Genomic DNA, 144179 nt, shown 5'->3' with positions numbered 1-144179 from the left:
TCCTATACATCTGGTAAAATATGTCACGCTGTAGTCAATATTTACTTCTCCTTTCCTGTCTTGAAAATACTCTTTCAAGGAAGTCACAAGGAAGGGTTGAACATAGTAGCATGGGCCCATAATCCTAGCTACTTGGGAAATGGAGAATGGAAGGAATCTAACTTAAGACCAGCCCTGACCAAATGATAGTGAGACTCCCAGCTCAACTGACAAGCTATTCCCAGCTACTTGGAAGGCAAAATCATGGTCTTTCCTACCTATGTGTTTTCTGTGAAAAATCATGTATCCCTATCTATAAAACAACAGAAGCATCAAGTGTAGGGGTAGATGTTTCAATTGGCAGAGTACTTTTCTAGTAAGAATAAGGCCCTGAATTCAAATGCTACTACCATCAAAAAAAGAAAGGTCAATCTTGGGAGAAATACTTCTTTTTTACAAAATCATGTATCCCACAGGAAATGTAAGCAAACTACTCATCAGCTTAGTTTTGTGTTGTAGGCTAGTTTAAAAAAAAACAGAAAAAAGGAAATATGTAATATAATGTTAAAAACAAAGCTTTTATGATAGATTTTGTATATAGATTTGTTACAGGGCGACCTGTTCTGTAGCTGTGATCTTACTACCTCAAATGGATGTAATTTTTTTTTTTTTTTGGCCAGTCTTGGGCCTTGGACTCAGTGCCTGAGCACTGTCCCTGGCTTCTTCCCGCTCAAGGCTAGCACTCTGCCACTTGAGCCACAGCGCCGCTTCTGGCCGTTTTCTGTATATGTGGTGCTGGGGAATCGAACCTAGGGCCTCGTGTATCCGAGGCAGGCACTCTTGCCACTAGGCTATATCCCCAGCCCCTCAAATGGATGTAATTTGAATAAATTTTGTATGGTAAAGCATCAATAAAAATATTTTTTAAGAATTAAAAAAAGAAAGGTCAAAGTAAGGTGTTACATTATGACATTTCCATATATGCACATAATGTGTATTCATATTTGCCCCTCCTGGTACTTTCTTATGCTCCCTCCCCCTCTTCCACTTCCATGTCCCTAGTCCTCTTCATTTTGCTCTATGTCCTCTTGTTTTTTCTCCTAGATTCCATATATAAGAGAAACCATGTGATACTTGTTTTTATGGACTGACTTATTTCATTCAAAATGTTGATCTTCAGTTCTATACGTTTTTCCGCAAGTGACATAATTTCATCCTTTATTATGGCTGGCAAAAACTCCTTTGTATACACCCACACTTTCTGTATTCCTTCATTTGCAGATGGGCACCAGGGCTGATTCTGTAATCTGGCTGTAGTGAATGGCTCTGTATTAAACACGGGTGTACAGAAGTCTCTATATTAACCTGGCTTTCATTGTTTCAAGTACATATCCAGAAGTGGTATTCCTGGATAACATGGAACTCCTAATTAAAAAAAAAACTGAAGAGCCTCTGAACTGATTTCCATTATTATGGATTAATACACATTACCACCAGCTGTGAGTAAAGGTTCCTTTTGCCCAGCATCTTTTGGTTGTTGTTCATTTGTTTTCTTGATGAGTGTAAAGTCCACCCCCAGGAGGGCTCCATGTAGATGCCCCCCACCTGTTTAAGTCTGTGCCCAGTACCTGAGTTACCTAGGTAACTGGCACACCTGGAGGCAGTTACCTCCTCCTGCTGTTCTGAGGTCACATCCAATCCACCTGGCCATATCTCCCACTTTTTCCTATATAATCCGGTTCAACACCGTCCCTGCTCTTTCCTTTTCTCTCTTACTCTCTCTTGCTCTTTTCTATTTCCCTTCTTCCTTCCCCTCTGCCTCCCCTCGCCTCCATCTTGTGTGGGCTGGAAGTTTGCTTTCCCCCTTCAATAAACTCCTTTCTGCCTGAACCATGTGGCGGGTTTCCTTTCTGGTGAACCTTACAATGAGGACCAGTTTGACTGGTACTTCCAATCTTGGAAAGAACTAAACTCAATAAAATTTTAAAAATAAGAAGTATCTGAGAAAAAGGAAATTCAATCCATTAAGACAATGGTTTCCCATATTCCAAATTCAAAATGGATTGTTTCCAGTCCATTAGGAATGACTTTGAGAAATCTTTGAACAACAATCTGGCCCTATGCGGAAGAATCCTGAAGGCTCACAGTTCTGCTCTATCTGAGCTGTTAACATTCCTCTCCATAGAAACATGGACAACAACTGGAGGCCATGAGTCCATTTTCATTTCCCAGAGTAGTAAAGACAGAAACCCAGGGGTCTGGGCAGAAGCTAGAAAAGAATAGAGGAGATGTTGATTGTGTTTTTAAATTTCCAATTTCATTTTCAAGTGCAGAATGTGCCCAGAAGCAAGACTCTGCACAGCAATCTCCAGCAAGCGTTCTTAATTACTTCTTTCCCAGGATCTTTTAAACATTAACAATCTGGAGGCTAGGTTCATAAAACAGGCCAGAAATCCCTCCACATCATTTTCTAATCATTTACTTGAGAAGGAAGCAGAGGTTACGCTATGTATGTGACTCCCCTAAATCATTATTTAGCTGAATGGGTCTTTTACCTTTGTAATTCATTCTCCCAAACCAATGGGAATTCAGAGGCAGAAATGTCACTAACAGTTTGTTTCCCTTGGGCTTTATCTGACATGCTTTTTCTCTCCTTCCTGTTCTATATACCTGGATGGGGTACTAGTTGCCTTCTTCTAAGTTCTGGGATATTTCAACATAAAATAGTTTGCCTTATTAATTCCATTATCATAAATACATTTGCCAGAATTTGTTTCCCAGTGTATAGCCTGGAAAAAGGTGGCTTATCCTATGGACTTGGCTCTTTTTTCCTCTCCTTTCTTTTATCCAGATTGGTATCAATCAAATAGTCTTGCTACCTCTTCAAATAAAATTTACAATCCCCCAAGCCCTAAGTTGGCTTTGGTGAAAAGATTCTTTCAAAGCCTAATCAAAAACACTCCAAAAATGTAAGAATTTATTTTGTCTCTGGGAGTTTGCTCTGGGATGTCAATTACTAGAACAGAAGTAAAGATCTGGTGGAGACTTAAATAAATGCCCCATTTGGAAATGTCAAGTATTGTATTGTGGGGACTCAAGCAGAAGGCTGGGACAGGAATGTAAAACCAAACAAAAAACAAAGGAAAGAGTAATGCAATTTGTCTTGAAACCCTTTAAAGTTTTCACAAACATCACCTTTGGAATAAGATCACCAAGGGTGGGCAAATAGTGTCAAAACAGTCTATATTTCCTGTCTATATTGCTTTGGAGTTTTTATAAGAATTATATAAAATGCTTTTTTAAAATCTAATATCATATGATTTTCTTTTGAAATTTGCTAACAGTGATACCCTTGTCCATCTATTCTTACATTCTTAAAATAAATCTTACCAGATTATAGTGCTGGGTTTTCAAAAACATCACTAGCTTCTACTTGTTTAGTTTTGCTTCAATATTTGCAAGTTAGATTGGCTTATAGTTAAATTTTTCCAATTATCCTTCCTTTATTATAGTTGAGTGTCAAAATGTGATTGGGCCCATTAATTGAATTCAAATATTTTTCAATTTTCTGTGTTCTAGAAAGCTCAGGTAACTTTGCAACTACCTTTCCTTAGAAATTAGACAAATATCAATCTTTTTTAAGAGGGGGAAGAGGTGCTGGGGATTAAATTTAGGATCTTATATTTGCTAGGCATGCTACCACTTGTCTACCGCCTAGTCTTTCAGATTTATACAGAGCAATACAGTTTCTCCTTATTTTCTTCTTCTTCTAGTTGATTTGTTGTTTGCTTTGATTCTTTTTCAAATGTTTTGCTGACATAATGAATGCAAGTGGAACAATCGAGAAAAGGGTATATCTTCAAATCAAATTTCGTGTCTGCTATGACAGTTGATTATCTTAAATGGGTAGAGCATTCTTATATTTTCTGTAGACTTTGTTCCAATATCTTCTAGCTTCCAAATAAGAAGTCTGATGCTAATCTTCCTCTGACTCCTTGAAAGTAAGTTATCCTTCCTATCTAAAGGTTTACAAGATGTTCTCTTTATTCTTAAAGTTCAGGAATTTTTTATGAGATTGTCAAATGTCACTTTTCTCTTCTATATGATCTAGAACTTGACACACATAGGAAAAAAATCTTTCTAGGAAACTTTCTTCTATTCTATATTTAATTACTGATTCTTCTTCAGTTGTTTCTTCTAATCCTCTGTAAATCCTATCACCTGTAAATTTCCTCCCATCTATCCATCTATAGCTAAGTATCTTAGTCTCCTTGTAATTTTTTCTGTGCCTTGACCTTCCAAGACACCAAAACGCACCTCAATAGTGACTGTAACTCTTTCAATCACATCTACAAAATTGATTGTGGACATTTGTTCCTTTAGGAAGTCTTCTTTTTTTTTTTTTGCAATGCACTTAAATTCCTTTAGGTTTCTTACTTTCTGCCCGTTACCTTTAGCAGCTCCACATTGCTGAGATCATGGTCTCTTGGGTCTGACTCATCTTTGTGTCTCTGGCTTATATGTATTGTCTCTTCTTCTCACTCAGTGGAGTCTAGGCTAGTTGGTAGTAGATGGAAAGGATCTCTTCCTTCAAGGGTTAGCAGCACAGAAGCAGGTAGGTTTCGGATCCCACTGAGACCTCAGTAAAAAAAAAAGTGATGCCACTTCCCCACCATTAGCATCCAAAGGAAGAGGCCCTTGGTCCACCCATCTAGCTCTATGTTTGGTACCTGGAGAACAGGAAGTGACCTTGGGCTGGTATCATCTTCCTGAGATATGAGTCCTCATTCCACAAAGGGTGTTCCCCACACTCTGCACAATTCTGCATCTAGTCCTCCATGCTATCTTTACAGTCCCTAAAGCCTCATGGGAGCCCAGAGCTCATCAGTTCTAACTGCCATCAGAGACAGAAACAAGTTGGAATTGGTATATGACAAAACTTACCAGTTAATAAAACCTAAAAAAAAAAAAAAACCCCACAATTTTGCATGTCTCTCTCATCCCCTCAGTCTTGTTCCAGCAAGAAAATCACATGGATACCTGCGACACGGGCTTGCTGGAAATAAAACAGCAGGCCAATTTAAGAAACGCTTTCAATGATATTTCTCTACATTTTTGTAAGGCCTGCCCTGGGGTATCAAGGCCTCAGTATGTGAGTAAAATTTTGTGTTTCTCACTGTGTCCATTAAATACAGGAAACTGGGCCATGAAGGGAGGTCAGAAGAGAAGACATTTTTTTCTTTCCTGGTCCTACCTATCTTCATTTAGCAGGGGAAAAAAAAACCTAAATATTACACAGCAGTAATCCTCACATGAACACTAAGATAGGAAATGAGAAAAGTATCACTGGCTCATGTTATGCTCTAATAAAGCTGAAGTCTTGAAAAGATTGGAAATTTATGTTGAGTTTTCCTCTGAAGTGCCTAATGTCCAGTTCAGCTTCTGGGTCGCCTTCTTCTGATGATTGAAGCATGTTTGTGCAGGCTAAAAGTTCCCCCTGAGTCTCAGCCTAGCTCAATTAAAACCAAACACATAGAATAATCACCTTAACTCAAAAGGTCTTTGGGATTGCATCTGTGGCTGCAAAGAACAAGTATAAATGGGCCCAGGCCAGGTCATGGGCTGTAATGGGGAGAGAAAGCGCCAGACTAGGATTCTGTCCAGGTTTGCACACCTGAAGAGTAGACAGACCAAAAGGCCTGCTTCACAGAATTCTCACAAAGCTAAAGAAAACGCCACAAAGAGCCACACAAAAGCCAAGTGATAGCGTTGTCATACTCCTCAGCCCAAAGGCCTTGTAAAAGGACCTTGTTTTCCAGGCTCAGGCCTCCTGTTTCTAGCTTGGCAAGTTCCAGAAAACATTTCTTCACACCTCCATCATTTTTACAGTTCCTATTAGCAACAAGAGGCATCTGAATGATTAAGCCAGTGTTACTATTAACAGTCTCTCACTGATTTATGTCAGCACAAACAGAAGCAGCAGTATCTTAGGGGTGTAGTTAGCTGGATGCATTAACTGTGCAATAAAAGGTATGACTACATTCATAAGTAATAAACTTAAATCAATCCTGACTCTCTTTACAAAACAGATCATCATAAAAGATCTTAATGGGCTCAACTATGAAACCAAAGGTTTTGCCTTTCTTCTCTCCTTCGGTTTGCTTATTTGTTCATTTTTTCCTAACAAGGGTCTTCTCTGCCATTCTTTTGGGGAGTGTTCTTAGCCACACACTCAGCAATGATAGGAACATGGTAACCTTGACTGAATGTCCTCCCGCCAATAAGAGAGGATTCAATCTTATCTGAAAAAGGCAAAAAGTAACTGGAGTCAGCACTAAGCTCATAAGCTGGCAGTTGAGGGTAGTGGCTTCAAGGCCAGGTTCCTTCCAGAGTCAGGGAATCTTAGACCGTGTTCTATCCATATTCCTGCACTTGCACTAGCTACTTAAAGAATTCCTTTGACCTCTTTTTCTCTGTTTCCTTGGCTTTGGAGCATGAGGATGCTCACAACTCATCCCCGAGGATTACAGTAAGATTATTCTTTTAACAAGTACCCATCCCAGTGCCTGGTAATAGCAAGAGCTCATGAATTTAATATTGGCTTTTGCTAGTAAAACTCCATTCGCTTCTATCCTAAATTACCCACATTTTCTTCAAAGGAAATGAATTGCTGATGTAACCAAATCTGGGATTATAAATCTGTGGAGACTGTGACTCAGCTGGGTGATTCTCAGACCTGGCTACTTATCAGAATTTTCTAATGAACTTAAAATGCAGATGCCTCATACCTATTGAACTAGAACTTCTTGGAGAAGGGGTCATGGTAAGAAGCACTATCTATTAAAAGCATTCCAGGGGATCCCATCCAGCTGTTCTGTGCAGGAACCACTGGCTTAGACAATTGGAGCTGCAGAAAAATCTGTCCACTGCATAAAAGGCATGAGATAAAGCAAATCCACATAAAATTCGCTTCAAATTGTCTAAATTCCCTTTGAAAACGATTTAAGGGAACATCTTAGATGGGTGGTTACATTAATAAATATAACCATGTAAAGGAACATAGTCACAGTAGAAAAATCACCCATGGAGGCCAGCTGACACATTGCTGTAAATGAGCAATGTATGGTGTGAAAACAAACCAGACCATCCTTTAGTGTTTATGTGACAATTGACTAAAATTCAGTAAAGTGTCCTGAGGACCACTTCACATTGTTTCCTGATAATGTGGCCCCAGAAAACCTACATGAAGTTGTGTAGCATTGTCAGAACTGGTGGTACGTGGGAAATATATGGAAATGCAAGCTTCCTTTGCTCTTAAACCAGATCTCCAGTATAGATGGCCCTCAGAACAACTTAAGGACAAATCTGAGAACACCTTTGACTCTCCTTTAACCCTCACCTGCCTCATACACATAGTGATAAATGGATCCTGTCAGTTTCACCTTCTAACCATCTTCCTTACTGTCTCTGTCTACTTGACACCACTGGCCCAGAGGAGCCTGACATTTTCCATCCTTATGTTCCAGTGCCCTTGCCACACCAAGTTCTGTGGAACAGGGCCTTTCAGAACTCAGAGATGCAATTCTGGGCAAAGCATAAATGAGATCAGCAGATCCAAAGTCTCTGGGCCTGATATGAAGTCCACAGAAAGATCTACACAGAGCACGAGAGAGTGCCCTGAGCCTTTTGTTAGACAAGTCATACAAAGGAAGCACCAGCACGTCTAGGGGCAAGGTGTCTGGTTAAAGGGTCCTAAAATTCATATCACCAGAACAGGGTAAGGTAATACAACAGGTATGATTGGGGTCACAGCAGACCAACACTGCCACATCATAATAGACAAACTAATCTCTCGGAACCTCTGATTCTTTATTGAAAATGAGAAGAAGAAGAATACTCATTCTATAGGGTTGCTCTGAGGATCAGAAGTATTTATAAGTGCCTAATACAGGAAACACTTCATAAATTCTATCTAATACCTTTGTCAATAACTAGATCTGTGTATTAGAAACTAAAAATATTGATTCAAAAGAGCTGGATCATCCTTATTAGGATTGCCAATATTTTATGAGCGTCTCCACAGCTGGAAAGTCTAAGTCTCTGCATATTTCTTGAAAAACATGGTCTGAATCCAATGCCATTTGGATTGCAGGAGGGTCTGGGAGGGTGGAGGGTAAGTGTGGAAAATAGAGGGGATGGGTAGGGAATACATTTTAAATTGACAAGTGCTTTGAGGTCAGAACCAAAGAGCTTTCATTTCTGGTTGTTTTCTTAATGAATGACTCCTAGAGTCAGGTCACAGTGCCCCATCTACCCCGTGTGAAGGCAGTGGGCAAGTGCTTTCAAATGACCTTGTTAGGATCTCAATTGGACATGCCCCATCCACTTAGTGCCTAATGCAGCGATCAGTGCAGACAGATGCTTAGAAATTACTTTTAAATGAGCATTTTACAGATGACCTGTCTTCTCCTTCTGTAAGCCATGTGAAGTAAAGATGAGAATGATAATAACAATGAGCAATAACCTTGTTCCAGGACTATCCATTCTCCCAAGGTTCCATTCCAGATCATTCCCAGACTTGGTTACAAAAATCTTCAGGCATGCATTTTAAGGTGACTTCATTAAAGAAACAATTAGGCTATATCAGTGTTTTTAGAAAATCAGCCTCCCAAACAAAAAAAAAAAAAGAAAAGAAAAGAAAACCTCCCTCTCAGAAGTGAGAAGGCAGTGGGGGCAGAGAGAAGGAAGAAGGCCATACTTTGTAGTTTTTTCCAACTGCAGAACTATCTGTAGAAGAGGAGCCTGGAGGAGAATCTCATTTCCCAGTTCCTAGGGGCCTCTCATGGCCACATCCAGTCCTCCATCACCAATTCATGATTGAGATAGAGACTGGAAGCATGATCCTTTGTTCTTTCCGTATGAACTAAATACCTCTAATGTACTGTGGCACTCCGTTAAGATAGCAGGGATGCAACAGTGAAAAGATCCAGCCTGAAGCATGAACTGGCCCCTCTTGGAGCTCCCAGTCCAGTAGGCAAGGCAAACAGCCATCCTATCATGGTCCAAGAATCAGGTCCATTATTGGCCTCACCTCACATCTTCTGTGCCAACATCTACTCTGGAAGCTTCCCATAGGTTCTCATAACAGTCATTCCGTATGTCTCTTCACTTTCGGTTTGGTGGTATGGGGCCCTGGCAGGATCCTCTCACATCAACTCATTCTGGAAGAGCAGTGGAATTGATGCCCCATGGGTGCCAACAGTGGAGGTCAGGTCCCTGAGACAGACAATGATGAGCAACATCTATATAGCTGGCTAATGAAGTGAGCTGTGTTCCTGAAACAGTCAACCCCCAGGATGCATGACTGTGACCCTATTTGGAAATAGAATCTTTAAGGATGACCCAGTTAAAATGAGGTTATTAGAGTGGGCCCTTGCAACGTGACTGCTCTCCTTATTTAAAAGGAGGGAGGATTGAAGGACATGCCTGTGAGGAAAATGATGTCACAGAAAAATGGAAACATCAGAAAGATGATCCACACACTGTGGAACTCTAAAGCATTCTGCCAGCAAAAATCCAGAAGCTAGCCAAGAAGAATGAGATAAATCTATCTCTGACAGTGCTCAGGAGGAAAGAGCCCTACCAACACCTTGATGCTGGACTCCCAGAACTGTCCAACAAAGAAAGTGTGTTGTTTGAGCTCTTCGTGTGCAGTACTTTCTCATAGCAGGCCCCACAAACTCACATACAGCAACTGAGAAGGGCCCAAGTGACATAGCACCTTCATGTCCCACTCATAACCCATAGTTGTATTGGCTTCACCTTGCTTCAGTGTTCTCAGTGACCTTCTTTCAGTTCCTGAGATCCTCAGTGGAGTCCCTCAAAGAACAGACACTGCACTGAGACCCTGAACGGTCACATGAGGGAGACAAAGCCAGTGTGCCCGTCTACTTGCTGTGGGGATTGTTCATTATAGATGGCAGCTTCGCTTACTCAGAGACATTCAGGGTACAATGTGGAATGGCCTGGTACTGGCAAGCACATCCTTTCTGGCCCAGGGTTGGAACCAAGGCCATGGTGGCATAGTCAAGACCAACAGCAATGTGTGAGTACAAAATGTCCTCAGGAACTCTTGACAGTGCTCACTCTGCTTCATGCCTCTCCAGTGCAGGCTTTCCTTATCACATGCTTGACTTAAATGGGCTTCAGTCCTGATAAACCCTTCATACATTGAAAACTGCATAAATCAGAAATATACTTGACACACCTGATCTACAGACCATCACAATTTAGCAACACTGCCCAGTGTTACAAAGTGCATAGCATACTGTTTAAACTCTGCCAAGTTTCCTCTTGATGAGACAGACTGACAGACAGAGAACTACCTATTATTACTTACTCAGGCAAAATACTTTGAAAAACACTTGAGGATAGGATTGGGATTTCAACTTAGGGCCTCATACCATTCCTCTACACAATCCCTATTTGAGTTCGTTATAAGGTCTCATCTTTTTGTCTAGGGCCAGTATCAGACTAGAATCCTCTTACTTACTCCTCTAATATAGTTGGGATTACAAACATCACCACCATGCCAGGCTTATTTGTTGACATGCATCTTGGTAACCTTTTCCCCAGGACTGGGACGGAACTGTGCATCTCCCAATCCCTGCATCCCAAGTAGTTGGGATTTCAAACATGAACCACTACATCCAGCCTTAACGATCAAAATGTTAAACTCAAAGTACTGCTCCTACTGAAAGCATATCCATTTCACTTCATCTAAAATTAAAAAGTGGTAAATCAAACCGTTATAAGTCAGGAGACATCTGTATAGCCAGAGGTAGAGTTGTTTTTCATGCACCCCCTTTTATTTCCTTCATGGAAAATCCCACACTTGTATCTCACTTCCTTTCCCCAAGTCACCCCTGCCCACCCCTATCCTCAGGACAGAGGCTATTGGGTTTGTCGGGTACATTTGCATAATAAGTGCCATAGCTACTTTCCTAAGAGAAGTATTCTAGAAAAATAAGAGAAAATTCCATATGTGTTTTTAAAGCATTTGCTATGGAAAACAATTCTACTACTATAATCTGTAAGCTCCTCGTGGTCATTGCAAATCCTCATTATCAGATGAATCCAGTGGTCCTTACTTTACATGATATAAGACCTAAGTTCATACTTAGTATTTATATTTAAGATTCTCTGGTCCCCTCTCCTGTTCTTCAAATATCACCACAAGTATGCTAGTAAAAGAAGGGGGAGGGAGGGAGGAAGGGAGGGAGGAAGGGAGGGAGGAAGGGAAAGAGGGAGGGAAGGAGGGAGGGAGGGAGGGAGGGAGGGAGGGAGGGAGGAAAGGAGGGAGGGAGGGAACAAATTTGGCAATTTCCTGAGATAACTTTTAAACATTTACAGATCACTGGTTTTTAATGCTGCAGTCTGAGATAAAGTGGGGGTGGACAGAGAGCCAAGAAATGCCTACTGAATTGGCTGGCCTCTAACCCTGAGCCCAAGCAGCCCAGGGCTCTCTTACCTCCCCAGCCACCTTGAACACACATGATAGTGAAAAGACATCTGTTCATCTGCACTCAAGGACTTGGCAAGGGAACCATTAAAAAAAAACACACACACAACAACAAAGACAATCTCCTTGCACACCACTCTTCCCACCTACAGAAGGACTGTGATGACACTTCTATTTTTAGCATGGAATAATGACATCAGGTACTAGGTGGGGGATTGAAGGGAAATGGCTGGACTGGCCTTAAAGTCACACACACACACACTCTCTCGCTCTCTCTCTCTGTCTCTCTCTCTCTCTCACTGGCTCTGCATTTCTGCTACACATACCCTCCCAAACAAGCCTGCTATGGTTTGCATCTAAAAATCATAGTGTGAGAGAGATGCTAGTAAGACAGAATACTAAACACTACAAACACTTTAAACATGGTGGGCAATTATTTGTCCAGGATTTGTGTGTGTCTACAAATATTTGGGCAAGATTTGAACAAGACTGGCACAGAGGGGTAGGGAATAGGGAAGGTATGCCAGCCTTGCATTTCACTGCTGGGGCATGGTGAATGCTGTCAGAACTGTTTAGAAATAAGCCTTCAGGGGGAAGTGGGGCTGCCCCAGTTTTCAGTCTCCTAGAAAACTCCAAATCTCCCCAGTGACACCAAGAAAGCAAACTAGGCAGAGAAAGTGGCAGCTGGCATAACTGTACAGGCCCCAATACACACAAAAAAAGTGGAGCAGAGTCTAACTCAGAGTAGTTCACAATGGACCAGTCACAGTTATGCTTCTAGGTACCCAATGTGTGGGGGCCTTTCCACATTTGCCTGTGACGCTCATTCCCATGTGAGCCACACAGGCACACCACTGGTCAGGACTATCTTATTTGGATCCTGGGTTAGTTAGCTTCCTATCAGTGTGACAAAATACTTGAGATGACCGACTAGATGAGGGTAAATGATTATTTGGGCTCATGGTTGTAGAGGTTTTGGTCCTTGGTTACTGGGATAACCACACCATAGTGTGAGCTCATGGTAGAAGAATCTGCTCATCTCATGGCGGAAGAATCCACTCTTCTCATGGTGGTCAGGAAGTACAAGTGAGATGTCTCAATTTCAATGACCTAACTCCCTCGTACTAGGCCCCACCTCTAAAAGGTTCTAGCACTTTGCAACAGCACCATAAACTAGAGATGTTACATTTAACTCATGGGTTTGCGCAAACATATACAGATCTAAAGGCCAGAGATATTTTCCAATTGATATCACGTGTCTCATTTTCTATCACTTTTGAGAAATAACACTGTGACTTCTAAACTTCTTGCCCATGGAAATAAATAAGTTTATTATCCCTCAGGAGAAATCCTGTGACTTACAATGAACATATGGAATATACCAATTAAGGTGTTAACATAAAATCCAAGGAAGAATTCTCCAAGCTCATCAAGTACATAATAAAAGCTATCTATGAGTACAATAGGAGCATCTAGAGCTGTTTATATAGATTTCTGCTGATTTATTGTTTATGGCACTAATCATGTGGTAAGCCCTGTTGTGACTGCAAAACTCTATGGACATTTAATAATGGTAGTCTTTCTCAAAACTAACATAGGAAGACGTTTTCCTCTGTACATTTGACATTTCAGCACTCACACCCACCTATGGTGTACAGGTCAGGGGTCAGTGATAGAAAGCAGTCCTAATCCTGGATAGCAGGCACAAGATGTAGAGCTTCTGTGCTTCCAGAAGTACGATGGTTTCAGGCACTGGGAACTGAGGCAATGTGAGTTTTCATTGGCTTTCTTCCCCCTACCTCTTCTCCCAGCCAACATTCTGTTGTCCTGGGGTCTCCCAGGCTAGACTCTGGAGAAAGCTTTCTCCTGAGTTAGATAGACAGCTGGACAATGGGAGTCTCTGGGAAGCATCAGGCAGGGAGGGAAAGGAATAGAAATATGAGCAGCAGAAGCCTTATGAGAATAGGCAGAAATATCAGGGCACTGGAGTCCTTCCAAGAGGACATTCATTTAAAAGTAAACAAACAGGTAAAGTCCTGGCTCTCTCTTCAAAATCCAAGCCAAAAAGAAAAAAAAATTAAATACATATATGTATATCTTGTAGTACTGACTCTGCCATAGGGAAATAATTGGTTCCAGAGCAAAATACTAGAACTATTATGAGACATCATGAACTGAGAGCTAACATTTCTTAAATCAGAAGACACCTACCCTAGAGAAGGTAGCTGACTCCATAGATGTCAGCAGGCTCCTTGAACCCATGCTGAAATAGTTAGGAAAGCCTGTTGGTGAACACAGACATGCATGGCCATCTTTCCAAGGCCTGTACAGGGATAACTGTTGTGCAAAGCGCCAGTTTTACCAGTGGGGAAGCACACGAGGCCATCCTGATGTGTGTCAATCCTTGGCATCTTACAAGCTACAGGGAATCCGGTGCAAGCAGAGCTGCCTGTGCACCAGGGCTACCATAGTAAAGACAAAATAAAAGCACAGCATGGACTTGTTTCCTTGGAGCTCCAGCCAGGGTAAGGAGATGACTTAGTAAAGAAGGAGGGGGTTCTGAGTAGGGCAAACTCAAGCCCGCAAGAGGCAGTTCTAAATGAGGTGGCTAACCAAAAGGGAGGCCCTTTAAGGAGGTCCTAAAAGGACTGTTATGGAGGAGCAGGTCTAGAAAGTTCAGTCAATACTTGGCAATGCCTTAGTCTCGTTCTGCTAGGTTGAAACCACTCCTTCCCACTCTGCCCCACCCTCTTCCAGAGCTCCCAGGCCAAGCACTCAACGCTGACAGCAGGTGACACAGCAGACCAGGTAGGGGTCGGTACTTGTCTCACACTGCTCTTTGAAGAGCACAAATGTTTGCATGTTTGAGTTGTATAATTATTATAAAGTTTACAGGTCTAATAGGTAAGTATCTCACAAGTGACAACCGATAACATTTACAATTCTCTTAATGGTAAATGTCACTCAACTAATTGATTCCTACAGAGCGCTTTTGTTGACTTATGCTGGTCTTCGAACTGACTGAGGAGCTGTTCAGTGGCCACCACTCCACAGAGACAACTCTGTGTGTGTGTGTGTGTGTGTGTGTGTGTGTGTGTGTGTGTGTGTGTGCACGCACACCAGTCCTGGGGCTTGAACTAAGGGCCTGGGTGCTGTCCCTGAGCTTTTTTGCTTAAGGTATTTTACCACTTGAGCCACAGCTACACTTACAGTTTTTTTGTTTTGTTTTGTTTTTACTGTTTCATTAGAAACACGTTTCATGGACTTTCCTGCCCAGGCTGACTTCAAACAGCAATCCTTAGCTCAGCCTCCTGAGTAGATAGGATTACAGGTATGAGCCAGTAGAGCTCAGCTTTAGAGGCAACATCTAGACAAGGCAAAATTTCCAAGTCACAGGAATTGATTGGCTAGGAATTATTTTGAATCCAGTATCCAAAAGTGGCTCCTGTCTCAATAATATATGCCCAGATACTCACGCTGACACGCACAGCAGACACACATCTGTTTTTAAATTAGCAAATTCCTGAGCCATGACATTAAACAGAGTTCCCATATGATCCGGCAATTTTATCTGTACCTACAGAAAAAGGAAAACACATCCACACCAATAGTTGCAGATTAATGTTGGTAGTAGCATTGCTATTAATAACAAAAGAGCAGAAACAAACCAGATTTCCATCAACTGATGAGTAAATACACAAAATTCCACACAACTGAATCTTCTTTGGCAATAAAAAGGAATGAAGTACCACCAGTCACAATGTCACATCTGGCCATAGTCTATTGGTCAGAGCAATCAGACTTCGATGTGATCCAGGAAGAGAGGCCATACGTCTGACTTGTAGTGAAAGGAAAGTCAGAGGATTTTGACTTGTAGCCATCTAAATCTGCCATCATCAGGAATCTGATTCATGGTGGGGGAAAATACACTGAGTTTCATGTGGCCTAAAGCCTGCACAGTTCACTAAGAGCCCCAATATTGATAAGTCTAACTGTCCTGTGAACCCCTGCTTGGCTCAGGTCTATGACAAAGTCGGAATCCTGACTGCCCATAGTTAAAGGGAGCCTGGATTTAGAGCAAGGCAAGAGTCCTAAGAAACCAGAGCAAGTGAATAGGGCTAAGAACCCCAGGGTAGATTTCCAGATCCTTCTAAACATTTCCACTGCCTGCATGAAACTCAGGCTTAGTGTGCTCAGCAGTTGCCATCCCGAGGCCTGTGGGACAGGCAGGGACAGGGAAAGAGATTCCAAATAATGCCCTTGGAGTTCTTCCCAGACCCTTGTACTTGAAATGGGCCTTAAGGGATCTGGAGGTGTGGTGCCTGGGATCTAACAGCTGCGGCCTCTCTGCATTGCCTGGCAACCTGCACTACCTTTTCTCAAGCAAACAACCTTGCAGCAGGCCTGGTGCACAGACGGGGGAACACTAAACCAACTGAATCACAGATGGCTCTGAGGAGTGGAGCCCTGCACTGGTACATGCAGACCTTCACCCAAGACACACACAGGCATGGTTAATCATCCCCAATCTGCGCGAACAGCCCTGTAGTCCTCATCCCCGACGCCACACGCTTGGCAGCCTGGGTGTAGAAGGCTGGGTATGTAACACACCAAGGCAGGGGTCATGTGTGGTCAGGGCAGGAATTTGTACTGACGGTCTAGGGCATCTTGTTGTTTCTAATCCCTAGCCCAAGTGATGATGCCATCAACAACAAAAACAGTAATACACAGTCAGGCATTATCAACTCAGTCTTCCCAACAACCCTGAGGTGGGACTGTTACGAATCACATATTGCAGGTAAGAAATCAGAGACATAAAACAACTGAGTTACTTGCTTACCCTCATCCAGAGAGTAAGTGATGGAGAAGAGACTTGAAGTCCAGACTTTATGCCTTCAATCACACCATCTTAACCTGGTTAACTTCAAAACCTGGCAGTGGACTGTACCTCCTCAGGCGGGTGGGTTCTGTTTTTGCAGCTTCCATGATGGATTAGTTTCAACAGATTGGATGGCTTAAAATAGTAGAAATGGATATTCTCACCATTCTGGAGGACTGAAAACCAGAGTCAAGGTAAGAGGAGAGCTATGCTCTCTCTGTGAGCTCTATGGGAGTCCATCCTACCCCATTGTGGCTTCTAGTGGTGCCAGCCCTTTATGGCGTCCTGGGCTTATATTGTAGATGCATCACTCCAATATACCTGCACCTTCCTCCCCAAGTGCCTGTATCTTCTCTGCTCCTCCCTTTCTCTTCCAAATAGGAAATCTGTCTTTGGATTTAGGGTCTTCCCTGATCTAAGATGTCCTCATCTGAACTAATTACATCTGCAGCGCCCATATTTCCAAAGAAGGTCACATTCAGGATTAGAAAGGGCATATAATTGGGTGCACAATTCAAGCTAGCATATCTGTGAGAAAAGCTGGGGCCTCTTCACTGTAAAGAAGACAATATTGATTTGGATGCATCAGTTCTACTTTCTGTCAAGCTGAATAGACAAACATAGTGAGTTGGTGCTGCCCACTTGTTATCCCAGCTAAGTGGGATACACAGTGGGATGAGGAAGATCACATTCTGAGGCCAGCCCAGGCAGAAACAATAACTGCAGCACAAAAGAGCTGGAGGAGGGGCTGGGAATGTGGCTTAGCAGTAGAGTGCTTGCCTAGCATGCATGAAGCCCTGGCGTCGATGCCTTAGCACCACATAAACAGGAAAGGCCAGACGTGGTGCGGTGGCACAAGTGGTAGAGTGCTAGCCTTGAGAAAAAGAAAAAAAAGAGCCGGGGGAGAGTGTTTGCATGGCTGAAGTGGTAGAGCACCTCCCTAGCAAGTGTGAGACCCTGAGTTCACAACCTAACTACTGCAGAAAAAGAAAAAGGGATTGAATATCAGACCTGTTTGTTCTATTCTTTGCCTTCTACTCTCTCACCGTCGCAGGCTGGCTTGTGATTGTCCTCCAATCCCATCACCTACACACAACCTCTGTGGACTAATTTATAAGGAGGAAATTACATCTGCACATAAATATATCCCAGAGATCAGAGTGCTCAGAAGACAAGATCAGACACATTCATTTTCTGTCCCTTCCTATATATATTTGTTACTTCAATTTCCAAAATGGGGTCTCCCCCTCGAGGTCAGAGAATGCTATGTACATCTTTAATGTTCATGATGGGAAGACTCCCTCCTTGGACTGGTAGCCCTTCCCCTAAAATAATTCCCCTCTGGTTCTAAAACTTTTCTTTTCAAACAATCACACCATGCTCAAAAAATCTGAATGCTTGAATAATCTAATAACTCAAGTAGCCAGATTTGGACCCTCTCAAGATGGTATGGCCTAAGCATAACACACTTGGTATGTGTTACGAGCACATCAAAGATATAGAAGCGTACATCATGATGTGAACTGGTTCTGGGGGTCAAGACAGTTCCTGTGAAGAACTGAATTTCACTCAAAAGATTTTGAAACATGAGGAGCATTCATCGAGAAGTGTTCAAGACACAAAGAAGAAGAGGCACAGGCCCAGATGTGGGAAACATAGGTTCTTTACACTCAAAAAGCTGTCAGGGGCTGAGAAGGGTAGCTCAGTGGTAGAGAGCAGGTCTAGCAAGAGGAAAACCCTAGGGTGGATCCCTAGCACCACATATCATGAAACTATACACTTACATATCTCTATCTATCTATCTATTTATCTAATTATCTGTGCATATGTGTTTTACAACAGAATTTTTAATGGATTCTCAGTAGTCTCTTGAATCTGCCATAATGTATGTATCCATGGTTCTACTGTCGGAAACACTGTATTGCTATAAGCAAAGCTGAAATGAAGATCCTTCCATGCTTTCTATTGTTTCCTTGGCTTCCATGCTTTCTATTGTTTCCTTGGCATAAGTTACTGAATACAGACTTGCTAAGTAAAGGAGACACATCATTCATGGCTTTTATATGTAAACCATCAACTCAACCGATTCTCAAGATAAGGTAGGGCAATATAAAACATGTTGGTTTTCAACTTACGGTGACACTATAATATAGTGTTTGAAATTATTACCTAATTGTTATGATGCAATAATACATGCCAGAAATAGAACACAAGTCTGCAGACCACAAACCCCGGGGCCTGCCTTGCACCTGGAGCCATCAGACCCCTACCAATGTGTGCTAAGCCTCACCTGGTAGGGAGGAAAGATGTGTAAGGCAGGTAAAAACCATAATTTCTGTTATTTTTTTTAAAGGCAGATTCCCAGGGACTCTCCGAACTAGGTTACTTCCCATTTTCTGAGAACTCAATAACCTTCTCCAATACAGAGAAAACCAAACCAAAACACAGGTTCCCTGGGGGATTCTGCTCACATGGCTGCAGTGATTTAATGGCAGAGGGGGAACTTCTTCCAGGCTTAAGCTCTGGGCTACCCAGGCCTTTGCCTCCTGTGAAGCACTGAATCAATTGTGTCTGTCCAAACACACACACAGGGGCTCCTCTGTTGCTTTGCTTTTTTTTTTTCCCCCCTGAGGTTGTTCACACAGTCACCAAGTTGAATCAAAACAGCTCTCTCCAACACCCTATAATGCTACTGGCATGTCTCATTACTGAAGGAGTTATTACACACTACTGGCAATTTTTTTCTATGTTTGCATTTGTACTTTAAACTGCCTAACCACAGTTATTCTGAAGCCCAGAAATCACAGTTCTGAATGTTTAAGTTCCACTTGGCCTTTTCTCCTCCTCCTTCTCCCCGCTCCTTTTCATGATGGAACTACAGAGTCCTAATATTCTCTCCAAGCTCCTTAGCTTTCCAGAAGACACCCTCAGCATGGCTGTTACTGGGGAGGTGGGCAGAGGAAAGACCACATTGAATTGACCATGTGTTATCGGCACACCCACCCTGGCCTCATGCCCTGGGCTCTGGGTCAAAGGCATGCAGCCTCTATCTGCTTCTTCTGCCTATGGAGACATCAGAGAAAGCAGCACTTACTGCAGAGTCTGCAGTAGGAGAGCCACTCCTGGCCAACTTCAGAGGGGCCTCCATCCTACAGAAAGGTGGCTTTATAGTCTAACAAGAAAGAAGCAAAGGAAAGGTGAATAAGCCAGATGATCCATACTAAAACCAGATTGCAAGGTGGACCAGGAGCAAGAAAGAAGAGATGGAGAAGAGTTGGAAGGCAATAAGGACTTTCCCCAGTGCTAAGTTCTGAGTTTTTGAAATATTGAAGAGTCTGGACTATTTCCACACTGAATCGCCTGCTCACCTGCTCACCTGAAAAGCCAGGACATAGGTACAGGCTCCCACAGGGAACCTCTGTCTCTTCACCTGTCCCTTGCGCTGTCTTCTAGAACATCCAGAGGTGTGCCTGGGAGGAGGGTGGATCCGAAGATGACTCACCTGACAAGGCCATTAGCAAGGTTTTCCTGTGTAGGCAGCAGACCTTGGGGCTGGCGGAGCTTCAAGTCCACAGGAATGCTTGCTTTTGGAGAGGCAATGTAAACACAACGGTCCACATCTTTCCCCCATGCCCCAGCTCCTTGTGTGGCAGAGTGGTAGGTTTCCCCTTCCTCTAGATGACCAGGCTGAGCTGGGGAGCAGAGTTGGCCATTTAAGATTAAGGGTCCAGGCCAAGGCCTTCCTGGGTAACTGGACTGTCTTTTGGATATCTCAGCACATCAAAGAAAGCCAGGCTGCATGCAGTTCTGAGGTCCGAGGTACAGGGTCAGGTGGCTGTCCTGTCCTTATGGACAGCTCTAGGTCACCTTCTACCAAACTGCACACCTGGGACCGGCCCATGGCCTCATCAAGAGAGGACATATTCCCAGGAGCAAGGATGCCACCTCTGGGTCGTTAAAGCCTTCCAGAATGAGCCAAGCATTGCCCTCGGGGTCCCACAGTGCAGCGACCTGTTCAGAGACCTTCTGTCCCAGTGTGGGCCACCATTAGTCATTCAGCCAAACGCAGCTGATCTTTAGCTGCAGCAGGGACAAGCTGGTGAAGAGGCTCAGCTTCAGACTTGGTGAGGCTAGGTTTAAATCATGGTTCAAAGTGATGTAGAAGTATGTCATTGAACCTCTAAACCTGTTCTCTTATCAGTAGAACTGGGAAAAATAATAGTCTCCTTTCAGAATCATTGAATGAAAGGAGATAATAGATGCAGTAGCTAGGCTGAGTAAGTGGCTCTCCCTTGCCATCCATCCATTCACATAGAACCATCTCAAGTACTTTCTCTATACAGACCAGGCACTGGGCCAGGTGCTAGAATATGGAGAAATCGGACAGGAAAACACTTATAACAACACGTAGAAGCACTCAGTATTGTGCAAGTAGAGACTTCCAAAGAAACCCAGGAAAGCCTCTTAGAAGAGGTGCTACTCGGGGGCCAGAAAAAGAAGACAGGTGGGAAAACAGAGTGTGCTAGGCAGAGGAACTGGCACGTCCCAAACTCAAGCAAGTGACAAGTCTCCAGTCTGGGGACCATGGGCTGCCTAATGCCATGGAAGCCAACTGTTTCTTTCCTGCAGTCGTGAAGGCTGTTGATGTGACTACGCAGCACGATGGCTGATGCAAGCACAGTGATGCCGTTAGGTCCAAAGGCTGCTGAGCTGCTGATGGTGGAGGAAGTGCTAGTTGACAGTGAACATCTGTAGCCTAGAGGAATCCAGGCACCTTCCAATTTAATAACAATTTTACTCACTTGAGGAGAGTTTCTCTTCAGCCCCGAGGCCCTCAAAACCATGCTAATTTGCACACAGCCAGAGATACCTGGGTTTGTTTTTACCCAGAGCAGAAGATAATAAATAGATGAGAATAGAAATTCTAATTGAATAAAGTTACTTCGATTGAAAGAGAAAATAAAAACACTATGAACGACATGACCACATATTTCTGAAGGGTGCACCCAGCCACAATACTCAGCCTACCGGGCAAGATGACTGGCAGGGTGATGTTCAGTGACTCATCTTTCTTTGTAAGGCAGGGTCAAAACTAGAGGTTAAGAGACATGTTTTAATTTAATAAACCATCTGTAGCAGATACACGTTTCTCAGGTTGGTGTCTGGCCTCCCTGAATAAATGTTTCTGCAATAAGGTGTAGCACATCTCTAATTAAAATCTAAATTGCATTCAAGACTCTCACATTCAAAGAATGCCTAGTGAATCGTGAGGTGATATTTAAAAGCTTTTTTTAAAGGCTCTTTGACTTGTGCCTCTCCCATGCCTCATTTTCCATTTTCACCTGGGTGAAAGCGAGTAACCTGGCAATGATGATCACCACTAAGTTTCATCTCTCCGCCCAGCAGATAGAACCGACACTTCATAAAAATAGTCAGAAATCTTCAAACGAATCATCCCATCTGCAGCATAACAATAGCTTAGCAATACACCAGATTTTCAGAGAATGGGAAGAAAAAAAAATGTAGCCCATAGCCAATTAAGTTTCCATTTAGAACAGCAACTCCAGGCTATCAACGTCCAGCAGTCCAGCAGTTCTCAATCCTGTGTGCACAATAAAGTCACCTGGGAGTGACCAAAGTACACTGAGGAGATGGACCAGCTAAAAGCAATACATTTCCAGCATTATTCAGAATGACCAAGCATTGTTCAGTAATTCCAGGAGATACAGGTTGAGTAAGATCTGCCAGTCAGTGAGTAGTATTGTATCGCTTTGATAACTGCACTGTGGCTATAAAAGATGTTTCCAGGTGGGAAAGCTGAGAGTGGGACTTACAGAGCTGCTTTGTAGGATTTTTGAGTCTTTTTTGAAGTCGGAAAATATTTCAAACTGAAAAGTTTTAAAATACACGAAAGAGAAAGTAACTGGGAGGAAAAACTCATCCAGGAACTTTATTTAAAAAAATGTCAATGTGTGGGTCCCACCTCAGACTGATTAATTTCTATCTCTGAATACAGACTTTGAAAGCCCCTCTAGTGCAGTCAGGAATCAGAAGCACTGCTGTCGTGAGATTAGGGGTGAACTGATTCATCCCGGTTTCCCCAATTTTATCACAACCTGCTCTATGACTTCAGGCAGGTCACTCAACACCCGCTGCCCCCCCTCCCCAATTTTTAGTCCATTTGCTATTGCTAAAACTGAATACCATGGACTGGGTAATTTATAAACAACGAAGACTTACTCGGTGCACAGTTTGAAGACCAATATCAAGGGAAGGCCTTCTTTCTGGGTGAGGATGGAAGAGCCCAGAGGCAGTAGAGGGCATCATGGGCGGGGAGAGGGGGTCATCCAAGAGATAGCACAACAGATAACAGGTGCACTTTTGAAATAACTCATTAATCCATCAGTCCATGAATCCACACGTAGATTAATCCATTCATGAAGACAGAGCATAACCTAAACACCTCTTAATGGCTCCACCAGGTCCCACAATGGGAAGTAAACTTCAACCTGAGTTGAAATGAACGAACTTGTCAGAACCTAAAGCTCTTACTAACATTAACAGTGAAGAAAGAGTACAGAATTTTAAAGAGTACAGTAAGAGCTTTAGAAGGTTTTCAAGAACGATCAAAATGTGTAGGATGAGTGAGGCAATTCCTCTGTGCTGCTTCAACACTTAAGAGCCCAGGTGACTTCAGAACACAATGACGTTGGCTGCAAGATCAGTGAAGGCAGATCCATACGATATTACAATCGCACTTCCATTACAACCCACTTTCCTTCCCTTCAACCATCTCAGTCCAGCCTCACTCCACATCTCTACCATGCTCCACACACACTCAGATCCCACTGCCTAGGTTCATCCTTTTTTGACTTATCACCTAAATGGTGATCTTTGCTTACTCAAAAGAACTACTTTTGCCCCTACACCCTCATCTGTGGGAGCAGCTCTCAAGCTGCTATGCTGGGGATATCTGATGGACTTAAGAAAACACATACTGCCCTGGAATGCTCCTAACAGCAGGGTCCATCATAGGCACTTATCCCCACCTGACAGGATTTCTTGTTTGTTGGCTTGTGTCCAGGCAATTTGTTTTCTGGCTTTGGTTGGAATGGTGTCAACAGAGGGCCACAGGCAGTCTAGTGACAGAGCAAGGTCTGGATACCCCTCCTCTTGGCTCTTCCTTGTGTCGCTGCAGGCTAGTCGTATACTTCAAATGAAGGTCACAAAGCAGCTCTGTGTACTCATCACTCCTTCTGGGTTTTGATCACCAAGATTAACCTGTCTTATCCTCTCGGGGTGAGGGCTGATCATTCTTTCATTCCTAGCCCCAAGTTAGGCAATCCTTTATGATTCTATTAACCCTACCTTCCTTAGGTAAATAATGTTATTAACCCCCCCCATCCCCTTAGAATTATCCTAATTTGTGTGCACCATCTGTTTCCTGTGAAGTGAATCCCTATCTGCAAATAATGATTTTAATAACTCTCTGAATTCCATTATAGCCTGAACACTCAAATATGGCCATGAGCCAACAACATCACCATCTCCTGAGCTTGGTAGAGATGCACAATTCAGGTCCCACTCCAGAGCCCCTGGATGGAAATCTGGCTTTTGTTTTTGCTTTTGGTCAGTTATGGGGCTTGAACTTGGATCCTGGGCACTGTCCCGGAAGCTCTTTTGCTCAAGGCTAGCACTCTACCACTTTGAGCTACAGTGCCACTTCTGGTTTTCTGGTGGCTAAATGAAGATAAGAGACAGCAATCTCAGCCTCCTGAGTAAACAGAATTAAGGCCTGAGCCACCAGTCCCCAGTTTGGCATTTTTTAAAGATCTCCTGGTGATTCCTATACAAGTTAAACTCCAAGAAGCACTGATTAAAAGAGTCTAAGTTTTACTGAAGTTTTGGGGGTGGGGGGTACAATAAAAACCAAAGATTCACTAGGACTACCTCAAAATGATGGGATTTTACAGCTTAGGTATTAAAAAATACAATCTCACCCAGAAATCTAATAAGATGTGAGAAAGTTAAACCTATTATTAAACTTCCAAAAACAAGGGATCCCTAAAATAAAAGGGATCACTGGGCCATTATAGATGCTAGCACAGACTGGTTTTGAGACAAGTTTCTGCGATTCTCAACAGCAAGACTAGGTAGCAGATGGAAAAACATGTTCACTGGACCAGAGCTAAGAGGATTTTTTTTTACTAAAACATTTGGAGAAGGAAGGTGTAAGTTGTATGCATTGAAACTACACTGGCTGTAGATAAGGAAGGGTTATGTGAAGAGAAAGCTTTAGGACATGGCAGTCTTATGGAAAAGTAATCTGCTCTGGATTGTTTGGGGATGGAAACAGGATGTGGTAGCACCTAACAAAGCTAGTAAATAGGGTTTGGGTTAAGGTTTTAACATCTCTTCAAGAATGAAGAGATGGGGGCTGGGGATATGGCCTAGTGGCATGAGTGCTTGCCTCGTATACATGAGGCCCTGGGTTCAATTCCCCAGCACCACATATGCAGAAAATGGCCAGAAGTGGCACTGTGGCTCAAGTGGCAGAGTGCTAGCCTTGAGCAAGAAGAAACCAGGGACAGTGCTCAGGCCCTGAGACCAAGCCCCAGGACTGCCAAAAAAAAAAGAATGAAGAGATGAAAATGACCTTTCCTTCTTTTCAACCTCTCTCCATATCACCTTCCTTAGACCCTTGTTATCAAACTTAGGACAACCTAGAAATTTTCTTTCATGCCTCCTGGACTTAAGAACTCCAGATCATAGATACGTATTTACTCATCCCTAATCACACAAGTCATTATTCCACACATTGCTGCAGGTCCTATAACTACTGGTCCCTGTTTCCTGTCTTTATACTTGCATCCAGTTCCTTATGGCTCTGCCTGATTTCTATCTGCTGAGATGCTACCCATCATTATGCCCATGGTCTGTCTCATAACCTGTTTGCTCACTACCTGCATTTTGGCTTTTAAAAATAAGAGTGCTATATGTCCCTGTTTGGACAGAACTTTTTACACTAGTGTCCTGCAGAGACTAAATAAAGGGCTAGCTGGCAAATCCTGATTCAGCAAGAACTAGGTAATATGCTCTAAAACATATCTGCCCTGGGCTGTCTGATCAGCAGGGACTGTGGAAGAAAATCATACTGTGATTACATGTCTAGTTAAAATGATTTTAAAGGATTTGAAACATGGGTTTTGAATCCTGGTAACCGGCTCTCTCCTCTTTCCTCTATACCACCAGCTCCCAGGAACATCTGTATTGGCTGATAGTCTCAGAGATGAGTTTTCATGTTCAGGGCATTTCAAATGTTGTATAACAAAATTAATTACATTTAATTAAACTTATCCATTTTTATAGCCCCCAAACAAATCTAAATGCCATGTGAGGCTTATGAGATGGCAGGTCTCCAAAGGCTTCTACTGCTGGGTCTATCTATCAGAGAATTATGTAATTTCAGGGATTTTTACACCAGCGAATCTGAGGAATGGCCTCCCAGCCTCAGTGAAGCCCCCAAAATCAGTCTCTGGGTACTAGAGACTGTCTATGTCCTCCTTTATTCCTGCAGAGCAACAACAAATCCCTCAAAACAGCTGCTTTCCTCCTTCCACGGTACACTGGAATTACAAATCTGCTTTTCTTCTGCCTACCTCCCAGTAAATGGGAGCAAGTATAGGGCCTGGTATTTAACAACTTATTTAACAAATGATGGGCTTGTCAATTGGTTCTGCACTTCTCTCACCTTGTATGTTGTTACTGTGATAAAGCCTCAGTGAGTTTCTTGTTCTACAGGCTTGAGAGGTTGACTGTGGAGCCTAAGTTACCTTTCTGTCTTCTCACCTTGGGCCCAGACTGAAGGAGTGCCTTCCCTCTGGTCCACACCGGTCTAAAATAGAAGAAGCGATGAAGAAGAGCTGATAGACAACCTCTGCTTATTACCAGCACCAGATTCCATGAGCTAAACGTAGACCTTGTCTCCAAAGAGACAGAATATGATGGACCAGCCCTGAGAAAGAAGGAGTATTTTTGAATTGAGATGATAAGTAGTAAACCTATTTCCTATAAAACACAGTAATACTGTTTTCATTAACATCACAGCATCAGTGGCGTGTTAAGACTATAATTCTTAGAGGAAAGGAATGAGTTGCAATGAATATATGTTGAACAAAGTATGTTATTGTACATTATTATTATCAATGTTTTCTATCAGGATCTCAATGTCAGCAAATCAAAATCTCTTACAACAGGTAAGAAGAATACACTCAATTTCTACAGTAAAATATAATTCAAACTAGTTTATGAACAGAGCCCTTGGAATACAGAATTTATATATAGGGAGTTTGGTATTAGTGTCAAAAACAACTGCACAGAGTAAACTCAATGGTAAATCTTCAGTTCACATATTCTTATAACTGTGATCTTTGAAAGTATTCAAGGTCAGGAGCCTAATGAGAAAATTTCAAACTCTTCTGATTTACACCCCAAATTTCTATAAAATTTCATCTAGTTTTCATGTCCATTACTCACCTATAAAGGTGACAAAAAATGTGCTACAATGCATCTTTTAAAATTCTCTTGATTTATTCCTGTTTGCTTATTCACTCACTAAGCCAATTTATAGGGCAGTTGTTACATATGGCTCTGAGAATAACAGAATAATTAAACTATAGTCTCTTTTCTCCCAAGAAAACCATCATATAATGGGGAATAGGCTGAAAAGAACATGTCTGTAATGTCACATGACAAGCAGTGTAACAGAAGTAGTTCCCTGTAAAGATAAACTAGAGAATGTGGTAGGAAACACACAAGGACCATTTAGGAGATCTTCAGTGGCCTAGCTAAGTCCTGATTAGAATTTAAGTTCTGACTGAGGTGGAAGTTATGACAATAAAATAATAGGTAAAAGAGTCAGTAAGAGGAAGAACAAATGGAAGCAGTATGGCAAAGTGTGAAAAGGAAGAAGTTACCAAGTTTCTCCTTTTGATCTTTATAGCCTGTTAGTGTTACTCATAACACTGAATAGAAAGCATTTTTCAGAAGCAAATACAGAATAACTCAGAAGATATCCAAGTATAATGCTTATCAGTACTCTTCCTTGGAATCATGGGTGAAATTGTACCTACTGCTGAAAACTATTTTTGTTTGTGCATGGGGGAGGGAAATAGAAAACGGAAGGATGGTAAAAGAAGGTTACAAATCTATGTTAAAACCAGTTGTTTTGGGGCTGGGGATATAGCCTAGTGGCAAGAGTGCCTGCCTCGGATACATGAGGCCCTAGGTTCGATTCCCCAGCACCACATATACAGAAAAACGGCCAGAAGTGGCGCTGTGGCTCAAGTGGCGGAGTGCTAGCCTTGAGCGGGAAGAAGCCAGGGACAGTGCTCAGGCCCTGAGTCCAAGGCCCAGGACTGGCCAAAAAAAAAAAAAAAACCAGTTGTTTTGTGTCAAGGTACAAAATTTTTCAGCATATTCTTTCCCTTTGAAGAATCTGAGGGTTATTTGTCACAAGAAGGAGGCTCTATCTTGCTTTGTTTTGTTCCACATTATTGTTTCAGGGTCCAGGTAGGTACCTATAGCAGTTGCCGATGGAGCATGCATAGAACCCAAAGGCCCGTATGTGATCAGTAAGAGACCATGTCTGGTCGACAGTCCTGAGATTCAGGTCTTCTTAGATTTCCTAAATGGTCACGAGGTGAATCTGAAAGTTTTCCTGTTTCAGGGATTGGACATGCAATCTAATCTCAGAATGCTCCTGAAGGTGTTTTTATACCACGAGAGAGAAGAAAATGGTAATACTTGGTTTTATAGGAAGTATGTTTATTATTTATTGTTTATATTAAAAAATACTCATTCTTTCTTGGAGCTGATCGAGATATAAAATGAACATCAAAATTAGCTATTTGACAATAATATCAGAACTGTAGTACTGTACGCAAAACAGGAATTTCCAACAATGAAACAAGGGCTCTAGAACTTGCCACTAAAACAAAGAAAACAGGGACTGAGGATGTAGCTCAGTGGTAAGCACTTACCCAACATGCACAAGGTCTTAGGTACAGTCCCCATTACTACACAAACCAAGCCAAACAAACAAAGCAGTTCCAGTGACATGGGTTAGACACCCAAAGATAAGTTCTAACAGAGCACATGCTGAAAAATGAGCTTAGGAAGTTTTATATAACCCACCCTTATTCTGAGTATGTTCCTTGATGGTGCACAACAGAACCTATGAAAGGGGCTCAGAGGTCTCCTTCGGTGGATTCCTTCCAAGTGGAGAATGTGCCCTTTGGGAATGAGACATTCCCAACTATTTTCAGCTTCATGTCCACACAGTGATGTCCAGAGGTATAAGGTGCACACAGCACAGGAAGTATTTAACTTTGATTTTTAAGCAGATGCAACACCAGTTCTTCATCTTCTGCTAAGGAAAGGCCTGTATCCAAAGGCTCTGAGGATTCCCACTTGGCCTTCTTTCTATGATGACTTGTTGGTCCCGTGTCTTCTGCTTCATTATTGCTCCTTTTCTTCATTCCTTGCTGTTTCTTGGTATCACTGGTGGGAACAAATACAATGATGTAATTCACCAATAAACTCATTAGTATGAAATCAAACATTTCAATGGACAAAATAAGGAATAGCTTTTAAAGTAATATTATCTGAGAAGAAAGGAAACAGGACACACATAACATTCTTAAGTATCGTTCACCTCTGCCCCATCCAATCCCCGCAAAGACTAGAAAGCTCTGGATGTGTTATGTACAATCTGAAGACCGTGAGATACCTTTTAGCTGTATGTGGTTTTAGTTCGGTTGTTCTACTAGCCTTTAGTTACTAATTCGAATGTCCACTGTATTAATTTATAACAGATAATAAAGCAAGGCCCAAAACGCCAAATACAATTCCCAGGTTAAAACGCAAATATAATATTTTTATAGGGGGAGAGGAGTACTTTTTGTTCAGGGTCTTGTGCTTGGTAGGCAGGTACTCTACCACTTAAGCCACTCCCAAGCCCTCCAAATACATATTTATCCTTAACAAAACCAATATTATTGTAGGATTCGACACATATCTAGAATATAGACCATAAGAACAGGGGCTGGGAATATGGCCTAGTAGCAAGAGTGCTTGCCTTGTATACATGAAGCCCTGGGTTCGATTCCCCAGCACCACATATACAGAAAACTGCCAGAAGTGGCGCTGTGGCTCAAGTGGCAGAGTGCTAGCCTTGAGCAAAAAGAAGCCAGGGACAGTGCTCAGGCCCTGAGTCCAAGGTCCAGGACTGGCAAAAAAACAACAACAAAAAAAAACCCATACGAGCAAAGCTATTTTTTGAGAGGTGAAAAAAATCAGTTGAGAATCAGTAGACGAATGGATCAGGAAAATGTGGTACATATACACAATGGAATTTTATGCCTCTATCAGAAAGAATAACATTGCCCCATTTGTAAGGAAATGGAAGGACTTGGAAAAAATTATACTAAGTGAAGTGAGCCAGACCCAAAGAAACATGGACTCTATGGTCTCCCTTATTGGGAATAATTAGCACAGGTCTAGGCAAGTCACAGCAGAGGATCACAAGAGCCCAATAGCTATACCCTTATGATCACATAAGATGATGCTAAGTGAAATGAATGCCATTTTATGGAAATGATTGTTATATCACAGTTGTAACTACTTTCAACATCCCATGTGTATCTGTAGTTTCTACTGTTGATGATGTTCGTGTATCACCTTCTTGTGATTGTATCTACACTATCTCTGTAATCTTATCTGAGTGTATGGGAAACAGTGTGTACTGGTATTAGAATTAGGAAATTCAAAGGGAATATCAAAATTGAGAGACAAAGGGTAAAATAAGAGAAACAACAACAAAAGCAATACTTGCAAAACTGTTTGGTGTAAGTGAACTGAACACCTCAGGGGGGGAAAGGGGGAGGGGGGAGGGGGGTATGAGGGACAAGGTAACAAACAGTACAAGAAATGTATCCAATGCCTAACGTATGAAACTGTAACCTCTCTGTACATCAGTTTTATAATAAAAACTTTAAAAAAAAAAAAAGAAAAGAAAATGACTCAAGTGGTGGGGATGAAGCAAAATGGTAGCTAAGGGAGATTCTCCAGCAATTTCTCCCCACACACGTACCAAAGTACCAGCACACATGCTAAGGAAATCAGTGTTCACTTCAAAATATCTCATTATAGTAAACAGAGAGTTTTTGTGTAAGTCTGGTAATAACTACAGAGAAAAAAATTGTAACTGGAAAAACCCAAAATAAATAAGCAAGGAATAGACTGTACCCAATTAAGAGACAGAATGAATAGATGTAAGATTTTTTTTTTAAATCAAGTATATGTTGCTTATAAGATAGTCACTTCATCTCTAAGGACACACACAGACTGAAAGTGAATGAGTAATGTAAGATATTCCACAAAAATATAAATGGGAAGAAGGCAGAAGTAACCATGCTAATATTGAAGAAGTAAAGTTGAAGTCAAAATGTAGTAAAAAGAGACAAGAAGGTAATTATCATAAAGATAATCATAAAGAGCAGAATACAGCAAAAGGCTAGAGATACAGAGATAAGTCAGATAGATATAGGTACACTGACAGGTTAATGACCAGACTCAGTTTACATACACAGGATTCAAGCCAAGCTATGAATAATTCTGAATCTAACCTGAACAGCACAGGCTATTCAAAATAATGAGAGCTGACTTGCTTCAGTCAACATTTGGATGAAAATCACTGAAAGAAGCTGCAGAAAGACCACTGGCTCAACACCAAAGTAGTTAGAACTCAGCCAATCAACTAACATTTCCCAACCTAAGTTTTCTTTTCAAATATGGAGATAAGTAATTTAGAACTGTGAGAGTTGAATAAAAGCATATGAGAGAATAAAGCACTGCTTATTAGTTTGTGTCCTGCCTAGTCCCTCTCAAGCAAATTCTCGTACTGGCTGTATATAATAATCAGCAAAAAAGGAACAAATATTACTCTATATTGCAAGCAAATTTTTCAAGTTCCTATGGACTCCATTACTGTTTAGAAGATAGCCTGGATTATCATAGTGAATTGCCTGATCGGCATTCTCCACTTATGACCAGCTGGAAGCAAAACTGTAGATAATTCCTTTATTTACCTATCAGAAATGCCCGGCCATTCTCTTCCACAACTGGAAGACAAACTAGATGACACTGTGAGCTTATTTAAAACCACAAATGATTGCATTTTGAAAGTGCACCTGGAGAGATGAATATGAAAAAGTTCCCTGTGATGAGAATCCAATCAGAAAAGAAGTAATTTTTAATGCAAAAAGCCTTTTTAAGAAAGTATTGAGTCCTAATCTGCTTATGAGTACGGCCAATTCTGTGCCGATTCCACTGGGTTACAGTGCTGCCATCATTTATTAGGTGCAAGGTATCACTGGTTTTTGGCTTGCTGCACATCAAGTAAATCTTAGAACGACTCATCAAAAAGAACCTAATTAGTGGGCTCCAGTAATACATCCTTTTTAATGTGCTCATAAACACTACAGTCTCAGCAGGAAATGGGTGACTCAGATTTTTTTTAAGCTGGGAAATTAATATAGCCCAAACATTTTCAGAATATGAATGAGTTAAAATGCTTCATACTACTTTTATAGCAAATAATCTGTAGTCTAATTTAACAAATTATCAAATAACAGGATATGTATTCTATATAGTTCTCCATGGGAGGATGATACAATGAACCTAGAAAACAATAAGCTTCAGAAAAGCCTTGATACGGTCTTTTCTGACAAGGCCTCTTCCCAGTGGTGTGGGGCTGGAAAGCCTCTTCGTATTCATACACTGCTGGGTCAGGCAGAGAGGTTCTGACCCCCATCATCACTGGATCCAAGTAAAGAAAGGGATTTCACCAACAATTAACAGATGAATGCAGGCAATCTTCACTTCTAGTCTCTTGGACTTAAATTCTTTCCTGAATGTTCTAGAAGGGAATCTTGCAACTTGCAAGCAAGACTCCTACTAGGTGTCTACAGTGGCACATTACTGATGCTGTTTACCAATAAAGGAACCCTCTGAAGATAATGGGTACAACGAAAGAATGAAGATCCAACTCTGTCCTGATACTGGGGTAACGACTATAAGCTCCCTTTGTGAGTAAGCATCCTAACAAGGGGCTGAAGGGACCTCAAATGGACAACTAGGTAGTGGCCTGAAAGATGAGGTGGCCTCTGAGCTCCACATTCTATCTTCATATCAGGACTTCTGTGGAATGTAAAATGCCAACCTTTTCCTACACTCTGACAATGCATGAAGCCAAGTGTCCAGAAGGACAACATCCCTGCTCCACGTAGAGAGTACAGCGAATCAGTTGATAAGGCACATCTTAAAAGGCAAAAGCAGGCTCAGCTCAGAGCCCTGAAAGCCATCCTACTGCTGTGAAAACAAACAAAACCACAGAGAACTACTCATCTTTAATAATCCAAATGACAAAGACCTCATTAACAGTATCTGATTTGATTTATTTAAAAAGTGATCATAGAACAAAGTACAAGGACAAACATCATCATGTAGATAACACTGGGATGTGAACAAAATATTAAAGTCTTCATGTATCAAAAATTATTTTTATTTTTGTTTTCTTCATTTTCTTTTTTTATCAGCATACATTATTTATGGGAGGGATTTCACTGTGGCATTTCCATACACATTTGCAATTGTATTCCAATCAATTTCTCTCCCCTCTAAAAACCTCCCTTTCTAGAACAATTTCAACAGATTTCATTGTTCTACTTTCATACAACTTCAACTATATTCATTACTCAATATTCCTTCAGCTACATGAATTTTCTTTCATCCTCACTAGTCAAACCCCTTCCCTCTATTGCACAACCCTCCCCCGAAGTCTGTTTCTTTCCATATCCCCAATCTCTATTGATCAACAGCTTTCCCTGCCCCCAATCCCCACTGATCAACAGCAATTTATGCTGTTTTCATGCATAATTCTAATGTATTTCAACTTAGTTACCTTGTTCTTTTTCCCATTCCCCTTCTCCTCCTAAGGAGCCCCTTTAAGATTCACGTTCTATGTTTATTCACACATATAACTATATATTTAGGTGTAAATACGCATGCATGTGTCCCTGAATATGTATACTTTCAGGTCTACTTTCCTAGACCCAAAAGAATTGATTTTTTTAAAAACTGAATTTTAAAGTTATATTGTGCTCATGAACTACTTTGTTAAATGGCAATTCTTTTGTATAAAGATAATAAAAAATAAAATTTTAAATAGAATATATTTTCTTAATTCTCTAAGCACTAAGCCCCAAATTCTGCTAGTAATAGAACTTAAGTTTTCAATATATTTTTCTTCCTGGTTTCAGCATTTTAATTTTTTAGATATTTTTAGTTTCAATGCCATCTATGTTCAATCTATGAGCAACAAAGACAAACAAAGGTGAGCATTCATACGTGCCCTGCTAAAAGAACCTCTTTCCATCTGGGTCTGTCTTTGTGCTTCAAAACCCATCTCCAATCCTTCATCTTCCAATAGATATACCTAATCTGCCTTTTATTAGAAGGGACCTTTTGCCTCTGGATTCATATATCTTAAAATTGTTCATTACTAATTTAGCCCACAACGTTGCTACTACCTGACACTAATGTGATTTTTATTACCTACATATAATTTGACAGAACATTTCAAAATTTTAAAGGGAGCATGGTAGCAATTTCTTATCTGCTAATTTTCCCCAAAGAAATAATAATTAGGGAAATGTTCAAAGATTTAGCAAGAAGGAAATCCAAGAGAAAGCTGTTTGTCATCAAAAAGCTGGAAACTCCCAAGTTCAACTATTAATTAAGGATTCATTAAGTTATAAAACCAAAAATGAGATACTATATAGTTTCTACAAACAATATTAAAGTTTTTATTCATGTAAAAACTTCTATCAGTTTCACTTTCAGTAAGTTAAGTGACTACCATACAGTAATGACCCTATTGTGGTCATACCTGTGGTCATTATTCTCATTATATCTTGACAATAACTTTATGAGAAATATCTTCATTTGACTGAATTAGAAAAGTGAGAGAGACTACTTGTTCAAGGGGCACAATTTGTAAAAGAAATTAAGCTCACCTTCAGGTTTATCTAACTCTAAACCCTTTAATTTCCCCCACAATGCCACATAGTCTACCTTAATTTCATAAAACTCCCTAGTTCTCATATTGCAGTTTCTAATACTGGTAAGTATTCCAGAACTGCACACAGTGATGCATATGAGCAAGGCATTCAGAAGTTTCTTGGTTCACAGGACCTACCTCATGCAATTCATATTTTACATGTGCTAAGCAACTATTTATAATTCAGATGCTTCTAAGACCATCTTGCAGAACCAGACATTTAAATTTCTATGTATTGTGAAGAAAGTCAGAGAAGACAAATGGACTCTCTAATATATTTTCCACAATGAGGAAATCCCTAGGAGTTATTCTACTTGGTATTTTTATTCCCTCTCTGGTTCTTAGGAAGTTTTAGCTATTAGACTTACAGGTCTTGAGAGGGGTGGGGCAAATGACACGTCACAAATAATATTGAAACCTATCATGAGTAGAAATCTGTTTACTTTTAAACAACATCTTTTAAGTAAATGATGTTTGAGTTAAATCCGGTAAAAACAGATCACAATGTCACCTGTAACCTAAAAACCAAAGTTTCTAATCTGAGCCTGATAAATGTTTCCAGGGTTATGTGATAAGCCAGCAAGCTGGTCAAGGCATCACAGAAGTAAAAGAGCTGCTGGGAAAACCTGTTGACTTTTGCTGCATACAGTGCTCTTCAAAAATACAATGTGCTGATCAGTACACTTCCAAAGACACTAGGGGCAAGTAGTTTCATAATGAAGTAATAAAATAGCTAGTGAAATAATGGAGGATTCTCTAAGCTTAATTTGGGAAATGAGACTGCACAGCCAGTTTCATGGCGCTTCATTTTAGAGCTCCTAACCCAAGTAGGGCTGTGTGAGTTGGCATGTGTTAAAATGGGGTGAGGGGTGTCAATGTCACTGTACAATCTACTGGGAACTATAACAAAACCCACATCAAGGGGATGCTTGATAAAAGCACAACTCTTCAGTATAGAGAGCCTTGCAGATTTTTCACCTCCTAATTGTTGTGGGTTTTTTTTTTTACACACCTCTATCTTTTAACAAGAAAATAAGTCAAATGAAACTATAAGTGATTTTAACCTAAGGAAGCTGAGGGTGAGTGCCTAGAGATGGGAAACAGCAAATTTCCACTTACCCAGAAATCCTGGGGTGTCCTCCCACAACACACTGCTAAACTGGCTGTGGGAAGCCATTCATAAGAGTAAGGTCAGTATCTGAGTGCCTAGTTTGGGATTCAATTTGTATAAAACTTTCCTTGTATTTTTATCAAGAGATGTAGTTTGGACATTTTCCACTTAGTTTAAAGCTAATAAGAAATGATCGTTTAAAAAGTCCTTAGCAATCTTTTTACCTATTCTTAAGCACTGGCAGTTGGGTATTCAAATACATCTTGTCAGGCTTTTTTCCCTTCAAAATTTTAACTTACGAGACCATGACAACCATACTAATAAAGATTAATTACTGCAGTACATTCCATAAAAGCTGCTGTTTCTTTCTTGTGGTGAAGATGGCTACATACAGAAGCAGTAATGAGAAAGATCTCACTCTTAACATCTCTTTTCTAGTTGCTCAGAACTAAAAACAGATTCATAAAAACAATTTAGAAAAGAATGATTGGCTCAGAGTTCATTAAAAACATAAACTGTTAGAGATGAGGGAAAATCCTCTTAGACCAGAAAAGAGTGAGGACAGTGAGAAGAAAAGAAAAGGCACAAAGCTGCACATCTCACCAAACCCTGTACATATTTTTTTCCTATAAAATGTAGACACGTCTTTTAGGATTAGAACATAAATTTTCCAAATTTTGGTCATAAGCCTTTTGAAAAATCTGATGAGAAATCAGGACTCCTCTTCTCTAGACAGATACAGGGGAGTGTATATGCTGTAAGCATGCACACACCATAACTCTGCATATAATTTGAAGATAATATGAGATTGCCCTACAATTCATCCACAGAGTCCGGGCCAGAAATCCCTGGTCTGCAACAGTTTAAATGACACGACTATTTCTCCTTCGCACAGATGAAAAAATAAATTAAATACCTAAGTCAAATTAAGACTACACTTTTTCTTTTTTCTCATGGAGAACATTTTGTGCTCCCCGGAAACACATCAGCTTCCCTCTCAAACTACTTTCACTGATTAGTTTTCAATATTCAAGATCATCACCTACCCAAGCATGTCCCCAGTGTTGCAGCTATCTGGAATTAAGTCTTCCAGTTTTGCATTACTCTTCATTAGCCCTTCAAATGACTTCCGACGAGAAAGAAAACCCAGTCTTCAACAAACTTGCTCATTAAAGAATTACATATAATGAGAAAAGCAAAATAAAACCAAACAACAAGAACAAGGTTTCATTATATAATCCAGGCTGGCCTCAAAATCTCAATCCTCCTACTTCAGTCTCAAATTCTGGGAATGCACCGCTACTCCTTACTCCCAGGTGAGTATGTTTAATTCTTAATAAGTAGAAATTGGCTTAAGTAATGCAAAAAGTTCTTAATTCAAGGTTCTTAGCACCATATATAGAAGATCCTTAAAATTATTTTTAATCATTCAAGCAATATAACTATTTGATTCTTTGAATAAAAATCATTTATGAACCCAAAAGCAATTGCAGTTTCGAATAGTGTTTTCCCTCCAAAAAGTAAATGAGTCTTGAAATGCAGTGAAAACAGGAACACATAATTCTGTGTAGTTTTCAGCAGACAAATTATATTTATGTCACAAAGAGCTAGGGGTCTTGTCAAATTGTTTTATTTCTATTTTAATAATGATCATTACAAAAACAAGCTGTTTTTATTACTATAGCTTTGTAATAAGAGTTTGAAGTTTGGTATTGATAGTCCTCCAGCACTTTTTCCTGCTTAGGATTGTTTTGGCTATTTGGGGTCTTTTGTTCCATATGAATTTTTGGATTGTTTCCTCTATTTCTTTAAAAAATGGTATTGGGATACTGATGGGTATTGCATTGAATTTGAAGAGAGCCTTTGGCAGGATTACCATTTTCATAATGTCAATCCTCCCAATCCAGGAACTTGGAAGGTTTTTCTATTTCCTTAGTTCTGTTTTAATTTCCTTTTCCAGGTTTTTAAAGTTCTCATCAACAACAGATGCTGGCCAGAGATGTGGCCAAAAGTGAACCCTACTACACTGTTGGTGGGAATGTAAATTTGTTCAACCACCCTGGAAAGCAGCGTGGAAGCTCCTCAAAAGGCTAAACATAGAGCTCCCCTATGACCCAGCAACCCTGCTTTTGGGCATTTACCCCAAGGATTACAAAGCAAGATCACACTAAAACTACCAGCACACTATGTTTATCACAGCACAATTTACCATCACTAAAGTATGGAACCAATCCAGATGCCCCTCAATGGATCAAGAAAATGTGGTACATATACACAATGGAATTCTATGCATCTATTAGCAGGAATGGCATTGCCCCATTCGTGAGGAAATGGAAAGACTTGGGGGGAAAAAAAAATACTAAGTGAAATGAGCCAGTCCCAAAGAAACAAACTCTATGGTTTCACTCATTGGAAACAATTAGTACTTGTTTAGGATAGTCCTAGCAGAGGAGCACAACAGCAGAATAGCAATGTATATATGATCACATAAGATGATCCTAAGTGAAATGAAAAAGATTTGGAAATAAGTGGTTTATCTTTGATGTTGCTATTTCCAGTGTACTCTATGAAATTATGTCTTTTTCTTTTGTCATTCTTCCCCATGCTTTTACCCCTGTTGTCACTGTAACTGACTTTCTATGTCTCTTTATTGGAACTAAGGAAGGGGAACACCAAAATGGAAAGACAAAGGGTAAAAGGCAAACCAATGCAACTGTAACCCCTCTGTACATTACTTTGACAATAAAAAAAAAATTTTTTTAAAGGGGCTGGGAATATGGCCTAGTGGCAAGAGTGCTTGCCTCCTACACATGAAGCTTTCGGTTCAATTCCCCAGCACCACATATATGAAAAACAGCCAGAAGGGGCACTGTGGCTCAGGTGGCAGAGTGCTAGCCTTGAGCGGGAAGAAGCCAGGGACAGTGCTCAGGCCCTGAGTCCAAGGCCCAGGACTGGCCAAAAATAAATGAATGAATGAATGAATGAATAAATCCTGACATTATGCATAAAATTTTACATATATTAATTCCACTGTCCAAAAGAAGAGAGAGGTAAAAGCCACAAAGTGAAACTTGGCCTGCTCCAATATTTTAGATAAAGATGAAAAAATAGAGAACAAAGCAAGCTCTCCTTCTGTACTTTCTGTGAAAAACAACACATGAAATCCTAGAGCCTCAGATGGAGTCTATGTATCTGGCTCCAATTACTTATGTATTATGGGTAGATTACCTACTCCTGCCCCTCCTTTGCACAGATTGTTTTGCAGATAAAGTCAGCTATGCACAATAGTATTTTTAAGTTCCTTAGAAGGAACTCATCATTTGCATTGTTACTGGGACCACATGTGAACTTAAAGGAGTTGAATCGTGCACAACAGGATCTGTTTGGATCCTCAGCACTTGACAGAGACTCTGATTAATTCCACAGATGATTGAGAGTGATTTAAATTCTCCCTCAGCTTGCAGGCAGTTGAGAAGGAGGGCAAAGTCAAACTCTGGAACCATTGACCCCACATTCAGTCATTCACCACTAAATCTGGCTTTCTGTTGCCTATCTCCTACTGACAAAGTGTCTTTCCATGTAGAGAGACAAAAGTGTTACTCGTGCTGAATATTTATGAATGCCAACAAAGTTAAGAAAATACTGAAATACTGAAAGGAAACTTTAAAAGAAACTAGCTTGTGAAAGTTCAGCACTAACAGCTACTCTCAAACTGGTAGGACTGGTCCCTTAAGAACAAATTCATCTTTAAAAATACTACATTTTTTTATGCCTAGAGATGATATTCTGGGACAGTTACGTTGACCAAAGCTGGAGTGGGAGCTGTTGCTACAAAGGCTGAGTGAAGGCAACCAAGAACATAGCATATAAATGTATACACATGCTACAGGGACACTCTCAAGCTGGTATCACAGAACTTTAACATACTGTCATGTTTATAAGCAGAAAAGAAACGATGTAGCCAAATTGGAACAAAACAGAAAACATAGTGGAGTTGTTTCTGTAAATAGTAGCTTGGAGCAATTACTACTGTTAAAATTACTACTGTGTGAGCCCTTTTGAACACTTTCTTTATTCAAAACATACAGATCACTTCTTGTAGCTTACCCTAAATATAGTTGATGAATAACAAATAGGTTTTATCTTATATGCAAACTTCACTTGACTAATAGAGGCTGTGTTAAGAAGGACTGTTTAGGTTACATTGAAAGGAATATAGGCAAATCCTATCCTGTATGAAAGACAGGAGGCTTGAAGCTCCAATAAGATGCATCTGCAGCTAAAATGGTTCTCAGCTGTGGTTAGTTTAGATCCTCAAATCTATGTACCAAGGAGCTTCCTGAAGCAGGATGGATCTGTTTACTCCTAGAAATCAGTTTCTAAATATTAGGAGTATGACCGGAACCTAAATCTTTTAGCTCAAATGGTACATCCTATATATTTTCCTAAACCCTAATGAATGTACTTCTACTCATTGTTCTTTGGCAGTAGTAAAGCCAGTAAATTAAGTCTAGTAACTAGCATCTGAAAATACTACAAAACCAATGTATCCACTGCACAGTTGTCCGGTACCAGTACCAAGTACCTTGCAAGCATCACCTGGTAAGACTACATTTTGGAATAAGGGAAATTTCTCTATTACTAAACCATTTTTGTTTAAATGAGGAATAAATTTTTTTAATCATTTAAATGACTTAAATGAGGAATAACTCAATGTCTTCCTGTAACATTTTCTCCCAAGACAATAACCTTTCTGAGATTTGTTTCGTAATGCTGTTCTACTTGAAAAACAAATTTTTGGCTCTCTGTAGCTTATTTTTTTGCAATCTCAAGCTTCCTGGGTTCACATTTGAGGGGTTTCAGATTTGATCTTCCCTTCAGGTATAAGAACTTTACCTATTATTAGTATTTAATTTCTGCTCAATTGTTTAGAAGCTTCATGGAATTTAACATTCTTATCTTTTAAATGAGTACTATGTTAATATAATCTAACACAGAGTACTCTGAGGAAAAATGCTCAGAAAGTCATACCATTATTCAAATTCATCACATTTCACTTATTTTTGGCATACTGGCAAACAGATAATGATTAGAAAAGGAACAGGCTTTAAACTGAAAGAATCTGTTAAGTTATTTATATGAAAGTTTCCTTTTTTAAAAAATTATAAAAGTATAACTTCCCCCTCCTGAAATTCACAGATTATTTTTTAACAACATTCTTATCTGAGTCCAGTGCCAGTGATTCAAAATTAATCCTGACTCATTTTACATGTGTGTGTACATGCACGTGTGTGTGTGTGTATTTGTGTGTGTGTGGGTTCTGGGTCTCAAACTCAAGAGTCTGGGCCAGTCCCTGGGCTTTTGTTGCTCAAGGCTAGCACTCTACCACTTAAGCCACAGCTCGACTTCCTGGCATTTTGGTGGTTAATTGGAAATAAGTCTCAAGAACTTTCCTCACCAGGCTGGCTTCAAACCACAGTCCTCAGACCTCAGCTTGTGAGTAGGTAGGATTAAAGGTATGAGCCACCAGTGCTCTGCTTTATATGTACCCCGAATTCACCAAATACTTAAGCAAAAAGGACTCAGAACAACAGAGATGAGAAAAAATAAAATGCAACTCTCATAGTCATAACCTGTTAACATGGATTACAAAAGAAAAAGAGTTTTAATCTGTAAAATGATCAAAAGAGATATTAGCAGCAGGATTTTCTAGGATATTGAAAGCAAAATCTCTTTTAGTAATTTTTAAATACTGTTATTTGGGCTCATTAAAAGGTAATTCAGATAAATATTAAGTATGTACTTAAGAATACCAATGGTAACAACATACCTTATATTGTCTTCCATATATTCACTATCTGAGTCTTCGGAACTTCTGTGCTTATCTGGATCTGGAAGGGTGCTTGGATCAAATCCAACATCATCATCATCATCACTCCAATCCAGAAAGGCTTCTTCTTCTTCATCTTTGGCCTTAGAAAATACAAACAAATTGACGATTTAAAATGTCAGCTGATAAATAGGTTTTATGACAGACATAAAAAGAGTGTCTCTAACTGATATTCTCAATTAGAATACTTTTGTTTTGGTGAAGACCTGTGTGCCTTTCAGAATTACAGGCATTTGCAAGGGGAAAGAAATCTGTATCACTTCAAAAATAAAACAAGGTATGGTAAGATTCAGAAAGGAAATCTCTGGTTTTATGACCACAGTAGTCTAAATCTTTTTTTAAAAAATGAGAGCTGCCACAAGTTTATTCACTGTAAGCAATTTTCTGAATTCAAATGCAAATACAAATCCAAGAAGAACCTTGAGAAAGAGGAAAAACCGAAAACAAAGGAAACAGAAGTAATAATGCACGGGAGAGAGATGCATAAAGAAGGCAGGATCTATCTAGTTTCACGCAAGTAAGTAGATGGGCTACTTTTTGTTTCTGTACTTTAGTAGTTTACTTTTGACAAAGAATAAAGTACTGCAACAGCAAATATTACACATTATGTTATGAATTTCACTTCCTGGAAGATTAGCTTTGTTGCCTAGTAGATGAACTCAAGTAATGCTACTACATACATTTAAAAAATCTAAGTAATATAAAAATCTGGGTTCCTCTCAGTTACAATCTTTAGAATTCTTCTCCCAACCAAGTGAGAAGCACTTCAATGATTCTTTGACTTCAGATGATTAATGCTCTTCCCAGAAATTGATTCACAACTCAGAATAGCACAGCAATCAACTGCACATGCCACTATCAAAACCCTCTAAGTTTTTGAACAGCTCTCTCCAGATAAACTCTAAACATAACATAAGAAGGAAGAATAAGCATTAGTCACCACCACAAAAAATCTCCAGTGCCTCCCTGAGAAAGCTTCTAGGTAACTAAAAGTTGTCTAGAGGGCTGGGGATATGGCCTAGTGGCAAGAGTGCCTGTCTCATATACATGAGGCCCTGGGTTCGATTCCTCAGCACCACATATACAGAAAATGGCCAGAAGTGGCGCTGTGGCTCAAGTGGCAGAGTGCTAGCCTTGAGCAAAAAGAAGCCAGGGACAGTGCTCAGGCCCTGAGTCCAAGCCCCAGGACTGGCCAAAAAAAAAAAAAAAAGTTGTCTAGAAAACACAGCAGAAGAGGAAGGCATGAAAAGCTGCGGTATTTTCGTCATGACTGCAAGAGTCCAAACATACTTTGTTAATGTAAACAGATACTGCTAATAGGTAATAGTAAAACAAATCATATTAAAACAAAGAATTTTAAAATATAATTTGTAAATTAATTTAATAACTTACTATATGTTAACATATAAAACATTTTGTTGGAAAAAACAGCTGCCCATGCTGAAATTATAGAAAGTTGTTTTATAGAAAGTTTATTATATAAATGTGTTAAATGTCTGTCTTAAAGAAAGATAGCTAGCCTCTCGAATCTGCTTCTGCATGCCATCTGTTGCAATAGGTTGTTCTGCTTGAAATAAAAGAAAATCTAGCCCTTCACAGACAAGTAGTTGAGAAAGAGCAAAATTACTATATAGCCTTTTTAGATACTTGTAATTTTTTTAATATCCCAACAAACCCTAAGGAACCATAACTTCTTAAAGAGTAGTTGCAACATATAATCTAAAAGCACATAGATGGATTTTTGTAATACTTTCATTGTATTAAAATCTGTTAGCTGTACAAGTTTTTAATCAGTGAATGATTTTGGAACATCAGGCTATGGTGACTTAGGAAAGTCTCAATGGAATAAGGCAGATTCTCCTATGATCCACAAGCGTTAGCACATTTCATCATATTATACAATCCTTTTAAAAATCCTAATGGTTAATACTGCACAGAGGCACTAAAAAGGCCTTTTAACTATGCTTTTGGTAGCTGTAAGTAGAATGTAAACAGTATAGTAATATTCTATATACTTTGATTCTTCAACATCTGGTTAGACTGAATTTAGTGCACCTCTAAGATATATTTGGCTGAATTGCATTTGATTGCTCTATTGAGGACTCTAGATTCTACAATTATGGGGGAACAAGATCAAGGAAAAATCTCTGTGCTTTCTAACACCCAGCATGATACACGCATATCATACATATACATATGTACATATATATTTCTGATAGGCAACATACTGCAGCTTTGGCCATATATGAATCCAAGAAAGTAAGAGAAAATGCAGAATGATGAGATCCATACCCAAGGGGGAAGCAGGAAAATCCACACTAAGGCCACCTACTTATAGAATTAGTCCCTCAAAGCTAGTAGTGCTTACCCATGTTCCTCTCTGAACATTCTAAAACACTGAGACCATTTGATTGAAAGACTAAGAAAAGCTATATAAATAATACATGCAGTGAATACAGTCAAGAGTAATAGGCAAAGGGCTAGCACATGAATATTCAAAGCATCAAAGAACAAATTCCAGATTTGGAAGGATCTTCACCTTTTAGAATATTAATTTGACAACTGTTTGATACACTCTGACTTTGGCCTGAAGAATATAATCTGAAATACAACATGCCAGTGAAAGCCTCTGATTCAGCATTTTAACCTTAAGACTGTGAGCAAAATGAAATTTCTCCTAAGACTACCTTGCATAAAAATCATTGTTCTTCCTAAACTGCTTACTCTCACGTGCTTACTAATATAGAAATATCTCAATGAACTCTATAGGATACTGATAGTATTAGGATTTTATAGCAAGCTAGTAAGTAATGGTACATCCCTTTGGTAGTCATCTTGGATTTTCATTGTATAAGAGACTAAGTGAAATTATAAAAAATACAAGTCCAACTTGGGATCCAGTAGCTCAGGCCTGAAATCCTAGCAAAAATCTGAGGATCATGGTTAGAAAAGTCCAGGAGACTCTAATCTCCAGTTAACCACCAAAAAGCTGGAAGTAGAGGTGTGGCAGAACTCTAGGTTTGAGCAGGAAAAAGCTCAGGGACAGCTTCATGTTCACCTCTATAATATGAACATTGAAATCTACTGTTCAAGGTTGTTGAAAATATTCAGTTTGGTAATCTTGACAAAATAAATTTAAAAAATTAAAAAAATAAATGAACCTTAAAATATCTTAATGCCTTTTGCGTATTCACAATTAATTAGTAGAGTATAAAGAACAAACTATAAAATGTATAGACTAGGAATTCTCAAAGCGAGATTCCTTAACCCAATAAAACAATGTAAAAGACACATAGTATTCATACATACCTACATGGGAGAAGAGGACAGCTATGACTTTCAATAGGTTATGAGCCGCCTCCCACTTCCCAGTCAAGGACTACTGATTTTACGACTGGATTTCTTAGGGCTAAACTAGTAATAAAAGCACATCTTTCTTTTTTGTTTTTTTGGTTTTTTTTTGCCAGTCCTAGGACTTGAACTTGGGGCCTGGACACTGTCCCTGAGCCTCTCTGTGCTCCAGGCTAGTTCCCTATCACTTAAGCCACGGGGCCACTTCTGGCTTTTTCTGTTTATATGGTACTGAAGAATTGAACCCAGGGCTTAATGCATGCTAGGCAAGCACTCTACCACTAAGTCAAATTCCCAGCCAAGAGCACATGTTTATAATTACACAGTTCTGAGTTTTGAGAAGATCATTTGTCTCTGAAAGCCTCAAATATGACTTAGGTTTTACCTGCCTAGTGACACATGCCATTTCTCTCAATTGGTTCAAGATGATGACATACCAAAACATATAACTAACACCTTAAAAGTATTATTTGTTTGTTTGTTTTGAGAGTTTTGTTTTGTTTTTGACCAATCCTGGGGCTTGGACTCAGGGCCTGAGCACTGTCCCTGGCTTCTTTTTGCTCAAAGCTAGCACTCTGCCACTTGAGCCACAGCGCCACTTCTGGCCATTTTCTGTATATGTGGTCCTGAGGAATTGAACCCAGGGCTTCATGTATACAAGGCAAGCACTCTTGCCACTAGGCCATATCCCCAGCCCCTTAAAACTATTATTTCTAATGGTAAAAATTCCTAGCATTTCATGAAGTAGTTCATAAAGTAGTCATGGAATGAGTAAAATTATGTATCTCTCTGATATGTGGCTTTATTTTCAATCCTGGCCACAACTGTTATATCTTAGGGGAAGAAGAAAAACCATTATGGAGTTAGTTAAGATCTAGCTTTGGAGTAATAAAACACCGACAAGATGAATTGTTAGTCATCTCCATGTTTGGTTTTACAACATGCTTTATGGTTTGTTCCACCAATTCATTATTTCTCCAGGTGAGAGCCCGCATCCAATCCCTCTCAGCCACAGAAAACTGTTCTTTGCAGACTAAAACTGGCTCTTGTTTGGTAAAAACAAAGAAATAGCAATTTAAAACCAGAAAAGAGCCCAGGCTTGACAAATGCATACAAATTAATCTAGTAAAATGTGAAAATCCATTAACTACATGGCCACAAAAGGCAGAAACGTCAAATAAAGGAAAAATATTCCTACAAATGTTAAAATTACATGACATCATATCGTCCAAGGAAACAATGCCATTTCACTATCAATGAATGAAATATCATTGACAGAACATTTCAAACCAGGAAACGTTTTAGACACGCCTTACTTCTGCAGGGACCACCCTGCCCTAATTGCAAGTCTCTTGAATAGGGATATTTCCAGCTGGCTAGTTTTAAATAAATTATCCTTTTTGTTTTAAGCCAAATAATTTTCTTCTTATTCCTGACCATCTTTTTGCTCAACAATATCTGAAGGAAAATGGAGGAGGATAAAGTAAGCACTTCTAAATTAAAAACTATTTGACTGCAGAAAAACAATAATCAGTTCTTCACGAAGTTCATCATACAAGACGACAATACTTATATGCGCAAGAAGAGTGAAAATATATCCAACAAAAAAGTGTGCATATAAAAAGCATAATTTATGTTAGCCAAAAATTAGAAAACCTCAAATGCCCTACAAATAAGCATACAAATAAAATATGGGCTATCCATACAATGGAGTATTAGTCATCAATTCAAGAAATAAAGAAAAAATTCAACAATAATAATTTAAAAAGAAATGAAGTAATGACAAATGTTACAGCATGGATGAACCTTGAAGTCCATACATCAAGTATAAAAGTCAAAAAATGACCACCTATTAGATGAATCCATTTATATGAAATTTCCATAATAGGCAGCTCAAAGAGACAGAAGGCAGAATAGCAACTGCCAAAAAGAATATGTCACTGGAATTAAGAAGAGTTGGTGAACCCTGGCTCTCTTCTGGGGATAATATGACCAAAAATAAAAACAAAAACTCCTGAAATTAGATAGTGGTGATGGTAACACAACATTAATATATAAAAGCCACTGATAATCCAACCACTTGTTAGAAAATCTAATAGTTTGATCTTGAAGGATATCCTACCCTAAGATAAACCAAGGTGTGTGGTCTGCACAGACTTAATGAAAGCTAAGTCCCAAGGGGCAACAGTGGCTCAAGCCCGTAACCCTAGCTACTCAGGAGGGCAAGATCTGAGGATTACAGTTCAAAGCCAACCCAGGCAGGAAAGTTGGTGACATTCATTTATAATTAAGCGCCAAAAAAGCTGGAAGTGGAGCCATGGCTCAAGTGGTAGAGCACTAGCCTTGAGCAAGAAAGCTCAAGGACAACACCCAGACCATGAATTCAAGCCCCAGGACTGGCGGGGGGTGGGGGGGAGGAGGTTAAGTCCTTTATTACCACAAAAAGACCACTCCATATTACTAAACTGAGAAAGATAACACTATCTAAGCTACAACCCTGCCAAAGGGAGAGGAGGAGGGTTATTATATAATACACATATACTCTGTGTGTGTGTATGTGTGTGTGTGTGTGTGTGTGTGTGTGTGTGTGTGTGTTCGTTTTGTAAGATTTTCCCAGATTGCTTTATCTCAGGTATCAGGCTTATCATAATAATTACACAGTGATTACTCATCTTTAATTTTCATCTAGTGGTTCCTAATCATTGAACTAGTCTATGTACAAAGGTGATCAACTTATGATAACAAAGTTTAATGCCCTCCTTATCTTGAGGAGGATAATACCCTTAAATATTTGCTCACAACTATTCAGAGCTTTCTTTCTAGAGCATCACAGTATTAAACCTATTTTTGACACCATAAAATTCTGTGTGTACAATGCGCGTGGCACAGCCCAAGGTTAAAAAGCACTTCAAAAGTCTTAAATTAAGGGAAATTTAAAGCAGTTAATGCAAATGGTTTAGTTAAAAGAAAACAAAAAGATACCTTAAAGCTCATCTATAAATACAGTAGTAGCAACAAAAATAAGACTTAGGTTTTGTTCTAGGTGAATGGAGAAAACAATGTAAAAAATACTTTAGAGGAGAAAAAATCAAGATCAATTTTAGAAAGACTTCAAAATAGCATGGGAAAAAAAAAAGCTCCTCCTAGAAATACTACATTGGAAAGAGCTTTAAGTCCTTTAAAAACTGGTTCTGTATCAGTCAAGTGTGTAGGCCAAATGATCCTAGTTTTCAGTACTTTGCTGTTTAAAACTCTTCAGATTTATAGAACCAACATTATATGAAATGGGGAAAAACAAAACATTTCCTCTGTAAGTCAGGAGAGAGATGAAGGAATCTACTCTCTCTACTCCTCTTCAATATGCTGTTTGAATACCTAGCCAGAGTAATATGACAAGAGAAGAATTATAAGGGATACAAGTAGAAATTAAATTATCCCTATTTGTAGATAACATAATCCTGCATCTAAAAGACCCTAAAGACTCCATCAAAACACTCTGAAATCTGATAAACACTTTGGGCAATGTAGCAAGACACAAAAACAACATTCAAAATCATTCATTTTCCTGTATACCAAAAGTGAACAGATGGAGAAAAAAAATCAGAAAAACAATCCCATTCAAAATATACTTTTTTCAAAAATCTAATAATAAATTTAACTGACAGCAAGAGGGCCTCCACAATATAAACTATAAAGTACCAAAGAAGAAAACTGAAAGAGACAGTAGTATGGATCCAGAGAATTAAAATTGTAATTAACCAATGAATTAACAGAATTAACCACTGAAAATGGTTACAATACTGAAAGTAACCTACAGATTAATTGCAATCCCATCAAAACTCTAATGTCATTCTTCACAGAAGCAGAAAAATAATCCAAAAATTAGTATGCATGAATAAAAGACTCCTAACAGCCAAAACAATACGGAGCAAAAAAGAATGTGTAGCACTTAGTTATGGCAGCTTAAATGGACTAATGAAAAATGTAAAGAAAGTATTTTGTCTGGTGGAATGTTAATGGAAGATAATCTCAAAAATTCCACTAGTTACAAAATTGCCTTCAATTGCTAGCGAGCTTTTTTTCTTTAAACATTTTGTCTTTGAGTTGAAAACACAATTATACCTATAAATCTGGTCTTGGTAAGTATATGGAGCTACAGAACATTTTGACATGGGCACCTTGAAATGAGGGACATTTTGAAAAGGCTAATTCAAAGTAACCATGTCAGAATGACCCCCTAAGAATGCAAAATCAATTCTTTCACTATCAAGAATTATATGCAAAGAAAATACTTATTCTATTCCTGTCACCTATCCACAGCTTGTGAGAATGGCTAGATTCGAGTCAAAATTACTTATTAGATCATAATTAGCTAATAAGAACAATTGAAAATAACAGAATTCCATCTTTTTGATACTTTAGCACTGTGCCTGTATCAGAACTACCAATTTAGATGATATGTAGCCATGTATCACTAAAAACTCCCCAAACCTACCTGATTTTGGTCTGTGATTTTTTTTTATTGCTAAGAGCAATTCAAAAGTTTAATTTCAGATTTATGAATGCAGTTCTACTTCAGACATTTGAAAAAAAAAAAAAGATTGTATGCCAAACTACATATCGTTGGAAGAATGGAAGTCACTGATCAATGTCAATGTTAAGACTTAGGAAATTCGTGTGTGTGTGTGTGTGTGTGTGTGTGTGTGTGTGTGTGTGTGTGTGTAATTATTCAATTCCTAATTCTAGCTAATGCCAAATGTGGAACTTTAAGCAAACTATAGCAAAAGCAGAAGTATTTTACTTTAGTAACTACTCTCAATTTGTATGTCAGTAAGTTCAAGTTTAGTAAAGTTTCAAAATTATAAAAACCAAGTGTTTCTCTTAAATGTCTAAGTTTCTTGCACAAATCAAACATGTTTTTGGCAACCAATGACAAAGAAAATCATTTACCATAACAGTTCATGCCAGAATGAACATAATAGAGTCTTCAAGACAGAGAATCTTATGATAAAATCCTGCTACATACTCTCATCTGCAGGAAGCAAAGTCAAACGCTACAGAAAGTTTTGTTACAGGACTTAATAGGCTATTGTGGGAAACAAAAAATTATTTTCAAATAATCATATTTTCATTTCAAAAGAAAAATTAGATTTTCTTTTTAGGGAAAGAAAGTAAGAAAAGAGAGAACTAGTATAAAGACTTGAGTGAAAAAATAAATAGCCAACAGAAAGGGATAAAAAAGACACAAAAACTTTGTTTCATATCAGTAATCAATTATACAATTTTATATGTAATCTAAAACTAATCATACTAATTAGTCCTTAGAAAGAGGATGTTTTAGTATAATTCGGCTTAGTTTTACTTCCAGGGAAAAATAAGCAAAAAATATGAACCAATTTTCATTTAATAACCTTTTAAAAGAATCTCCATATTTGGGATGAAAAAGTTGATATAGTGTAGTTAATTTTTTTAAGTCTTGTCCTTTATATAACTCTAATACAGCTAGTTTTGAATGATAATATGGAGGTTCAAAGGTATTGGTATTTTGGTTATTTTTATATACTAGTATTTTGTCTTAGAAATTGTCTTCAAATAAGGAGAGCAAAAACAAAACAAAAAACCTTTATCTTCCTGCTTCTGAAAACACATGAGATAGAAAAGAAAAAGAAAGAAATCATAAAGGCACAAAGGGAAGTAAGATAAGGAAAAAGAAACTAGCCTCATCCAGCTGTGTTTTAATAAACTTTCTTGATGTAAATTTATTCTCTGAGCTGTTTCATTTCAAACAATCAGAATTCTTCCAATTCTGAAAAACTGCAATAAATGGCGAAACAAATGGGATCCATGCTATTTTTCTCAAATATGAAGACAAAAATTCCCTAAGCGAAGGAGGCAAGATCTCCACAGTGAATAGCCAGGTTAATCCAGGTTCACAAACTTAAGTTATGAAACACAGAGCTACCACATATTAATGTAGACAGTGCAAATTTACCTTCCAAGGGCACCTCCCCCATTCTCCAAGTCAATCATATTCGTAGTGATACAATAAATACCTAACAGAATAATCTATACAACCATTTTAGAAGGTCAATATTCTTTACAGTAACTATCTTATAACAAGGCCCTTGGTCTTGATTAACTTAAATTTCTTCAAATTGTGGTTGACATGAATGTAAAAGATTTCTGAAATCTTACCAGGTCCCTATTTTCTCTACTGTCTTTAAAAGTATGACACATGAGGGGGTTTTGTTGTTGTTGTGATGTTTTCTTTGCTGTTGTTAGTCATGGGTTAGTCAGGACCTGGATGCTATCTCTTAATAGTTATGCTCAAGACTACCACTCTACCACTTGGAGCCACAGCACCACTTCCAGTTTTTAAGTGGCTAATTGGAAACAAAAGAGTCTCATGGTGACTTTTCTGCCCTGGTTGGCTTCAAATGGTAATCCTTAGATCTCAGCCTCCTGAGTAGCTAGGATTACAGGCATCAGCCACCAGTGCCCGGCTTGACAACAGTTTTGATTAATTTACTATAACTTATTCATCCAGAAAAATGTCTAGAGTTAGAGCACAAAAGCAAAGAAACAATGCTGACTTTCAAAGAATCAAAAAAAATAAAGCCACCACATAATTTATATTCAAATTTGTACCATGCTTTCACTGAAAAGTCTTTTGAAAAGTACAGTGTATAAAAGGAGCCACAAAACAATAGTTACAAGCAACTTTCCACAAAAAGGACTTACATTTCAGTTATGGAGAAAAGCAAACTTACAAAAGTATTAAAGTTTTGAATGTCCCAAAATATTAAGTTTATTAAAACATATAACAGGTTGTGACATATTTTTTTTCTCTGTGTTTATAGGTACCTCTTTAAGGAACCTGAGAAATGATGGGAATGTTGGGAAGTAACTGGACTAACCATTATTGAACCAAGTATTTCCTTCATAAAGAGGACTCTTGATTTTTGTTTGGACATAACAAGCAATGATGGCAACACAAACTGAAATCTCTCCAAAATACCAGAATGAGGTCTGCCATGTTTTAACATTTACATTCTGGTTATTGGTGTCATTTCTATAATAAAAATCAAGACAAGTACAATTCCTTTCTTTTGAATAAGTGTGGAAAGAAAGGTAACTAATTTGTGAAGAAGCCCTTCATTGTCAAAGGTTAACAAGTGCTCCAAAAACGCTATCTTGCTTATTGTTCTTAATAATTCTAGAGCTTAAGTACTACTAGCCCCATATTAAGGATGGGGGGGGGGAACAGGCTCAGATAGTTTAAGAAAGGTGTTCTTGATCAAATAGTTAATAAATGAGTGGATTTTAATCCAGGACAGAACGAGTTTAAAGTCAATGATGTTTTCCATTTCTAAGCATTTTCTGAACTGAATAAAAGAACCATTTCTCTGTAATTATGCCTCTTGGTTCATGGATCCACAGTCCTCTCACCATTGGTTCTGGTGATGTGGAAGACAGGACAAAGAGGTTTGGGGTCAGTGAACATACCTAGTACATAATCTGTATAACTTTAGATTCCTTATTCAATGAGGGAAAATAACAACTGTCAAATATAACATTATTGACAAGAAACGGGACCTAAAAGGATATAAAGGCTACTCTTAATGAGTCAACTCACCAAAAGCAGCATAAAATGGATCAGAATCTGTAATTATACCTTTTTAGTGCTGATGCAACTTGGGTCTGGAGTGTTCTCCCTAGTTTAATGTGTTAAAGGCTAGGCAGAAACTTCAGGAGGCAGGGCCTAGCAGAAGGAAGTGAGGTCTTTGGCATAGTGCCCTTAACAGAGGATATTGGGACCCTGACCTCTCTCTTGTCTGTATCCCAGCCACTATCAGGTACACAGCCTCTCCTGTCACGCCACACACTCCTCTCCTGTCATGCCACCCAAAGCAAGAGTCAACCATGGACTGAAATCTTTAAAATCTTTAAAATCTACAAAATGCCAGTTTCCACTCTTCTCAGATACTTGGCTCAGTAACAGAAACACTCTCTAACACATTCATTGAGCAGATTTATTAAACTCATTCTATTGCGTGCCCAATGGAGAAGTTGAGCTCAAATGGGAGACTATATACCTATCCTGCACAGGGCTCTGGGTTCAATCACCAACACCAAAGGGGAAAACAAAAACTATCATATGTTTTAACTGTTTACATCAGTAAGAAACTGTTAGGTATTAGTAACTTTTTATGACTCTATCTAATATTTAATGATTCAGAGGCTCTGTAACCTTCTTCTACAAAACCTGTCAAATAGGACATCACAGGGTTTTTTTGTTGGTTTGTTTTTAGCCAGTCATGGGCCTTAGACTCAGGGCCTGAGCACTGTCCCTGGCTTCTTTTTGCTCAAGGATAGCACTCTGCCACTTGAGCCACAGCGCCACTTCTGGCCATTTCCTATATATGTGGTGCTGGGGAATGGAACCCAGGGCTTCATGTATACGAGGCAAGCACTCTTGCCACTAGGCCATATCCCCAGCCCTGACATCACAGGTTTATGGATAACATTACACAATCAGAGGCAACTATCAGCTTTAGCTGTGCTGTCAGCTTCCCTGAGGCTAATGAGCTGTGGATCAACCATAAGAAAATAAATAAGGAAATAAATATCTCCTAGAAATTAACCACTTATCCTTACCACATTCATTGTCTACCTGTAAATCCTACAAATACAACAGTATTACGTAACCACCTTCATGGAAAGAATAGTAGTAGACACTAACCAACACAGTTTAGACACTGTTGCTATTGTAGTTAATAGCAACATCTGGCAGGATGTTAGATGTACATTCTCGCCGTGTACAGATCTTCCCTCCTTTTTAAACTGTTCCCTTAGACACTACCTGTTATTTATTCTGGATGACCACTACAATATCGCAGGCACTACTGTGCATCTGTGCACTGCGCAAAGCAGCAGCTGTGAGAGGCATTTGGATGACAGCTTTAACACTAGAACAACAAATCTCTTGCTGAGAGACCCTTCTGAGTTTACAGCCCCTGAAATGTTCTTCCATGATGACAAGAAAAGGGCTACAGGGAGTTCTGAAAATGGGATTAGAAGTACCTGCAATCTTTCAAAAGCTTGTGACCCACTGGCCCCTCTACCTAGATCTGCGCTTTCAAACCATGACTCATTACATTCTCAGTAAAGACTAAGGCCTAAAATACATGAAGTCTAATTTTTAAAATGCATGCACTAGAACTAAAAAAATAACTATGTCAGACAGTGCCGTTGTTCATGCCTGTAATGCTAGCTACTCAGGAGGCTGAGAACTGAGAGTCACAGTTCAAAGCCAGCCCAGGCAGGAAAGTCCGTGACACTCTTCTTTCCACTTAATCACCAGAAAACTATTAGTGGTGCTGGGGTAAAGTGCTAGCCTTGAGCACAAAAGCTTAGGGGTAGAGTCTAGGCCCTGAGTTCAAGTCCCAGGACTAGAACAAAGCTAAGAAGTGAAAATAAAATAACTATGTCAATTGGCAAGCAGCCCAGATTGGCAGGTCAGCCAGTCTTTTCCTTTGTGGTAACAAAGTCATAGAAACCATTTGTCCTTTCTTAATTTAACAATATTTCTCAAAATAATGCAGAAATATCTTAAAGATTCTTCCTAAACAATCATTTTATGGACTGTTTATTATTTACCTTCAGGTATGGTAATTTAAATAGCATAATAATATGTTAACACAAAATGACAACTCTCAATCATCTTATTTAATCCCCCAAACGATGCTATAAAATATGTACTATTTTTACCTTTATTTTACATGTAAGGTAACAAGGCTTCAATAACTTGTGCAAAGCCAGACAGCCTGACTCTAAAGGCAGCCGTTTACCACTGTGCTCTGGGGCAACCAACAAAGAACTCAGCTGAAATACTGAACACTTCATTAATTCAGGCCCCATCACTCTGACATTGACAGTTAAAAAAAAAATATCGGTCTGTGTGGCTCGAGCCTATAATCCCAGCTACTCAGGAGGCTGAGATCTGAAGATCACAGTTTGAAGCCAGCCAAGGCAGGAAAGTCTGTGAGATAATTACCTCCAATAAGCTAGAAAACTAGAAAAAGCCAAAAATGGTAGTATTAGCTTACAGCAAAAGCTCAAGGACACTGTTCAGGCCATGAGTTGGGCAAATATGGCTGAAATTAACTTTCAAAATATCAAATAAGGTTCAATTTGTGAGGATGTTAGGAAGGTTCTGATTACAAAAGAGATAAAACTATCTTTATGAACAGCCCAACATTTCAGAATACCTATTTTCAAAGCAGCTGTCATGCTAACAGATAGCTTTCTGCTAGGTAACATGTTTTTTGCTTCCATTGATTACTCTCAAAGTAAATATCAACAAAATTATGAGCTTTTGAGTATCTTAAAAGTCCTTACAATCTGTCTCATCCAAAGACCCAGTGGGTACAAAAATTCCCTGCCAGTGAAAATTGAATGGCATCAGAAAGTGGAGGTGCCTAACATAGCTCCCACAAGAGAAAGCTCATCTCATTTCTCAGTGGTTCAGATTGTCATGAAGTTTTCCCACTAGCCAACTTTTCATCTTCATAACATATAGCACTTTCCCCCATAAATCCTGCTGGTTTGGGTAAACCACTGATCCCACTGTTCATCCTGTGGCTGTAAAATGCTCTGGAAATTTTGTTCCTACTTTTATGAAAACACTATCATGAACAGCAATATCCCTCTGACTCTCAGCTATCTTGTGGATCAGAATACAGTACATCCTTCTTTAGGTCAAATAAGTACACCACCTGGGGCTAGGTAAAAGACAAAACAGAAACAAAGGCTTTGGATTATATGAATGAAACAGATTCATAAGACATAACTTGATCTAATTTAGTCGAATATCTAGAAGTATGAAAGACTAATAATGATATTTACTTGGAACTGATGCCCTACAGTCTGTGTTTGTTAGGACATAAAAACACTTTCTTATAAGACAGCTTTGTATCATGAACAAAACATTTAAAGGATATTCTAGGATGAATAAAATTATTAGGGCCTTAAATGTGTGTGTGTGTGTGTGTGTGTGTGTGTGTGTGTGTTCTATGTAAGTGACCAATCATAAAACTTCTCTGGGAAGAGGTTTTATGAAAGGAATTCAAGATTCTTCATAAGAGAAAAAAGGCAACTGAGAACACAAAAGGATTTGTCAAAAACGGAATGTTCTTAAGAGAACAAAAGGCTTCCTGGTTGAAATAACCAACACAATGTCATAAGACAAAGGCAATCATAGACTGAGTGCAAAAGCAGTTTCATAATGGGGTATTCCTTCATAAAGATGTTCAATAAGAATTCTAGATAGACAGATAGACAGAATAGACAACAGACAAACAGACAAACATTTCTCGGACCTATCTGTTATAGAAAGTCTAGAGATTTAAAGCTCACAGCAAAAAAGAAGGTAAGAAACTGCACCTTTTCTTCCCACAGAGACCAAGAAAAGAGTGCTCATTCTTTAGCATAGCACATCCTTAGAAACAAAATGTCAAGTTTTCCTCAAATTTGGTATTTAGACAGTTAAGACATTTGTGTCTACCTTTTTTCTTTTATTATCATTATTATTTTATTGTCAAAGTAATGTAAAGAGGGGTTACAGTTACATACTTAAGGCAGTGAGTACATTTCTTACCAAACTTTTTACCTCCTCCCTCATTTTTCTCCCATTTATGAAAGAATGCACAATAGAGTAAGTGCCAGTGGCTCATGCCTATAATCCTAGCTACTCAGAAGGCTGAGATCTAAGGCTCACAGTGCAAAGCCAGCCTGAGCAGAAAAGTCCATGAAACTTCTATCTCTAAATAAGAAGTGGTGTTGTGGCTTAAAGTGGTAGGGCACTAGTCTTGAGCAAAAAAGTTCAGGGACAGTGCCCAGGCCCTGAGTTCAAGCCCCATGTGTGAGACACCCCCCCCCCCAAAAAAAAGACTATACAAAAATAGGTCAACTTTCCAACCTAAAAAAGTGAAATTTTTCCAAACTTAAATACTGTAAGGATTATACTAACAAAAAATGGCAATGATAACTATGCAACTAAACTTCTATAAAAGTTACATAGAACTATGTATTTATGAAGTCTAAACTATGCATTATATACACCTATGATATTTCATGTTTATTCCTAGATATCATTTTGGTCTCCCTTCTGAGCCTGTTCTCCTATCATAGCACAACATACACTTAATAAAGCAATTTTTAGTATGAGAACAAAGAGGACTGGTAGGGGAAGAGAAGTAAGCATGAAGAGAACAGAAAATGACTACAAAACAAAAGAGAAATGGGAAAGCCATTGATAAATTAGCATCTTTAAAAAAAACATTGTATTTGCACAAAGAACAGAAATGTTACCAAATAAGTTCTCAAATTCAAACATATACCCACATGCATACTAGGTACTACAATTGACTTAGGAAGTTCTAAGAGAAACAGAATGGTAATGGTGCCAGAAATAATAGAAGTTACTTCAGAAGCTAGCAAAATGGACTCATATTTTTGCTGTCAAAACAAGTCTGTTTTGCAAACCAAAGCTGTCTAAACCTGGGGAGAATATTATCCCAAAGTGTTCCCAGTTTTGTACAACTCAAAATACTTTTTGTGTGCTCTGCCTCCATCCTTTTACCCCTACGCTAACTTATTTACATAAGTGGCAATTTTAAGGGGCTGAAGGATGTTTTCCTACATATTTTATGCATATGCCAATTTGCTTTTCTCTAAGAGCTGAAAACAATCTGCTTGTTTTATAGACACTAAAACAGAACACAATGATCTTAAAGAATATTCAATGCAAATAACCACTTAATAGAAAAATCAAGTAAAATTGAGTTGACTTTAACTGTAATTAATCATCAATCTTATTCATTTGTGATTTACCTTGTTGATATAACACTGGATCAGTGTTGATGTTCACAGGGAACATTTGACAATTTAAGTTTCAAGGAACAAGCAGTTCTTTGAAAGAAATCAAAATAATTGCAAAAGAGTTAACTGATAGGGCAAATTCAAATGTCACCATGGATGTTAGTTATTTTAGTAAGTTATTGCTAACATAATCATTTGTGAACTTAATTTTCCTAATACTTCTTCTCAAATCTGAATTTGGATATACTGAGATTCCCACTAAAAATCCAGGTGAAGATATCCAAATGGTAATTAGCTATATGAATATAGAGTTCAAAGAAGTCTGGACTGCATTTAGTTTGTCAAAGAGTTTTAAATATAAAATCACAAGAATTTGATAAGTAATGTGCTTGAGTACTGAGATGGTGAACATGATTCTCAGGATTCTAGGTGAGGAAAGCACAGATGCTAGTGGTACTTCGATTGCAGCTTTCTCCTAATAAATATCCACATTTTGCCAAAATTTTCAATAATGAAGGTAAAAAATCTCAACTGCCAAAGTGTCAGCACAAACCTTTTGAAAAGTTAACCCAATTGTCAAAGTATGTTATTTTAAAACACTGCTTATTACTTTTTTGTTGGAGTAAGAAATGTTTTTGGCAAAATTACAGGGGATAAAAAAGCACCAAGTAGAGATTCTTATTGTTAACCATTCATTTCTACGGTCTTGTAGGCCAATGATGATCTACAACACATACATGTAATAACTTTCAAGCTAATACGAAAGCACTCAAAATAAAGAGGTTAATAAAACCTTATCTGTGACAACACAGAATAGTCTATACCAAAAAGGAAGACTCAGGTACATCTTCATCAATCCAAACTTGATTAAAAAAAAAAAAAAAAAAACACTAGCTGACATGTCTTATTCTAAACCATGTGGTCCTCAAATCTAAATATCAGTATTTTCAGATTTCAACATTTAACAATGAAAAAATGCTTTCTCAATTCAGTTCCTTCCAAACATAAGATGAGTGATGAAAACTATCACAGGTCCTGACAGAAAAATGGCAATTTTATATGCTGGCCTTGCTGGCTAAATGGGTTGGAATTTTACAACATCACCAAAACAAACAAAGAATCTCAAAAAAGAATGCATCAGGTTAGGGTGTATGTGCGTGGCTTTCAATATAAAAGTAAATTCTTCATACAATTACTTGGGTTTAGCTACAATTCTGCATCCAACCTCTCCTTTCCACTACCACTATCATTGCCTCTTGCTCAGATTTTGAAGGCAAGCTGAGCTTTTTCTCCTATTCATTGATCTAGCAGTAAGAAGAACAGAGCCCTATTTCCTAATTATGGCTACAATTTTAAGACAAAGGATTCTGACTCCTTAAACCTCAGTTTCTTCACATAAAGAAAGACAACAAATATCTCTTTCATCTTCCTCTCAAGGGATTTCTGTTTACTAGGTTGCTGGCAGTTCCTTCGTCCAGCACTGTGGAACATCTGGAACACAGCCACAATATATCCCTCTAGCTTTCCTGTGCCCAAGCTTTTCAAATGGTGTATGACTACAATACCTGCACTTATTTCATAAACTTACTGCTCAAACAGGATAATCTTGATGAAATGCTCTTAAAGAACAAAACACTACATGTTATAGAGCTTCTACACCAACACACTGTCCTAACAATGAACACAAGAGTTCTCATCAAGAAAAGAAATCTTGGGCTGGGGATATAGCCTAGTGGCAAGAGTGCCTGCCTCGGATACACGAGGCCCTAGGTTCGATTCCCCAGCACCACATATACAGAAAACGGCCAGAAGCGGCGCTGTGGCTCAAGTGGCGGAGTGCTAGCCTTGAGCGGGAAGAAGCCAGGGACAGTGCTCAGGCCCGGAGTCCAAGGCCCAGGACTGGCAAAAAAAAAAAAAAAAGAAAAGAAAAGAAATCTTTGAATCCTGAAATATACAAGTAATAAAGATTCAGGCAAAGGGAAAATTTTTTTCTATATAAAACACCTTACAGACACCTAGCAATGTTTCCTCAGAACAAGAAAATATAGCAAAGAATTAATGTCATTTAATGTCAATGATAATAATAACAGTAATAAGATTATCTAAATGGAGCTTATTAGTTACAAAACATTTTCATCTGTAGTTCCTTAGAGGAAGAAAAAAATTCCAGAAGTAAAGCAAGTTTTTCTCAGTCACATTTGAGGAACCTGTTATTTCTCCCAAGGACAATTTCCTCTAAGCCAGTAGTAACTTTTACACTCTTTGGAGCACTAGATTATGGATGCCCTCCCAAGAGAAGTTTTTATGGCTTAAATGGAGCAGGCAATAAAGTGTTGTTACTCCATAAGCACCCATAACACAACAGAGAGTCAAAGTTAATCCCTAAAGTTCTGTCTCAAACTAACACTATTACAACTCTTATTCTAAAATGAAAAGAATTAGACATACTGTTAAATCTTTGGGTAAATTTAACATTGATACTATTGGAACTTTCCATATTACTTGTGTTCGGTATTACAAGCTTTAATGTTGAGATTACAACTTATTATAATTTATTCTACTTTTATATACAATTCTATAAGTAAAAGGCATTTAGTAAAACACTAAACCTCACCTAGTGCTATTTGGTAATTACTACATTACCGTCGGAAGGTTTAAGACTGGGTGAAAAGCATACACACAAACGTAAATATAAAGGGACCTAAGTTCTAACCTAACTTTGCTATTCTTTAACTGTAGGACTTTGGAAGAATGGTTTATCAATCAAGATAATTTCCTCATCTGCTGAATCATGATTTGTAATACAAAAGTTTCTCTTTAGAAGGCTGTAGAGCTCTAGTAGTGATACAGTTTCTATTAGGAATGACAGAAGAGCTCTAAGCATGAATAGTGGTGGAAGCTGTTCAGCTGTATGAATGTGCTTAATGCAGCTCAACAGAACACTAAAGATGACTGAAATGATGAATTTATTTTGACCAATTTACTTAGAAACCAAATGAGTCTATTCAGGGACCTATTGTGGAAAGTGACGATTGGAATAAGGCATGTCTTCCTCAAAACATGAGAAAAAAACAATTTGTGTTTATCAATACAGTAATACCAAAAATGACTAAGTGTAAAGCCTTGTACTAATTAATACACCAGGTAAAACACTAAGACACCAAGTAATTATTAATAGCATAAATTATTAATTTATAGCTTTTTGATGTAAGATCATTCAACAAATAGACAGTAAAATGTAAGGAAAATTAGTATATTCAAATGCTGAGAAATGTACACAATTAAGTAGAACACATTTTTTTCAAGGAAAAGTTCCCCTTGAAGTTCAGTAGGTAGAGGGAGAGGAAAGGAAGCTGCTGCTCTGGTTACAGACAAAAGGGAAACCTAGAGCTCTGAGCTCCTAACCAACCCTCTTTTCTTTCTCCCTGGAGAAGCAGGCACCTGTGAAGAACCCTGAAGTCACTCAATATAATATTTAAAACCAGTGGAATAGATCAGTGAATGTCATACTCACTCTAGAATTTTGTAGATAAGAAAAAGCTCAGAAGTATTTTTAAGGACAGATGTGAGATTTTTCACTTTGTCAAGTAATAATGACTTTGAAAGTTATTATTTTATAACTGAAAGAGTATCCTTACACACAAAAACAATAGGAAAAACAAAACATCATAATGAACATTTAGCTTTGCTTCACGCTTACTGGTTTGCCACATAAACACCCCCCCCCCCCCACACACACACACCATTAAAGATCAATAGGTTAGAAAATTAGTTGAAAGCACTTCTTAGGCCTATCCAAACTCTAAAATTACACAACTTCTACTTTAGACTTCCCATTCTAAAAGAACTAACTTCAAAATTACCTCTCTGTTCGTAATAAAATTACCCTAGGTACCTAAGAATCATTTCTTAAGACCACTATTGTTAGGTAAAGAAAATAACCTAGTAATGAAACCTAGAAAAAAGTTAAAAGTAGGTTTACAGAGCTGGGAATGTGGCTTAGTGGTAGAGTGCTTGCCTTGCATGCATGAAGCCCTGGTTTCAATTCCTCAGCACCACAGAAACAGAAAAGGCCAGAAGTGGTGCTGTGGTTCAAGAGGTAGAGTGCTAGCCTTGAGTAAATAAAAAGAGGCCAGGGACAGTGTTCTGGCCTGAGTCTCAAGCCCCAGGCCTGGAAAAACAAAACAAAACAAAAACTAGGTTTACCCTGTGTACAAAATAATAATTCAACATATGTGAATCATTTGAGATTTTCAGTTTTTCCTACAATTAAAAAATAAAAAACTATAAGCATCACCTAACACATATCCCTGGCAACTTTGAGCTTCTAAAGGTTTAAGTGGCTTTGAACTTTCTCCTGCTCTCTGCTCATTCAGTCAGTATTCAGCTTCAACATTATACTTGGGTTTAATAAATCCTACTTCCTTTTCAAAAGTAGCAAAGCTCTGAGATAATTCTGACGATCTATTTCCTCAAGCTTCAGCACTGTTCCTTTCTTTACATTTCTCCAAAATCCTTCCAGCCACCAGATTAATACAAGTACTTATGACCATCAAAGCCATAGAAAATCCAGCTGGATAATGAGACAAGGCTGTATTTCCAGGATTATGTAACCTTTCTGAACCCAAAAGACAATGTGGTCTATTGACCACCATAAACTAGTTTTTCAGATCTTGGTTTACAATCTCTAAGTTATAACAATAGATGACATTCTGTTGGCTAAAGCAGAAGTAGTTCTATTGTGAAGTCCAAACATATCTTTTAAAAATGCAATGTATTGTTAACTTCACAGTTGTACAAAGGTGTTTCAATTTAAACACAACCACTTATCTGTATAATGCATCATGATCAGAGTCACCACTTCCATCATTCCCAAACATTTCTTTGCTAAGAACTCCCAAACCACTAGTTATTAGGTACCCAGGAAACCTTCTTTTAAGTTTCAGCTTCATGATTCTCTTCCATTTCTGATAGTCAACATAACATATTCTAGATAAATCTTAGATACACCTTTTAACAAAATGCTTTATTGGGTTCCTGAGAGACCTATTCTCACTTTATTTTAGCCTAAAGCAGTTTTTCTCAGAAATACTCTAAATATGCCAAGGTAGGATATAAGCAGTATTCATTACTTCTGAAGCTAAAAATCCACATTATCATTAATACTTAATAGTTAATAATTAATTTTGGGAAACAAAAATAATTTCATTAACTTTCATTGAAATGCTTCTCCCATATTTTACAAAATATTATTTCCTCTCCCATGATGTCTGCTGCCTGATGCAGGAAACAAGATGGCAAGATGTGCTGACTCTTTAAAATAGCTTAAAACAAGCAAGACTATACTTGCTGGCTTATGAAATCTGCAAACACCACTTTCTTTTATCATTCAAATATCTCTGTTTATCTTGTCAGTTTAGGGAATCAAAAAAAAAAATTAGGTTGAATCTGAACAAAGTGCCCCACAAGACAATATCCTCAAGCCACAGAACTATCATATTTAAGGAAGGAGATTAAAGAAAAGATGAAGTTTTTTCAGAAATTAAGTCACATCAACCCTAAACACAGTAATTTGTGTCATGTATTTCTTCTTAGATACTACAGATCAAACCCTCCCAAACGGTAACCTTTGGGTTTGTTTCAAAGAAGCATCTGAAAAGCCATGAGAGCCTTCATCTCCTGTTACTTCCATTTGAAAAGAAGTTAGGCAATGAAAGGCTGGATGAAGCTAATTCCTTGAGGTCGTTCAGTAAGCACAGACCTGTCACTGCTGCGAGCCCTCAGCATTTTGGGGAATATCTGAATCCTGGCTATCAAAGTGGTCCCTCACCCCTCTGGTAATACCACTCTGACTAGCAGATTCCCTTCTCTGCACTCTGGGAGATGGAGGTAGCTAAACTATTCACAACAATAATAAATCATAGACTCTGTCTATTTAAAGCTCCAGGCTGAGCAGCAAAGCCACACCATCTGCAGAGCCTCATCTTTTTTGTGTTATCAGTACAATCCTCAGTGGTTTGTTCAGAAATGAGTCAGAAATGTCAGAAATAAACACACCCCAGGACAAACATGAAAGTGGAAGAGGGGAGAAGAAGGGCCTTTGCAAATGCAAAACCCTAATACTGATGCTCTTCAGTTTATCATATTAAAACCAAATGCTCACACTATTTTACAGGGGAATTAAAGAAGAGAAATTCAGAAGTAGTCTCGAGGGTGAGAGTAACTTTTCACTCCTCAATCCATTCTAAAAGACCAGGCATACAGCATCAACAAGAATAAAAAGAAAACCATAGTGAACAGTCTTCCCTCAAAATCCAAGAAACTGGCATTAGGAGGACACCCAATGAATACCATGAAGATACCCAAACCCTATAAATGGCTTAAACTATGCACTGCCTTCATATACTATAGTTTGTTTTACCTTTTTTTTTTTTTTTTTGGTGGTGCTAGGGATCAAATTCTACATAATAGGTAAGCTAGTGCTCAGTGCACGCATCAGCTCTCTACCATATACTTTTACTACAGATTACTTTTTAGGCTTTTAATCTCCAGGTTACTTGTAATAAGCAATACCATGTGCACTGTAAATAAATGATTGCTACATCAAAATCTGCACTTACACAGTATTCACGTAATCAGTATAGGCCTGAGGATACTTTTGACCTGTGCTTTGTTGAGCTTTTGCACAGATTCCACAGATACAGGAGGTGAACTATACATACAAATCTGCATACATAGATACGAAGGAAACACAATGACAGGGCTTTCTTCAGTCACTAGATGATAGCCTTTCTCTCTTTTATATCTAAAAGTGTGATTCTTAGTGTAACAACAACAAAAGGTTTATTTCTATGTAAACACTTTCATTAGGTAGTTAATTTATTGTCTTTAATTTTTTTCCCTCTGTAGCCCCTAAGATCCAAGATCCAAATTCCCTGGCACGACACTTCAACCCCTGAATTGTCTTAAGTATATGCAGAAATCTTCTCCTGCTTTAGAAGTAAGGGTACCCTATTCCTGGAGTTTCATTTTCAGGTACCATTGAAGACAGAGTGACATTTAATAAAATTCATGCTTCCCACTTCAGAACTATACCATGAGTTATCATCTCTGACTTGTTCTGGAAGTGCTATGGCCAGTATGAAAAAAAAATGAAAAAAGAAGATTATGGGCTTACTCAAGGGAGTTGAATCTTTGCTAACTGCTGAGAAGAAATCACGGCTAGTCAGGCATAGCATAGTAAGATTCTGGATGAGAAATGACATATATTACTTGGCCAAGGCCAAGTACAGAATGCAGAAACTAAATTACTTTTAGTGCCAAACACATCAGATGAAATTCACAGGTGTACATGTACAGTGTTTATAATTGTGTATGTATATGTAGATAGATTAGACAGATAGGTAGGTAGGTGGGTAGATAGATATTTCAGGAAAACTATACATCAGCATTTGCTGAATATTATTGTTTATAGAGTATAATTATGGTAGGAAATATGAACTAATTCATCTAGATTCTTGGACTCAATTAAAACTGGGTTACATATACAACTGGGTTCAAACAGGCTGCAAATCTAAATGTGACATAAATAAAAATCTAATCAATGGAGATGGGAGGGCAAAACTAGAAGAGAGCAAGGGAAGTAGTGACATTGTCCATAAAGAAATATACTCATTATCTGACTGTACATCTTTATAAAAAACAATTTAAGAAATCTGACCAAGCCTGGCCCAGAATCAATCATCTTCTGTGTTTAAGAGACAAAAATACAATGGCAAAAGGTGATAAGGGGATACATGATAGTTTGTTGGGCTTTGCCAAAAAAAACAAAGTGTCTTAGGTATTCTTCATTCTGCATTATAGAGGAAACAAATTAACCAAAACATACACAGGCCACAAGAGCTTAAGTCTAATTGGAATATCCTACTATACACCTAAACATAAAACGTATATTGTAAAGATAGGAATTTAAAATCTATTTCAACATTATGAACATTATAATAAAATATAAATCCTCTTTTGTTTAACTTTGTCAAAAAACTACTTAGAAACAGATAAATATGTACACACATATTTCTAAAGATAAAACCACTTACCTTTGCTTGTCTCTTGTTGGCTTCTCTTCTGGCATCTTTTTCTTTCAGTCTTTTCTCCTACAGAAATAAAGGGAAAATTAGTGACATATTCTATTTATTAGGTATAAAGTTAACTGCACAAATCACTAGTTTAACTTTTTAAAAACAACTTATAACTGACATTTGACATTCATGTTTCAACAACTGTCCACACAATACCTATTTACTCACATTCACAAAGGGTATGTCAATCAAGATCTATTATTTGCTATGCATTTTTTATGTATTTATTCTAATTCAACCTAAAATAGAAACAATAGGAAAATACATGTTGCAAAATTTGATACAATTATATAAAATTATATAACTTAAGTGGTTTCCACAATACGTAAGACTGGTACACAATCAATTACAGCTATATTTGAATAAAGGGAGAAAAATCAATCATGACTATTTTCCTTATCCAGTGAAACAGAACTTATAAAATATATGAAATATTCATCCTACATTTTGTTAATACCGTCTCAAAAAACAACCAAAAGTCCTTCTTATAAACTATGTTATTTTATTAAGATCCTTTTTAATTCTTCACTAGTTTTCCACTGATACAGTACTGCAAAAATAAGATATTTATTTGTTTGATCAGAGGTAGGGTCTTCCTAGCTGGGTGCAAACTTGGTTCTGTAGCCCAGGCTGGTCTTGAAATCACAATCCTCATGCCTCAGTTTCTCAAGGGCAGGTACTTATTACATGAATGAACCACCACTACTAGAAACATGGAGGTTTTTTAAATAAGAAAAAGTAATATGTATAATGTTAAAATTCAAAATGAAACAACCTAGCTAGAATTAAAAATGGATATAGTTTAAGTATTTTTGAAAATATCATCTTCTTCAAAAATAATCTATTAACAAAAGGTTATTTTAATCCCTAATTCCTAGCTAATAGTCTATGTTGTTTATCTTAATGAACTACTTAGGTTAATATAAAAAAGTGAACTGACAGCAAGTTGTTTTCTTATCAGATTGTAAGATGATACAATGATCATTCACCATTACATTAAGTCCATTGTTGATGTGAGAGGAAACAATAGCTCTGTGGGGCACTCGTTTATGTCCACAGTGCTTTACATGCAGATATGACTTTAAAATCAAAAACTACTCTTAAGCCATATGCTGATGACAGAATCACATATACACCTTGTTGACACATACAGATGCCTTCATGATACATTAAGAACATGAATGGTAAAAACTTGAAAGGGAGTTAAACACTAATCAGTACAAAGAAGACAGGAGCCCACACAGTTTACAGATTCAGTTTTTACTGCTTCAGATTACACAGTAGGTAATGTAAATTCTAACCCAAGCAAACAAACCTTCAAATTCAAATTAGCAACTAGGTATGTTGTCACACCCCTAATACTTATATGTTAAATTATTTTTTCTGTGATTACTTTCTCCTCCAGCTTTGGAGAAGTAATACTCTGACTTCCACACAAAGTATACAGCAAGGAGGCTGTTGGAAAATTACACAAGAATATCTAAAGATTAATTGGAAGTTTCAGAAATCAAGGTCAGAGGAAAGAAAAGGGAAATGAAGAAACAAATAAGAAGGCTTTGATTTGCATACTTGTCAAACAGCTTGTGTATTATAAAAAGACTGATGTTAAAGCTGGGTCTTTTTGTAACAAGTCTTTTCCAATATATTCTAATACGAATGATAAGTAGTTACAGATAAGACTTTAATAACAGAAGAAAATAACAGGTACTTCATGTTAGCGGGCAGCTAATCAACGCAATAGCTATTATCTAACTCTACCCTTGAGTGATGCATGGTGGTACATGCCTGTAATCTCAGAAGCTGAGATCTCAGAAACTTAAGAAGCTGAGGCAGAAGGATCACAAGTTGTTGAAGGCTAGCTTGGAATATACATAACTATATATACATATGTACAAATATACATACCCACAAATCTCAAAAAATATATCTGCCTCAAAAACAACAAACAACAATATAAATCCCCCTCTGTACAGCACCTTGACAACAAAAATTAAATTAAAAAAAACAGGGCTGGGAATATGGCTTAGCAGTAGAGTGCTCATCTTGCATGCATGAAGCCCTGGGTTCGATTCCTCTGCACCACATAAACTGAAAAGGCTGGGAGTAGCAGTGTGGCTCAAGAAGTAGAGTGCTAGCCTTCAGCAAAAAGAAGCCAGGGACAGTGCTCAGCTCCTGCGTCCAAGCCCCAGGACTGGCAGAGTGTGTGTGTGTGTGTGTGTGTGTGTGTGTGTGTGTGTGTGTGTGTGTGTGTGTGTGTGTACACACACACATACATATATACATTCCTAAATTGACTGTCTTATAAGACTATGAAGAATGTTCTGCCACTAAAATAATCTGAGTGTTTCTCTGTTTGGTAGGAAAAAATAAGTGAATAGATGGCAGCTTCTAAATAATTTGTGGCCAAATTCTTCATAGTTGGCACACCAATTACTGATTTTCTTTGACCATTATCAGGCTATAAATTACATGACAGATAAAAAATTATTCAAGAAATATTTATGAATCCCAATTTTGATTAGTTTAAGAGCTGGGATAGTCCACATATTTGTAATCTTATCTGTTTTTCTCTACATAATAGGACATTTTAATCCTATTATCAATCATCCCAAAAGCACTCCGTTTTGGACATTAAAATTAAGTGTATAATATCAGAATAACCACTAGATTTTTTTTTAACTTTTTATGTGTGTGGTGGTATTAGGGCTTGACCTCAGGGCTCCCAAGATTTCGCTTGCCTTTTTCACTCCTAGCTGGTTTGAGCCATACCTCTAGTTGACTTTTACATTTTGGCTTTTAAACTAATCTTAAAACTACAGCTACAGCTGGGTACAGGTGGCTCACACCTATAACCCTAGCCACTCAGGAGGCTGAGATCTGGGGATCTTTGTTTGAAGACAGTCCAGGCAGGGAAGTCCATGAGACTCTTACCTCCAACTAATCTAAAAAAAAAAAAAAAAAAAAAAAGCCCTAAGTGGAGCTGTGGCTCAGGTAGTAGAGCATTAGCCTTGAGCATAAAAGCTCAGGGACAGCACCCAGGCCTAGAGTCCAAGCGCTAGGAACAGAAAAAAAAAAACACCAAAGAACTATAGCTACATAAAGCATTAAATAACTGGAGTAATAAAATCACATTTCCATAAAAATGCATTTGTCCATTATCACATTATTATTACTATTACAAATTTCTTCCAACAATGATAGTTCTCCATTATTAAATAAACATCAACAATGTTCAAGACATTTTACTTATGAAATTGTTTTTTTTCTTTTTCTAAATGTTGTAAGAAATTGTTTTTTTCACTGTGTAGGTAAAAACTGGAAGATGAAGGTGACTGAGTAGTCACTTGGCTGATGTCATATACAGACTGACTGATAGACCAGAGAATAACCTGGAGCTGATGTCGGCTGCAGCAAATTACTGCCCTCTATGCTCCTCCATTACACTGTTCATTCAGCTTTGTACATTCATATGCAGTGTTTTTAATCTTATGAATGGCACTATTTCTTTTATTACTAATAACAGTCTGTTACCATATGAGTCTTTTCAGCCTAATGGCATTCTTTCTCCTGACAGCATTTTATAGACCTTACTTAATTAACTTCTGCCAATCTCCTATGCAAAAGAAACAGATAATTGGCCACATTTAAAAGTCAGATACATTTTTTGTTGTAATTATTCAATAACTGGCCTTCTCCCAACACATTAGAGTATCTGAAAATGGCACTTCAAAGTTGCAAAGAATAACCGTGATGTGTCTGCATCAGACAAAAACCTTTCTACATAAGCACACAATCTTTTCATCTTGCCATCTTAATGATAGCAGGAAAAATACACTGTCAATTTTCTATTGCTACTGAAACCTAATGGTAATTCATTATAGCCATTGAAGGATATTTTAAATATTAGTCTAAACGAACTATCAGAATTAACATGCCCGTGCAAATACAATAATTTTGACCTTTTTTGCTACCATTCACAAATGGGTGAGAGATCCAAAGCCTTTTTGTAATATGAAGTAAGTAGATATGAACGGGAAGTACATAAAAGACATAAAGCTAGGCCTGGGCATCATGGCACATGCCTGTAATCCAGCTTCTTATGAGGCAAAGATCAAGGATCAAAGTTCCAGGCCAGCCCAGGTAAAAGTCAGCAAGATACTCCTTCATCTCAAACAATAAAACTAGTGGGTGGCTCATGCCTGTGATATATGTGGTATAGGTAGAAGGATTGTGGTCTGAGGCTGGTCCTGAATAAAAACAAGACCATCTCTGAAAAATAAGTAAAGCAAAAAGGGCTGGGGACTTGATTTGCATACCTGACAAGTAAGCATGAGGCCCTTAAATTAAACCCTTGTACCAAAAAAAGAAAAGAAAAACCTTTTAACAGTACCTGAAACAAGAGGAAAATAACTTGAAATCAATCATTTAAAAAATACTCTTTGGAGGGCTGGGAATGTGGCTTCATGGTAGAGTGCTTGTCTAGCATGCATGAAGCCCTGGGTTCGATTCCTCAGTACCACATAAATAGAAAAAGCCAGAAGTGGTACTGTGGCTCAAGAGGTAGAGCACTAGCCTTGAGCAAAAAGAAGCTCAGGGAGAGGAGGGGGGGGGAGGGGAGGGGGAGGGGGAGGGGGAGGGGGAGGGGGGGAGGAGAGGGAGGAGGGGGAGAGGGAGGAGGGGGAGGAGGGGGAGGAGGGGGAGGAGGGGGAGGAGGGGGAGGAGGAGGAAAGGGAGGGAGGGAGGGAGGGAAGGAAGGAAAGAAGGAAAGAAAGGAAAAATTCTCTTTGACATAATAAGATTACCTCAGTACTCTGAAAAGAGGTAGGAGTAAACAAGGTTTTAAACTAAAGAGCAAAAGAACAGAAAGTATAACAATAGTAATTCAAGATTTGGGAAACAGACACAAGGAAGAATAGCAACTTCCTCTTTGCTGAGGTAGGAAATTTTTAAACAAGGTTTGTGATGAGACAAAGATAAAAGGTTGGAGTACAATGACTTGAGGGAAGAACATAATTGCATTTTATTACATTCAGTAACTGAGGTCCCCTCCACCTTAATTTTACATAGTTCAAATGTTTTAAATCCTTTGGTTTTTTTCATTTCATTTTTACGGGAATACAGATACCCAAAGCTATTTTATACCACATAAAAAGGTGAAATTTTATCTTTAGTTCTACCACCCTACAAATGATTAAGTATAAGGAGAGCATGAAACTCAATAACAAAAAATCAAATTCACAAGGGAGCAGAAGAGAGCAAATCACATTTCAAGGTACAAAATACTCCCTTCATAACTGTTATACTTCCTTTGGCTTCCCACATATTATAGGTCCTTACTTGCCAAAAATGAAAGTACCATGAAATACGAATTTCATCAGCAGTTGGGACATTTTATTTCAGTCTTTTTCATTCTCTGGTGATACTTGGAAATTTGCAGATTTGGAAACATAGTTCATTTTTTCAAGGGGTGATGGAAACATAACCTGTCTGAATGGTTCTGGGGCAACACTGATAATTTATTAAGAAGGCAGTCCAGATATCAAATAAGAAAGAGGGACACCTTCAGTATTACTAGCACATCTTTCTCAGGGTAGAAAACTGTCTATATACATAAAAGAATGGTTACAAAAATTTTAAGCCCTAAAAACCCCTGCTCTCCAAGAAGAAAATCTCACTAAACCCAGATTCCTCCCAGGAACAGCCAAATCTGTAATCTTTTACCTATTGTACAAAGTTTCATTTCATCAACTACAAAAAAAAGCAATCTCCTATTTATAAAACTGAAACAACTGGAATGAGGATATGTGGACAGGAGAAAAAACTCAAATTGGCATGGAAACATTCATTTATTCATTCATTAGTTAATGTCCTTGACTATTTACTGATCTGCTACATGCCAGACCGCATGGTGGGCATTGGGTATATTATTACAATGGACATAATCTGTGACCCAATCCTGTCAGGTATCTCCAACTATTATCTATCAATCTAACCAACCCACTTTTCAAACACCAGAATATTCTTTTTAATTCCATAAACAAAGGATAAAAAATGGAAGCTATCAATAGCACAAAGACTTGTCACACTGTTATTAATAAACTATAATACAGAGGATCTTTTGTATACAAGAGGGTGTTTTTCATCTACATGTAAGCATTATTCATAGTGAGATTTTAGAGTCGGACACCAGATGACATTGTTAGTTCCTTGTGCTCAATGCTATTATTTCTGATCTTAGTAAATAAAATTCTTCTAATTATGTAAGCTGGCTTTTAGGTAGACCACTACCTTAGACCTTAAATGGCAATAGCTACTAAAAAAATAGATTCCAGCACTAATATACAGAAATTTATACAATTAACATTGTGGAAAAAAGTAAATTAATACAAATTTTTAAACTATACTACTAAGCATAATGCTTACTTTATCCTTAAGTTTTTTTTTAAGTCAACGACCCTGCTTGGAAAGATGAATAATTTACATTACTTGCTACCCTCTCCTCCTATCATCACCTTCTACCTTTTTATTTTCTGCCTCCTGTTGGAAGACAGTATTTAGTGGTTTGAGATAGGTAGCAGATAGTTGAAGAGTGGAGTTACTGTGGAGTAATGCATACCTTAGTAAGCATCCTTTGGCTTCTATAGTAAGATGAAAGTATTTGGACATACAATGGAGTACTACTTAGTACTAAAAGAAACAAAGTGCTGATATAACAACTTGAATGAATCACTAAAAAGTAATTTTAAATTAAAAAAGATACCTAAAAGGCTATATATGGTTGAGCTTCATATATAAAATATTGTGATGATAAAATTATAGTAGTGGAGAACACAGAATCTCTGCATTTACTTTACAATCACATGTGAAACAAGAATTACTTCAAAATAAAAATTCTAGTAACTCTGTGGGCCTCATAATTATGCAAACATCATAGTGTGCACTTACACAAACCAAGGCAGCTACATCACACTTATGTGACATAATCTTTTGGGACCACTATCATTTATATTCAGTCTTATCACTGATCAAAATCTTATGTGGTTCATGACTATTATTTTAAAACCTATTAACACTACTTAAGTCAGAAACAAGTAAGCATTACACACTACCCTAACAGAAGTGCAAAATGAATAGACATGATAAAATAACTACAGCAAAGGTGTCAGAGAAAACAATGAAAATAATAACATTATTAACGAATAGAAAATTATTAGTTACGTATATTTAGGGACACACTAAATGTCACTCTATTAGTTCAAGGTAGAATGCTTACCCGATGCTTTGCCTTAATCCTCTTCCTGTATTCTTCTTTGTCAAATTTGTCTTCCTCCTGAAGCCTTTCCTTTGCTTTTTCTAAGTTGATACCACCAGAGTCATCTTCCTCCTCTGTATCCTTTGTGGTAGATTTCTGTACTTGTGGCCACTGCTGAACCAACTACCGATAGAAAAAGGTAAGTATGCAGTTGGAAAAAAAGAACATTCACAGAAACCACATAATCTTGTGTAATCATTATAAATCTAGTATATAACCTCTTCCTACCTTACAATTCTATATGAACTTTCTTACAAACTTCATAATTAAGGTGAGTTAAGGCACAAGTTCACAAAATTATTTGGAGAAAGTGGCTGCAGAATAGAAATGCTTCCCAACAGTGTTTTTAGTATCCTATTCAAATAACTCAACTCAAAATCATCACTGAAATCAGAGCAGGACCTGTGCAGAGCAGGACTAGGGGGTGCCTCCTGTGTGCTACTGAGGCATCTGTGAGTGGCCCTAACGTAGCCCACCTAGCTGCTGTGTTTGGTTCACTTTCCTGTTTCTCCTGCCAGAACTAATTCTGGCAGCTGTACATCTTGTTGGTTTATCCTCAGAGCCCAAAATAGTATGTAACATAATAAACAGGGCCTCAAAACTGATCAAGGTATTGTACTATCAGCCAATGTCATCGGAAAAGGAACTGGAAAAACTAAAGGTAAAAATTAGTTTGGGCTTCATGGGCTGCTCAAACCCACAGGACTCTGCATGCATCATTTACAAATAAGAACAAGGTGACAGCCAGACAAGGGCACTCAAGTGGGAAGGACTCTGGCTGAAGGTCCTGGCTTTTTCAATAGCCTACTGTGTAATGCTGAATAAATTATTCTCTATATGCCTATGTCCTCCCCAGAAAAATAAAGAGCTGACTCCATAATTTCTACCTCAAACATTATATAAAGCTTAGAGACAATTTACACAAAAATGGTTCTTTTATCAAATAATCAGTTGCCAGAAGACTTTAAATAGGGGCCACTGTTATAAAAGCCCACTCATTGAACCTGCAAACAAATGGGAACCTCCCAGATGTTCACGAGGCCCTGCATCCTCTCAAGCTTGTAGCCACCACAGCTGTTCTCCAAGATGGGACAACTGCATTCTCAATTTCCAGCAACCAATGAGGTAAAATATTATTAAATGACTGGCCATTCCAGCAATCACTGAGCCCAAAGCAGCCATGAGAGGAATTAGTTGTGACAAAGAGAAGGCCATGCATCAGTCAGACTCCTCATCCAAATGTACAGCACAGAGAAAAAAGTGTACCCTCTGTAGGCTGAAAAGAGACCAGAAGTTCTGAGCTTCCCATCTAAGTTGCAGTGTGGTTCAGAGCCATCAACAGCTCCTATTAGCAATAAGCACAAGTGAAACATTTTATAGTTAAAGATTTGCAATCATCCTGGAGCTAATTGGTATAATCTGTGCAGTTAACAGCACACTAAGAAACCTCATTACACTAAGAGCACTCATCTTATTTTGCAAGGAACATCAGAGGCAATATGACTATATTCTAGTTCAGTCTGCGTCTCTCATGTTCAACTCTCTTTTACTGCTTTCATAAAGATTTATTATTTATCACTAATAGCGGTTTCCACTTCCAGCAACTTTAAAGCATGCTATAGATTTTGTTATCTTTCATCTCAGTTTTTACACCCTCAAATAACACCCAAATCTTTGTAACTTCAATTAAAAAAGAAAAAAGAAATAGAAGTATAGTCCTTTGGGTACAGACTGCTTAACTAGCATTTCAATCAGTGATGACGTAAAAAAATCTACAATATGATACTAGTCATTAAAAAAAAGCTCTCAAAAAATTATTCCGAGGGGCTGGGGATATAGCCTAGTGGCAAGAGTGCCTGCCTCGGATACACGAGGCCCTAGGTTCAATTCCCCAGCACCACATATACAGAAAATGGCCAGAAGCGGCGCTGTGGCTCAAGTGGCAGAGTGCTAGCCTTGAGCGGGAAGAAGCCAGGGACAGTGCTTAGGCCCTGAGTCCAAGGCCCAGGACTGGCCAAAAAAAAAAAAAAAAAAAATTATTCCGAGGGTTTAACATACATTAAGCACTATTCTAGATGTTGGGGACAGAAGTACAAAATACCTTCCTCCATGGAAAAATGGAATAGAAAATACTGACAGCGGTCAAATGAACGATTGTGAGAAATGACAAAGCATACTTGGAGGGTAGAGCACCAACCAGCAAGGAGCAAAAAAAAAAAAAAGAGTACAAGGCCCTGAGTCTAAGACCTAGTACTGGCACAAAAACAAAAACAAAACAACAGAATTTAGAAAATCTAAAAACCCCAGCATGAGGATCACCAGTAAGTATCTCAGTTTATTGACAGTGAGAAATCCTTGTCCACAGCGCAGGGCCAATGAAATGCCTACAGAGATCATGAGAGGGACTCCTGGGTGAGCTCTCAAGAAATACCTACTTTCTCAGTAACGACTGGCCAGTCAGCGGGAGAGTCAAGCCTCAGAATTGCTGGAATGTACCGCAAAAATCAAGTGTCTACAGACTCTTACCTCCCCATCATCAGTAAAGGTTATCTTCTTATTCACTTTAAAATTTCTCTTCATTACTTTTTTTGCTTCAGCAACTTTGGTTAATTTTTTCTTCACATTGGATTTAGAAGGTTCTTTCTTCTATTTGAGAACAAACAAAAAACAGAGGTAATTTGAGAAAGTTGCTTTATTTTCATGTAACTTTAACAGTATACACCCAAAATTGAATGCACTTACTACTCTCATTGGCAATGAGAAGCAACATAAACGCTGTCTAGAAATTAAGCCATTGGATGTAGTAACTGATGATACTCTTGGTGCTCTAGGCTCAGGCTGGCCCTGGACTGCAAGCCTCCCACATACACCTGCTGTGGAGCTGGGATTACAGTCATGCACCATCACTCCTAACTATTAGTTAAGAGGAAGAAGTCTTGTTAATTTTTTGCATAGGCTAGCCTCAAGCTGCAAGTTTCCCAATTTCCACCTCTCAAACTGCAATTATAGGCATCAGTCATTGTGCTTGTACCCATTATTTATTTTCTTGATTACAGGAATTCTGGCTGAGACCAGATGAAATCTGAATGTCACTTTGATTTATATTTCCCTGATGGTTAATGATGTTTAACTTCTCGTGTGTTTGTTGGCCAGTGCTACTTGTTAAATATTAATTTTTGTTGGTAATACATGCACATATATTCTGTAAAGGGTATTTACCTTAAAAACTATATTTTTTGGCTTGTTTAGCAAACTCAGTTGCCCTCCCAAGAAATGCCCTACCCTCTCAGAGATTTATTTTTCAAATATATATGGAAAACAAAGTTACTAGAAAACCTATCTCTTGCAATGCCTTGTTCATGCATATTCATATACATACACATGTAGCGTCACTTTGTGAGAGAGAAAACAGTCCAAAAACATAGCATTTAAATTTTGAAAGAGCCAGGTACCTGTGGCTCATCCTTATAATCCTAGCTACTCAGGAGGCTGAGACCTGAGGACCACAATTCAAAACCAGTCTGGATAGGCAAGTCTGTGAGACTTGTATCTCCAATTAAACACCCAAATCAAAAAGCAACAGTGGAGCTGTGGCTCAAGTGGTACAACACTAGTCTTGAACAAAAAAGCTCAGGGAAAGCACCAGGTCCTGGGTTCAAGGACTAGAACCAACAAAAAAACAAAAAACTTTTTTGAAAGGTATTTCCAAGTAATCCTACAAAGAGGTTATGCAAATTTATACTCCCACCAAAAATTCAAGAGGAGCTGATTCTCCACACTTCTTAATCCAGACAAAGTAGTATTGTTTTTCAGTCAACTAGATAGAATAAAAAATTCAAGGAAGCTTTAAATTGACTTGTATCCTTTTCTGACAGAACATCTATTCAGAGGCATCATTTTCTAGGTATGATCTATATTCTGTGGTACTATTTCTAAAAGTCATCCATTTGCAAAAATCTCTTCATTCATTAAATATGCTTCAACATTTCCCTACAATTCATCATTTATGTTCAAATCTTTGCTACACACAGTAATGTTTTCCTATCTTCTATTTTGTTTTTTGTCAGATTTTAACATTACTTCTTAAAATTCTTTCTTAGTTTGTGCTGTACTCTATAAATACTTCTCCAACTGTAACATTTCTTAGGAATAAATTTAACTTCTTATGTCATGTTTTATTATTTTGCTTTCGTACTTTTAATGACAGCTCTTGGATATAAAGAATGTGTTCATTAATATTTTATATTTCTATTCAGTAAGGCATAAAAAATAAAAATTACTTCTATTGTTGAGGGAGTTATACTACACAACTACATTATTGGTACAAGAATAAAATTTGTAGCAGCCAAAAAGTATAATGTTTGCAGATAGACACAAAATATCAAAACACAATTTTTGTATGTATTTGCACTTCTTATGTGTGTACACTAAAAGGCTAAGAGAAAATATAAAACACAAAACTGATAAAGCATCAAACCATCCTCAGGATTCTATGATAGCCAAAGGAAGTTGTTTCAAGGAACTTGGAAAATAAAAGAACTACCACTATTACCACCATCAGTCACAAAAACTATCATGGCTTCCATTACAAAGGTAGTATTGGTTAACACTGGCTATAAGAAGAGTCAAAATAAAATCAATAGGAAAAGAAAACCACTAATATTTTAGATGAAAAGCAGAACTCCCAAAGAGATCAACGTTAGAAAGTCCAAGAAATCAGACTATGTCTCCTTTAAAGGATTCCTATATGTGCCATAGACTAACAGTGCACAATGAAAATAATCTGAACATGAGAAGAAAAAAAAGAACTCAACTATGAAGGTGACTTTAGAGACTATCTGTTACAGCCTCAAGTGCTCATGTCAAATACAAGGGCATTACTTAACATTAATAAACACCGCTTCTCAAAATCTAGACATACTAAACTACAAATATTTCCACTGGTTAAAATAGTCAAGCCCTACTCCAACTTATTCATGATTTTTTAAAAAGTCAAAATGGGGCTGGGAATATGGCCTAGTGGCAAGAGTGCTTGCCTCATATACATAATGCTCTGGGTTCAATTCCTCAGCACCACATATGTAGAAAATGGCCAAAAGTGGCACTCTGGCTCCAGTGGCAGAGTGCTAGCCTTGAGCAAGCCTGAGGACTGGCCAAAAATAAATAAATAAATAAAAATTTAAAAATGTAAAAGTCAAAATGTCTGATATGGGAGCCTCATATCTTCACAATCCTAATACTATTACACTCATTAATTCAAATATTTTCTAATTTTATAGTGTAGGTCATAGATGCACTATTTGATCAGTTATTTTAAAGCCTATCTGAATCTTTTAAGAGACTAACACTATCACCATTTTATCATATTTTAGGTACCTAAAATACATTGGTTAAAAACTCTTAGAAAATTATAGCTTTAAAATCAGGGATGGTGGGTTTAATGTTTTATGTTTTGCAACATTAGAAACATCCTGGGTTTTAGCTGCACAGCAATTTGAATGTACTTATTACTAGTGTATTGCCCATTTAAAAATGGCTAACAGTGCAATCTAAAATACTATTTTTTAAGTCACATGCAGAGCAGAATATCAGCTTAAAATGTTATTACTAGAACAAAAATTGTGTTTTCAGAATTCCTACACAGGGGTAAGCATACTATAGCAACACTCCTAGAATGAACACTGTACGGGGAGAATAGAGAACAGAATAAGCAATGCGTGCAATGCACAGAGGCACATGAAGAATTCAAGACCCTTAAACCTGTATCAATATAGATGAGGCAACACTACCTATGAGATCCTATAATAGTCACAAAACATATCTTGTAGGACTTTACTTTGTAATAATGCCTATATTTATGCATATCACATTTTGGAATTTAATAGAAAGCGCACTGTAATCTGTGTGGGCCATATGCGTAAACTTGTACATATAACATTTCAAGATGAAGCTATCTGCCTCCAACCAAGTCTCAGATATATTTCTCTGGAGTGGACTACAATTGCTCTTGCCTATTAGACCTTCTGCACTCACTCTTGACTCTATAAAGAGTCTACTGAAACCCCTTGTTTTCTTGTTTTGTTCCTCCTAGAATACACTACAATCTCCAAGAAGGATAAATCCATCTGCAATGTATTTGTATTTCTAATGCATTACAGAGAGGATAGCATATATGAAATATTCCATATATAGTTCTGGAAAAAATAAGTAAATAAATTATGTGTAACTTCTTTTTCTGTTCATAGCAAAGTCAAATCTTATCCCTACTGATTGCTTCTAAATTAAAATCTGAAGCTCAGATTAATTCAGTAATTGCTCAGTGCTGCATGATTTTAATCAGTGTTTGGTGTTGTTTATAATCTATAATCCTCAGAGGCTTTCTGTTCAAACTACCTTAGAAGATTGAATAGTCCTAATTTGGCTTGATATTTCCTTTTTACAGAAATGTATGTGAGAACTGTTAATCTGAGATTTCAACTTTTTCAATCCATTACTTTTTAAAATTATTTTCATAGCCAGGCAAGGTGGCTCACACCTATAACCCTAGCTACTCAGGAGGAAGAGATTGGGAAGCAGCTTAAAGCTAGTCTGAGCAAAAGGTTAGCAAGATCTCATCTCAACCAATAAACACTAGTGTAATGCTGTGCCTATCACCTCAGTGACACAGGAAGCATAAACAGAAGAATCACATTCAAGGCTGGCCTGGGAATAAATGTGGACTCCCTTCAAAAACTAAACAAGAGGTCTGGGGGCAAGACTAAACTGGAAAGAGTGCCTACCTAGCAAGTACAAGGTCCTCAGTTCAGTACTGTTAAAAAAAAAAGAAAGTTTGCTTTTAGACTTTATTTTGATGTATACCTTAACTCCAAAAATAAATCCTTTCACATCCAAACACAAATTTTAAATATTCAATGTGCTATCTCAAACTATAAGCCTCCAAATCCACTTCCATTATGATGACTATCACAGCTAGAATGAAGTTTGTATAAAATACTTGCTACGTTACACAGATACTTCATGGATTTTACATATTATCTAGAAGATCACCTAGAAATCCTTCTAATTTTTATATTACAAAACTTTATTTTGTATTAGATAATTATATTTGTTCTAAGCACAAAATCTATCTTTTATCCAAACATGATTAGTCCTGAATATATTCTAAAGCAAAGCACAAGTGAATATTAGTTATTCTATCCCTATATGGTTAGGCCATATAATTTATAATTTGATTTTAAAATGGGAAAAAAATTACAATTATTGAGCAGCAATGAGAAAATATTTATTATGAAACATTCATGATTTACTTTTAAATAATCTTCAAAAGGTCAGCATGAGGGGCTGGGGATATAGCCTAGTGGCAAGAGTGCCTGCCTCGGATACACGAGGCCCTAGGTTCGATTCCCCAGCACCACATATACAGAAAACGGCCAGAAGCGGCGCTGTGGCTCAAGTGGCAGAGTGCTAGCCTTGAGCGGGAAGAAGCCAGGGACAGTGCTCAGGAGGCCCTGGGTCCAAGCCCAGGACTGGCCAAAAAAAAAAAAAAAAAAAAAGGTCAGCATGAATGGAAAAACAGGTAATTTTCTCTTGAATGTTTCTTTCCCATCCCACTGTCCCCTGTAACCCCAACACTGCATAGACATACAACGAGCTCAAGCATCCTTCCTTCACACTAAGGAGAATAAGGCATAGGTTGTATTGGCATTCCTAACAGAAACATTCTACACAATGTTTTCAATTATTGGACTCCTCTTATAAGATTACTAGTGCCTAAATGCATGGACTTACTTTGGAGTACTTTCTAGTAACTGCCTTTCTTTTCCTTTTGTTTGTTTTGGTGCTAGATCTAGGGCTTGAACTTATAGCCTAGATGCTATCCCTATGCTTTTTGCTCAGGACTAGCACTCTACCACTTGAATCACAGCTCCCTTCTGGATTTTTGGTGCAGACTTCCTGCTATGGTTAGCTTTGAACCATAATTCTCAGATATCATTAGCCTCCTGAGTAGCTTGAATTACAAACGCAAGCCACTGGCAATGGGCTCAGAAATTCTTTTTTAACCTAATAAATTCTCTTCCTAAGTTTGTATACCTGCCGTCTTAAGAAATGAATATGTGAAAGAAGTAACTTTTGGCTGGGCACTGGTGGCTTACGCCTGTAATCCTAGCTATTCAGGAGGCTGAGATCGGAGAATCACGGTTCAAAGCCAGCCTGGGCAGGAAAGTCCATGAGACTCTCATCTCCAATAAGCCACCAGAAAACCAGAAGTGGAGCTCTGGTTGAAAACAGTAGAGAGCTAGACTTGAGCAACAGAGGTCAGGGACAGCACCCAGGCCCTGAGTTCAAGCTCCATGACTGACACACACAAAAAAGTAACTTTTAAATATATCTCCAATATAGTTTCTAAAATCCTGTAACCCTGGCCTGTCTGTTTCAAGATAATTTCCCAGCATACTATAAGAAGACAAAAACAGAGAGGTATGAGGACATGACGAGACCTTAGTGCTTTTTAATGTACCCATTTATACCTACCAGTGTCAAGAATGTGCCTTGTATCTTTGAATCGTGATATAAACAAGGTATAATCCAGATTGGAAAAAAGTCACTTTGTCCTGACCATCACTTAAGTTCCTTGGCCTTACTTCTAAAAGTCATCCTCAACAAATGTCACTCTGGATCTCTTCCACCTCACAGCACCTTGCAGCTGGGTCTCACACACTGGAACCTCATTTTCCCCTAACAATTGCTTAGGCTGTGTGGAGTTCTGATTTGCTGGCAGTAAGTATATATTTGCTACATATCATGGCCCTCCCAAAAAAACAAAGGGACAAAATCTCGGATAGTTCCCGTTCTTTAACACAATTATGGAACCAGTCATATTGTGCATTAGGAATCCAATTTTTAACCTGCCACTTTTAATAAATATTTCTATATTAGGAAGCAGGTGGCTGGAAGCAATTTAGAAAAACAGAGCCTGATACATTTTTGCCTCTTTTAGGATTTCAAAAAAATGACAGTATTGATTTTATTTCTAACTTGGGTCCAAACTGGCTATGCTGTTGACTCCTACTGCTTTTGGAATCCTTCTAGAAGGATTTTATAAACTATGCAAAAAGAAAAATCAGCAACAGAGTTAAAGCCTTCACAATGATCTGTACACTAAACTAAAACAGGACTTGGTAAATGATTAACCAGTTGTTTCTGAGATGACATTTAAAAACATTGAAGGTGTTGGAGTCCTTGTCCCAGTGCTCAGAGGTGAGGCAATCACTTCTACTAGTTATCTATGATTCCCATATCTGACATTTGTCTATAATGGCAGGCCTTTTGAAATCACAGGGCATATACGGACTAAATCTTAACTGAACAGGAACATGGCCAAGCCATGGTCACAACTACTATGTGCAATAAAGTTCCTAAGCTCCACCTTGGAGTTGGAGTTGGCAAATGTTAGCTAAGCAGAAAGCATCAAACAGAAAACCAAAGGCTTACTATATTTTAACAAAATACACTATGATGCTGCCCAATAATTCAAAATCAAATATTCTTAAAAATGGTGGTTTGAAAACCAAATAATGGTGATTTTAAAATATACAACTCACAAGGACAAAAGGTTCCTCCAAGACACTTTGAGAAACCGCCCTCATCAAACACACACGTGAACACACACACACACACACACACACACACACACACCTTGAGAAGTTAAGAGAAAATTGTAATATCAAATAGGCAGTACCAGCAAAGTCAGGGTCAGAACTCCATACCTCTAAGAAGCTACTTTGTGCTTTTTCCTGGACACCACAGTATTTTAGATGAGAACTTTTCAATATTAGACCCTCCTCTGAGAATCTTTTCTCAAGTAAGGACCAATACAAGATCTCAAAAAATGAAATGCTAAGAGCTGGTCAATAGTTAATTTTTTAGAAACATTTTTTATTATTAAATTTTACTGATAAGGTGATGTGCAGAGAGGGTATAGTTACATAATAAGGTAGTGAGTACACTTCTTGTCATATTTGTTACAGCCACAGTTGATTTTTTAAAAAAGAATTGAGGGACGAGGTAACAAACAGTATAAGAAATGTATACAATGCCTAATGTATGAAACTGTAACCTCTCTGTAATTCAGTTTGATAATAAAAAATATATATAAAAAAATTAAAAAGAATTCTTTAAGGAATTAATTAAATTGCTTTCTGTTTTCCATAGGATCATAGATATTACTCAGCTCTGTGATTTGTTTTTGTATTCCAAAAGTATAGCACTTAAAAGGAATCAATGCTTTACTATGTTTTCCATCATAAATTATATGCTGAGCCTGCAGCAATTAATGTAATTTCCATGTCTCCCACAGCACTTAATTATTCTTAAAAGTTTGACAATAGGGGCAGGGAATATGGCCTAGTGGTAGAGTACTTGCCTCCTATACAAGAAGCCCTGATTCCTCAGCACCATACATATAGAAAAAGCTAGAAGTGGGCTGGGGATATGGCCTAGTGGCAAGAGTGCCTGCCTCATATACATGAGGCCCTGGGTTCGATTCCCCAGCACCACATATACAGAAAATGGCCAGAAGTGGCGCTGTGGCTCAAGTGGCAGAGTGCTAGCCTTGAGCAAAAAGAAGCCAGGGACAGTGCTCAGGCCCAGAGTCCAAGCCCCAGGACTGGCCAAAAAAAAAAAGAAAAAGCTAGAAGTGGCGCTGTGGCTCAAGCAGAAGTAGAGTACTAGTCTTGAGAAAAAAAGAATGAGGAGGGGGGAGGGGAGGGGAGGGGGAGGGGGGAGAGGGAGGGGAGGGGAGGGGAGGGGGAGGGGGAGGAGGGAGGAGGGAGAAGGGGGGAGGGGGAAGAGGGAGGAGGGAGGAGGGAAGAGGGAGGAGGGAGAAGCCAAGAACAGTGCTCAGGCCCTGAGTTCAAGCCCCAGGACTGGCCAAAAAAAAAAAAAAAGTTTGATAATAGTTGAAAACTGGTGACAGATTTGTACTCAATTAGTTTTTCTCCTACCTTAGAAGAATCCCTGCTAGTTTGTTAGTAAATTATTCACACTAAAATGTAGTATTTTGAGAAAATATAACTGTCACTAAAATCTACTTCAAAAAAACACAATCCTCCAGGAATTTAAATGAAAATTTTCCTAGGCCCCAAATTCTGTATTGCCAGTCCATTGTTTAAAAAAAAAAAATTACTCTCCCTTCTGCTATTCCTAAATACTGTCTCATTTGGGAGCTGTTAATAAACTTGAAATTTGTCCCCTAAAAGGAGATTTATAAGATTCAACACTTTTCTTATCCTTCAGTTATGTTTACTGTATTTCTTTGACCCTATTTATATTTTTAAAATGTTCTTCTACTTCATCCATCTAGACATCAACCCTCTAAAGGTTAAAAACTTGGTCTTATTTACCTCTTAATTCCTACAACAAGCACCGACACCATAAATCAATAGTTATATATGCAACAAAACCTCATCTTTCCTGAACACTTATTCTATTTTATGGAATGAATTGTTGCCCAATTCTATAATCAAAAATAACCCCGGGATGGGGAGGGAACCAGGAAGAGGAGAAGGTGGGGGGAAAAATGAAGGAGGAGGTAAAAAGTTTGATAAGAAATGTACTCACTGCCTTACGTCTGTAACTGTAACCCCTCTGTACATTACTTTGACAATTAAAAACAATTAAGAATAAAAAATAACACCAGGCTGAGAATGGAGCTTAGTGGTAGAGTGCTTGCCTAGCATGCACGAAGCCCTGGGTTTGATTCCTCATTACCACATAAACAAAAAAGCCAGAAGTGGTGCTGTGGCTCAAGTGGTAGAGTGCTAGGAGTAAGCAAAAGAAGCTCAGGGACAGTGCCCTGGCCCTGAGTTCGAGCTCCAAGACTGGCAAAAAAAAAAAAGACACTGAATTTTCTTGTGACACTGTAAGAAATAGACAACTGTAATTATAGATAGAAGTGAATAAAAGCTAGGGGTGGGAGAGGTAATGACAGTTCAGTGACAAGCTTCCTGGATGACGAGCCAAACAACAGCATATATAGAACAAGACAGGGAAAAGAACAGCTGCGCAAAATGAAGACAGTTACAGTGATAGAAGGAGACAACAGAAAGCAAGTCACAAGAAAGGAGGGAACAAGGGAGATGAAAAAATGCTGTAAAAACAAATTCTTTCCATGAGTAGTGATGCGTTACAAAACCATTGCATCCTCCCATCAAATCATATTTCCCCTATAAAAGACTCCCAAACTGTCAACTCTAGATCAAGATAATAAATGAGACCAACATTGGGAAACTTCTAGAATTTATTAAACAAATTATCAGCAGGATACAAAATAATTGTATTCATCTCACAAATACCATCCTTATTATAATGCTTGAGAGTCAAAACTAGAAGCAGCAACTCAAAGAAGGAAAGAAAAGAATATATCAGAACATACAATAAATATTTGGCATTTAATGTGGCTACTTCCAAGTTCATATGCTACCATTTGCAGTGCTATTTACAACATATTCCAGACTGGTTCTTTTCTAAATACTTTAATTATTTAAACTATATAGAACTTTGATAGATTTGGTTGACTCATGAAAACATTAAATAACTTAATGGTTCTAAATAAATTATTTCTAATTTTGAACACAAAGCTTTAGTGAAATAAAGTAAACAAGTTGAACTGATAGGAATTCTATGAAAATGCAATTAATTCTCCACTAATGTCTGAAGTTATGACATTACAAAGCTCACAGTTTGACTCATTAATTTTAAATTTATGATGACAGGTATCAAAACTTCCAAATAATAACCACAAACTGCAACAGAGTAACCAATAGTCATTTTATGAGCTACTTGAATACCTTTGGAAAACCTCATTAGACTAAGGGCTGATTTGTATGGTTAACTAAGTGTCAGACAGGCAAGATGGCTATCTCAGCTTTTGTATTTGTGGCTATCTTTCTTTCTTTCTTTTTTTGTCAGTCCTGGGCCTTGGACTCAGGGCCTGAGCACCATCCCTGGCTTCTTCCCGCTCAAGGCTAGCACTCTGCCACCTGAGCCACAGCGCCCCTTCTGGCCGTTTTCCATATATGTGGTGCTGGGGAATCTAACCGAGAGCTTCATGTGTAGGAGGGCACTCTTACCACTAGGCCATATTCCCAGCCCCTGTGGCTATCTTTCTTAATAAAAAAAAAATATATATATATATATGTATACAGACCAGGAGAAAATTTTTAATAACATTGCCTCGTCAAGAAACTTAACATTGAGAACACTAAGAGTATGAGAAGAAAAGGGAAACAGATTTAACAATGCCATATCAAAACACAAAAACTACACTATACTTTTGTATATTTCTATTTATATTTTTACTTGATTTTCACAGAGAGTTTATGAGGAAATCAGAGCTATGACCGGTGAGGAAACTTGCTCATAAAGAGAAAACAACATAGTATATTCAAGATTCACAGGTCTTCTGATATTTAATCTAGCAGAATTTTCTCTACAAACACCAAACTACTTCAAATCTTGAAGTAATTTAACAATTTTACAAGTTCAGACACTTTGAAAGCATGTTTTAAAAACACTTAGCATACACTTAGCTCAAGCTAAGGGAAGGGAGAAAAGCAAGCTAACAGAACACAAACCAACATGCTGATTCCATGGCAGATTTTTTTTTTTAGCCAAATATGTCATTTCTTTTCACAGGGCAGGCGAGTAAGTGAAGGTGAAGACAAATTCTTTTGTTTTATCTTAATTACTGTTAGAAAGCTTTGATCTAAAAATTCTCTTAACAAAAGTGAGAAAAAAATCATACTATGACATCCCATTCATAACACCCATTCTGACATCCTAGTGCATAATCCAAGGACCACTGTGCAGGGTCTCCTCAGTACACGCAGGACTCTGTCATCCTCAGTGTGACAACAGGAGACTGGTTCCTAAGCACAGTTAGGGCTGCTGCCAACTTAAAAAATTAGCACTTAGGAACTGCAGCAGACACCTGACAACACAATGCATCAAAAAACAACCAAAACATATTTTCATCTCAACAGAATGAACAGACAACAATGCAAAAGAATAGGAAAAATTAATACAAACCAACTAATGAATCAGACCCTGAAAGGGTAAGTATAATGTAAAGTGAAAACCATTAACTGAATGAAGAGAAATATATAACCATAAACATTACAAAAATAACAATATTCTGGGGCTGGGATATGGCTTAGTAGTACAGTGCTTGCCTGCCTAGCATGCACAAAGCCCTGGGTTTGATTCCTCAGTACCACATAAACAGAAAAAGCTGGAAGTGGTGCTGTGGCTCAAGTGGAAGAGTGCTAGCCTTGAGCAAAAAGAAGCCAGGGACAGTGCTCAGGCCCTGAGTCCAAGCCTCAGGACTGGCAAAAAGAAATATATATATATATATATATGAATATATATATTCAAATAAGCAGTTCAGATATATTTTTTGCTCAATAAAATTAGGCATAACCATTATCTCACACAATTTTCCCTATAATTGTCCATTAACAATTACTTAAATCTGGTACAAGATGTTTCAAATTCTCACAAAATGATGATGATGATGATAGGACCTTAATATAAAAGGACTGTCTGGGAAGATATCAGCAGGAGGGGAGAAAAGGGAAAGGAAAAGATGCTGGCACGGTAACAAGAATCAAAGTATGTCTCTCTCTCACACACACACACACACACACACACACACACACGTCACACATACACATAGACACAAAGACCACACAATGAAACTCACCAGTGAAAAAGCAAAAAGGAAGGAGAGAATGAATGCAAATATAATCAAGAGGATGAACAAATTCAAACTGTGCTGCAGGTATATAGGGAATTATCACAATGAAACTCCTTTGTATTATCAATGTAGACTAATTTAAAAGGTATGTATACATTTTTTAATTCTTGTGATAATTCTACTATATAAAGGCTAAGATCTGACATATTATTATAAAATGAATGTTCTATCCAAATTGAGTCTAAGCCATTTCTTGCACTTCATATACATATATATATAAAGACAAATCATATCATCACATTTCTTTCCGGTTTTTTAACTCTAAAAAAATCTTATCAGATTATCAGGAGTCAAGAAAAGATAACAACACTAGTTTTTTTAAACAGGCCTTTTATAAAAGCACATGATCATCAAGCTTCTGAGGAAAAGATGATTCCTAAGATACTCAATACAGTTATTAAATGCCAAGCATGCAAAGTAAAAACTCCAAAAAGTTTAGAATGCTTTTTTCCCTGACTCTTCCTGAAACTACAGAATTCCTCTCCAAAATCTAATGTTCTAATATACATAACTTTTCCTCATTAAAAAAAAAAACACAAACCTGCTTTCTGTGAACTGGTAGCTCATGCCACTGGTAGCTCAGGAGACTTGAGTTCTGAGGACCATGGCTTAAAGCTAGCCCAGGCAGAACAGTCTGTCAGACTCTTATCTCCAATGAACTAACCCCTCTCTGTGTAACACAAAGCCAGATGTGAAGCTCTGGCTCAAGTGGTAGAGCCTTGAACAAAAGAAGCTGGAGGACAGCTCCCAGGCCCAGAGTTCAAGCCCCAGAACCAGGAAAAAGGCAAAACTCTTAAAAGGAGATTTGATATTCAACCTTAAAAAGAAAAGAAATTCTTGCCAGGCACTAAGTGGCTCATGCCTATAATCCCAGCTACTCAGAAGGCTAATGAGGACTGTGGTTCAAAGCCAGCCTGGACAGGAATGTCCATGAGACTCTCACCTCTAATTAACTACCAGAAAACCAGAAATAGCGCTATGGTTCAGAGTAGTAAAGCACTACTAGCCTTGAAAAAAAAGAACTCAGGGGCAGTGCCCAAGCCTTGAGTTCAAGCCCCAGGACTGGCACAAAATTGTATAATATATATACATATTAATATATATCTCATAACAATTTTTTAAAAAACTCATTGACACTGAAGTAGTGAATAAATCAGGATACAGTCATTGTCTGAATCCAGTGAAACCAAAAGAACACTTATTAAAGACGAGGATTCTTCTGAGAGTTAGAAGTCTTTTATACAGTAAACCTTAAAGGTTGGTTGAAGAGGGACAACAAAATAATTGAAATGCTAATTTTCATAATTAATATGAAGTATAACAGCAATACATTAAAATAGATGGGAGTAAGGTGAATGCAAACAGTAGGGAGTAAAGAAGTATTAGAAAAATTTGAAAAAGTAAGAGAATACAAGGAAGATGAACTTACACATTGTACTCCCTTAAGCTCATTAAGGAGGAATGTAAGCAAGCAGACAGTGCCAAAGTGCAACAGGTGCAAAACGAAGCCCTCAATTGCTCTTCAGGCTCACGGTCATTTATCAGGAATCAAAGAATGTATTTATTTATGCTTTTCCTCAGTTGAAAAAGTTCTCAAATGCCGGGCTTCGTTCTACCCACCCCCCCATCCACGTTGTGGGGGGGGGGGGGGGGTCCTGGGCTTGTCTGTCTCTTCCATGTGGGATCCATTCTCGCTCTCTCACGTCTCCTGGCCAGTAGAGATTAATCGCGGAAGCGGGGTCCCAAGGCAGCCTCAGTTCACGTGTGGTTGCAAGACCCCATGCCCGAAAAACACGGGCGCGTGGGAGTCCCGGAGAAAGCCTCTGGGGCAAATGAGGAGCCAACAGATATACCCCCAAAGGCGGGCACAGGAGAGGGGCCACTGGTTGGCCACAAGGGCTGTCCCTCAAGTGATGTAAGGGGACTTCCTTTATGGGCGGAGACCACAGGCCCCTAAGGACTGGGTTCTGGGGTCCCTGGCCATCAGACAGGGGTGTCCAGGGGTGGGGGCTTCTCTTCCTGTCGAAGGCAGAAGGGGATGGGCTAAAGCCAGCTGTCCCTCTTAAAGGCACAGCTGTCCCCAACACTCAAATGGTTAGCAAATAACCATTTGAGGTGGGCCAATAAGAGTATTTGCACTCTCCAGAGTTTTACCTGCTATGAAAAAGGTACACTTCTCCTTGCAAATTGTAGAGTAAATGCAACTCTGAAAGGCTTTATAAATAAAATTGTTGAAACTCTAGTCACATGTTCAATAAACCAGACAAGCTCTATTTACTTGACAGAGTTCTGTCTCCTAAAATGGGTCTTTTGGTAATAGAAATCATTTATTTGTTATATCTTAGTGTGGATTCCTTGCCATTATTCATCACTATTGCAGCTTAGGAGAAAGACTTTTCAAAATTGGACGCAGGCCTAAACATAAGAGCTGAAAAATATGAAGCTTTGAGAAGAAAACATAGAAGAAACATCTTTAGGTAGAGGACAAAAAAGAATAAGAAAGATCTGAGCCATAAAATAGAAAATTGATGGGCTGACTTCTATCAAATTTTAAAACTTGATGCTTCAAAAGACATCAAAAAAAAGTGAGAAAACACAGAATTAGAGAAAAAGACTTTTTTACAAACTGCTTGCTATCTTTGGAAATGTGTACCCTATTCAGATCATTAATCTTAAAATCAAGTAATTAAAAAGACAAGCAACCCAACTTCTTTCAAACAGCAGATTTGATCAACATATCACCCAAGTCAACACATAAATGGTAAATAGGCACAAGGAAAGTGTTATCACCATTAGACACCAAGATATATAATTAAAACTGCATAAGCCTCTCTACCCACTACAATGACTAATTTTTTTAATGGTAATACCAAGAGCTAACAAGAAATACAGGGGAACTGGAACGATCCTAAGATACTCAATACAGTTATTAAATGCCAAGCACACAAAGTAAAAACTTCAAAAAGTTTAGAACGCAAGAGTTCTAGCCAAGCAAGAGTCATAGTCGCTTTGAAAAATAGTTTGACAGTTTCTTAAAATTTTTAATAAACACTACCAAGAACCCAGTAATTTCACTCTTTAGCATTTATTCGAGAGAAATGAAAACGTATCTCCACAAAAAGAATGTTCAGATCATGTTTACTTGTTCTAGACAAGAACAAGTACAAAACCAAGGTTCTCATTCTGGAGGGAAGCAAAAGCAGAGAAACTAAGCAAAAAATATGTCAGAGGATGAAGGTGGCGACAATGCATCTTCCATTTCAGTAGAAGACAACATCTAGAAAAATCTTCACTGCTAAAAATGTTCAAAATTTAAATCTGGCATGAAAAGGCCATAAGCATTTGTCAAAACTCAGCTGTATTTTTAAAACTAGTGATCAGAGTTGACGTTTCTGAAATTAAAATGACTTTTTTCCATAATTTTCCTATTTAGGCTGGCTCTGGCAAGAATGGCTCATCCATGGCACCCCAATAAGTGAGCAGCTTAACTGGGGGCTGAGGGATTCACATCAAGATCACTCATCTGGCAGCTACTGGTGGGTATTGGCTGGGAGCTTAGCAAGGTCCCCAGGCTGAGGGACAAGTGGACTTTCTCTCACAGCATGGTGGCTCTGTCCCTATACTCAGCATCCAAAGATAGGTGGGAAGAAGTGATATCATTTTTATGACATAGTGTAGGAAGTCACATTATCATCCTCCTCTGGTGGCAAGCATACCTAGAATATAGTGTAGAAACAGAGAATGTAGTGCAGAAGTATAGCTCCCCCCACTCATTTATGGAAGAAATATTAATATTACATTATAAAACATAATGTATAAAATGGAAGGGTTTTTTTTTCCTATTTTGGAAAAAGCAATCTACCACACTGGTTTTTTATCATGTCCAAAAGTGAGAGCCATTATGGCAGTGGGGAGATAACACGATCTCATCTGTGCTTTGGGATGATCAACTCCAGGAGGTCTGATAATACACTACAACAGAGAGATACTGAAGAACACGTATGTGCTTGTGTACCTATTAATGTAGCATTTCGAGAGTCAAAACCAAGAGTCCCTGGTGGGAATGTGGCTGGAGCGAATCAAAGAAATGCCTTCCAGTGACTTTGAGTAGAAGTGAAATGTCTTGGCCACCAATGTCTGTATCTGAATAAGCCAACAGAGCATCCTTTGGGAGACCAGTAAAGTAATGCCATTAAGCAAGACAAAGACAATAAATTCTGTTTTGGTACAGGTTAGTAAAAACAGAATCCATTTGGGGAAAAAAAAAAGGGAGAGGAGAAAGCCACATAAACAGCCTATTTTTACATCATCTGTCATTTTGATTAATCACTTGTTGGCCAATTCGTGCCTTAAATACACCATATCTCACTCATTTGTTTATACTTTCACTCAATTGTCAAGTGAACTATGTGCTCCCTTGTGAAGGTCAAAGCCTTCATAGATCCATCTGCTATTGTTCCCTGCCACATTCAAAAGTCAGTATGCACAGCAAAACCAATTTAATATTATTAACTTTTTCATTTCCATTTAATTTCCTGTGACAACTAACCCTCAGAGTCACAATGTTTCCTTCAATCTTCTAATGAGCTAGAGACAGCTTTCACATTTATTTGACTTCTTTCTAAATTGGATGTATTTGGCAATACTAACTATTCAAATGAGCCAAGGTCTAAACCTGAATAGGTTTTGCAAATGTTTCACCCATGTTCTCTGTCACTCCTAAAGCTACTCCGTACCTCAGTAAAGTACGGACTGGTAAGAAGAGTTCTACTTACCAAAAAGCTATAGGATACTGGCCATGTCATCATATAAATACTACATATTTTGGCTCAGTTAAGGTAGATATCACTGGAAGAGGTAGTGGTCTCTTCACAATGAGCAGTATTTAATTTTCACTGGAGAGGAGAGGGACTGGATATCCAAATCCAGTCTCAAATGATACCAAAAATATATATATAAAACAATATGTTTAGCAACTTCATATTTTGCCATCGTTTAAACCATAAAACAGCATATACATACAAAATGTCTTCTTGGCAAGGAGAAACAGTACACAGCGTAAGACAGTCTAAGATTATAGAGAATTTATTTGTAGATGACAAAACATAAAAGTATGTTTTCTAGTAGAATCTTATCTCCAATTAGCAAAATGCTGGAAATGGAAGTGTGGTTCAAGTGGAAGAGCATCATCATTCATAAGTAAAAAAGCCAAGAAAGAACACAAACCTTGAGTTCAAGCCACAGTACCAAACACACACACAAGCACAAATACACTTATAATTTAAGTGTAAAAGTCAAAATCACATTATTTAAGTGCAGATAAAGAATCATTCTGTGGCATTCAGATGATAAAAAGTGTATGAACAAATGTCAACCATCACGGTTAGTAATATGTTTGCAATGCAGAAATAAACTGACATGTATTAAATACAAAATAACTCTTGGATCTAATATGAGGTTGTCAAATTTCTTAAACTGCAGTCAAAATATTTTATTTCAATTCACCAATTGAAGTGAAACTAAGACTACAAATATTTTTCTGGGCCAAATGTAAAGACAGAGCTACTGAGCTCCTAATTTACTTAAAAACTAATAGCATCTTGTCATCTCATCTTAAAATGTTTCTGAGTGAATGGTAAGTACTCTTCCAAAACTATAAAACATGATTTGAATATTAGTACTTTCCTAATCCCTATTCAAATATTATGATTAATTATATAGGTTTAAGAATCCAAGTGAAGGGCAGGCAGAGATTTAAAATAAACCAAAGCAGCCTACATTTTTAAACTCAGTCCCACTACCACTGGTGTGACATTTCCATTCATTTTAAGCAATTAACAGTTGTTGTACTTATGTCCTCAAAGTCAGAATGAAAGCTTACCTCAGGGAATTGGCAGTTATTATTATACACATTCCTCTACCTTTGTTTCAGGTCTAGGAAGAAATTTTATCCTTCAGTACATTATGCAGCCTTCAGGCACATTAAAATTTCACATAAAAGTAATTATCTTAATAAAAACAAGGAAATTAATTTTAAATTGTTATCTGAGTAAATTTTGATTTCATTTGCATGACCTCAATTAGGTCTTATATTTTAAAATATTTTTAAAGATAAAAAGATTAAAGACAAAAAGTTTCCCAATTCCTCAGTTACAATTTTGTTATAATTTATACTACATAGATGACAATTCAAATGTCATTTTATTCAGGTACTTCCTCATTTTTGATATTTAGTTTTTAAGTCCTCATGGATTTTAGAGACAAAGCCAAGGAAAGTAATGGTAGGAAATGCATTCTGGGCCACACATTTTGAGACTGATCCAACACAATAGCTACTACAAACATATACAAAATACTGCAAAATACACTACAAAATACAAAACATTCTACAAAATACACTGACTTGTTAAAAATATAGAATCTTCTTAATTTCAACTTTTCTTTCATATAGCCTATAAAATGAAAATTTTATTATTTATCAATCAATGTTATCCAAAAGTAGTTTGAAACTTCTCAAGATACAGCATTTTCTCTATCAGCAAATCTTATATGAAATCTTAAACTGAAACTGTTTAGTGTATTATAGAATGTTGTTGTGCTTTTTTGTTGTTGTTATTTTTGTAGTACTAGCTTTTGAACTCGGGGCCATGTAATTATGAACAGGTGTTCTACATGTGAGCTACACCCCATTCTCATTCTCATTCTTTTTTGAATAGGGTCTGACTATTTAGGCCAACCTAAATCCTGATCCTTCTACTTATGTTTCCCATGAAGCTGGGATGTCAAGTGCAGGCCACCACACTTGGAAGTAAGGTCTTATTAACTTTTACCCAGGCTGGCCTTGAACCAGATCTTACAGATCTGTCTCTCAATTAGCTGTGATTACAGATGTGAGCCACCACACCTTGCTTAGGCCAGAATGCTTACTAAAAACTGAAGCATTTTACTTTTTGCCATACATACATTTTAAACAATCAATTGATGTTCTCTCCAACTTGTATCTGAATTAAAATACAACCTCTTGAGCCCTCTCAAGTATATATGACTCAAGTAGTAGAGTGTCTGCGTGACAAGAGTAAGACCGTAAATTCAAACTCCAGTACCTCCAAAGCAGTAGTACTAGTAAAATAACAATAATAATAATAATAATAATAATAATAATACAACCTCATACCCTCTGACTCAACTAACACATTCCACTTTCCTTCAACAAGTAATTTGGGTTACAGTACAATAAAACTATAAAACACTTCAAAAGGGGAAGCTTTCTAGCTCAGGTTTTTTAAAAAACAAAACATGTAACATCCTTCATACATAAGCACTGTTGGGTATTAAGAATTCCACACATTTCTATGAGGGCAGATGGCCTACCTGATGACTTGATGTGATTGTTTTAAGAATAGTATTAATACTTTTTAAAATGTTTATGTTACTGTGGATTCTCCTTAGATCAACAGAAAATAGCCTAAGTAAAAATAAGCCCAAAGTGAGGATGACCTTCAGGAAGCCTTTGACATTGAAATACTAGTAGCACTTTCCTCTAGAGGAATAATGTCAGCTTCTCAATACCATTCCTGCAGTGCACAAATGTCATGGAGCTAAACCCACAGGAGGAAAACATCAGAGTCTTCTCTGATTCTATTAACTGATCAGTGATCACCTACTCTGTAAGTCACAGTGATAGAGGACAAGGGCAGCCAGCATGTTCTGCATGTAGGCATGTATTATTGGGAAGTCTGCTCAACAATCAATGAGTGTCCCATTGACATGTTAATTAAAAATAATTTTTTTTTTTTTTTGCCAGTCCTGGGCCTTGGACTCAGGGCCTGAGCACTGTCCCTGGCTTCTTCCCGCTCAAGGCTAGCACTCTGCCACTTGAGCCACAGCGCCGCTTCTGGCCGTTTTCTGTATATGTGGTGCTGGGGAATCGAACCTAGGGCCTCGTGTATCCGAGGCAGGCACTCTTGCCGCTAGGCTATATCCCCAGCCCCAAAAATAAAAATTTTAATTAAGGAAAAAAACAATGAGAGCACGAGCAACAAGATAAAGAAGAGATCTGTCCCACTGATATTTTGTGACTAGAATGTCTTCTAGGCATGATACAGACTCAAGAGTCTTTCTAGGGGGCTGGGGATATGGCCTAGTGGCAAGAACACTTGCTTCGTATACATGAAGCCCTGGGTTCAATTCCCCAGCACCACATATATAGAAAACGGTCACAAGTGGTGCTGTGGCTCAAGTGGCAGAGTGCTAGCCTTAAGCGGGAAGAAGCCAGGGACAGTGCTCAGGCCCTGAGTCCAAGGCCCAGGACTGGCAAAAAAAAAAAAAGTCTTTCTAGCTAAGGGGATAATGCTATATAAAGGAAAGCAAGCCAGCAGAACCTATTGTCAACATTTTAAGAAACACTCAAAACATTATTAGTGTCCTAAAAAGACTAGGAACATCTACTGTTACTCAAATAGACTACTGCCTCCATAAGGTTTATGAAAAAAAAAAAACAATTATTGTTTAACATAAAGAGCCAGATACCAGTGGCATACACCAGCTACTCAGGAGTTTGAGACCCGGAGGAGTGAGGTTCAAAGCTGATCCAGGCAGAAAAATCTTAGAGACTGTACCTCCAATTACCCAGCCAAATATCAAACAAGAAGCATGGCTCAAATGATAGATACTAGCTGTGTGCAAGAAAGTCAAGTTAAGAGCCTAAGGCCCTCAGTTCGAACCTCTATACCAGAACAACAATAACAACAACAACAAAAAAGGCATCTCCATTTTACATACATGAAAAGAATTTTGAAACCAATGATCTAAGTATTCTTTTTGTTTCCCCTGCCTTTTATTATGATTTACTTACCTCAACAAGATCTACCTTACCCACCCAGTGAGAACAGTGTAAAGGTGTTGTGAGAACTTTTGTCACAGGGTCTTCAATTAACTAACAGCTAGATAACCTCTAGCTGACTAGGTCATATCCTGTTTTCACAAACTACTTTAATCTTTCTGCCCTATATTTTAAGCCTGGCTTCCTGGTCTACACTGATAATGCCTAATTCCCATTATATCAGCCACCAGGAATGGGAAAAGATTTATTTACCTGTAATCCCTGTGTGCTTATTTTCACAAGCAAAACATATATGAGCTACAGTCTCACCTAACAGGAAAACCATTCAAAATGGCAAAATAACACAAAGAGGGCTAACTGTCCATTTCCGTTAGATGTGCTACCTAAATAGGGGCTGATGATAAATTTTTACCTCAGTAGCATATTTTCTGTTTTGCCAAAGTTGTGTATGAATAGTTCATTCAAAAACAAGTGAACCAAACATGCTATATGGAATAGGAATATCTCACATCATCTTTATTATAGAGCAAGGGAGGGACTTAGTCCAACCTCCTGCAACTAGTTGTCACATAAAAACAGAAATTGCAAGTTTAGAAACTTAAAGAGCATTTTCATAAGGTCTAATAAACAGTATAGGCTCTTAGCTGTCAACCGATTATATTTTGAGAAGTTCTGTTCCAGAACAAAACAGACAATGGAGGATTCCTGGTTTCTTCATCTTGCTACCAAAAATGCTTTAAACGCATCTGTCAAAAGCAGAACACAGGGTACATGCTAACGTCTCCTGGATTTGTTAATCTGGCAGTCCTATTCACAAAATGAAATAAGGTAGATTTAAAGTGAGTATAACTCATAGTGGGTTCTGGTATTGATTCTTTTTCTTCACTCTGTGTTGTTCATATCTATTTTATAAGCTCTAAAATTTTTGCCAAAGGTCAAAGTTAGCTTGCCAGTTTTCTCTGCCAGAATCTACCTCTACAGTTTAATAATCTGCTCACTTAATGCTTCCTTTTTTCTAATTTTGAGCACTTCCTCAGAAATTTTCAATTACCCAGTGACTATGAATATTTCCACAATTCTCTCTAGAAGCCAAGCAAAGAGTACTACAATGCCAACATTAACTCTTTATTATTTTAGGTACAGGGATGAAGAGATAAACAATTACATTAAGGAGATTAAATAAAAAAGAAATCCATATTGACTCATATTTAGAATAATTTGTCAATCTAATATTTAAAGTTTAGATTGGAAATTGGCTAACAGCTTACTACTATTTAGTAAAAAGTCACTAGGAACTAATACTTAGTTTTTTCTGACATATTGAGTATTTTTAATAGGAGGCTCATAAAGACTCACTGTTAATTGGAATAACTTCTTACAAGAGTTACTGGAGAAGTGCCCACATACGGTTAAATTCATGAACTGAATAAATAATAAAGATTTATTTCTATTAGGTACTAGGTAAAAACTTTTCCTAATACAAGAGCATTTACAATGGAAGCCAACAGGGAAATGTTTTTAATGCACAAAATGTCCCTTTCTGCAACTTTGGCTGAATACATCTGATGCTTAAAATAAGGTTAAATGGTTTGCTCTCCAGCAGGAGCTCTGTTGTGCTCCTAAAAAGTAATTATAGCAAACCATGAGGAATGTGGAACAAGGACTTAAAGAAAGGTTACTTCTGATTTACATCTGATAAACTGTAATATTAATGTTCTCAACACTAATATTAATATTAATGTTCTTAACCAGATTGAGTAAATGAACCTTTATCCATGAATGCTACTGAGAGCCAAAAACACTTGGCTGTGATTTGCTCATAAATTTTCATTCAAATAAATAAAAATTTTCTTCTTTTTAAGTAATTTAAGAAAATCAGGAATAGCAAGTTCAATCCAAAAAAAGGGGGAGGGGGGTAACTGTTCTAATTATCCAATTACCAGAATTGAGCCTGAGAAGTCCCAGTGAACAATAAAAAAATCATGTTCGCTTATTTATTTACTTATTTATTTTGGCAGGAACCAGAGTAAACTCAAGCCTTGTACTTGCAAGGCAGGCAGCACGACCCACTCGAGCCACATGCCCCGGCCATTTTCGCTTAGTATTTTCCAAGTAACAGCTCACATTTCTGTCCAGGTAAACCTGGAGCATAATCCTATTTTTGCTTCCAGTACAGCCGAGATGAAAGGCACATACCACCTTACTCAGCTTTTACTGACTGAAGTGGGATTCCAATAACTTTGTGCTCAGGCTGATCTCAAACTACAGTTTTGCCAATCTCTTCCTGCAGAATAGTAGGTATGAGCAACTGCGTCCAATTTCATGTTCACTTCTTATGACAGGAGTAATTCAAGCTTTGTTTTTTATAGATATTACTGCTAGAATACATGTATAAATTTACTTAATGAATTATTTAATTGTTACCCCTTATTTTCCATTCATGGCACATTTCCCATAGGTTCTATAATCTTTAGTGCACGTCACCTAACATATATTACAGGACACTTAAGAATAAAGATCTTGGGGCTGGGGATATAGCCTAGTGGCAAGAGTGCCTGCCTCGGATACACGAGGCCCTAGGTTCGATTCCCCAGCACCACATATACAGAAAAAATGGCCAGAAGCGGCGCTGTGGCTCAAGAGGCAGAGTGCTAGCCTTGAGCGGGAAGAAGCCAGGGACAGTGCTCAGGCCCTGAGTCCAAGGCCCAGGACTGGCCAAAAAAAAAAAAAAAAAGAAATGTATCCAATGCCTAACGTATGAAACTGTAACCTCTCTGTACATCAGTTTGATAATAAAAATTTGAAAAAAAAAAAAAAAAAGAATAAAGATCTTGCACCTGGCACTGGTGGTTCACACCTATAATCCTAGCTACTCAGGAAGGAGGCTGAGATCTGAGGATCGTGATTCAAAGCCAGCCTGGGCAGGAAAGTCTATGAGATGCTTTTCTCCAATAAACTACTCAGAAAAGGCTGGAAGTAGTGCTGTGGCTCAAGTGGTAGAGCACTAGCCTTTAGCACAGAGAGGCTCACGGACAGAATCCAGGCCCTGAGTTCAAGCCTCAGGGCTGGCAAAAAAAGAATACTCATCTCCACGCCACCAGTAAGTTTCACTTCTTATAAAACACTTCCTCCATCTGATGGTGTGTTTTTATTCTTTCCCCAAATGGCAGAAGACAAATGATACATAAACTAAAGGAGGAGTATACCACAACTAGAACTGCTGAAATGTCTTACAAGGAAAATAGGCCTAAAAACTTTCTACAAGTTTAGAATCAAAGACTAAGAAGGAGAAAAATCCATATACTTTAACTCCTTCTCTAACTAAAGCTCATAATCTATAGTTAATACATGATAAAAGCCAGAGACCCACAGCTATGATATCGGTATACTGAGCCCTCCCTTACCCACGGGGAGAAATGTTCCAATGCCCCCAGTGAAAGCCTGACACTGTGGTTATTACCAAGTCTCTTAGGTGTGAAAGTATGTATTCTAAAGCTATTTAGTGCATAAATTAGACACAGCTAAATTAACTAAGAATAAATCATAATAATTGTAACTAATAAAATTATCAGCAACAACTTTTATCAGCAACGTTTGTACTTTGGGGCTAAGCTACTCTTAAGTCAAATAAAGGTTACTGAAAAACAAGCACGTGATACTGCAACAGTCGATGTGATAACCAAGCCAACTACTAAGTGACAAATGGGCAGATGGCATATAGAGCGTGGATGTGATAACACCAGAAAAAAAGGATGAATCATAGCCCAAGCACGACGTAATAACTGGCATACGATTTCAGCCTATTATCAGAATGGCATGCAATTCAAAATATATGAATTTTTGTGGAATTTTCCTTTTAATATTTTCAGATCACAGTGGACTTCATGTAACCAAGGCCTGGAAGACAAACACATGGGTAAGAAGTTACTACTATAACCTAATGTGTTTTATTAATTTGAAACCTTTCCCTGAAAAGGGGCCTACAGACATTAACCAGACTGCTTAACAAGGATCCCTGGCAAAGGAAGAGCACCAATGAAGTTAGAAAGAGAAAGCGATTTAGGAGCCCAAGAATAATAAGGAAATTGATTTAAAGCATAATTGTATTAGTAGTTCATCTCTTTTTGAGCAAATTAGTAGAAAACTTGAAGATTCACATATGCCATTGATCTTCAGTTACTATAGTTAGAAACTGAAATTTAAGGCAATTATGACTTTCAGTCTGAGCCACATCTGCTTACAGTACTACATGAAAGACAAACCAAGCTAACAGTGAGTGCTATGCCATCATTCTCTGCTAAAAATACTGAACAAAAAGAGCTTTCCGATTTGCTTTTCTGACTTCCCCAAAGAAGAAAACAATGACAAGCCAACAACTGATTTCTCAGATGGAATCTTTCAGAAAAGAATTTCAGTATGGCTTATTTCCATCAACTACAACTTTCAAAGCAACAGCTGTCGTTCATACAGATTTTGCAAGTTAACGAGCTTCACTTATAACTACATTCTAGAACCAGTCTTTAAAATAAATTCCGGGTATTGGTGGCTCATGTCTGTAACCTTAGCTACTCAGGAAGCTGAGATCTGAGGAGTACACTTCAAAGCTAGCCTGGGCAGGAAAGTAGGTAAGACTCTTATCTCCAATAAACTACTCAGAAAAAACCAGAAGTGGTGCTGTGCTCAAGTGGCAGAGCACTAGCCTTGAGCACAAAGAAGCGCAGGGTTAGTGCCCAGGCCCTGAGTTTAAGCCCAGGGCCAGTAAGGAAGGAGGAAGGGAGAAAGGGAGGGAGGAAGGGAGGAAGGGAGGGAGGGAGGGAGGGAAGGAGGGAGGGAGGGAGGGAAGGAGGGAGGGAGGGAGGGAGGGAGGAAGGAAGGAAGGAAGGAAGGAAGGAAGGAAGGAAGGAAGGAAGGAAGGAAGGAAGGAAGGAAGGAAGGAAGGAAGGAAAAGAAAAAACTGCAAGTTCAAGACATCAATTTTATTTAGTATTTATAGGCTTGCCCATCATACTAAATGAAGTGCCAATAAACTCCATATAAAATTAAAATACAATTCCTAGCACTTATTTTACCTAATTTTCTCCCCCTCACCAGTTTAGATTTTGTATTTTTCCACACTTTATTAGCATCAATGAGTCGTATAGAGGGTTTCATTCTCATATATTCAAAGTACCTTTGATGAGATTCACCTACTCTATCACTCTTCCTCTCCGCTTCCTTACTATTACATATGATTTTCTTGCCAACTAACTTGGCAAAAAAAGTGTAAACAAAAACATTATTATGTTGCTATAATAATCTTGAAGCTAACTGGGTGCCAGGAGGCTGCGATATGAGGATCATGGTTCAAAGCCAGCCTGAGGGGCTGGGGATATAGCCTAGCGGCAAGAGTGCCTGCCTCGGATACACGAGGCCCTAGGTTCGATTCCCCAGCACCACATATACAGAAAACGGCCAGAAGCGGCGCTGTGGCTCAAGTGGCAGAGTGCTAGCCTTGAGCGGGAAGAAGCCAGGGACAGTGCTCAGGCCCTGAGTCCAAGGCCCAGGACTGGCCAAAAAAAAAAAAAAAAAGCCAGCCTGAGCTGGCTCTTATCTCCAATTAATCACAGAAAAAGCCAGAAGTGATGCTGTGGTTCAAAGTGTCTGAGTGCTAGACATGAGCAAAAAAGTAGCCCAGGGACAGCGCCCAAGCCGAGTTCAAGCCAAGGAAGGAAGGAAGGAAGGAAGGAAGGAGGGTAGGAAAGAAGGAAGGAAGGAAGGAAGGAAGGAAGGAAGGAAGGAAGGAAGGAAGGAAGGAAGGAAGGAAGGAAGGAAGGAAGGAAGGAAGGAGGGAGGGAAGGAGGGAAGGAAGGAGGGAGGGAGGGAGGGAGGGAGGGAGGGAGGGAGGGAGGGAGGGAAGGAAGGAAGGAGCTTTGCAACTAAGAGTAATTCTGCTTTAATGATTAAAATTAAAAGCATAGTTGAGACGATTTTTTTGGTGTGTGTGTGTGTACGTGTGTGTGTGTGTGTGCGCGCGGACCAAATCTGGGGCTTGGACTCAGGGCCTAGGTGATGTCCCTGAGCTTTTATACTCAAGAGTAGTTCTCTATCACTTGATCTTGATCCACAGCTCCACTTCCAGCTTTTTGTTTTGTTTTGTTCTTTGGTGCTTAATTGGAGGTAAAAGTCTCATGCACTTTCCAGTCCAGAATGGACTGAGTAGCTAGGATTACCAGCCACCAGTGCCTGCCCCATACTTTTGATATGGTGTCTTCCATGACAAATAACTCAATTTCATTAACAAAATTTTACACATTAAATGTGATCCAGACTTTATGTCTTACACATGCTACAATGTACTGACATTTACAGAAAAAAGTTAGCACTGACACCTCTAAGAAATGTGAAGAATGAAAGCCAAGCAATTAAAGGAAGTGTTCATTGGGAAATGTAGTTTCTCTTTCAAGATAACAAGAGGATCAGTTTGTGACCTATAAGTATCAAGTGGACTGTCAATTTGAACCTGATAAATCAGTCTCCTCAATTAGCAACCCACTTGAATAGTATAGTTAACTTAGGCAGCAGTAAGAAAAGCCTTCCATCAATAATACGTAAACACCTAAGAGATAATTTTAATAATACTCTAACAAAATATTTCATCGTGTATATATTTTTATTTTCAGCACCAGTCTAGCCCTCAAAATTTCTAGGTGTGAATTTCAAAAGCCAACATGCAACCCATCCTCAGTATTACTCCCCACTATTAGACAATAAGTATGTCTGTCAACTCAAGAGCAAAAATAGGTAATTAACCAGGACATTGTTTTCAGACCTTCAACGCTCTCTATTTCTCAATATGTAATGTCTTCCTAGATGTCCTATTAATCCAGTTATAGAGTACGTATCATTGATGAGCTCAATGCTTTCAACTGTTTTGAAACTTTTGTATAACTTAGTATACAATGGGTATACTATGAGTATGCCATGTGTACCAAAGGAACATTCTGCAAATGTTGCATATAGTGTTCTACAGTATCAGCTAGGTGAAGGTTGATAGTGATGTCCAGTTTCTTAATGCTCTTATATATCTACTGATCTTTGTTTAGTCTAGTTTATCAGTTGCTTTGGAGCTTTCCTTGTCTATCTTTCAGAAGTCTCCCTCATTCTTGGGTAGACTTGTTCACCCTACCTCCACCTCCCACTTCTTCAGACCAAGAACACTGCACACTTCCTAAGGGAGTTTGTCCCTCAGCTTAGGACTGTAGCACATTCTTAGAGGCAAAGCTGCTAATATATAAAATCCACTCTGTGTCAATCTTTCCTTGAGAAGGCTAAGTTTTGCTTATTCTAAAGTACTTTTTCCAAAATTGTGTCTTTCCTGCAGAAAGTTTCATCTGTTAGCAGTGTGGTCCACCATACCAGAAGTTCCTACACTAATTTTCTTCAATCTTAGCCTATGGTGGCTGGGGGGAGGGGTCTTAAATATAATACTGAACCCAAGGTTGAAGACTGGAAAGATTACTATCAGGGCTCTCATAAAACTGGGAGTTTTGTACAATTACATTTTTTCAACTGGGACACCAGAACCCACCCTAGCACTGCATGCATGAGCGAGCTGTGTGAAGCCTGGAGGCAGAGGAACCACTGCAAACCTGAAGTTCATGCTGCCTGCATGTTATAAGTTACCCACTAACAAACATAAAAATATGGCAGGGTAACCTGTCAACCTGAAAGTAGTGAAGAATCTCAGATTCTTCATAAAAACCTAGACATTATCTCTCTTCGTTAAAGGAATAAGGCCAGAGCCATCTATAATGTCTGCCATAATATAGTCCCAGTTAGTGAGAGATGAGCAGAGGGGAAAACAAATGGGGATAACCTGGTATATAGTTAACTGTAACCCATTATAAAGTAATAGCTAAGCTAATGCCAGTAGAAATCATTGGGAAATAGATAGGTGAGCTCCTAAATTCTTATAACATATTCTTGGCCAATAAAATACCTATTTTCTAATTTTTTGTGGAAAGGGAAAAAATATCTCTGATGATATGGGTGTGAAGTAGACCTAAACAACCAAAGAGCATTTACCTACTTTGATTTGCAAAATCCTATTTATCAAAATGTCAGCAAGTAAGGAGGCTATTCAGATAGATCAAAAGATGCAAAAAAATACAAAATAGTGCTGATCCAAACCACAAAAGAAAACATAATATAGCAAATTCTTATTAAGTGTTTTTGGAGTGTGCAACTATCTCCTACCTGAAATTAGTGCACCTTTCAAATTAGCAAAGAAGAAAATATTCCTCTGTTCCACTGTTTCCCATGACAGAACCCAGTAAAGATGAAAATCTATGCAGGTGAAAGAAGTACTCTGTTGATTGCTCCAAAGATGTAGGAAGAAATATGATATTTTAATTTAGAAAGCAAACAGGTAAGAGTTGTTATTTGCAGGAAGACATTACAGAGATTGCCACTGAGAAATCAATTCACTGAATGGGAACGGTGAGAAAGGAATAAGCCAACAGAAATAAAAATCATACCAAGACTGATGAACCCTGAAAAATATATGCTTTCTTTGTCATGTGCTTTAAGCAAAGTTGCAGTAAATTATTTCTATCCGTGCATATCTAACTTCTAGGAATGTCTTCATATATTCCTGGGCCATTTACAGTCCCCAGTTTGCCAATAAATTTATTTCAAAACTTAATTCATGCACAATAAGAATCACCACCAGGTTGGCTTATTAGAACTGTAACAAAATAGCATTCTGTTTTTAGTTATTTGTTATGCCAAACAAAATACAGCAGATTCTCTGCCCAACAGTCTATCAAGACCGTCTGTCACCTCTAGTCTAACAGCCAGCAGGCAAGGCTAAAGAAGGAAAGAAACAAAAAAACAGCAACAGCCTTCTAGGGGATGGGGGAAAACATCCAGAGATTAATGATCTGTTACCTGCTCAGCATAAGACAAAGTTGCTTTGCCCATGTCAAAATACTCCTAGGCTTTAATTTAACACACAAAAAATTAGTTAACAAATCTAAAATCATATACTTCAAAGCATAAAGCACTGAGGAGGAAGATCTATTTTGTTTTGGTTTATTTTGATATCAAAGATGAAATATCAACTAATGCCATGAAAGAAATTCACAAAATGATCCCATGCAACATGGAAGATGGAAGATGGGAGGTGGAAGATGCCGCAAGGAAGACATAAATACAAAAATAGAGAAAGTCATCTTCCTACATACTTCACCCTATTGTCACTGTCCCTACCCGAAGCCTAGGTATTCATTCTTCTTAGTCTCCCTTCCTTCTCTCCTTTCTAGTGGGCAGAGAATAACCAACTGGTTATTATTCAAGGTTCATGTACAGGTAGCACCAAGTGAGAATAGGTAATTTATAAAGAATTAAAATGCACTTCTCATAGTACTGGGGACTGGGAAGCTAACCTGCAATGTCAACACAAGTTTCAAGGAATATGAGACAAAAATATCCTCTCCTGGCAAAAAAGGAGAACAGAAAACTAAAGCAGAAGAGGAACCTAGCAGGATATTATATGAGTTTTAATCCCATTTGCAAAGAACATTGCTATATAGACACTTAGTCCACATCTGGCTGTGTTGTAAACAGGAGCTATGATGTTAATATAGAGTTTATCACTTTTCAGTTCAATGTTTGACACTGAGAATATCTTTTTAAAACTGTTCTATCATCTAACTATGCTACAGTCATCAATATGTGTTTCTTCACGTTTCACCTGAAATAAGAGGTGACTGGTCTGGCCAAGCATTAGTGATTCATGCCTGGAATCCCAGAACTCAGGAGGCTGAGTTCTAAAAATCATGGCTTGAAGCCAGCCCAGCCCAGACAGGAAGGTTCATTAGACTCTTATCTCCAATTAACCATCAAAAAAGCCAAAAGAAGAGGTGTGGCTCATCATGTGGTAGAACATCAACATTGAACAAAAAAGCTCCAGGACCAGCCCCCCCTCAAAAAAAAAAGTTAAATGAATTACTACAAAACCAGGATTCAATACCAGCATTATTAGTTTATTAACTGCTAATAATCTTCAAAAAGTCATTAGGGGGCTGGGAATATGGCCTAGTGGTAGAGTGCTTGCCTCGTATATATAAAGCCCTGAGTTTGATTCCTCAGCACTACATATATAGAAAAGGCCAGAAGTGGCACTGTGGCTCAAGTGGCAGAGTGCTAGCCTTGAGCAAAAAAAAGCCAGGGACAGTGCTCAGGCCCTGAGTCCAAGGCCCAGGACTGGCAAAAAAAAAAAAAAAAAAAAAGTCATTCGGTACCTAGCACAATTCCTGGCATCTATTAGGTATTCTATAACTGCTGTTAAGAGGAAAGCCAAAGGAAATGTGACAAAGAGGAAAAGAAGAAGAAACAACGGCAGAGGAAAGATAGACACAGAGACAGAAAAATCACAACTCCTATTTTAGAATTTGGAATATTTTAATAAGGATATTCTTAGAAATAAGCTTTGAAATTAGTTACTCTATGCTTTAACATCAACAGTGTTACTTACTTTGTAATAACAAAGTCATAATTATTTATAATATCTGGAATCAGAGTCGGGTGCTGGTGGCTCATGCCTGTAATTTTAGACACTCAGGAAGCTGAGATAGGAGGATCACAGTTCAAAGCTAGCTCAGGCATGAATGTCCGTGAGACTCTAATTTCCAATTAACCACCAGAAAACTTGAAGTGGTACTGTGGGTCAAAGCACTAGCACTAGGTAGAGCACTAGCCTTGACAGAAAAGCTCAGGGACAGCACCCAGGCCCTGAGTTCAAGCCCCACAACCAACAACAACAACAAAAAATCTAGAATCAGCTCTAAGGTTCAAAAAATAATTTATATTGGCCAAATTTTAATTAAAACTAACCTAGGTTTATGGTTACATTTTAAAAGGACACTGCTGAATTAAAATGGAATCGAGAGTGTTTCTTTTAAATAATTACAAAATGCAAAAGTCAAGAAAGTATATGCTTAGAGATAGCATCCTCTTGTCTAAGAAAATGAATACTCTGGAGCAAATTTTAGTTACATATTCACTCTGTTTTTAAATACAATTTCGCTGGAGGCCAACTGAACACAAGTCAGTAAAACTAACCAAAACAAGTTTTCCCTCCATGGTAGCAGGTCAACCTACCTTCTCTTTCTGTCTCATGGCTGCTCATTCAAGCTGTGCCCTCTCCTACACATCCTCATTTCCTTATCACTCATGACTCCTCCACTACTGCAGAAATCTGGTGTTCTTTCTCGCACTGATCTTGTTAAACAGAAAGGTCTGTGGGCAGCTTTCCAGAGGGCATCCACTGCACTGGCCCTGTGCATTTATAATCTGTGTGCACACACATGCATAGCCTAAACTTGTTTACAGTGCTGTCAATCGCACCAACATTCTACAGTAATCAAAAGGGCAAACTACATACAAATGACAGCGACCAGAAAGACAGAAAAGAAAGTAAGACTTGGCATAGCAGACAAGTTTAACTAACAACTTCACCACTAGGTCCTTGGACAAGTTACTTTAAAGACTCTTCCTGTGAGAAAGTTTAATTATCAACATCTTATCGTAGTACAACCTGAGAGCTTGACTAGGTATGTTAGCATGTTAGATTCCTTTGAGCCCAAGAGTTTGGGCCCAGCCTAGTCAACATAGTTTAAACTCTATCACAAAAACAAAAAAGGAGAACTCACAGGGAAAATATTCAGTGTATGGCTAAATGCCAAACAATATTATTATGGTATTAGTAGTATGATTACACAATCTACAATCCAATGTGTTTCACTGGCTCTGAGCTTCAATTTACTTCTACAAATTTTCTACCTTTTTCAGTGAGACAAAGAAAAGTAGAAAAAGACAATCAAGATAAAGAGGACAGACTATCAGTAATGAAACCAATTCTCTCATGGGTCTACTATGGTGTCTATAAAGATAATTCTAAAACACGATCAACAAAAATTCTTGAACAAAGGCAGCAGTGTCTGAGAAAGTGCTTAGTCTCCCACAAGGAACACACTCATTTATTTGTGTAAATGATAATACTATTGCCTATTCTGTATATGGTTTGTTTGGTATTGATCTTTACCAGATCTATCTTTAAAAATAGCTAATAAAGGAAAAAAAACAGCTTTTGGTGAGTGATGGTTACAAAACAACAGAAAAATATAAAATGCAACACCAAAGGCTAAAGTAGAAAGCTGATTGAAATTGGGAATGAATCAGGTTCAAAACCAAATACCATCAAAAGAAAGTGAAAAATCAAAAAAATGCGAATATAAGAATTAACTTTAAAAATTCAAAGGCAGAGAACAGGTAAGTTGAAAAAACAAAGCCGAGGCAGCAAAAAAGCGGTTTATTTCTATGTAAGCTAAAAAGTCACTTGTTTCAACTCCATTGTTTCTATATAATAGTAGGCAGTGTACAGGAAGAAACAGAAAAATTCTTTCATCAGCATCACAGAATCCTATCAACTATTATATATTCCATTCAAAAAATATATAACAATATTTCATATTTATTGTAGTTAAAAAATTGGGCAGATATTTTGTAGATATAATCTTTAACAGTATGATGTAAACTTAGTAAACAGAATTTTTCTAACCAGATTGCCTAATTTGGAGCTACTAATTATTGCCTAAGTTACAAAAATGAACCAATACAGTTCCATCATGTATTAAGTTATTTATGCTCATAATTATCCAAAGTTCAACAGTACCTTTTCAATCACTGTCGACCCACAGCTTCAAGATACAGATTTTCCTAGAACAAACCTCACAATTGAGTTCTATGTAAGTCATAGCAAACAAAAATTTCAAAATAAATTTTCTCTTTGAAACACTGGTAAATTGTGCATCTGATGCCAGACATTGCTCCAGACCCCAAACAGAAAGAGATGAACAGAAACATATCAATGAGATACCATTTTCAGGGAACTCAGAATCCAGCAGGGAAAGCAAGAAGCAAGAATATATGTGACTGTGAAGACAAAGATTTTTTTTTTTAATTTAAGCTGAGCACCAGTGGCTCATGCCTAAATCCTAGCTACTCAGGAGGCTGAGATCTAAGGACCATGGTTCAAAGCCAGCCCATGCAGTAAAGTCTGTGACTCTTATCTCCAACAAACCACCATAAAAGCAGAAGTGGTACTGTGCCTTCAGAGAAACAAAGGTTGTTCATAAACTTTTTAATAAGCTTTCATAAGTGTCAATTTCTATTTAAGATCCAAAAGCAAATGTCTCATTAAAAGTAAACTTCATGTTTAGAGAGACTTGAATTACAACTACTCTTTACAACAATTTAATTCAAGTGGTATGCTAAAAATCACAATGGATTCTCACACTTTAAACAAAGAACCTCACTGCTCTCCTCACTGTCATGACTTGTAAACTCTAAAGGTCATGTCAAAAGACATCAGGAAGCCAGGCTCCTGTGCTCATGCCTGTAATCCTAGCTTCTCAGGAGGCTGAGATCTGAGGATCACAAATCAAAGCCAGCCAGGGCAGCAAGGCCGAGACTCTTATTTCCAACTGACCACAGAAATGGCCAGAAGTGGCGGTATGGCTCAAGTGGTAGAGCACTAGCCTTGAGGAAAAGGAGATCAGGGACAGTGCCCTGGCCCAGAGTTCAAGCCAGGACAGGCAAAAAGAAAAAAACAAAAACAAAAACACATGAGAAAATCAGCAAATAAGAATGTACTTGAGGGCTGGGGATATGGCCTAGTGGCAAGAGAGCTTGCCTCGTATACATGAGGCCCTGGGTTCAATTCTCCAGCACCACATATACAGAAAACGGCCAGAAGTGGCGCTGTGGCTCAAGTGGCAGAGTGCTAGCCTTGAGCAAAAGGAAGCCAGGGACAGTGCTCAGGCCCTGAGTCCAAGGCCCAGGACTGGCAAAAAAAAAAAAAAAAAAAGAATGTACTCGTTAACTTCTTAGAGTTCCCAAAGTCCTGAAAACGATGAAAAATCCTTGCTATTTAAGTATAGAAAAAGGGGGAAACTGCTGCAAATAAAGTCATTTTTAAGTTTCTTAATTTCTTTACTTCTCCAAAATCAACAACTGGTTCACAGTAAGGAAGCATAACAACAGATTCTCTACTGAGAATAAACTTACCGGTAATGCTTTATTCTCTTTAAGATCCAACCCAAACACATCACGCCGCTTCACTGTAAGGAAATCAGCATCAGGTCCATCTTCTTCCTCTTCATCTCCGCCACTCAGGAGCTGCACAGGAACTTCCTTGACCTTCTTTACCTTGTCAGCACTGGGAACAGATTCAGTCTGAGATCCCCTTGTTTTTCCTAATGTCTCTTTCATTTTGTCATCATCCTCTTCTTCCTCTTCCTCTTCCTCTTCGTCCTCCTCCTCCTCTTCTTCATCACCACTATCACTAGCCACTCTGTACTCTGATCCTCCTAGACTTTTCCCACCTTTCTGAAGTATAGACATTTTCTCACTGAAATAGGCTCTAAATTCTTCCACTTCATCATTGGTAAGGGAGGGAGCTCTGGGTTCAGTGTCGTCATTGCCTTGGCTCCTTACTGATTCTTTGGTGAGCTTGTTCTGCATTTTCTGAAGAAATCTTACCCGAGGTGCCACGGCAAGACCAAGAGACCTTAAAAAATAGGGGAAGAAAAAAAGAAAAAAGAATTATCTCACTGTACTAATGGTATGTTTGTGACATTATGGAATCGTTTCTCAAGAAGAGATTACCAGGGCTGGGAATGGCCTAGTGGCAAGAGTGTATGCCTTGTATACATGAAGCCCAGGGTTCAATTCCCCAGCATCACATATATAGAAAATTGCCAGAAGTGGCACTGTGGCTCAAGTGACAGAGGGCTAGCCTTGAGCAAAAAGAAGCCAGGGACAGTGCTCAGACCCTGAGTCCAAGGCCCAGGACTGGCAAAAAAAAAAAAAAAAGAAGAGATTACCAAAGCTTTTTTTAAAGAAAATATTCTTCTGAGATACACATCAATACCAACAGGTTAGATGATTCAAAAGGCATGCCAGAAAGTATAGAATACTTGCCCCAAACAAAATTTTCCTTAAGAGAATATTTTATAAAAATAAAGAAGAGGGCTGGGAATATGGCCTAGTGGCAAGAGTGCTTGCCTAGCATGCATAAAGCCCTGGGTTCGATTCCTCACCACCACATATATAGAAAAGGCCAGACCTGGCACTGTGGCTCAAGGGGCAGAGTGCTAGCCTTGAGCAAAAAGAAGCCAAGGACAGTGCTCAGGCCCTGAGCTCAAGCCCCAGCACTGGCAAAAATAAATGAAGGAAGAAGAACGAAACATAAGCAAGATGATCACTATTCAAGTACTACATGCAATTTCCAATTGAACACTCAGCCTCAGCCTCCTCATAACATGTAACATCTGCCAGTACTATTCCAAGTTGCTGTGAAGGTTCAATTAACTATATGAAATTACTTGGTTAAATGTAAATTAGTGAAAAATACACACATACAAAAACTGGAGGGACAAAACACTGTTCCCTTCAAAAAGTAAACTAGAATATCATCCCTACCCCCTCCTTCTGAAACATAATATGACACAATCATTGTTATAAAAAACAGAATTTTATTTTAGAAAATATTTTTTTAAATGTGACTACTCTATAGCCAACATACTGAATGGGTAAAACTGAAAGCATTTCCTCCAATAAGAAAGGGTGTTCCCTCTCTCTACTCTTAATATAGTGCCTCAATTCCTTTTTTTTTTTTTTTTAAGGGTCAGTCATGGGGCTTAAACTCAGTGCCTGGGTGCTTGCTATTCCTGAGCTCTTCTGCTCAAAGCTAGTGCTCTACCACTTTGAGCCACAGCCACAATTCTGGTTTTCTGGTGGTTAATTGGAGTTAAGAGTCTCACAGACTTTCCTTTCCTGCCCAAGCTGGCTTTGAACCTCAATCCTCAGATCTCAGCCACGTGAGTAGTTAGAATTAAAGGAATGAGCTACCAGTGCCCACAGTGCTTCAATTCTTAGCCGAAGCAAATATACAAGAAAAGGAAGCAAAAAGAAATACAAACAAAAAGGGAAGAAGTCAACTTATCCCTATTTATAGACAATATGATCCTGCATTTAAAAGACCCTAAGGACTGTACCAAAAAAAATTTCTCATAAACACTTTAGGAAAATTGCAGGATATAAAAACAGCATACAACATTCAGTAGCTTTTTTTATATACTAATAATGCACATAATGAGAATGAAATAGTGCCCAAATAAAGAAATAACAATAAAACATCTGGGAATAAACTTAACCAGGATGGCAAAAGACCTCTACAATAAAAAAAAAAAACAAAAACTGTAAGACTATTAGAAAGACCAAGAAACCAGAGCCAAGGCATTGTAGTGAAAATCTTAAGAGAGCAGAAGAGTGAGGAAGCTGCTCTATCACTGGTGATTTCCTATTTCTCCATGTTCTTGCTATTTAGAGATATATTCACTTTGTGAAAACTAATTGAACTTTTGAGAATGAATTTACAAATTATATAAAATTCTGAATCTACATGGTACTTCAATAAAACTATTTTTAAAACAAAAAGAAAAACAAGCATCAAGTTAGAAAGAACATACAAAACATATAAATAATGCATCTTTTCCTGACAAGAACTAATGCCCAGGTTATTTTCTACAGAATTGATTTCATCTTCTTTTCTGTACATCGTTAAAGTAGTGTAAACAAGAATTCTCAGAGAACCAGGCTGAAAACAAATTCCCCTAACTTGGAAGATACACTATTACAGCTGTATTATGAATACTTACAATGCATATTCAGGAATAGGTAACTTGCTTACATCAAATACATTTTTATCCTTCATAAGATATACTGAACGTATATAGGAGACAAAACACTGTAAAATAAATGGTAGCAGAGATGGAAAATTGAGTCAGATTAACACAGAAAATTAACCAAAAGGATAATGTCAATATTAATGGGGGTGGGGAACAAGATAGGTCAGCATATCCCTGCACATATGCCCAAAAAGAAAAACTACCTTTTACAGCTGTAATATTAAAAAAAAAAAATCTGTTTGCATTTGGCTTTATTAGGCCAGCTCAAAACAGAACATGAACTCCCCAAAAGCTACTCTAAAAGTTTAATTGCAATAAAATACAACAGGAAAACAAAGACATTAGAATAATACCCAGTTGAGCTACCTTATTAGCTGAGCAAGTTTCTTATTTTTCTAAATGGTCATTTCTTTAGCTATCAGAAAGGTAGTATTCATACTTGGAACTTACGACAATGAGAGAATTCATGTAGAATACTACTACTTCTTCTGATAGTTCTTTCAGTAAAATGTTACTATATAAGGTGAAGCTAAATTGTGACCAAAAAAAAATAAAATGTTTATAGTTTTTCTATTTTTATCATACTATCAAATCATTTATCACCAACTTGGAATTCTTTTCTTCTGTTTTTGCTTAAACAAAACAAAATTATATTTATTTCAGTTTCACAAATTATAAGTAGAGTCCTGATCCTTTGATAGTTTATACATAAACATATGACAAAATATATCGAACCAAGTATTTTCATTTTAAAAATATTTTTGTAAAGCTACTTTAATCCTTCTTTCCTTTTTGTTAAACTTTGTCTTTTCTAGTATTACATACTCCTTTCTATCAAGTAATCTCTAAATCATTTTCTCTGACTTTTTAGGCATGACAAACAATGAACAGTACCAAGTCAGATTTTTCCCCTTACACCTATCCACAAGAACTCACCCTAGTTGCTTATCATTGTGTTCTCTCCAAATTATAATCAAAAGCTAGGAAATCACATCTATAAAAGTAGATATCTTATTGCTGCTGGCAACACAGCCATTCTGATAAACCATGTGTGACAACCAATAAATCACATCATTCATTTCAATGTGCTATTCTACTGTCTTTGTTCTGAAAGCCTCATTTGCTATTATGTATGAACCAGTGAAACAACATACTTCCTACATTTATTTCGTGAGTAATATTAAATTATCAATTATGTCACAACATCACAAAACTCATATATGTTTTGTAATGCATGTACTGTTCTCAAAGCTTCTAAGATACAATTTTTCAAATTACACTGCTTGAATATTTGAAGCATGTAATAAAGAAGCAGAAAATGACCAAATTTATTATGTATCACATTCTAAAATAAAAGTACCCAATTTAAAGATAACTTACCCTTTGAGCTCTTTCTTTCAAATCTTTATCTTGAGCTAAAAAGGATTCCAATTTTTTCTGGACATCTATAAGCTTTTCTGGATTTATTCTTTTTTTAAAACAAAAAAAAACAGTTAAACTAAGAAGTCTCGATTTTAAAAATTAGAAATAGCACATAGCTTTTTCCTCTTTCCCTCAGTATATTTTTAAATGTCTGACATTTCTTTTCTTTTTCTTTTTTTTTTTTTTTAGCCAGTCCTGGGCCTTGGACTCAGGGCCTGAGCACTGTCCCTGGCTTCTTTTTGCTCAAGGCTAGCACTCTACCACTTGAGCCACAGCGCCACTTCTGGCCGTTTTCTATATATGTGGTGCTGGGGAATCAAATCCAGGGCTTCATGTATACGAGGCAAACACTCTTGCCACTAGGCCATATTCCCAGCCCATGGCTGACATTCTTCAGGGAACCAATTTACACTAAACCTACATCTGACTCTTGCCTGTTATGAGTAATACAAGAGGAAAGAAATGACAGGGATGGCAATTCCTTTGAATACCTCATGCTAAAGAATACATAGATTAACACCTGAGTCAGCATTGATTTCCTCTTAAACTTATAAAGCTTAAAAGCAGCCTCCCACAGGAGATAAAACAATGAAATGAAAAAAAAAATCTAACACCATTTCCATAAATGGCAGATGTTACTAATTTCTTTTTCTCTCTTGCAAAGAAGTTTGCAAGAATGTTTTCTCAACCCAAAGCTGGGAACAATAGCATCCAGCTACACAGGATGCTGAAATCAGGAGGATCGTGGTTATAGGACAGCCTGGGCAGAAAAGTCTACACAACTTGATCTCAACAGCAGATGGAAGGCATGCATCTGTTATCCCAGATACAGTAGAACATATAAAATAGGGGGATTACAATTCAATCTAGGCATGGGGCCTGGTAAGAAGTAATAAATAACCAGTACAAAAAAAAATAACTAGCATAAGAATTTTTTAAATAAATAACCAGGGGCTGGGGATATGGCCTAGTGGCAAGAGAGCTTGCCTTATATACATGAGGCCCTGGGTTCGATTCCCCAGCACCACATATACACAAAATGGCCAGAAGGGGCGCTGTGGCTCAGGTGGCAGAGTTGCTAGCCTTGGGCAAGAAGAAGCCAGGGACAGTGCTCAGGCCCTGAGTCCAAGCCCCAGGACTGGCCAAAAAAAAAAGCACGGGCTGGGAATATGGCCTGGTGGCAAGAGCGCTTGCCTCCTACACATGAAGCTCTCGGTTCCATTCCCCAGCACCACATATATGGAAAACGGCCAGAAGGGGTGCTGTGGCTCAGGTGGCAGAGTGCTAGCCTTGAGCAGGAAGAAGCCAGGGACAGTGCTCAGGCCCTGAGTCCAAGGCCCAGGACTGGCCAAAAAAAAACAAAAACAAAAACAAAATAAATAAATAACCAGTACAAAAAGGGTTGAAGGCATGGCTCAGTAGTAGAACACCTCTAAAGCAAGCATAAGACCTTGAGTTCAAACCCCACTACTAGAGGGGAGGAAAAAAAAGATGCCTTATAGCAGGTGAATGGATAAACAACTGTTTCACTCAGACAATGGAGTGTTACTCAGCACTAAAAGAAATAAGCAGCTAAGACATGGAAAAAATTTAAATGCATGTTATTACTAAGTGAAGAAAGTCAGACTGAGAAGTCCACATACAAAGGCTACGCTGTGCAGACAGTTAAAAAAAAATAGTGGTTGCTAGGGGTTAGTGAAAAGAGGAAGAATATGTAGAACACATGTGAATTTTTAGGACACTGACAATATCATACTATAACAGGAGATATATGTCACATGTACTACACATTTTTACAAACCTATAGACATACAACACCAAGAGAAACCCTTAAGTAAACAATGAATGTGGGCGATACTGAGGCATTGTGGAGGTTCATAAACTGTAACAAAGGCACCAGTCTCTTGGGGGATATTAATACTGGGGGAGGCTATGTATGTGGAAGCAGGGAACATAGAAGAACTCTGTACTTTCTCTCAATTTTGCCATGAACCTAAATGTTCTAGAGACGAAAAAAAACCACCTTTTTTCCCCCTGCAGAATGATTTCATGCCCTATTGTTAGGAGTAACAATAACATAAAAATCAGTAGCTCTTACTTGATTTCCTTCACAGGTACTTTCTTCTGGAGAAGCTGCTGCACCATCCCTTGCTCTTCTGAAGGAAGCAGAATTAATAGTGCCTCACCACCCTCTTTGTACCTAGCAAAAAAACAACACATCAATGCAACATGCAATTTACATTTTTACAGCGGAATGCGAACATAACATGGAATTGACTTCATCTAGTTAGGAATATCACCAGTCATGAATCTTCTGTGGTAACAGAAAACTACAGATGTGACCACATCCTACCGAATTTTCTTCATTCATTATCATTCCTAGTGACTTTATGGTCATAAGCAAAAGATGAAAATTCCCGTCTTCAGTGATTATATCTCAAGTTAACTAGGAAGGAAAAGCACCCAAGTAAGAGCTTCAGGAGAATGGCCAAGCAATGTTAAGTTGGTGCCAAAAGACAGCATGGGCAATTAATGCCACTAACTCAGCAGTGAAAAGAGACTATTCAGGGACAGACAGAGAAAAAAATGTATGACATAGCAGATGGAATTTCAGGTAGGCATCTAAAAGATAATGAGAAAAGAAGATGGAAAAAGTGAAGTGTTCCAAGCCAGAATACAAAAATGGAGAGCAGGGAAAATTATTTCAAAAGTACATTGGAGCCTTTTTTGGAGAACGTTGGATGCTTCTACAGAGGCTCAGTAACAGTCTGCAAGTAAAATTTTATCACTGATGGAGAGGAAAACTGTGTTTAACGACTCACTGAGAGATGGCAATGTGTTTTATTTTGAAGACTGAAGGGTAGTTTTTACTTTTCAAGGTAACTTTAAAATTCAACCTACAACTTTAAAAACTCTAGTCTAAAAGAAAAAAAATAGCCACATATGCAAGAGATCCAGAAAAACAATGAAACATGTCAGAATGTTGTTTTCTTCTAGTTAATTCACTAACTTTAAATCTTCTTTATAAAAGGGTCAATAGATGGCAGGCAATGAAATAATGAGAATTTTTTTTAATTATTAAATAAAAGAAACAGCAAGATAGAAGACCTCAGGAAGCAGTAAGAACAAGAAGGAGCTCTATCTAATAGTCTAGGTGTCACAAAATGCCCTGAGGAAATGACATCTGAGACCTAAAGAATTACCAAGTACTCTAATGTTTTAGGGGCCCAGATCATAGGTAGGGAATGAAGTTTCTTATGTGGAAAAGGCAGCATCTGAGAGTCCTGTGGATACTTATACCTTCCTGATTATTTGCTTTTCTAGTAAACAAGAGGAAGAACATAAAATTAAATATATAATTAGTCCTTGATCTAATTATGTTTTATGGATGAAAAACTAGCAATAAATACCTTCTTCATTGTATTATAAATGCTAAATTGTATGACTCAAAGTTGTTCACCTTCATTTGCTACAAACAAATATGAATATAAAACATTCCACCTGGGGCTGAGAATGTGGCTTAATGGTAGAGTGCTTGCCTAGTATGTATGAAGCCCTGGGGTCACTTCCTCAGTAACACACAAACAGAAAAGGCTGGGAATGGTGCTGTGACTCAAGTGGTAGAGTGCTAGCTTTGAGGAAAAGAAGCTCAGCGACAGTGCCTGGCCAAAAAAAAAACACAAAGAAAAAATTAAAACCACCTCAGCAGTATTTAACAAAGTCATCCATGAAGGCATAGGTTGTAGTGTACAAAAGTAATAAGGTGGCAGACACCTTGAGTAGCAGAGGACAGACGTCACAACCTCACTAAGAACACCATAAAAGTCAAATAGGAGAAAATAGAGCTAACACTGACCACTAACTAAGCAATGTATTTACCAAAACACCCTTTGGGTAACCACAGTCTTGAAATCAAATTAAGCTTTTCTATTTCTGGTATTCTGTGGGGCCCAGACAAGAATAGTTAGGAAAGAGGGAGAAAGTGGGCTAGGGACTATCAACCCTTTTAACCTTCTATATCCAAATCAGTAAGCAGAATTAAATAACTAGTTTCATGGGCCTACAATGTGCAAGAACCGTCATCATGGAGTAGGGGCAATCTCTAGGAGAGCAAAGGCATCCACTAAATGTCCTGTGATCTTCTGACAGACTCATGAACAGGATTAAGGATCATCACCTAAATCTATCTTGTCTGCCCATTCATGCATCCAGAGAGAATCTAAGAAAATGAGTCAGGATCAAAGGGGCCATGGCCAAATCCTTTAGATCTATAGATAACAGTACATTAATGTAGGTTAACACAGGCAGTTAGCACACCATTTAAGAGAATTACTACCATAGAAAATGGAAAATAAAAACAAAGTTAAATTTCATGTGGCAAGAATTTATTAAAAATCATCAATAGTGGGCTGGGGATATGGCCTAGTGGCAAGAGTGCTTGCCTCGTATACATGAGGCCCTGGGTTCAATTCCCCAGCACCATATATACAGAAAATGGCCAGAAGTGGCACTGTGGCTCAAGTGGCAGAGTGCTAGCCTTGAGCAAAAAGAAGCCAGGGACAGTGCTCAGGCCCTGAGTCCAAGCCCCAGGACTGGCCAAAAAAAGAAAAAAAAAAAAAATCAATAGCCACTTTACCTATCTACCTACCTACCTATCTATCTAGATCTACATATAGAACTTTTCCCAAAATATAGTGAAGCACAAATTATCTACCACATGCTCAAATCCAAAAATTTCCAGTAAGCTTTCATTTCAAAAATAAAAGTACTTTTACAAAGAAAACATAATCACATTTCACTTTATTTAATACTTACAAGAATAACTACAGATTACTACTATTAGATTCCAAAAGCTATACCCCAAGCTCAAGTCTAAGAGATATACTGTTCCCTTTAGTCTAAGAGATACACTGTTCCTCAAAGGGCCTACACTTTTTAAATTTTTTATTTAGAATTTGAGAGTAGTCCCAGTACCACAAGAAGACCCAGAAATAAAACCACATACTTACAGTCAGCTGATATTTGACCAAGGAGCCAAAGACATACAATGGAAAAAACAGCCTTTTCCACTATTGGTGCTGGGAAAACTGGGCAGCCACATACAGAAAACTCAAAGTGGACCCTAGCCTGTCACCATGCACTAACATCAACTCAAAATGGATTAAAGACCTCAACATCTGAAAATACTGCAGGACAGAGTAGGAGAGACACTAGAACTTACAGGCATAGGCAGGAACTTCCTGAACAAAGTTCCAGGGGCATAACAGATAGGAGAGAGACTAGACAAATGAGACTACATTAAAATAATGTTTCTGCACAGCTAAAGACATAGCTACTAAACTAGAAAGACAGCCAGACAATTGGGCAAAGATCTTCACCAGCAATGCAGCAGACAAAGGCCTAATATCCATCTTACAGAGGGAGCTCAAGAAACTATTCCCTCCCAAACCTAATAACCCAATCACTAAATGGGCAAGGGAGCAAAAGAGAGACTTCACTGAAGAAGAAATAAAAATGGCAAAAGAAACACATGAGCATCCCTGTCAGTAAAATAAATGCAAATAAAAACAACCCTGAGTTACCACCTTACCCCAGTAAGAATGGTCTGTACTCCAAACTCAGGCAACAACAAATGTTGGAGGGGATGTGGAGAAAGAGGAACCCTACTGCTCTGCTGGTGGGAATGTAAACTAGTACAACCACTCTGGAGAGCAGTCTGGAGGTTCCTCAAAAAACTCAACATAGACATACCCTATGATTCAGCCATACTGCTCCTAGGCATATACCCTGATCAACAGGATCAAGGATATGACAAGGACACCTGCACTTGCATGGCACTTCCATGTTCACAATGGCCAAGAAATGGAAACGACCCAGATTACCCACTACAGATGAATGGATCCAAAAAGTGTGGTACCAATATACAAGGGAATTCAACACAGCTATTAAAAATATAGAATAATAGCATTCACAGGGAAATGGACAGGACTAGAACAAATCATGTTGAGCAAGACAAGAACAGAGAGATAAACAGTACATGGTATCCCTGATATGTGGCTATGACATAACAAAGAAAACAAGACCCAAGATACCAATTCACAGGGAGACCAAAAAAGGACAGTCTTGGGAGAAAGGCACCAAATAGCAAGACCCAAACACTACTTCATATGTACCTAAAATAATATACAGACTGAAAGGAACTCCAAAGATAAGGAAGCAAAGAACCTCTTCTCAATTAGTCTTATAGTATTTAGAGGACTCTATATTCTTTACCTCACATATGGTGTATACATGTGCACATCTGAGGGAAGCTGAGAGGAAGGCACAGAATGAGTGAAAAGGTGAAAAAAGAATACAGTACAGGGGGCCCAACAGCTGCAATAGACATCGATGAAAGCAAACTAAGCAACTCAAAGGGGTGAGGGAAGAAATGAGAGAAAAAGAAGGAGCAGATTACACTAAGCAAAAGGAAAGAAATGTACATATCACCCAATCTGAAATAAATTATTTTATTGTTAATATTCATAGAGTTCATAAGCACTGTAGATTAGAATGATGATGGCCATTAGGATAGGTTAAAAAAAATGATCATTGGGAAGGTTAAAAAAATGATGAAAGCAAGGGAGGGTTGGAGGGAGGGAAGGTGGGAGAAAAACAAGAAAGGGCTTACAAGTATGACAAGAAATGTACTCACTACCTTAAGCATGTGACCGTAACCCCTCTGTACAGCATCTTGACAATTAAAAAATGTGTTTTTTTAAAAAAAAAAAAGAGCTCTGCATCTGAAACAAAATTACTTCTACTATCAATGTTAATATACTGTACTTAAACAACTTTGCAGTTTTTGAAGAACTTCACTTTATATTAATTTGCCAGTTTTAAGAACAGCAAACAAAAGAGGAAGGAGATACAAATTAAATTGCTGAGACCAAGAAGTTGGCCTAAAAATCAGCTGGTGTATATGTCAAAAATTAAACTTCTAATCGACTGCTTTTCAATAATACCAGGAAGGAAACTCAAGAAGGAAACTCAAGACAGAGAAGTCAAGAGGCTTATCTCCATATCCTGCAGCTCACCCCTGGTTCTGGATAAAATCAGACATCAAGAGTATTGGTTCTCATGCACCTCCACTGAAATAACATTCAAACTAAGGACAAAAGGAGAGACACTATTCTGAGCTATTCTTAGCCCTTTAGCCAAGAGCTGCTAATCCTTAACTACTCCAATTCGATTCCTCAACATATCAATTCTATCGTAGTGAGTCATCATTAAAGTTTTCCCATTCATACCTTCAATAGCTATCCTATTATGACCTGTTTACAACTGCCTTGCCATTCTCAGTCAGGTTATCCAAGGGTATATTTAGAGCAATTCTGGTTTAGTAATTTAAATATATATGGATGTGTATATTATACATGTATATCATGTCTCTATAAGTATATGGGTATATATGTGTACATTGTGTATATACATATAAACATATATACATGCATGTGTAGATACACATGTATACATATATGTGTGTGCAAATACATACATCAAGCATATAATAAATTTCAGAGTGGTGAGTTTCAGATGATTTGTTATTTTGTCATCATCTAGCATTATGGTGAGTAAGTACTACTTTTGTAATATACCAGTGATTAAAATTAAGTAAATCAAACTTCATATGCTTTTGAAATCTGTGTTTTGTATCATTCTTACAACTTGAGGGCGGGGGGAGGAGTCGAGGGAGGGGAAGTGGGAGGAATTGAGGGAGGGGTAACACTGTTCAAAAAAAAGTACTCATTACCTTACTTATGTAACTGTAACCACTCTGTACGTCACCTTTATAATAAAACTTTTAAAAGAAATTCACAGTAAACTTAATGCTCATGGAAACTGGTTTTTCACTATCATTTCAATTTACGCACCAATCTAGGACTTTTTTTAGAACCTTGATTCTTTAAAATATCAGTATCTCTTAAAAATCAAGAATCCTTCCCAAGTCAGGAATTTTGACTAGCTTACAGCTTCACATTTTCTGTGAAGATTTAGTCTCTGCCAAGTTGCAATGCAAGGGTTTGGCCTTTGCTGCCCCCTAGTGGAAGCACAGTCTATTACCTAAATTACAAAATCCTGGATAGCCACAGTATCCAAAAGTCAAATGAGGTTGAATGGGAAGACTGCTCAGATGATCTTATCTTCCAGTACTCTAGAACAAAAATGGGTCATAAACTCCTACAGTCACTCTACCATAAAAAAAAAAAATGTGTATCTACTTCCCATTCCAAGTTTTTTCTACTGTCAATCATACAGTTCTATAAGCAATTTAAAAACCTTCATTTTGTTTAATACCAAAACCTGTAATAAAAGTTTTTAAGTGGGGCTGGGGATATAGCCTAGTGGCAAGAGTGTCTGCCTCGGATACACGAGGCCCTAGGTTCGATTCCCCAGCACCACATATACAGAAAACGGCCAGAAGCGGCGCTGTGGCTCAAGTGGCAGAGTGCTAGCCTTGAGCGGGAAGAAGCCAGGGACAGTGCTCAGGCCCTGAGTCCAAGGCCCAGGACTGGCCAAAAAAAAAAAAGTTAAGTAACAGAATGTACCACAGGATATATTACATTGCAAAACTATATTCAATCTCTGACTCACTTATCTTAAAAGATTAGTTTGCTTTAAAGAGAGTGTGGATGGCTAAGAATAATATAGGGATCTCAACTGCCATAGATCCAAAGGAATTTAGACAGATAAATCAATTAAAATAGGATAAAAGCCAGGCATGGTGGCATAACAGAAATGCACAGAAAGCTGAGTCAGAATTGCAAAACTGAGAACTGAGAACTGGGAACACATAGTGAGACCTTTTGTCAAAAGAAAAGAGTAAATACTTGAAGGCAAGTATTCTTCATTTGTATTTGGCTAACACACAGAAGAAAAAAATAAGAGCTTCCTTCAACTCTCAACCTTAGCCACTTGCTAAAAATGCTCATTTTCTAAATTCATATATTACAGTTCAACTCTAAAAGCAAACACTTATCTGGCAAACTTGTTTTAATTACAGCCTAACACAAGATTTAAATTAGTTTCAATTTTTAATTTAGCCTTTACTCAACTCGATTATTCAGACACATGGTCCCGAAACTTTCTCATTATCTCTAAGCCCCTAAACAGCAACTTTCAATGCCCAGAGGAAAAAAAAATAAGGATTATATGTGTGCTAATCTTTTCATTAACTATACACATCTAAAACAGTCAATTCACAATGTATTTGTTATGAAGTTATACTTCAATTTCAAAACTCAATGGCCATATTAGAATTACACTGACATTCTTTAAAATTAGTATGTACCATTTGTACCATTCAGACACAATAATGCTGCTGTACATTTCCTTCATCTCTACAGCCATCAAAACTCAAGGACATGCTTACTATAGCATGTTCAGCTACATTAGATTTCCAGCAACTTCTCCAGAACTAAGAGCACTAAGATATTTTCCACCTAGACCTTTTCCAAATTTATTAAAGTGTATTAATCTTCATATAGGGAGATTTGAAAATATGGCCACATGCATTCTAAGGAATCATTCTCAGTCCATAACCACACACCCCGGCACACACAATAGTGTTGTAAGTAACAGTCTGGTCTAATATACTTATGATATGCCACTCCAATCTTAACTACCCAAAGATCCACAGGACAAGGTATATGTTCAATTTTACACACACTACACACTTTCTGGAGAGGAAACCATGGGAAAAAAATTTCCTCCACCAATGACATCTTAGGAAACTCACTGTGAATAGCCATCCAACATATTAGAAACTACTCATATGCCTTGTACCTTCTTAACATAAGAGGCAGAACAGACTACTGCTGTTCTCCCACTGTCCTGTTTTAATTCGATCTCAGTAGAAAACAAAATCCTAAAGACTGGTTTGTCTGAGTGTATAATGACACCTTAGACAGAATACAACCTCAAGTCCTACAGCACACACAAAATGTAACACTAGCTCTAATCAAAAGACTTGCTTTTGAATCATCTAGTATAAAAATCATTTTTTGTCTTGTTTTTTGGTACTGGAGATCGAACCCAGGATGTTGCACTTGGTAGGCAAGCACTTTGCCACTGAGCTACATCCCAGCCCTAAAAAACTTATTTTTAAAGCCTTGAGAGGCTGAGGTAGAAGGACTGTAAGTTCAAGACCAATCTGGGCTTACCTAGTGAGACCCTGTCTCAAAAAGGAAAAGAAAACAAGGAAAAGAATTAGGGGGAAAAAAACAAACTAGCATTAACCTTATTCCTCCATTCTCTGTTTATATGCACTTGGGAATACATATTTTATTACTAGATAGTTGTAACAGACAAACAAAAAGGGGTAGGGGCAACATACTTACCTGGCAGTTCTACCCGCTCTGTGAATGTATGTGTTGGCATCCTCTGGACAGTCAAACTGAAGAACCCAATTAACAGCCGGGAAATCTACACAGAAGGAATGAATGTCATCAGTTTTAAAACTCTGCCCTGTTGTACTATTTTTATTTTACCATGATTTTCCAGGACTTTCCAATCACATCAAACTGATATCAACGGTGAACTCTATTAAAAAAAGAATTAATTGTATATATTAAGAAATGATAAACGCTTCTCTACTTTGACAAAACAAACTAAAATTATTGACAGTGTTTGAATGTGAAGATTTCTTCATAATTGGCACAGAAGAGACAGATTGCTGTCAGACCAGTAATGACATACCCTGATGTTTAATAACCTAGAAAAAAAATGTCTTTGCAAGGTCCCAGTGAACTGTAAAACTGGTTTCTGAATTTAAATGACGTTTACTTTTCCTGTTAGTCCTGCCTCCAATTGAACTAGTTAAGATCTTTCTGGGTCCTTTTCCTCCTTCCTAGCAATAATTATTCCTGGCTATAATAATTCTCATTGCCAGAGAATCCTGTTCTCAGCTTCTCAAGAGAACTACCTCTAGTCATTATGGATTTTTTCTGTGAGGATTTCAGATTAATTTCTATCAAGGAAAAGGGTAGACAATGGGCTGGGAATATGGCCTAGTGGTAGAGTGCTTGCCTCGAATACATGAAGCCCTGGCTTCGATTCCTCAGCACCACATATATAGAAAAAGCCAGAAGTGGTGCTGTGGCTCAAGTGGCAGAGTGCTAGCTTGAGCAAAAAGAAGCCAGGGACAGGGCTCAGGCTCCAAGTCCAAGCCCCAGGACTAGCAAAAAATAAATAAATAAAAATAGACACTAAAAAGAAGAAAAAGAATCAACTGTGCTCAGTGGCTCAAGCCTCTGATACTAGCTACCTAGATGGTAGCATTCAAGGCTAGCCCAGGCAAAAAAGTTCATGAGACTAAACATCGTGAAAGCCCTGGGCACAGTGTGCATGCCTGTCATCCCCATTTCACAAGGAAGAATCGGAAGTTCATGGGTGGGTCAGTCCAAATGTAAGTATGACATGTTGTTCAAAAAGGGATTTAGAGCAAAAAAGGCTAGGGTAGGCTCAAGTGGTAGAACACCTGCCTAAGAACTACAAGGATTAGAGTTCAGACCCCAATAATACTAAAAGGATATATTTTTAAATGTGTTACAATTTCACAAACTTTTTAATTTTCAAGGGAAGAAGAGTTTTTCATATCTTGTCTTTAATCTTCCTTTCATGATTCTTCAGCTACTCAGGATGCTATGATGGAATTATCATGAGACAAAAACCAAAAATACAACAGAATGTTTCCCTGACACATCCTTAACATAATCAGCTGTTATCAATGTACTTAGTTTTCCTGTTCCGACAGTACTGGGGTTTAGCTTAGAGCTCTGGGCTCGCTAGGCAGGCACTCTATCACCTGATCCATGACTCCAGCCTTATTTTCAGTCAATTAATTTGCCAAAAAGAACTTTCTAAGAAAGTTGTATTTCCCATGACCACAGAAATGACAGCCCAGGAAGTCTGTTCACCCAGTCCTCTGGCTGCAATATCAGTAGCAAAGAGTACAGCAGCTCTCTTTCGGACAAACTCATTGTAGACTTCCATTCTTCTCATCTGCTGCTGTCGGCCGTGGAGAGCAAGGATAGAAATTCCAGGACGGAGCCGGCAGAACACTCGGTACAGGTACTGCACCTGGGAGTGGAGAGAAGGATGACCTTGGAACTTCTGGATGACAGAAGTGCAGCTCACTAGATAAACAGCAAAAAAATGCTAGAGAACAGAAATGTCACCGGTTTCAAGTTTTTTAATACAGAGCAGAAATGTACTCTAGAGTGCAGTCTAGTCTTTAAAGATTTCTGTTCACTTATTTTCTAAGAGAACTTTGGGGGGAAAAAAGAGACAAATTTGTTCTTACATTCAACAAGTATAAACTGAATGCATGAAAACTTTCTACATTCTGACTCATGAATTAAGACTAACCTTTAATTTCTGCTTTTTAACTAGCTGAGGTAGAAGATGCATGTGGAAAAAGCATGAAGTTTAAATTTGATTCACACCAAAAATTACTGGACAGTTTCAAATATAGCAATGGTGTACTCCAATGTCCACTTTCCAAAGGCCAGTCAGGCTATACAGCGGGAACACTAAAGTAAGGAAAGGGCAGGAATGAGGAGACCAGTCAGGAGGCTAACAGGAGGTTATACATGGACCACAGCACACTGGATCATGGGAGGTCAGAAGTGACAGCACTAATAAGTTATCAAAATGGGTAAAACCAGACAGGAACTAAGGTTTCAGCTATATGAGTTGAGAAAGTCTATCTAGGATTAGCAGCTCTTGAATTGTTTTTCCCATCTCAAATTTGAGATGCTTTCTAGAAACAATTGGAAATACCTGTTAAGGGAATACACAAGTCTGGAGCATGACAGAAGCCAGGACTTGAGATACAGATCTGGCAGTTGTCAGATTATGGATAAAATTCACAGACATGAAATTCTTCTATTATTTAATGGAAGGTACCACATTCCAGATTTCCTAGTACCTAACATAGTACTGAAGAAAATACAGTTTCTGTCCTCATAGAGCTTAAAGTGTCATCAACAGGTCCTTTTATAACAAAACACAGGATTCTCGTTGTCTATGTATCCACCACCGAACCAGCACTGTATGTTAAACACAATAGAACTATCTGTCTAACTGCAAAATTCAACATAAGTTCAAGAAAAAAATAAACATTTGGTACCTCTTTGCAACTGGAGAAAAATACAATACTCTTCTTCTTCAGGTGGCTTTTCAAAAAGGAATAGAGCACACTTATCTTTTGATGCAGCTCACAAACTATGTAGTTCTGCTCCAAAGTAGCTGGTGTGCTTGAAAGGGGGGAAAAAAGTATATATGTGTGTATATATATATATATATATTATATATATAACATATATAATATATATACACACACATACACACATACATATACAGACACATATAATAGGACACACTCTTGCCTTTGAAATTCACAATTTAAAAAAGAAAAATCACCTCACATAGATGCCACACCCCCTTTGCTCTATAGTCCTCGTTATTTACCATGAGGAACTGAAACATATCCTCACCAAAAAAATGCACATGGATGTTTATAGCAGCTTTATTTATAACTACCACACCTGGAAACAATCAAGATATTCTCGAGTAAGTGAATGGATAAAATGCTATTTCAGACCATAGAATATTATTCAGCTAGCTTTTGGGAAGGCGGGGCAGGTAGTACTGGGATTTGAACTCAGAGGCTCAGGCTTGCTAAGCAGGCCCTCTATGCCTTGAGTCACTCTGCGAACAATGGAATATTATTCAGCACTTAAACAAAAAATGAGGTGAGGAAGAAATGGAAGTGGAGGGGTGAAAAAATACTAGAGTATTCTAATATTTAAAGATATATGTGGAGGACTGACAATGTGACTTAGTGGTTGAGTGCTCACCTAGCATGCATGAAGCCCTAGGTTCAATTCCTCACTACCACATAAACAGAAAAAGCCAGAAGTGGTGCTGTGGCTCAAGTGGTAGAGTGCTAGCCTTGAGCAAAAAGAAGCCAAGGACAGTGCTCAGGCTCTGAATTCAAGCACCAAGACTGGCAAAAAAAAAAAAAAAAGGTAAATGTGGAATTTGAGTCATTTTAATTGATATACATAGTATACTTTTGCACATCAAATACAATGTACTTTACTTTCTAGAAAATATAACTGTAGGACAGCAAGTGCAAAACTAAAAGAAGAACATTTGATTGTTTTTGTTGAAAGAGTCCATACCTGTATTTTGCTTTTTCATGAACCCACACATACTCAGGGTTTTTCAAACTCAAGCGTGCAAGGTCTTTTACAGATTTGGTTTGTGTGGCTGAGAAAAGTAAAGTCTGACGTTTCTTAGGAAGATTTTCAATAATAGCATTCATAGTATCAGCAAAGCCCATATCCAAGATTCTATCTGCTTCATCAAGAACTACAAAAGAAATATACAAGATGGATTATAATATTTTCAACATACAATAGGCTACATACAATCTAATATCCAGAATTGGGTACAGAAAAAACATTAGTAGGGCTGAGGATATAATAGCTCAGTGTAAGTTCCATCCTCAGAACTGAGAGAGAGAAAGAGAGAGAGAGAGAGAGAGAGGAAAGAGGGAACATAAGTAGGAAAACGGATGAAATCTGAATGTAAGTATGGAGTTTAAGTTACTTAACATGGCAATGTTAATCTAATCTTTAACAAAGGCTGTTACAAACAAGATTAAAATGAGAGAAGCTGGGGCTGGGGATATAGCCTAGTGGCAAGAGTGCCTGCCTCGGATACACGAGGCCCTAGGTTCGATTCCCCAGCAACCACATATACAGAAAACGGCCAGAAGCGGCGCTGTGGCTCAAGTGGCAGAGTGCTAGCCTTGAGCGGGAAGAAGCCAGGGACAGTGCTCAGGCCCTGAGTCCAAGGCCCAGGACTGGCCAAAAAAAAAAAAAAAAAAAAATGAGAGAAGCTGAATGAAAAGGACACCAGAACCCAGATGATCACTGCAATTTTTCTCAAAGTCCAAAAGCATTCAAAAATAAAAGTTTAGCCAGGCATTGATGGCTCATGCTTATAATTCTAGCTATTCTGGAGACATAGATCTCAGAATTATGGCTCAAAGCCAGCCTAGGCAGTCTATGAGACTCTTATCTCAAGTGGTGGAGTACTAGCCTTGAGCACAAAAACTTAAGGACAGCACCCAGGCCCTGAGTTCGAGAACCAGGAACAGGTACATTAAAAAATAAATAAATGGGCTGGGAATATGGCCTAGTGGCAAGAGTGCTTGCCTCGTATAGGTGAAGCCCTAGGTTCGATTCCTCAGCACCACATATAGAAAAGGCCATATATAGAAAACCCATGTCTATATTTTTATCCACACACCATCTACTCTATAATTTATTAATTAAAATAAAGGAAAACTAGGGGGCTGGGAATCTGGCCCAGTGGTAGAGTGCTTGCCTAGCATGCATGAAGCCCTGGGTTTAAATTCCTCAGTACTACATATATAGAAAAAGCCAGAAGTGGCACTGTGGCTCACGTGGTACAGTGCTAGCCTTGAACAAAAAGAAGCCAGGGACAGTGCTCAGGCCCTGAGTCCTAGCCCCAGGTCTGGCAAAATAAATAAATAAATAAAGTTTAATGAAATACATACTGGATACTATCACCATGCAAAAAAAAATAAAGTTTATTTGAGCAAAAAAAGGACAACTTGACCTTTCAAGTTACTAGAAATGAGTGTTACCTAAAAGAAAAAAAAATTGTTAATGTTTAATACCAAAGTGCTTAATTTCACATGTAAAAACGTATATACATTCTTCATTCCAGCTTTTCTTAAGTTTCTTTTTAAAAAGGCCTTCCATGTATTGTCTAAGTATACATTCTACATTCCAGCTTTTCTTAAGTTTCTTTGTAAAAAGGTCTTCCATGTATTGTCTAAGTTTAGAGCCCAAATGTGAAAAAATTATTTCTCAGATTGTTTTCATCATAGCACTTAACCAATATAACATTGGCCTTACAAAGTCTCTCTCTCTCTCTCTCTCTGTCTCTCGGGGTCAGTCATGGGCTTGAATTCTGAGCCTGAGCACTGTCCCTGAGCTTTTGTGCTCAAGGCTGGTGCTCTACTACTTTGAACCACAACTCTACTTCCCGTTTTCTGGTGGTTACTTGGAGACAAAGAGTCTCATGAATTTTTTCTGATGGAGCTGGCCTCAAACTACTATCCTGAGATCTCAGCCTCCTCAGTAGCCAGGATTACAGGCACAGTTAACTTCATCTTAATTCCGCAGATATTCTTGGTACTTGTTAGTGGTTTCAAACTGTGATCCTCAGATCTCAGTCTCCTGAGTGGCTAAGATTACAGGTGTGAGCCATTAGTGCCCAGCTAATGCTCTCTCTTAAGTGAAAGAAATTATAAAACTCACCTAACATTTGAAGATTGGTGGCATGAAAACATATTGTTTCATCCATGTGTTGAAGAAGCCGACCTGGTGTGCAAACAAGTATATTTATATTGTTGATCCTCTCAGCTTCATGTTTCAGATCCTGAAAACAGGATTTCTTTGGATTACACACACGTTTCAAAGCAAGCTGTACCAAAACTGTACAAGCCATCTGCAAGTGGCATGTCATCATAGCTGTTTAGATACTCTTAGAAATAAACAGATATTCTCCCTTCCACTTCTGTAGCTTGCTCACATTTTTTACTAAATAAAATCAGTGAAGATGTAATGTTTTCTAGAGACTTAATCATACCCAAAATTTTCATGGCAAGAAAAATAAATTTCCAGTGCTCGATTTCCTGTTATGTTTGCTAGAACTGTCTTAGAAAAATGAGGGAGAAGGTAACAAGTTTGATAAGAAATGTACTCAGTGCCTTACATATGAAACTGTAACCCCTCTGTACATCACTTTGACAACAAACAAATAAATAAATAAATCCAACTAAACTACTTCCGTTCTTTAAGTCAAGACCAAGGGGCTCTGGCCTGACTCTCCCACACCAGTCTACACATTTTGTAGAGTGGAGCCAAGTACTACATATTAAGGGTTTCTTTCCTTGAGAGAAGAAACACAGGCTATTATTAAATGTTTAAACTGGGTGACCAAAACAAAAGTATATGACAGTTTGTGATGGTATTTTGTTCTTTTTTGTCTGACTGCATAGATATTCAAGAATTCAAGTATGTATTCCTACCATCTAAAGATGATTCTAGAAAATTCAAGCACTGTAGCTTTACTATAAGGGAGAACAATATTTGAGCAACAGGTTTTACCATGATCTACATTCAATCAACCTTCCTCAAAATGAATCACCTTCTTTTTTCTGCTGCTGACATAGCAAATCTGAATTCATCACTCTGTAAGAGTTTTGGAGAGAGACTTGGTCCATATACTGGAATGTTACCTCTCCCAAAGCTTATTGACAGGTAGTTTTCTTCTGGTTGGCCTGCCTCCTAGCCTCATCAACGCAGATTCCCTGTCTCAAATGGATTTTCCCAAACCTTCTAAAAATGACAAGCACACTTAGATGACAGTGGCTGCACAAAGGTGTCACCCCCCCCCCCAGGAGGCCAGTGCACACACCTACCACCTCCTGGCAACTACCACAGGGCTTCAATATAAGTTACTGAGGAAAGAAGGTCAAACAGGACAAAAGGACAAACCTTTCCACCAATGATGAGAGCAGCTGAAAAGTCATGATTCTTCCCTACTTTTCGGAGAACCTCAAAAGTCTGGTAGGCCAGCTCTCTGGTTGGTGATATTATCAGAACACCCAGCCCATCTGTTGAGGTCCACTGCAGTCGGTATAGGGCTTCCAGCACCTTGAAAACAAAATCAACACCACGAAGACAGAAAAGTCAGCGTTTGGACCTGAACTTCTACCTTGCCCCTCCAAATCAAAGACAATATGGAGCAGAAGGCATGAAACTCACAAGTTCTACCCAATCTGAAAGAAACTTTTTCTTCTAGCTACCTACCAGCAGCATTCTTTCCCAATTCAGGGAGATGGGGAAAGAAGTTCCAGGGTATTTCATCTGATGCCACTCTCCTGCTCAGGAGAATGGCTATCAGAGAAAGATAGGTGTCACTCACAGAATAAAACAGACTTAAGAAAGTCATCTGCTATTGTCTTAACAAAAACCAGATGACAACATGTTTAGCATCATCCATATAGCAGCTGTCTCGATAGTGACTGAATTCTCTAATTGGAGAAAGATATTGCTTAAGAACACAAAAGTAGCCTTTAAGAGAAAATGGGATTTTAGTCCTTGAAACCAAAATTGTGATTGTGCTGATGACTTTGTAGGAATCAAATTAGGAGCCCAACTGTGTGACTGAACTTAAGTATATTTATAAGTAGCTCTACTCTTCTGCACGGCAAAGGACATAGCTCGCAAGATAAACAGAAAGCTCACAGACTGGGAGAAGATCTTTACCAGCCATTCAACAGACAAAGGCCTCATATCTAAAACACATGCAGAACTAAAAAAATTACCTTCCTCCAAAACAAAACCGCAAAGAACCAATAGCCCCCTCATCAAGTGGGCTAAAGACTTAGAAAGAGACTTCTCTGATGAAGAAATGAGAATGGCCAAGAGACGTATGAAAAAGTGCTCTATATCATTGGCCATAAAAGAAATGCAAATCAAAACAACATTGAGATTCCATCCCACCCCAGTAAGAATGTCATATATCAAGAAAACTAACAATAACAATTGTTGGAGGGGTTATGGCCAAAAGGGAACCCTACTTCATTGTTGGTGGGAATGTAAATTGGTTCAGCCACTCTGGCAAGCAGTATGGAGATTCCTCAGAAGGCTAAATATAGAACTCCCCTATGACCCAGCAACCCCACTTTTGGGTATCTATCCAAAAAACCACAAACAAAATCACAGTAAAGCCACCAGCACAACAATGTTCATCGCAGCACAATTTGCCATAGCTAGAATCTGGAACCAACCCAGATGCCCCTCAGTAAACGAATGGATCAGGAAAATGTTGTACATATACACAATGGAATTTTATGCCTCTATCAGAAAGAATGACATTGCCCCATTTGTAAGGAAATGGAAGGACTTGGAAAAAATTATACTAAGTGAAGTGAGCCAGACCCAAAAAAACATGGACTCTATGGTCTCCCTTATTGGGAATAATTAGCACAGGTTTAGGCAAGTCACAGCAGAGAATCACAAGAGCCCAATAGCTATACCCTTATGATCACATAAGATGATGCTAAGTGAAATGAACTCCATGTTATGGAAACGATTGTTATAAAACAGTTGTAACTACTTTCAACGTCCCATGTGTATCTGTAGCTTCTACTATTGATGATGTTCTTGTATCACCTTCCTGTGGTTGTATCTACACTATCTCTGTAATCTTATCTGAGTATATTGGAAACCGGCTATACTGGTATTAAAACTAGGAAATTGAAAGGAAATACCAAAATCGAGAGACACAGGGTAAAAAAAGACAAACAACTACAAAAGCAATACTTGCAAAACTGTTTGGTATAAGTGAACTAAACACCTCATGGGGGGAAGGGAAAGGGGGAGGAGGGAGAGGGGAATGAGGGACGAGGTAACAAACAGTACAAGAAATGTATCCAATGCCTAACGTATAAAACTGTAACCTCTCTGTACATCAGCTTGATAATAAAAATTTGAAAAAAAAATAAGTAGCTCTACTGTTCAACTGCTACAGAGCATAGCTACCAAGGTTCCAGAAAATTCTCAACAAATGCCTAAATTTCCTTTTAGTACACATATTTCAGCTTTATCCAAAATGGCTGAAAAGTATAAAATGCCAATGGCAGCCTTGAAAGGCTGAGGGGTAGAGACAACTTTGCTCACCAGTCCTATTGCAAAAAGTAGTTCTGAACAGCCACAGAACACTGCATCCTTCAGGAACACAATCAGTCAAGGCCTAACAAGTGATTCATGAGAACTTGCTGAGTGCCTGCCATCTGCAAGGCACTATGCTAGGAACCAGGGAACGAGAAGGAGAGGGACAAGACAGAGGTAGCTTCAGTCTGACAAAAGTTTACATTCTAGCCAGGGAAATCCAACAGGAAAACCAATCTTTACATGGTTATTTCTTTCTTGCAAGGCATAAAGTGTTATAAAACTGTATAATAGACGATCTGGCTCTATATAACTATACTTACTGGAACAAGGAAAGCCAAAGTCTTGCCAGACCCAGTTTTAGCAGCTCCAAGCACATCTTTGCCTTGCAAAGCCAACCCAATTGTCTGCTTCTGTATCTCTGTTACCAAGCGGTACTGAGCTTCTTGCAAACCTGGCAGTGTGGAGAAAAGAAAGATTCTTCAAAAAATTTCCACAAACTTGTACTACAGGCCGAACTGTATGTTTCCATCACAAATGGCTGACTGGGGATTCTTTTGTTCTATCTGGATAAAAATTATACATCAACAAGGAATCTTAGTGGTGACACTTTCACTTCCATAAGTGCCCAGGCTGAGCTTCAAAACCCAGAGTTTTTAGCTCTAAGCCCTGAGAACTAGAAACTTGAAATTCCAACTTTTCAAACCTGGAGGCTTATTGTTCTAAGTGTTCAAGGCAGAGGCTTTGGCCCAGGGCTTTGAGTGCAGCACTAGTGACCATGCAGATGAGCCTGGAGGGAACTTTACATTAAGTAAAACAGCAAGAAACAGGCAAATACTACATGACTTTGCTTTTAAGTGGAATCACAGAGGCATAGAGACTGGGTGGGTTAAGACTGTGCTCAAAGGACACAAAATTTCCAGTTAAACAGATGAAGCAAGTTCCAGAGACCTACTATACACCACAATGACCATGGCTAGCTGCAATACATTGCATGCTTGAAAATTTGGTGAAAATACTTTTTTTTTTTTTTTTTTGCTACTGATACAAGACAGAGCTTGAATTCAGGACCCTCACTTGGCTTGTTTGCACACAGTTACTGCTCTACCACTTGAACCACAAATCCATCCCACTTTTTGCTGGTTAATTAGAGATGTTTCATGGGCTGGCTTCAAACCTCAATCCTCTGATCTTGGCCATCTAAATAGCTAGAATTTCAAGCATGAGACACCAATGCCAAGAGTAGACTGTAATTGCCCTTATCATGAAGAAAAAGAAGTATATGAGGCAATATGTATGTTAATTAGCTTGATTTAGCCATTTCCCAACACATACATATTTCAAAACACGTTGTACATAGTAAATATGCACAATCTTCTTTTTTTTGAGGGGGGGTGGTCCTGGGGCTTGAACTCAGGGCCTGGGCTCTGTCCCCAGGCACTTTGTGCTCAAGGCTAGCACTCTACCACTTGAGCCACAGCACTACTTCCAACTTTTTCAAATTATGTGGTACTGAGGAATCGAACCTAGGACTCCATGCATGCTAGGCCAGCACTCTGCCACTAAGCCACATTCTCAGTCCCCATATGCACAATTTTTATTTGTCAAAAAAATAATAATAAAACAGTAGGAGGAAGGGTGAGCAAATGTAGTCATTATATTCGATGTACATTATGTAAAAAAAAAATGAACAATGTAATTTGAGGGTAGGAATGGGAGTGAAATGGTGGGAGAACAAAAGAAGGGGTGACACTGACCAAGAAGCATTGTACTTACAACCTGACTTATAGAATTGCAACCCTTTCTACAACCTAACCACAATTTTTAAATGCAAAAAATAAAATTAAAAATGAAAGAAAAACAGTAGCAAAAGGGAGGCCACCTGCAAGACAAGGAAGAGACTTGGAACAGATCTCCATGTCCAAGCCACTTTCTTTTAAAATAATAATAATAATAATTAAAGTCTCAATAAATCCAGTAACATACCTTAAGAGGACCACCTACTTACCTTTCAATGTCTTTTTAGACAACGGGAAATCTGAAAATCTTGTAATTTCATTTACATTTATCTGGAAAAATAAGATTTTAAAAAGAAAGGGATGTCAGATAAGACAAAATAATCTACTATATAATAAAACCACTTTTTTCTCTATATTGTGCTACCTAGTTCACCCTGGATCCCCAAAAGACTGGACTCAACCATCACCCATAAACAAAAGCCATCATTCCTTCTGAAATGAATATATTTGGGGGAAAGCTATCGCAAATCAATTTATATTTTATATAAATTTTATCCTAACTGGTCAAAAAATTCAAAACAGGGGCTGGGGATATAGCCTAGCGGCAAGAGTGCCTGCCTCGGATACACGAGGCCCTAGGTTCGATTCCCCAGCACCACATATACAGAAAACGGCCAGAAGCGGCGCTGTGGCTCAAGTGGCAGAGTGCTAGCCTTGAGCAAGAAGAAGCCAGGGACAGTGCTCAGGCCCTGAGTCCAAGGCCCAGGACTGGCAAAAAAAAAAAAAAATTTCAAAACATACAGGACACACTACATTTAACATCTTTCATCTCCAAAATATCGATACATTAGCTTATCACCAATCAATTATAGGAGGAAAATTTACTTCAGTCTTCCTTAAGGATAGTTTAACAAATAAGAGGCAAAATCACTACAAACCATAGACCAGGATGATTCTCATAGTACTATTAGTACTAAATAGTACTATTTACACACATTAAGGATTGAAGTGGCTATAGAAATAAAGGTTGAGAGCAAAAACACCTCAAAGCTATATCCACACAAAAGTGACCTATGAGCTCCAACCTAATTACTAACTCATTTGAGGATGCAGTGAATGAGAGACATTATTTTAACAGAATCAAAATAGCTAGGTTATGCTCCCAAGCCACAATAAGTAACATTTTGTCCTTTAACTATACATTAGTCTAATGTTCATTACTGTTGTTCTTCATTGGAATAAAACTAATTTCCTGAATTTCATTTTAGACATTTAGAATTCTTTCATTACAGATAATGAATGCAGAAATTACTGCTCAGATCTGGGAATATGCAGCCGAATTATTCATGACTCACAAAAGGGTAAAGCTGTGTTTGTAAGGTTCATTTATTTAAATGACACTCACAGCAATAAAGGGATTTACATTCTACATATCATTTTCCCACAAATTCTTGACATGGCCTAGGTAGGATTACTCTCTGCTTTCATAATAAGAAAAATGCAAATTTTAAAAGTGTGTTAATCCTTTACAAGTCTTTGCAGATACCACTGGAAAGGAGATAGCATTAAAGAATCCTTTATCCAAATAGCTACTGTCCCAGCAAGGAGTCTCAATTAGCAGAAAATCTTCCCAATAGAACATCGAAATGATGGATATTCCTTCTTTCAGCTATGGTGCCAATCAGCCACTCAGTTCTCACGGGGAATGGATCCCCTGCCCTCAAGGGGGAGACTGGTTACCCGTACTGTAATCTACCAATCATGACACAGGCAAGGGGGCAGGTCACTCAAAGGACAGCACATCCCCTTCACAGACAGGGAACATCTAGCCTACAGGCCATATAAGACCCAGAAAATGCGTAACAGGACAGACATGCATGTTTCTCATATGACTCTCATTAGATTCCTGTGGCTATCTACCTATATTGATGATTTTGTACAGTTCACAAATGATGTTATTAATAGCCCTTGGCAGAAAAGTTTCTCACCCAGGGAAAGTCAAGATGTTCCACATGCCACTGTCAGCCACTGCCACACAGAGATGGATGCCACACTCTTCAAAGTCATCACAGGAAGAAAAGAAGTTTTCATTCTACTGATACATTAGAACTGGGATCTGCAAACAATGGCCTACTCCTCAAATTTGCTGCCTGGTGTTGTAGTGTGTTAATGAAGCAATAGCTCAGCCAGTCATGCAGACATTGTCTCCTGAATGGCCCACAAAGGCTAATATGCTAGCCCTTCACACAAAGTCTGCCAACCCTACTCTAAAAGATTTTCAGTTATTTTTTTTTTGTTTGTCGTTTTTTTTATTTGGGGCGGGGGGGTTGGTTTTGTTTTTTTGCCAGTCCTGGGACTTGAACTCAGGGCCTGAGCACTGTCCCTGGCTTCTTTTTGCTCAAGGCTAGCACTCTGTCACTTGAGCCACAGCGCCACTTCTGGCTTTTTCTATATACGTGGTACTGAGGAATCGAACCCAGGGCTTCAGGTATACAAGGCAAGCACTCTTGCCACTAGGCCATATTCCTAGCCCTTCAGTTATGTTTTAAGGAATACTTAAAGCTATAGCAGAAGATGGTCACAGTTACTAAAACAAAACACCATCCACTGTCCCTTCCTTAGGAACAAAGAAACAACCACTAACATTTCCACCACTTTCGTCCTCACAGTCCAGAAACCCTGTGTAAAACCCTGACTTTGGACAAGAGATAGCTTAGCGACAGACCTTATTAAGACTCCTATATGGGTGAAAAAGCTAGAGGGGCCAGAGTGGGGAACAGGGTGGCTATCAATGACCCACACCCTCTTCAACTTCTCATATAACACCTGTTCTAATGTATTCCCCATGGATAAGGAGAGGAGGTGGGAGGACAGTGACAATACTACACAGAACAGGGAATGCCTCTAATGGGTGCTAGAAGAAAAACCTCTTATTAAATTTACTAATGTATATATTATCCAATCACTGGTCACTAAGCTTTAGAGGTTCATGGTCTACAAAGAGTATTCACAAAATTAAAGAAGCCAGTCACAGCCAGGTGACAAATACTATATACTAAAGGCATATTCAAAATGCTAATGACGCACACCTAGGAAGGTCATAAAAACAAGCCTGGGCTAAATCTTAAAAGGAAAACACAGCTCCTAAGGTGAAAGAAGGGATATGCTCTTGAGAAGCGGTAAGCACTGCAAGAATCAGGACAGGAAACATCAAGAAACACAGCCAAATCATAAAACTGCAAGTGGTTCCTTCATGTATGCCCATTATATATAGCTTGCTTTATGTACATTATCTCATTTGAATTTTACAATGCTTCCAGTGATTATTAACTTGTTTGCTGAATGTGAAAACTGAGGCTCAAATATGTTGACTCCAAAGTGACTGAAATTTCAATCAGCTCTGATGACAAATAACACAATTCCACTGCACTAGATATGTTGACACATTAAGATATTTGACAGTTTTCCTCGAGATAACTGTGAGCCAAAGAAGGATTTTAGTTAAGAGTAGAATGATTAGAATTTTTCTCTTAGAAAGAAACATCTTAGCAGCAGTATAGAAAATACTTTCAAGAGTGTAAGACACAAGAACCAAAGCCCATTAGCCACCTGTTTCACTCATTAAAGTTTTACTAGAGCACAATACCTATGCCTTTACGTATTTATATGGCAGTTTTTTGTGTTACAATAAGGGATGGAGATGCCTGTGAGAAATGTAAGCAGCAAAAGAGATCAAAAGTGCTAACAAACAGGATGTAAGGGCAGGTAAGAGGAAAAGTACCATGGATCACCCCTCACTCTCCAGAGTGGTGGTTTGCTTAGATGGAGGAACTAAAATGCTAAAAAGTAGTCCCCAAATATATCCATGCCTTAACCCCTGGGACCTGTAAATGCTACCTTTCATGAAAGGAAAAAAAAAATAGACTTTGCAGATATTTTGAAAGGTCCTACACAACATTATCCTAGGTTGGCCTTAAATGCAACCTAAGTACCCTTATTTTAAATAAAAGAAACAAAATGAGATAGATTTGACAGAACAGATGTGGAGGTAGAAATTAGAGTTAGGTAGCCATAGCCAGGAAACATCAGTGGCCACAAAAAACTAGAGGAGGGGCTGGGGGTATGGCCTAGTGGCAAGAGTGCTTGTCTCGTATACATGAGGCCCTAGGTTCAATTCCCCAGCACCACTTATACAGAAAAAATGGCCAGAAGTGGCGCTGTGGCTCAAGTGGCAGAGTGCTAGCTAGCCTTGTGCAAAAAGAAGCCAGGGACAGTGCTCAGGCCCTGAGTCCAAGCCCCAGGACTGGCAAAAAAAAAAAAAAAAACTAGAGGAACTAAGGAACAGATGATCCCCCACCAAGAGCCTTTCGGTTAGGGTGCATGACCCTACTGACACCTTGATTTTTGACTCAGTGAAACGGATTTCAGACTTCTAACCTCTAGAGCTATGAAAGCATCAATTTGTTGTTTTAGGTCACAAACTTATGGCAGTTATTACTGTGGCAGTAAATAAATGAATAAAGAGAATTATGAATTCAGGAAGAATTTCTGAGGTATAATGGAAAAGATGACTTCCATTATATTTCATAATTCCATTATATCTCAAAATATCTCATAATGCAATTAGGTAAAGATATCCAGCACAGCCAGAAATAAGAATATCAACTCAGAAAAGCTATGAGTAAAAGATAAGGAGTCACTGGTCCACTGAAGTAAAGCAAGGAAGGAATGCTTCTATACTCCCTACGCAAATCTAGTCATAGTCCAAAACAAAATGCACAATTACTTTGTTTTATAGTGGCCTGTAGTGCTGTGGATATAATAGTGAAAAAAATAACATATGAAGTATATATACAAAGCATTTTCACATGACTGTCATTGTGAAGAATACTCTCATGCACTATTTCTCTAACAACTTATAAGGTAGGTACTATTACTATGCCTTTTAAAGAGAAGCAAAAACAGAACAAGAGCCAGGAACAAATCATAATCTGAACTCTTTAGAGTTCCAAAAGACAAACAAATCCGTAAACTCTAAGCTCTAACTAACCTTACTGTGGAGTCAATGTTATTAAAAGAAAACTACACCAAGGTTAACAAGGAATGACTTTAATTCTTGGTGTGTTCCAAACTGGAAAGGTGACAGACACCAAGAGACTGAGTGATGTATGTGAAGATTAATGGATATGGGATTTATAGGGAAGAAGAAAAGGTAATGACATTTCTAAGGGGCTCGGGTAGGAAAATCCGCAAGTCAAACTGATGACTACAAAAGATACTCATCTGGAAACAGCAACTGCACGGGTAGGGATGACAATCAAAAGGTACAGACCAGAAGTCAATCTAGCTTTTCTAACATCGATTTTTAGAAAGGAGCAAAGGAAGAAAATGAGATGGGCACAGGAGAGGATAGACGATTGAGGAAGGAATGCAGTCTGGCCTAGTAGAGTAAAAAGCAAAAGCCTTCATTAGAAAGACACTGGCCTTGGTTCTGATCCCACACCACCGACTATATATGAGAGCCTGGGACAAGTTTCTTGTCCTCTCCAAATTTAATGTTCTCATCTATAAAATGGGGATACTGGGATCCACATCGAAGATCAGGTAAAAAAGAAAAAAATAACAATCCTGTAAAATCAAATGGATAGTACCTTAAAAGATGGGTGTTATTATTCCCACTATGTCACCCTAAAGTTCCATACCATGGTGCGTACTCTTCTATCATCCCAATGTTACTTATGTTATTATGCCTTACTATTAGTGTCTCTCACAGCATTAGTCTCCTCCACTGCATTTCTTTTCTTTTTTTCTTTTTTCATTTTTTTTTTAACCCCAGAACAGTTTGGTGAGCAGAAGAGTCTGGGGTTGTGACTCTGACACCTAGCTGGCTACCTGTGAGGCCACGGAAGGACTCCCGGGACACCCTCTTTCCCAGCCCAGCACCCCCAACCCCACCCCCGGCTGGACCCAGGTGACAGGTCCGCCCCTTCCTCCCGGGAACCCGCGGCGACCCTGACCCTCACCTTCTCGTAGTTCTGCATCAGACGGCTGATGCCCTCGCGCTCGACCTGCCATTCGGGCTTCTTCAGCTGCTTCCTCAACTGCTTCTTTTGGTTCTGCCTATGGCTGTGTTTTTTCTTCCAGCGGTTGAAGCTCCTTACCGGGTCGGGTCGGGCTCCAGGGCCCAGGGAGTTGGGAGTTTTGCCCATCGTTGAGGGCGGCCCGAGAAACCTAACGCTTCCTTCAGGTCCGGGTCTGGAGGAAGCCAAACCGGCGTGGAGAGGCAAGCGCCCACCTGCGCATGTGCAAATTGAAGTGCCCGTCCCCAGAGCTTTTTAAGATGGGGCGCGCAGAGATGACGTAGGGGAAAGCGCCAGTGGTGATTGGTTATTTGGTTTCCACAGGGCGGACCGGTCAGATGAGGTGGGAGGGCTGAGAGCTCCGGGAGGTGCCTGAGGAGCTTGCGGCCGGCTCTTTAACAGAACGCATGCGCGCTGGTTGCTGGAACGCTGGTGACGTCACACGACGTACGCTTCCGGGATGTTAACTCTTAAGTTCGGTGTTGCGGAGCGTTTAACACTCCCGTGACCGCGATGTACCTGTTTCGTCCTAGAGAACGGAAAGATTCGTCCAAGATCAAATAGTGACTTATTTCTGTCCACTGTAGCGTACAAAAGGGTAATAAAAGTGGATATTCGGTTTGGGTTTTGTTTTTGTTTTTTATCAGTCCTGGGGTTTAAACTCTGGGCCGGGGCGCTGCCCCTTGTCGCTTCAGCTCGAGGCTCCCTTGAGCCGCAGCGCCACTTCCGGTTCTCTGGTGGGTAATTGGATGTAAGACTCCCAAGGACTTCCCTGCCCAGATCTCAGCCTTCCAGGGTAGCAGGGATTCCAGGGGTGAGCCACTGGCACCCGGCTAAACATGTATGTTTTTTAGACTTGTATACCAACCAGATTTTTCCCTTTCCTCAGCCCCTCAGTCTCCAGCAACTTGGGAACTGAAGCAATCAAATCACAATTAGTTCAAAGAAAGAGAGAGAGAGAGAGGCACTGGTAACTCTGGCCTGTAATCCTAGCTATTCAAGGAGACTGAGATCTTAAGATCACCATTCAAAACCAGCCCGGGCGGAAAAGTCTTTGAGACTCTTATCTCTAATTAACCACCAAAAAGCTGGAAATGAAGTCAGGGCTTAAGTGGTAGAGAGCTAGCCTTGAGCAAAAGCTGCTCAGGGACATCGCCTATGCCCTGAGTTCAAGCACTGGAACTGGCATTTTAAAAGTTGGCTTGAGCCATGGTTCAAGTGGTAGAGCACCTGCCTAGAAAGCATCAAACCAAGTTCAAACTCGTACCAAGAAAAAAAAAAAGAAAGAAAATGCTCTTCTGGCGATTTTTTACTGTTGAAATAGTATATTTCCAACTGTGTTTTTTGTTATTTAGATGTTTACGCTATATAGTTTCCAACAAGCCTACACATAATGTTACTTGGCCACCTACCTGAGT

At 38.4% G+C, this 144179-nt stretch overlaps 1 protein-coding gene across 2 annotated transcripts; it reads right to left on the bottom strand.

Moving 5' to 3' along the window:
- Positions 1-27839: 27839 nt before the first annotated feature.
- Positions 27840-142968, bottom strand: Ddx10 (DEAD-box helicase 10). Of its 2 annotated transcripts, XM_048343792.1 has the most exons (18): positions 142705-142968; positions 136951-137011; positions 135266-135396; positions 132762-132920; positions 131520-131640; positions 129345-129534; positions 128288-128414; positions 127074-127236; positions 125496-125580; positions 117215-117316; positions 115075-115162; positions 113665-113753; positions 111011-111512; positions 75771-75890; positions 73206-73367; positions 65891-65947; positions 41502-41644; positions 27840-28940 (listed from the first exon to the last, which is right to left on the bottom strand). In XM_048343792.1, the coding sequence occupies exons 1-18, from the start codon at positions 142888-142890 to the stop codon at positions 28763-28765; spliced, it is 2664 nt and encodes an 887-aa protein (XP_048199749.1). In that variant the 5' UTR covers positions 142891-142968; the 3' UTR covers positions 27840-28762. The 2 variants fall into 2 exon arrangements, with proteins under 2 accessions (XP_048199749.1, XP_048199751.1); XM_048343794.1 differs by lacking the exons at positions 27840-28940; positions 41502-41644; positions 65891-65947 and adding an exon at positions 72080-73080 and having other exon boundaries at positions 73167-73367.
- Positions 142969-144179: the final 1211 nt, after the last annotated feature.

Source organism: Perognathus longimembris, chromosome 3, assembly GCF_023159225.1.
Source record: "Perognathus longimembris pacificus isolate PPM17 chromosome 3, ASM2315922v1, whole genome shotgun sequence".
NCBI lineage: Eukaryota > Metazoa > Chordata > Mammalia > Rodentia > Heteromyidae > Perognathus > Perognathus longimembris.
Note: the sequence above shows the minus strand (reverse complement) of the source record. Positions and strands in the feature narration are given on the sequence as shown.

Coding starts and splice junctions, on each gene's coding strand:
- Ddx10 (XM_048343792.1), bottom strand. CDS start 142,890: ATGGGCAAAACTCCCAACTCCCTGGGCCCTGGAGCCCGACCCGACCCG. Junction 132,921..135,265: donor CTTTGGCTTTCCTTGTTCCA/GTAAGTATAGTT, acceptor TTTGTTTTCAAG/GTGCTGGAAGCCCTATACCG. Junction 115,163..117,214: donor GTACCTGTGAAGGAAATCAA/GTAAGAGCTACT, acceptor TTTTAAAAAAAG/AATAAATCCAGAAAAGCTTA.